The sequence below is a fragment of the Orbicella faveolata genome, unplaced genomic scaffold (genome assembly GCF_042242905.1).
Source record: "Orbicella faveolata isolate gen_17 unplaced genomic scaffold, um_ofav_v1 contig_27, whole genome shotgun sequence".
In the NCBI taxonomy this organism is placed as follows: Eukaryota; Metazoa; Cnidaria; class Anthozoa; order Scleractinia; family Merulinidae; genus Orbicella; species Orbicella faveolata.
The window spans coordinates 109,986-216,622 of record NW_028301555.1 but is presented as its reverse complement, the minus strand read 5'-3'; the positions used below and the strand labels follow the sequence as shown (position 1 = coordinate 216,622).

General features: G+C 38.9%; 8 protein-coding genes, 1 long non-coding RNA gene and 2 pseudogenes across 13 annotated transcripts in view; 6 read left to right on the top strand and 5 right to left on the bottom strand.

The window, feature by feature from the left end:
• The first annotated feature begins 845 nt into the window (after positions 1-845).
• On the top strand, positions 846-6,073 carry LOC149106994 (uncharacterized; annotated as a pseudogene).
• A 3,478-nt stretch (positions 6,074-9,551) lies between these two features.
• On the bottom strand, positions 9,552-19,633 carry LOC110053090 (beta-2 adrenergic receptor-like). Its single transcript, XM_020759277.2, has 4 exons — positions 19,372-19,633; positions 14,674-15,638; positions 12,251-12,467; positions 9,552-11,363 (listed from the first exon to the last, which is right to left on the bottom strand). The coding sequence occupies exons 2-4, from the start codon at positions 15,547-15,549 to the stop codon at positions 11,080-11,082; spliced, it is 1,377 nt and encodes a 458-aa protein (XP_020614936.2). The 5' UTR covers positions 15,550-15,638; positions 19,372-19,633; the 3' UTR covers positions 9,552-11,079.
• Positions 19,634-32,083: 12,450 nt separating this feature from the next.
• LOC110053093 (glucose-dependent insulinotropic receptor-like) lies at positions 32,084-37,928 on the top strand. The gene is made up of 4 exons (XM_020759280.2): positions 32,084-33,205; positions 34,812-35,016; positions 35,239-35,364; positions 36,542-37,928. The coding sequence occupies exons 1-4, from the start codon at positions 32,315-32,317 to the stop codon at positions 36,754-36,756; spliced, it is 1,437 nt and encodes a 478-aa protein (XP_020614939.2). The 5' UTR covers positions 32,084-32,314; the 3' UTR covers positions 36,757-37,928.
• Positions 37,418-40,976, bottom strand: LOC110053083 (uncharacterized). 2 transcript variants are annotated; one of them, XM_089297231.1, is made up of 3 exons: positions 40,911-40,976; positions 40,764-40,818; positions 37,418-40,150 (listed from the first exon to the last, which is right to left on the bottom strand). In XM_089297231.1, exons 1-3 carry the CDS (start codon positions 40,974-40,976, stop codon positions 39,027-39,029), a joined length of 1,245 nt encoding a protein of 414 aa, XP_089153357.1. In that variant the 3' UTR covers positions 37,418-39,026. The 2 variants fall into 2 exon arrangements, with proteins under 2 accessions (XP_089153357.1, XP_020614930.2); XM_020759271.2 differs by lacking the exon at positions 40,911-40,976 and having other exon boundaries at positions 40,764-40,875.
• Positions 40,977-41,443: 467 nt separating this feature from the next.
• LOC110053095 (uncharacterized) lies at positions 41,444-58,254 on the bottom strand. Its single transcript, XM_089297233.1, has 15 exons — positions 58,106-58,254; positions 57,896-57,960; positions 56,292-56,373; positions 55,671-55,743; positions 53,357-53,527; positions 52,298-52,485; positions 50,989-51,652; positions 49,176-49,326; positions 48,531-48,622; positions 47,778-47,878; positions 47,062-47,118; positions 46,298-46,358; positions 43,370-43,502; positions 42,845-42,988; positions 41,444-42,038 (listed from the first exon to the last, which is right to left on the bottom strand). The coding sequence occupies exons 1-15, from the start codon at positions 58,127-58,129 to the stop codon at positions 41,612-41,614; spliced, it is 2,433 nt and encodes an 810-aa protein (XP_089153359.1). The 5' UTR covers positions 58,130-58,254; the 3' UTR covers positions 41,444-41,611.
• Positions 43,701-45,954, top strand: LOC149106993 (uncharacterized; annotated as a pseudogene).
• A 3-nt stretch (positions 58,255-58,257) lies between the features above and the next one.
• On the top strand, positions 58,258-61,286 carry LOC110053094 (cytochrome c oxidase assembly factor 1 homolog). Of its 2 annotated transcripts, none has more exons than XM_020759282.2 (4): positions 58,258-58,451; positions 59,412-59,560; positions 60,195-60,268; positions 60,447-61,286. In XM_020759282.2, the coding sequence occupies exons 1-4, from the start codon at positions 58,361-58,363 to the stop codon at positions 60,517-60,519; spliced, it is 387 nt and encodes a 128-aa protein (XP_020614941.1). In that variant the 5' UTR covers positions 58,258-58,360; the 3' UTR covers positions 60,520-61,286. The 2 variants fall into 2 exon arrangements, with proteins under 2 accessions (XP_020614941.1, XP_020614940.1); XM_020759281.2 differs by having other exon boundaries at positions 60,438-61,286.
• Positions 61,287-62,589: 1,303 nt separating this feature from the next.
• Positions 62,590-78,216, bottom strand: LOC110053099 (cytosolic 5'-nucleotidase 3-like). Of its 3 annotated transcripts, XM_020759289.2 has the most exons (13): positions 77,992-78,215; positions 76,923-77,021; positions 74,479-74,548; positions 73,481-73,527; positions 72,588-72,631; positions 72,335-72,376; positions 70,428-70,517; positions 68,089-68,165; positions 67,000-67,082; positions 65,529-65,618; positions 65,184-65,291; positions 64,430-64,561; positions 62,590-63,443 (listed from the first exon to the last, which is right to left on the bottom strand). In XM_020759289.2, exons 1-12 carry the CDS (start codon positions 78,118-78,120, stop codon positions 64,451-64,453), a joined length of 990 nt encoding a protein of 329 aa, XP_020614948.2. In that variant the 5' UTR covers positions 78,121-78,215; the 3' UTR covers positions 62,590-63,443; positions 64,430-64,450. The 3 variants fall into 3 exon arrangements, with proteins under 3 accessions (XP_020614948.2, XP_020614947.2, XP_020614946.2); XM_020759288.2 differs by lacking the exon at positions 70,428-70,517 and adding an exon at positions 70,589-70,678 and having other exon boundaries at positions 62,590-64,561; positions 77,992-78,216; XM_020759287.2 differs by having other exon boundaries at positions 62,590-64,561.
• Positions 78,217-81,486: 3,270 nt separating this feature from the next.
• LOC149106992 (uncharacterized) lies at positions 81,487-85,393 on the top strand. The gene is made up of 2 exons (XM_089296958.1): positions 81,487-81,674; positions 83,075-85,393. Exons 1-2 carry the CDS (start codon positions 81,651-81,653, stop codon positions 83,708-83,710), a joined length of 660 nt encoding a protein of 219 aa, XP_089153084.1. The 5' UTR covers positions 81,487-81,650; the 3' UTR covers positions 83,711-85,393.
• Positions 85,394-91,202: 5,809 nt separating this feature from the next.
• LOC110053104 (uncharacterized) lies at positions 91,203-95,070 on the top strand. The gene is made up of 2 exons (XR_002297110.2): positions 91,203-91,723; positions 93,596-95,070. It is a non-coding gene; the product is annotated as an uncharacterized LOC110053104 (long non-coding RNA).
• A 3,659-nt stretch (positions 95,071-98,729) lies between these two features.
• LOC110053082 (uncharacterized) overlaps positions 98,730-106,637 on the bottom strand; it is a 19,426-nt gene continuing 11,518 nt past the window's right edge. The window contains exons 2-4 of the mRNA XM_089296946.1: positions 102,558-102,909; positions 101,385-101,522; positions 98,730-101,123 (exon numbers count right to left, since the gene is read on the bottom strand). Coding sequence (XP_089153072.1) covers positions 100,654-101,123; positions 101,385-101,522; positions 102,558-102,873 — 924 coding nt within the window. The 5' untranslated portion in view covers positions 102,874-102,909 and the 3' untranslated portion in view covers positions 98,730-100,653. The remainder of the gene's footprint in view (positions 101,124-101,384; positions 101,523-102,557; positions 102,910-106,637) is intronic.

The window sequence follows — 106,637 nt, the reverse complement described above, 5'->3', positions numbered from 1 at the left end:
CGAACTGAGCATAAGAAGACTGACAAACAATATGGAATCTTATAACACAGCGTCATCTCAAACTAAACCTAGATTCTCTCTAACTTTCAGCGATGGTTTTATAATTCTCTTAGGCCTAGTAGCAAGAATGGGTGTTACAGGGGGGTATTTGAATGTCTCCCTTTGTAACGGGAATGTCCTTCCGCATTAACGTTTTCTGAAATCCATTCCTAAGGTACAAGGTCGTTCACGGACTCTGAAAAATCCACGACTCCCCAAGGAACAAGAGTTCCACGAAAACGGCATCAACAACGTACAGTCTGGGGACCAAACAACCGCGCATGGGCAAGCTCAAGGCACCTCTGAAGTGCAGCCTGGTCGTGCGATAGAAGGCTCAGATGACATCACAGATGGTGTCATTGTTGATTTTCGTAGTGATGGAGACAGTACATTCAATAGTGAAGTCACAAACAAAGAAGAGGCTGACAGTTCTTTGTCAAATGATTTGTTACTCTAAGATAAGACTAGAATTGTTAACTGGACTTTTTCAGTATAGCGTTATATCTTTATACATGGACGACTTTGGCTTAATTAATGTTCGACTGTAAATAGTCGTTGTTTTAGACAGTAGAGCGAAGCGCGAGCCAGTGGAATTCAGATTGCCTCTACTTTCTAGACTATGTTTGTTTAAAAAATGCTAAGCAAAATTTCCTCGACCTACTCTAGACATTTTCGTTCGGACTAAGACTAGGTATCAGTTAAGCGTTGCAGAACGCCTGGTGTCAATTGGTTATTTGAGAAATCGAAAGTGGCTAGCGTGGCCTGTACTCTTATCGGCAACGATACGCGTCATCACAGTGGTCAAAATGTTGTGGACTCACGAGGCTCACAAATTTTGGAGGAAAACAGCAAATTTTGCAGGAACCTCAGTGACCAATCACAAACACGGACTTAATTTTCAACTGACATCATCATTTCACCAGAAGAAGAGATGGGCTCCTGATGTAAGGTAACTCCCTTTTCTTCCTTGCCGATGTGCGCTCATGTAGACCGGAACTGACCTGCTTCGCGGGAAAAGAAGCCTAAAAATAGATCGCTCTGTAAAAATGCCATAACATAGGCTTAGTATGTTAATTGCACGCTCTTAGTGATGGGCTCCTGCTTCATACCATTTCTGATTCTGTGTTGTCGCCCTGTATTTTCACTCATTTATTCATTGATTCATTGATTCATTGATTCATTGATTCATTGATTCATTGATTCATTGATTCATTGATTCATTGATTCATTGATTCATTGATTCATTGATTCATTGATTCATTGATTCATTGATTCATTGATTCATTGATTCATTCATTGATTCATTCATTGATTCATTCATTCAATCTGTGTATTTGCCTTTTTACTTAATATACAGTATTTATAAATATTTTAATGTGAGGCGAAGTGACCTCTAGAAACCATCAGGCTTTTAGTTGAGGCCACCTCGTACGTAACAATACGATTACATAAATAGTGCAACAGTGTGCGGCTTTGCCAGCTCAGTAATTATTTTACTAAAACCTCTAGCGGTGTTTTCTTAAAATTGGGAAAACTTGACAATGAAGTGATCGATGATTGTAACAGGAAGAGAATTCCAGATCTTTTGACCTCGGTAAAGAATTGTGAATTTTTTTTGGATTACTCCGGCAATGATGCACGCGATAATTATTGGCTGTTCTGGTGCTATAGCCATGAATTTGACAGTTTGTAAAAAAACAAGTTGAAAAACAATGGAGGCAACAGGTTGTAATGATAATAGTACATAAATTTAGCTATTTGAAACGTGTTGATTTGATAAATGTCTAAAATTCCTAATTTGGAGAATAAAGGAGCAGAATGGGCTCTATAATCTGAATTGGTAATAGCTCGCACAGCCCGTTTTTGCAAACAATAAATTCTATTTAAGTTAGTTACGTATGTAGACGACCATGTAGAGTTACAATAGGTGATATAAGGATAAATTAGCGAGTAGTAGAGGGTGAGTTTAGTTTTTGAGGATAGATAGAAGCGGGACCTGAATAACATTCCAATTGATTTGGAGATTTGTTTACATAAATAGCTGATATGATCTTTCCAAGTAAGGTGCTCGTTAATATATACCCCAAGAAATTTAGTAGCGTTGGTTTGCGTTAAAAGTTGGCCACCAAGGGAGAAAAATTGTGGTAAAATTTCTTCTACCAAGGTTCGAAAATGAGATAAGACGTTTTCTTTACATTCACCAATAATTTTTCAAAACGTAGCCAAACTTCAATATTTTTTAGTTCGTTACTTAGCACAGATTCTAAGGTATTAGGGTTGGAGTGAGAATAAACAATCTAGTATCGTCAGCAAAGAGCAGCAGCTCTATCAATTCTGAAGCATTTGGGAGATCGTTTATATAACGTATGAAAAATAACGGGCCAAAGTCCTGGCAAATTTTGCAAAGTCCTGTATACAAGAAGGGGTTGATCGAACGCGGCATGTCACTAAATATGTTCAGTATATGTTAATAATGTGTTGTAGGAGAAGACGAAAGGTAAGGAAGTTAATCCTCCATGTAAGCCTCATATTCCCAAGGTAAACCCTCTCAAATTATTATTAGACGTGGTATCCAGGTCTCCCGTGGTCAATGTTTCCACGCGCGTCACGTGGATGTTTTCGTGGAGACTGAAAATACAAGTAAGGCCGCCTGAGTTGCTTTCGTGAGCTGAATTTGCGTCACAGGGTCTGCTATATCAAGATCCACCTGGGATTTCAGAAACTGCGAGTCACGTAAAAATCATAGTATCTTGAGAGGAATTACCTTGTGAAGAAGGCCTATAAGGCAAATTAACTCTTTTACAGGATCCATCTTCTCTTGCGTGTTGAGATTTTATGAGTAAGTTTCAGACGTCCTAGAATGCTATACATTCAATGTATATTGGATAGTTTAGGCAATAAAGTAAAAACCGTTAAAGTAAATAAATGAAAGTAACGGCTCATAGATATTCTTTTCAATTCTTTTGCCTTTGTTTCTCGACCTGAGTAGCACATATAAGGCTGAATAAGAAAACTGACGGAAATATAGTGGACCCTGTTAACAAGACTACCTTTGACCCATAAACTTATTGCTGTATTAAAGGTATAGGGCTGTATTAAAGATACTATAAAAGGAGTTCTTAAAAAATAAGTGGCTAATAAAGATTGATTATGATTTACGTTCATCAAGGGAGCATATGCATTTACAAAAATTTCAAGAACTTACGTTTGTTTTGAAGACTAGTTAATGGTTGGTGAGAAAATGAGTATTTATTACTCGTGTAAAGGGTCTAAATTGAACGATATACTTCTAAATTACATTTTACATAGAAGTTATCTGCATATAGTATTACTTAGTTTCCCTTGTTTCGTTGTTATTTCAACTACTTCAATGGAACGTTTTGGAAAACGAGTCACAACCGTCGCTGTCAGGCAATCAAGTTCTCATGCAAACAAGGTTTTTGCAAAGAGTGTTGCAATGCTCCGCTGACAATGGTTTTGAATAAACAACTTCGACCTTTCGGTTTACAGTCTACACTACTTTAATCTGTTTATACTGCATCCTTTTCTTGTTCGCACTAAAAAGCTTACTAAATATTCACAACAAATGTACAAATATCTCTCTGCGCTACACCTTAATGAAGCGAAAGCTGGCTGGCCACAAAGAACCTTTCAGACAAAGAATTACAGTCTTTCCTAGCCGAGGAGACAGAACTCTAGCTATTTCGCGACAGAAACATTTCACAATTCAAGATCAACCAAGACTGAGTCCCGGTATTTGCCCAGTTACCGACACTGCCGTAACTCGAATCAGTCACAGTACTAGTGTTTCTCAATAATTTCCGCGTGGCTTTATTATTGCAACGTGGATATTTACTCGAACTGATGTGTGAAAAAATAGGAATTTTCCATGCAGTTTTGTAAAAGTCTGAGCCGGAAAACTGTATCTTTTCTATCTTTCAAAACACTAGTATCTTGTATTTCTTTTGCATCGTCAAATTAAGGAGGACAATGCCAAAGCAATACGTTCCGGTCTATTTATTGGTATACTCTTGATATGGTCAAATTGGTGACATGACAAGATGCAAAAGTGATTCACTAACCTTCCATCTCCTTTGTATATGGAGAAATCAATGTCCCACAACTTGACTGGTGAAAGGCAAGTAGACCAATAATAATTGGGAATCGAAACAACAATAAGGTGTTCGTTTGCCCAGTAAATTGCCATCACTACTGTGTCCGATGGAATTGTTACGTGAACCACATAAATTTGTGCAGAAAGTCTCCTTCTGCGCTAAACACGTACACCTCAGTTAATTCGCCCAAGCTGATGCGAGAAGATTCAGCAGCTAAACGAGAATATAACAGGACGAGCTGCAGCTTCAGGGTCAGCCGAAGTAAGCTTACGATCCTCAGCTTCAGCTCAAGCAGAAGCAGTATCCCTCGCCAAAGAGCTCTCCAACTTACAACTGATCGACTTGGACGAGTCAAGCAAATAATTGATATGTGACGCAAAAGAAAGATTCAAGGAAGCTCGGAGCAAAGCAAGAGACGCCTTCAGCAACGAAGCGTTCGACACGTCTGATCGCATTCAGGCTATTTAACAATTAGACCCGTTGCCCGCAAGGGCTACGGGTCAATAGCCCATGAGGCGAAGCCAAATGGGCTATTGAACCGTGGCCCTTGAGGGCGAAGAGTCTAATTGTTTTAGTATCACCCAACTAGTCGGACAGAAAAGACAATAATAAAGTTAGCAAATGTAAGTTGAAGAAATATTTATTTGGGAAAAGCGTCATGCTCGATTGCGCCAATTTCGCTACTCGAGGACTATTACTAATAGACCTCTAGTAGCGTAGCCAATTAAAATGCATGATTTGCATTAGTCCACTAGTTGGGTGATACTAAGATGATTTAGAGTCATGGCAGCAATACCGGAGAAAGTGTACAATCCTGTGAGCGCAAAAACACCGTGTAAAGCTTGCCTTGAAGAGTTGCACGCCCTGCCAGCTGTTAAATAGAGCTTTAACATCGCCTTAGCGGAAGGATGGATGTCTTGGTTCGGGAAAGATCACCGAAACGCGATTATTGCTACTGTTTGTGACATAAATCACGCCATCTTTAATATCACGATGTTGGACCAGAGAATGTGCATCCATTGCGAGACCCAAGAGTTGCTGAAATTAATCTGCAGAAGTCAAAATACATTGGTTGCTACGCTATGCAATGATGGCTTGGAGTGGACATTTTAAAATCAGTGCCAGGCATCTGCACTAACACGAAAGGCCAGTTCATTGTAGGAGCCAAGCTAGATAAAAACTTAAAAGTATTTCACTGTGATGGCAACTTCCTGTACTTGCCCTCTGTAACCTTGGGTGATACTAGAATTTGTAATGTGGCTACTGACCAAGCTGATAACATTTACGTGCTCTGTTAAAAAGATCCAGGCGAATACCAGGTGCGTATCTTTGACAAGGACAACAACATACATGGTTGTGTTGGCTTTGATGCCTTTGCTCCTTATCGTATTTCTATAGTGGAGACTAAGTCTAAATCCCAGTCTGAAAAGGTTTTTGTGTTAGGATGGTGTAAGACTAATCTTTTCCAGTCTGTGGTGAAAGTTTTTGAAATTTCTGATTCCTATCTGCAAGGCGAGGGATTTGCCTGGAACGTTCCCTGTGATGATGTCATGCTGATCAGAAGCATAACGGTTCGCAATAATGGTAATGTAATGGCGGTCGCCGTCCCTGCTGAGTCATTTCGCATCGGCTTGGGCGAATTAACTGAAGTGCACGTGTTTAGTCCAGAGGGAGAATTTCTGCACAAATTTAATGTGGTTCACGAAACAAATCCATCGGACACAGTAGTGATGGCAATTCATTGGGCAAATCAACACCTTATTGTTGTTTCGATTCCCAATTATTTTTGGTCTACTTGTCTTTCACCAGTCAAGTTGTGGGACATTGATGTCTCGATATACAAAGAAGATGGAACGTTAGTGAATCACTTTTGCATCATGTCATGTCACCGATTTGACCATATCAAGAGTAATATATAGATTTAGCCAAGCCTAAAAGCGGAGCTCCTGATTGCAATAACTGATAATAAAGGAAAAAGAGAATTATTTTTTAGGATCAGAAACTCAAAAAATAATCAGTTGTGAGTATGTAATTGTTTAGCGTGTGGTTTTGCTATTTTTTCCAGTTAAATTTTAACAAACTATACCCAACAATCGTAACCAAGATTATAGAAATTACCTACGCAATATATCAGGGACTTTCCAAGAGACGATTGTACAAGGAATGTCAAAAGAAAAGTCAACAATGTGCCAGGGGTTAATTTGCGCCGAAATTTCGCCTTTGCGAGTACTCCTTCCTTCTCCCCCCAGAGAGAGATAACGTGACTTGAGCCTGCGATCCACTGGTCAGCGGTCAACTTTAAAAAACACGCATCCTCGATGAGCTCTAAACCTGAGCCCGCGATATAGTCACGTGACACTGGTCAGCAGATAGCTTGTTGTGACAGCTGTCAATGAACAACAGCGTGGACGCCCAAAATCAGAGATGTAGCTATGGTAATGGTGCTACTCTCTTAGTTTTCAAGGTATTGGCGTGCGGACGGACGGACGTACGTACGCACGTACGAACAGTCACGTGACAACCGAAATTTTTCAGATCGATGGGTTACCAAATTTTCTAAGGTATGGGGCTCCGCTATAACAATGAATAGACAGGGACGTATTGCTTTGGCACTGTGCTCCTCTGGCGATGTGAAAAAGACAAGGTACTAGTGATTTGAAATATAGAAAAGATACAGTTTTCCGGCTCACACCTTTACAAAACTGCATGGAAAATTCCTTCTTTTTCTCATATCAGTTCGAACAGGAGCCATAATCGGGGACGGAGACCGTAAGTCTCGGGATTCGCGCGCACCTATGATATGGGACAATTTTTCTATTTTTAGAACAAATTGTGCCATCCTGACGTCATATATCCGCGCGGATTCACGCACATGTCGGGGGCTCTCGCGTGGATGTTGTCACGTTGCGTGATCAAATGGTGAGAGTTGAGAGATTCTGTTGCGTATTTTTCACAGCGATGGCAGGGAATAAGGCAGGGAATACGAACCAGGGCGCTTATATGTAATTTTATGCTCTGAGCTAACGGAAAAGGTGGGTTTTTCAGGGTCGAAAACAAGACTTCAATCTCGCGCTGGGAATGAATAATAAGATCTACTCACGCTAGTTGTAAGCTTACGCGTATGTTTTTGCGTTTCTTCTGACTTAAGAATATAACAAGAAAACTCTCTACTCTGGTATCGAGTTAATTTGTGAGTTTCTCAGACAATGGTTCATCATAACAAAAACCTGTTTTGATGGTTTCTTATTGTTTCTGCTTGTTTGGCGAGTTTGCAAACGTTTTTGAAAGGAAAGTCTGACGCGTACAATTAGCTCATTTGCATAGTGCAGCTCGTGCACTTTCAAGTCCGAGTCGGTGTTTTCAATTGTCAACAAATCTTGACAAAGATTTCTTTCGTTATCTTTTGTGCTGAGATGCTGTAACAAATTTCACGAACGCAAAAAAAGGCTCCTAACATCATGTGTGTTTCTTCAACATAAGCATAGTGAAGTTTTACACTGCGAAAATGAAAATAGACAAGGAGTTTTGATAACTCGATCAACAAAATCGAAATCGTTATTCCAAGTTGATTAAAGAAAGCGTCATCGTAACTTTGCTGATTATTTCTGCTTTATTCACACATTTTCAGCTTAGCTTTTAATATGTTCTCAAACATTTATCAATCTTAAACATATTTAAAAACTATAGAGTTATTGTTTGAGTTCGATGTACGTTTTCACACGAAAGTGCGGCGGAAGTACAATTTGTCATGTTTACTGACTGTACAAAACACGCATCGGCGGGCGCTCTCATTCATCGACAACAGATAATTCAGTGGATTTTTAACACGAATAAAACTGAGCAGTATCTACGGACGTAAAGTTATTGGGCCTTGATGAAACATCAAGCGTTGCTTACAATTCAAGCGAAACTCAAACTAGCAATTATTTTGTTTTACGTTTCGGTCGCGATAGACTGACAAATTCCTCGCAAGCGTGTGGCAAGAGGAGCTGGGAAACTATGAAGACCTGAAGCTCTGCTATATCTAAATATATCCAGCTAGTTTTTTGCTGTGTAATGGAAAAGCTGTTAACCTTCAACATATGTGAAATTTAAAGTGGAGTAATGTACAGCTCATGTAAAAGAAGCATCCGTCGGAACACAACTTGGTCAGCGATATATAAAAGCTTACAGCGGAACATACCTAAATTCGACACTGTCTTACTTCACTCAAACTGGAGCAGCTTACGACGAAAATACTTAAGCAAAATTCCAACAGACGTAAACGCGTTGAGTTGTGGGCCAAAAACATGAAAATTTTCGGGAATTTCGGACGCCATTTCCCCCGCGCGACATCTGCAAAAATCCTCGCAGCATGTACGCGCTTGTACCGCAGGCGATGGCGCAATTTGTTCTAAAAACAGAATTATTGTCCCATATCATGGGGACAACCCCAGTACTAGAAATGGCCCGCGCTTACGGTCTCCGTCCCCGATTATGGCTCCTGAACGTTCGAATTAATATCGACGTTGTAATAATAAAGTCACGTGGAAATTATTGAGAAACACTAGTACTGAGTGTGACTGATTCGAGTTACTCAGTGTCGGAAACTGGACAAACACCAGGACTCTTGGTTGATCTTGAATTGTGAAATGTTTCTGTCCCGAAATACCTAGAGTTCTGTATCCTTGGCTACGAAAGATTGTAATAATTCTTTGTCTGAAAGGTTTTCTTGCAGCCAATCAGCATTCGTTTTATTGAGGTGTAGCGCAGAGAGATATTTGTACATTTGTTGTGAGAGTATTAGTAAGCTTTTTAGTCTGAACAAGAGAAGGATGCAGTATAAACAGATTAAAGTAGTGTAAACTAAACCAAAAGGTCGAAGTTGTTTATTCAAAACCATTGTCAGCGGAGCGTTGCAACACTCTTTGCAAGAACCTTGTTTGCATGAGAACTTGATTGCCTGATAGCGACGGTTGTGACTCGTTTTCCAAAACGTTCCATTGAAGTAGTTGAAATAACAACGAAACAACGAAACTAAGTAATACTATATTAAGAATAGCTTCTATGTAAAATGTAATTTAGAAGTATATCGTTCTATTTAGACCCTGTACGAGGTAATAAATGCACATTTTCTCACCGGTCTTTTACTAGTCCCCAAAACAAACGTATGTTCTTGATGTTTTTGTAAATTGCATATGCTCCCTTGATAAACGTAAATCATATGTCAATCTTTATTAGTCAGTCACTCATTTTATTATTTTAAGAACCCCTTTAGTATCTTTAATACAACAATAGGTTTATGGGTTAAAGGTAGCCTTGTTAACAGGGTCCGCTATATTTCCGTCCGTTTTCTTATTCAGCTTTATTGCTGCTACTCAGGTCAAGAGACAAAAGCAAAAGATTGAAAAGAAGACCTATGAGCCGTTACTTTCATTTATTTACTCTAACGGTCTTTTACTTTATTGCCTAATCTATCCAATTTACATTGAATGTATAGCATTCTAGGACGTCTGGAAGTTGCTCATAAAATCTCAACACGCAAGAGAAGATGAATCCTGTAAGAGAGTTAATTTGGCTTATAGGCCTTCGTCACAAGGTAATTCCTCTCAAGATATTTTTAGGTGACTCGCAGTATCGGAAATCCCAGGTGAATCTTGATATAGCAGGCCTTGTGACGCAAATTTAGCTCACGAAAACAGCCCAGGCGGCCTTACTTGTATTTTCAGTCTCCACGAAAACATCCACGTCACGCACGTGGAAACATTAACCAAGGGAGACCTGGATACCACGTCTAATAATAATTTGAGAGGGTTTACCTTGGGAAAATAAGGCTTATATGAAGGATTAACTTCCCTACCTTTCGTCTTCTTTTACAGCACATTATTAAAATATACTGAACGTATGTAGTGACATGCCGCGTTCGATCAACCCCCTCTTGTAAACAGGACTTTGCCAAGTACAGGGCGACAACACAGAATCAGACATGGTATGAAGCAGGAACCCATCACTAGGAGCGTGCAACTCCCATACTAAGCCTTTGTCACGGCATTTTTTTTTTTAATTTTAATATATATATATATTTTTTATTTATCCATTTATTTGTTCACATACAGAATAACATACAAAAAAGCTACATAATTACTTACATTAAAATACCTAAAACAGGTTTAACAACAAACGATAAAACTAGTGGTAACAATAAATAAAAATAAATAAATAAATAAAAAGGCGACTCCTCTGCCCGGTTTTTAGTTTTTTAAATATTATTATCCAATAACTACGTACTTGATATAGTAATTTTATTAACAACAATTACTAATAATTAATAATTAATCATAGATACAATTACGGCATTGTCACGGCATTTTTACAGAGCGGTCTATTTTTAGGCTTCTTTTCCCGCGAAGTAGGTCAGTTCCGGTCTACATGAGCGCGCATCGGCAAGGAAGAAAATGGCTCAGGAGCCCATCTCTTCTTTCTGGTGAAATTATGATGTCAGTTAAAAATTAAGGCCGTGTTTGTGATTGGTCACTGAGGTTCCTGCAAAATTTGTTGTGGACACTCGGTCGCACCTCGTGAGTCCACAACACTTTGACCACTGTGATGACGCGTATCGTTGCCGATAAGAGTACAGACCACGCTAAACCGCATTCGATTTGTCAAATAACCAAGTGATACCAGGCATTCTGAAACGCTCAACTGATACCTAGTCTTAGTCCGAACGGAAATGACGTCCAGAGTAGGCGGAGGAAATTTTGCTTAGCATTTTTTAAACAAACGTAGTCTTGAAAGTAGAGGCAATCTGAATTCCGCTGGCTCGCGCTTCGCTCTACTGTCTAAAACAACGACTATTTACAGTCGAACATTAATTAAGCCAAAGTCATCCATGTATAAGAATATAACGCTATACTGAAAAATTCCAGTTAACAATTCTAGTCTTATCTTAGAGTAACAAATCATTTGACAAGAAAGAACTGTTTGCCTCTTCTTTGTTTGTGACTTCACTATTGAATGTACTGTCTCTCTCACTACGAAAATCAACAAAGACACCATCTGTGATGTCATCTGAGCCTTCTATCACACGACTAGGTTGCACTTCAGAGGTGCCTTGAGCTTGCCCATGCGCGGTTGTTTGGTCCCCAGACCGTACGTTGTTGATGCCGTTTTCGTGGAACTCTTGTTCCTTGGGGAGTTGTGGATTTGTCAGAGTCCGTGAACGACTTGTACCTTAGGAATGGATTTCAGAAAACGTTAATGTCATCAGCATCACATTAAACATAAAATAGAGCGCAAGCTTTGCAGGTGGCTGAAATGAACGTCATTCCTGAACAAAATTTAGTACCCAAGCGAAAGACCGACTCTTCATAGCAATGTGCTTTTTTGTTACATGTAAGAAGTGCTAGCTGCAAGTAGAAAGGAAAGACTGAAAAATAAATGAAACCTTTTAGGGGCACAAAAAGGAGCAGTTTCTTGAAGCAGTTTCTTTAACCAGCAACAGATTGCTGGTTAAATTTTGGTTCTGTGCGTAAAAACGAACGAGGGCCGATCTTTCCCAGTACGGTTCGTTAGTAATTCATTATCTCGCGCTCGCCGGCTTTCGAAAACCAAAAAAATACACGGCTCTTAATCGCTTCCATGAAAACGGTCCGTATGGTAAAATCCAGACCAAGGAAAAACCAATCAGATCGCTCAGATTTATCTCAAGACGGCTTTGCCATGTAGTAAAGCTGATTACGTGACATTAACTGTTGACTTGAAACCAATGAATACTATATACACGTACGTTGAAGAGGCTTCGTCTCCGTTTGGATAACGGGTTCCCACTACACAATATTATGTGCGGTAAGATTTTTAAAAGCTAAGTATCAAAACGGAGGAAGGATTTTTGCAAACACTAGCTCGCAGGCACAGCAAAAATCAAGAACCCAACTCACGCCAATGTTGGGTGTCTGGAGAGTGACATGTTAATTGCAGTTTCCGCATTAATTAAAAAAAAAGGAGAAAAAGGCAAGGGTTTTAATCCCTTTTGACCTTAGCTTTGACAATGAATAATAACTTCTCTGAGCAGGCAGTTACAAGACACATCCATACTTAGTTGAATAAAGTCAGCTCACTTTTGGTTGAAAATGAAATGCTCCAAGATCTTGGTTTCTCCTTACAAACCCCACACGCTGCTCCAAACACACGCTTGTAGGCCCACCAATAGCGCATGCTCATTTTGCCGTAGATGATAGGGTTTGCCAGGGCGTAGATAAGAGACACCATTCCTGTGAGAAGCACGACAAGCTTGCTAGACCTCCGGTCTGTTGCCAAGGTTACGATGTTGCTGATCTAAAAAGAGAGGCTGTTAGAACAGAGCATCATGTTTATGGTGGGGAAGGTTGTGGGGGTTTTAAGGAGCATTTTTTTCCAACTTTGAATCGCGCAAATTGTCCTTGGTTTGCTCCATGCATTTTATCTTTGTTGCCGCTCTGTTCTTTTTTCCATGCAGGTGTTTTGGTTATTACCAGGAACCCATGCCCCGGAGCCTCCATACGTACTTTAGCCTAGAAATAACCCTTTCCCGTATTATTCTACTTTTAGAACTGTAATTAGCACAGGGGTCTCTTAGTTTCCCGCGGAATATCTTGTTTCTGCAAATGACAAAAGCAAAATAGCGGCCAAAGGGGATCCCAGTCTTTGTTGGAACAAAGAATGGCCTTAGATCGGGTGTCATCGAGTGCTAACAAGGGGTCGTGTGAAAACTCCCACTAAGCTGTTTCTAAAAATAGAAAGGAACGGTAAAGGGTTAACTCAGTCCCCCGGCCAATCAAGAATGTAGTAATGGTCCATCTGTACCCACAAAGGCAAAAATCCACTGATGACTTGATTAAATTCGATCAAGTCCTTTAGTATTGCATTAAGGTCATTCCCCAGTATTGCATTGTACATCCTTACTGCACATAATTTATGGCGTCATTAGCGCGCGTTCGTGCACGCGCACATTGAAAACATGGCGGATTTGCCTTAATATTGGTGTTCTGTCAGTTGAAAAATAGCTATAGCTATATACCTAACGAGCTCGGCACCCCAAATTTTTTGCCAGTCATTTTAATCAACTAATCATTAGCTTTGAGTGAGAAAAGACTGATCTGATTTCTATGTTTGAAAATTGAATAAATAAGAAGAAAAGCAGCTGAACTGTAGTCTTTTCTATTTTGAAGTTTGATAGCCGTGGCAAGCAATTTGTTTCCAATATTTTAACAAAGATTCAGCTGTCTGTCAAAATCAAACTTAAAAAGTTTATTTGTGTCTGACAAGAGTATTGACTGTAGTTTGAAGCGTGTTTCATGAGTCTGGGCTCACAAAGAGTTTACAATGACTTCGATTGCGTTCTTGTAATAAGCATTAAATAACGCTAAAATGGGACAAATTCAATGCCTCACTGCTCCTTAACGAAAACGGGCAACCCCCTTTTTTATTTTATAATTTAAGTTCTCATATGATAAATATTCATTGGCCAAGGTTTGAACAAAAATCTATGTGCAGTTTTATTTCAGGGGAATTAGCTTAAATCAGTGTAACTTTTTAAAATTTCTTGTAGAGGGCCTATTCTTTAAGCTCAGTTTTAAATGCTCAAAATTGTTGGGATGGGAGTTTCTAAGTTAATCTGAGATAATCTATTTGTTTCAGCACGAATCTAGTGGTCATTCAAAACTTTTTCTAAATCCTCTTCACTGGCACTTTACCAGGAGGTCGCCAGTTTGTTAACGAGCGCACACTGCACAGAGAACAGCATTCGTGATAGAATGCTTTTAGATTTATACTAAAACTCAATAGAAACACGGAAATTTTTTTGGTATTTCATAGTTACGAAGAGTATAAAATTGCCATTTATAACTGTTTCAGTAAAAATGCTCGATGTATTCAAGTATACACGTTGGTTATACTGAAACATACACTGATCAATAAAATCCTCGATCTGAAGCTAAGAGCATTTCACCATTTGCCATAGAAACAACGTTGGTTTCAATTTCAAATTCGTTGCTAAAACCTCTTGTACTAACAGTTTATTCACGGAAGAGAGATTGTCTTGAACCGGAGCTATTTCAAACATTGCCCAATCTTTTTGTAACAACACAAAATTTCCACTAAAGTGCAGTCGTATCGTTTGTGCGGCTTTATAACTACATCTGGTGGCGTGACAAGGGAACAGTGATTGCAACAAGTTTAGTACAGACTGGAATAAAAAGTGATCAAGCTACTGCAGTTTTCAGTAAACTTGTTGTAAATACCCTTTCCACTTGTGAAGCGATAAGGGCTTTATTCGAGCGCTGTTAAATTACCCAGGCCCTTCGGTTTCCTTGGTACACTTCTTTCCAAGCAACTTGAAGGCCCTGGAAACTAACTTCTCTTTCCTTTCGATGTTTTCAACGTTGAAACGCTTCGTCACAAGAGGAGATAAATGGTTCGCTTGCCTTATCACGCGTGGAAAATTAGCCTTACTAATTATTGGTTGAGTCCTAGCAATTCTCTTTACTCGCACCGATAAACTCACCAACATGGGCAGCCAGCTGATATAGTAGAGAAAAACAACAACAGCCATCATACGCGACAGTCTTTGAATCTCCCTGACACCTGAGGGGTTGCTTTTCCGTCTTTCCTTTGGCTTCTCGCACCCGGGCACCCCGGGACTCGACCCGCGAGTCGCGTCTGTTCCAGCGCTCTTGTTTTTAATGTCCATTCTTGTCTGCCGTTGAATAAACTTTGTACTTGAAGATTTAATTGCAAAGTAACAAACTAACACTGATGTTAGTAAGAGAAACGACACGGTTAGAATAAGTACTGAGTAAGTGTTACCCAAGTCTGTCAAATGATAAAGACATTTGCCATCTTTATAACCCGATTTTCCGACTCCCATAAACGGCAAGCTTGCGAACAAAATAGCGCCGACCCAAGTGAATACAACAAGTTTCTTTACTCTTGAAGTTGTGATGGTTGTATGATATTTGAACGGCTTTAAGATCATAAACGCTCGATCGATTGCCATAAGTGTTACAGTTCCCGCGGAAGCAAAGCGAAGTGAATGCACTACCACAATATACAAGCCGCAGTTGAACGCTGTCCATTTCTGCAGAAGGAAATAATTCATGAAAATGACAATTTGAAGAGCGAAAGCTCCCCCGACGAAGTCAGCCGTTGACAGTGAAAGAAGAAGAACATCTGTGATCAACCAATGTTTTTGGAACTTCAATGAAAGGAGAACTAAAAGATTTCCTAGGGCTACTGCCAGAATGCCTGCTTCGAGGATTAAACCAATTGCAAGTGGACTCAAGGAAGTTACTTCTTCATTATCACTCGTTTCTCTTGAAGTAAAAGCTATTGTTGAAACATTCGCTCTTTCGCCGGTCACGGTTGCGGTTGTGGAAACCATTTCAGTTCACACACGTCAGATGTCGAAGAAAGCTTTGAATCTTCTTCCAGCGGTTCTCGCAACAAAATAATGGCCAGTTTCCCTCGATTCTGTTGATGAAATCAAGGTGATAATTCAGTTTTAAACAAAAGCAATCAATTACGCTTCATTGACGAGTTCATATTGTTAAATAAATTCCTTGTCAAGAGTGTTCGAAAGCTTTCATTGAGACTAACTTCCAGTCGTGTGATAATAGTTTTAACAGTGCACGAAAGTCAATTAACACATTGGTAGAGAGATGCTCCAAAGTATAAAAAGTGTTTGATAGAACACCAACTCGTCAGTGATCGCTGTTGTATTTTTACCAGAGCCAGGGCAACGCAAAAGTAGGCAGTAAAATGCCCTCTTTCGTCATCTGGTGAAAAACTAATGACACGAAAAAAAAAAAAAAAAAAAAAAAGCGTATTGTCTGAGAAATATTGAATTTTCTGTGTTTTGTTTATATGCAATTGAATGAAGTTCTTTGCATCATACGTCCAATATTTACAATTCAATGAAAAGTTTTCGTCCCTTGAGGGCAAATTGTTAATGTCTTCGATGGAATAACAGTTACTTCAGTCAAACATTCATCATAGTTAGCATTATGCAAACTCAATAGCAATTTTCTTTTGAAACATACGATGGTAAAGAAAGAGTTTTCGGTACAGGACAGCATCACAGAGCGCAGATTACTTTGCTAATTGTATTTTACGGGTTGAATCAGCGTGACTTTTATTTTATTGTTTTAAATACAAATTCCGGAAACACCCGAATAATTATTTCTTGTCTCACGTCTGTTTTCTCTTTTATTAAAATCTTGAAAACAATATCAAAGCAATAGCATTACCTGCCGTGCGTAGATGGAGTCCGGATTAAAATACTACCATTACCATGGTAACAATATTTAATGATTCCATATTTGACTCTAATTTTCTTTATTTATATATCAATATCAACTCCCCCATTATATGTGCGTGGGTTTTCTTTAGATAACAAATAAAGTACTTATACATATTCATGGTCGTAATTGCGTGCATTAAAGAAAAAAAAAGTTGAATTCATGTTAATAGTGGTGACAAAACTCTACTCAGGGGAGTGGGACATGACTAATGCATAGATAGATATGTCGGTTAGGATATGAATTAAATTTCAAATGTCCGACTGTAAATATCAGATAAATATGGCTTCCGACGATATATAATAAGAGAAAAAAAAAAAATCAAGCATTATTCGAGCCACACGACTAGATAATGACATTTAGATGCTAGATGTGGAGTGGGGTGAAATTCAGAAGACACTGAGGAAGGGTATAAACTAACGAGAAAAACACTGTATCAAAAGCTTGGCTGAGCCGGCGTAAGGAGAGCAAATTACCACTCAGTGTCAAAACATACAACGTGGTATAAAAATTCTGCTCTTGAAAGTAAAAGGAAAATAAAGATCGACCTAAATATTTTGTTGATGCGTACCACCAAACTGTCCGTTTGTCCAGACCACCCTAGCCGATTTTCTTTGTAGCAGAAAATAATAGAACAACCGGCTTGAGGACCAATGTACTACTAAATGCACATGGTAATGACCTCAGATGAAACTCAAATCCAAATGTTTATGTCATTGTCCCGTTAAGCTTTCTACAGAGTAATCGGCCACGCTTAATGCAATGTTTCTATTTTTGGCTGATAAGATCTTTTACAGATTCTACTTAAAACAGCATCATCTCCATTTTTCGGTCCCTTGCATCATTGTGTTTCTTTTTTTCGCCTTGAACCCACTAGGGGTCCACTAGGGGCGACTGGTGGGTGGCACTGAAGACACCTCGCTTCCTGATACGGAAAACGCTATATGCTTCGGCTGTGTGGAAAACATCTTGCAAAGATCGTATGAATTTATTTACATAGATTGCACCTGGCACTCAATTTTGAAATAAGAGCAAAATATGACAATTAGGAGACGAAATTCATCGAGTGTGATTCTCAGGGACCCGCCACTCACACATGGAGTGTTGTACGAAATCATGATGAAGTCCAAGCGTCGAAAAATTGTTTTTGAAATTTGTGAAATAATACTTAAACGAATTTAAAAACCTGCTAATTGCACCATAAGCCCCCTTAATGCTTTGCTAAATGCATTTAGGAATGTTTATCTCAAAGCAGTCTTTCTGTCTGCGAGCACTTCCTCAAAAGTAGAATAAGTGAATTCTAAACGGTAAAATCGAAGCCCGAGGTCGAAGATTTTTCTCTAATATCGAGAAACAACGAAGACGAGGCTTCTTCATTTTTCGAGGTTTTGTTTCACCTTTTAAGGTTCTTGAAGTTCATCTTTAAACTAAGTAAGAGCATTTAATGGCCCTATACGGTACTCCCAAGCAACTAAAGGAAAAAAGAAAACTTTCAAAAACTAAAAGCTCATATGAGGACGCAAAGCTTATAACTATCAGGAGAGTAGTTTTTATTTACATTTGCTGATCAACTGTCGTCATTATTTCTATTCCTTTTTGGGTTTGTTTGTTTGTTGCTTTTTCTTATTTTATTTTTCCTTCTCCTCTTGTCGTCTTTTTATTTTATATATTTCACGTCTGCTTCAAAATGATTTCAGGCCCAATCACATGGTATTTTAAACAGTTTGCCTCCTAAGTTTGCCACACAAATGGAAAAAAATATAATTGAGTCGATAATAGCGGGAAATTGGTAATTTGAAACATGAAGAGACAGATGCAAAGCAATATGAATATGTATGCACATATATATTTTTAAATTAAAAAAATGAAAGTAAATAAATATCAAAAAGCAATTCCTGTGCTAGAGCGCTTTTAACCAGAATCTCTTAACAACGCAAAACTCTATAGGAAATAGCTTTGAAGATGAATTTTACACTGAAAAAAAGCAGTTAACGTCATTGGCTTGCAGCATAGGCAAGTCCACAAGCTTTAAAAAAGATGGAGTGTTTTTCCTAATTTGCCGCCCAAAACACAAATATCAATGGACTTTTATTTCATTTCTGAAGCGAAGTCATTTCGTCTTAAAAAGCACTGTTAAAAAAAGCGGGCAGAAACAGAATTTATGAATTCTATCAGGAAGTACTTCCGGAGAAAAACTCATAAATAAACAAAACGAGAACTCGGGTAAACATGATCTTAAGTTACCAAACCGGAAGATAAACTTTTTTCTGATCTGACTTAGCGGGCGGCTTGGAACTCTTGTGTACACAGCCAATGGTACAATATTTTAAACGCTGCGTTTTAAAATTTGAACCAACACTTAACGACCAAAAAATATAAGATAATACTAAAATTTTAACAACTTTCGATGTTTTTAATACAAACCTCTTTCATTAAATATTAACTAATTTTCAGCCAAACCTTGCAGCATATTCTTTAATCTTTGAGGATATGAAAGTACATATCAGTGAAAACTTTATCTTGAAAAATGGCTTTCAGTGAGTTGTAAATTTGACTAAAGAAATTCATGCTTGTGAGCAGTGAAAACACAAACAGCTGACTTGAAATTTGACAAGAATAATCGAAATTCTCCTTTGTTCCCTTAGAGGTTTCACACGAACATACTCTCTCACGTCTTGTGCATGACTGTTGTGAGATCAGCTAAGTCGCTCATTATAAATAGCAAGAGAGTCATATGCGCTCACCCGACCTTTCGAAACATGTACCACAACTGAAATCTAATTCTTACGAAGAAAACCGTTTTCGATAGCTTCTGTTTATAAACGCAATCCTTTTTTAAATATAGATTATTGATTTTTGTTATACAAGCAAAAATATTAATAGGTACATTAACTTATTTTCCTCACCTATAGTTCTCCGTGACTTTAATGAATTGTGATCCTTCCTGCAGATGGAAGAGAGCTCATTGTGAAGTCTTGATAGAGGTATGACACAGCAGTCTTTAGACAATTGGTTTTCTTAGCCGCCTAAACATCGAAACGCCTAACAATGGAAACACTGAATTGCATGTCAGTGTTAATTAAAAAACAGAAGGCAAGATTGCTAAAACGCATTGATGCTTTCTAATGTATTCTCTCCCACCTGTCATGTTGTTAGAGGGCTCTCCTCTTTGAATTATTAATTGATCAACACGAAATTATCTAGTCATTTAAAGGTGTTATTTCTTCGCTTGGCGTTTTAAAGAATAGTTGTTTCTGCCACAAATGTTTTTTCTTTACACTTTTTTTGCAGTGTGACTACTCGAAGCAAAGCCACCCTAACAGATTCCTTGCAAATTAATCATTTTACTCCGAGTGTTGAAACAATAAAAATTGTCACAAATAGACTTCTTTGCTTGGGCGGTTTGTCTTCCATTACAGATCACGTGATATTCTCTAGAGAATTTCTCTTTATTAATCTAAAATTTTACAATAACCGTCTAATTTCTCGCGCGCTGATTGGCTCATTTTTATCATCAATAACAGTACAGATGGATAAAATTTTAATTTATGCAAGCTTTCAAGTTCAACTTTTAGCTGTCAAACTGTCAACTTTTTAACCAATGAGATTGTATGGACTTTTTTAAGTAGCCAATCAAAAAGCGAGAAAAGCTATTGACAATGTTCGTGTCATTTTGAATAAAATTCACATATCTTTGTATACGGCAAGTTTACGGCGTCTTTTCCCCTCATTTATTCCCGTCATTTGACCATCTTGGGAGTATGCTATTGCAAAAAACAAATTGACGCCCCTTTTTTATGCGTCTGTCCTCTTATTGATGATAAATTGCGTCATAAAATTGTCAAAGCTTACTGCAGAGCCACTCGCCTGCGGCTCGTGGTTCCACAGCCACTTTGACAATGTTATGACGCAATTTATCATTAATAAGGGGACAGACGCATAAAAAATTGACTTTAGTTTGTTAAATTATCCATTCATATTTACGCGACCTGCACGTGACGACTAGAAAATTGTTAAACAAGAATCTCAAGGGTGTCATCACATGGTCTGAGGCCACGTCCACACTACGCATCAAATGTTTTCCGTCCACACTACGCTGGAGGAATTTAAAAACGGAAGTTTCACTCTGAAAACGCATCAAATGTTTTCCGTCCACACTACGCTGAAGGAATTTAAAAACGGAAGTTTCACTCTGAAAACGCATCAAATGTTTTCCGTCCACACTACGCTGGAGGAATTTAAAAACGGAAGTTTCACTCTGAAAACGCATCAAATGTTTTCCGTCCACACTACGCTGGAGGAATTTAAAAACGGAAGTTTCACTCTGAAAACGCATCAAATGTTTTCCGTCCACACTACGCTGGAGGAATTTAAAAACGGAAGTTTCACTCTGAAAACGCATCAAATGTTTTCCGTCCACACTACGCTGGAGGAATTTAAAAACGGAAGTTTCACTCTGAAAACGCATCAAATGTTTTCCGTCCACACTACGCTGGAGGAATTTAAAAACGGAAGTTTCACTCTGAAAACGCATCAAATGTTTTCCGTCCACACTACGCTGGAGGAATTTAAAAACGGAAGTTTCACTCTGAAAACGCATCAAATGTTTTCCGTCCACACTACGCTGGAGGAATTTAAAAACGGAAGTTTCACTCTGAAAACGCATCAAATGTTTTCCGTCCACACTACGCTGGAGGAATTTAAAAACGGAAGTTTCACTCTGAAAACGCATCAAATGTTTTCCGTCCACACTACGCTGGAGGAATTTAAAAACGGAAGTTTCACTCTGAAAACGCATCAAATGTTTTCCGTCCACACTACGCTGAAGGAATTTAAAAACGGAAGTTTCACTCTGAAAACGCATCAAATGTTTTCCGTCCACACTACGCTGGAGGAATTTAAAAACGGAAGTTTCACTCTGAAAACGCATCAAATGTTTTCCGTCCACACTACGCTGGAGGAATTTAAAAACGGAAGTTTCACTCTGAAAACGCATCAAATGTTTTCCGTCCACACTACGCTGGAGGAATTTAAAAACGGAAGTTTCACTCTGAAAACGCATCAAATGTTTTCCGTCCACACTACGCTGGAGGAATTTAAAAACGGAAGTTTCACTCTGAAAACGCATCAAATGTTTTCCGTCCACACTACGCTGGAGGAATTTAAAAACGGAAGTTTCACTCTGAAAACGCATCAAATGTTTTCCGTCCACACTACGCTGGAGGAATTTAAAAACGGAAGTTTCACTCTGAAAACGCATCAAATGTTTTCCGTCCACACTACGCTGGAGGAATTTAAAAACGGAAGTTTCACTCTGAAAACGCATCAAATGTTTTCCGTCCACACTACGCTGGAGGAATTTAAAAACGGAAGTTTCACTCTGAAAACGCATCAAATGTTTTCCGTCCACACTACGCTGGAGGAATTTAAAAACGGAAGTTTCACTCTGAAAACGCATCAAATGTTTTCCGTCCACACTACGCTGGAGGAATTTAAAAACGGAAGTTTCACTCTGAAAACGCATCAAATGTTTTCCGTCCACACTACGCTGGAGGAATTTAAAAACGGAAGTTTCACTCTGAAAACGCATCAAATGTTTTCCGTCCACACTACGCTGGAGGAATTTAAAAACGGAAGTTTCACTCTGAAAACGCATCAAATGTTTTCCGTCCACACTACGCTGGAGGAATTTAAAAACGGAAGTTTCACTCTGAAAACGCATCAAATGTTTTCCGTCCACACTACGCTGGAGGAATTTAAAAACGGAAGTTTCACTCTGAAAACGCATCAAATGTTTTCCGTCCACACTACGCTGGAGGAATTTAAAAACGGAAGTTTCACTCTGAAAACGCATCAAATGTTTTCCGTCCACACTACGCTGGAGGAATTTAAAAACGGAAGTTTCACTCTGAAAACGCATCAAATGTTTTCCGTCCACACTACGCTGGAGGAATTTAAAAACGGAAGTTTCACTCTGAAAACGCATCAAATGTTTTCCGTCCACACTACGCTGGAGGAATTTAAAAACGGAAGTTTCACTCTGAAAACGCATCAAATGTTTTCCGTCCACACTACGCTGAAGGAATTTAAAAACGGAGGTTTCACTCTGAAAACGCATCAAATGTTTTCCGTCCACACTACGCTGGAGGAATTTAAAAACGGAGGTTTCACTCTGAAAACGCATCAAATGTTTTCCGTCCACACTACGCTGGAGGAATTTGAAAACGGAAGTTTCACGCTGAAAACGCATCAAATGTTTTCCGTCCACACTACGCCGGAGGAATTTGAAGACGGAGGCTTCACTCTGAAAACGCATTTTGTTGTTTTTTCTTGCACACTACGCCCGAGGAATTTAAAAACGCAACAATCAGCGGTCATTTTGTATTTGTGTTCCGGCAGGGGTATATCATGATTATCGTGACGTCATCGTTTTCAAAATGTTTTCTGTTCACATTAAAATACAAAGCCAACGTTTTCGATCTTCCGGTTTGAAGAGCGTTTTCGAAAAGCTCCGATTTCGTGACGGATTAGTGTGGACGGTAGGCCTAACCGGATAAATAACGCTGTGTTTTCAAATTCATCCAGCGTATTGTGAACGTGGCCTGGAATGGGGCAATCTCGTTCCCAGGCTCTTCTTCTCTGCCTCCCTTGTCGTTGGAAATGGGGCAACAAACTGCTTGAGGTAAAAAGGTCTATTTATTGCTTCTGTAGTGCGCAATTCACTTAAAATTGATGGGCCATTTGTCACAGCTTTCTTCCGCAATTTAGCAATTATAGGACTTTTGTGGTATTCGTTGGATAAGTAGCAAAGTAAGTCAACTTTTTTCAGAAAATAGCGTTTACATCAGGAAGTTGAGACACCGTTGTTCCCAGGCCTTTCTCAGAGGTGAAATCTTTCGCCCATTTTATCGTCCTTCGTGACCTGAAAATCAACCCCACCTCAAAGAACTGCGACAGCAAAATTTATTTTTGTATCTACTTAGACGGGCCAATTCGCGTCTGTATTCAGAGCCTAAGTTCCACTTGACCAGCGGTTCCCAGGGAAATAGGACAATCTTCATATGAGACAACGAGCTCACTGATGCTAAAGGCTTGGTTTTCACTACGATATAAGCACAAGCACAATCATAAGCATAGTGGTAGCGAGGACGCCCATGCTACGACACGACCATAAGTACAAACACAAGCAGAACAACAAAAAATATTTTTCTCGTCCTTGTGCTTGTGTTTATGTTTATGTTAAGATAGAAGTGAGAATGTGCTGCTGTATATTCAGGAGTACCCGTCGGATCCGCTCCGCAAAATATCCGCTCTGCAGACTAAAGTTGAGCTGGCTGGGAATTTTAACATTAAACAGAATCTTGCTGAGAATTCAGCTTATCGAGAGCTAGCTAGCTGGAAAATTTTTTTTGTGTTCAAATAGCTTACATTGTGGTTTTACTAATCAGTTCTGGCTGGAAATTACATTCCGGATGCGATCACTGACTGAAGTGTGTCACTTGACACTCGCTGACTGCTTGACCTTTTGTTTAAAAACATGCTTACAATATAATCTTAGTTGTTTATTAAAGTTTTATTTACCAGCAAACAATAGAAGTCTGTTCTGCTGTCATTTATAGTGTGAAATTAGATCGTTTTCTTTTCCCTTGACGCTCCTTTTTCCCACGTTCAGTTGCATGTTTCACCACCGTTGATCCGGTCGCGGAAAATCATCGTCTGTTCTGCTTTCATGTTCTACCTTGAGACAACTGGTTATCGGTGATGACGTTTGTTGGTTCGTGCAGTCTTTTCATATTTTTGCCTGAGGCCCGGTGAGACTGCGGTAACCTCGTAATATTTTGTAACTAAAACATTGTTCCCGTATAATTTTGTGTCCAACGGTCGGTTTCAAGCGCGATCAGATTTTGCCGACCAGTTGTTTGAGGGTTTGGCAGCCAGAGAACTCTGAGGACTCCACTCATAAATTCAAAGGTTCAGGTAAGAACTACTTTGGAGTTGAACTAGCTGAATCAGCCTATATATTTAATATTCAGTGATAATGTTTAAGCAATGTGTGCGGGAAAAGCCGGCGCAGGTTTTCAAACTGTTTTCGCCACTGTATTGTATTTCAAACCCAACGGGAAGTGCAGCTTCAGGAAGACAGTGAAAGCAAGAAAAGGCCTAATATGTCTCAGAACTTGGAAGGGTTTTCGAAATTGTCTGTCCATTCATCCACAGTGATCCTACTTCCAAGTGTAATTTCAATTCTGTAATTTTAACGACCAGTAAAATCCGATCCCGGTGCTGCAGTCGATGATGACCGCTTTTTAACGCGTCAAACGTTAAAACATGAGCTATTGAAACACATTTGCCGCGTCTTGGACAAACTGACGAGATATTGAAATGATTATTTTTTCCCGGTGTAAGAAAGTATTGTTTCCATCGGTTTTTTTACTGAAGTGCGATCGTGTTCTTTATATAACTGAAGGCTGATTACCTATTGCTGCCTTTTGATATCGCCGAAAATTTGCCCTGAAAGAGCTGTTGACCAACACACCTGATTGATCTAGTTCAATGCTAATTGTACTGTACTTTGGGATTTAAAAAGGGAATACAAAGGCTTGCCACGTCAAAAGTGAGAAAAGACCAGAAGGCAACCATGTCATTCCAGATTTCGTTCTTTCGGTGTCGATAGCGCCAGGACAATAATGTGTAATTTAATTTCTTGTGCGTTCCCATTTGTTAACGCGCGTGTTTTTCGCACATTCAGTTTCTGTTAGAGAACAAGTTATTTTGCATGCCTACGTTGTTACCGGAAATGGAGACATTTCACCTTATTGTCCTTCTTTTTATGATGGCACAGACAGTGATTTTGTGGTGGAACAATTATCGCGCGGTTCAGTTCATGTAGCTAAGGCAAAGCGCGAAACATGGCACACGAAAAAATAGGGGAGGGGCGTGGCACCAGCTCACACCATTCAATGAATTCACACTTCTGGGTTATAGTTTTATGACGAAATGAGCGGTAAAAAATTATTCCACAATTATTTTTCTTAAACAGTTAAATCCTTGCTTCTTTGACTTGCCCCAGGGAATGTAATTTTCAGCAATGTAACTCAGTTAAAATCTAAGACATTTCATTGAATTCTCTCATGAATGAGCTATTTTTGTGAACATAGTTCTTGATCTAGATCTTACATTGAGGGGCCCGATAGTATCACCAATTTTGTATATTATTATGTGTCCGTGGCTGTATGCGTATTTGGATGCATGTGTGTGTGTGTGTGTGTGTGGACGTGGGGAGGACGCCGGTATAAGAGGGATTGTGCAGTATGTTACATTTTCTAAAACATATCATTTTTCAGGTATAAAATTAATTGCGCGAACTATAAGAAGCACAGCTAAAGATGCTGCAAACGTTACCCGATGTCATGGACTGGTACCCAAGAAAAGATGAGCAAATTTGTTGATGAAATCACGAGATTAAGTTTGTGAATCTTTTATGCTGATCGTCCAGTGTATATTTATGACATTACATTGATCTGATTGATACATTTTGTTAACGAGTTGACGAGGGTTGATGCTGTTAACAGCAATACTTTTACGGTGAACGGCCTTTAACATTCCAACAATGCCGGAGTCTTTGCTGCGAAACTTTGCACTTTACTGTGTGAAACTTTTACGGTGAACGGCCTATAACATCCCAACAATGTCGGGGTCTTTGCTGCGAATGTTCGCACTTAACTGTGTGAAACTTTTACGGTGAACGGCCTATAACATCCCAACAATGCCGGGGTCTTTGCTGCGAAACTTTGCACTTAACTGTGTGAAACTTTTACGGTGAACGGCCTGTAACATTCCAACAATGCCGGGGTCTTTGCTGCGAATGTTTACACTTAACTGTGTGAAACTTTTACGGTGAACGGCCTGTAACATCCCAACAATGCCGGGGTCTTTGCTGCGAAACTTTGCACTTAACTGGGTGAAACTTTTACGGTGAACGGCCTGTAACATCCCAACAATGCCGGGGTCTTTGCTGCGAATGTTTGCACTTAACTGTGTGAAACTTTTACGGTGAACGGCCTATAACATCCCAACAATGCCGGAGTCTTTGCTGCGAAACTTTGCACTTAACTGTGTGAAACTTTTACGGTGAACGGCCTGTAACATCCCAACAATGCCGGAGTCTTTGCTGCGAAACTTTGCACTTAACTGTGTGAAACTTTTACGGTGAACGGCCCATAGCATCCCAACAATGCCGGGGTCTTTGCTGCGAATGTTTGCACTTAACTGTGTGAAACTTTTACGGTGAACGGCCTGTAACATCCTAACAATGCTGGGGGTCTTTGCTGCGAAACTTTGCACTTAACTGTGTGAAACTTTTACGGTGAACGGCTTTAAACATCCCTTCAATGGGTATTTATGAAATTTTTACGGTAAACTACCTCTAGGAATGTGAGTGTCTTTGGTTGTTTAGCTTTCAAGTTAAATTAATTTTGTGAAAGTTGTGATGACAGTTCTTTGCAGTCTTGGGTAAGGCATGGATCAGTGACATGGACTGAGATGGATCACCAACATTCAAGGTATGTATTATCAAGATTTTTTTTACTCATTTTATGATAAAGATTCTAATGTGGTTTATAAACTTTTATCTCGCAATTCCAGAGTGGGAAGCTCAGAGAAGACAGCTGTCCAAAGAAAAAGAAAAACACGTTTTTCAATGCTTTTGAGGTTGACATGGTGTTACTAATCAGCACTAAACCAGCTCCCTTTGGTTGTTTTAAGGAGCTGGCATAACCCTTTATTTTTCAAAAAAAATCATTAGAAATAATTGTAAACTACTAAATCGGGGTAAACATATAAAGTGTGTTGCTGTTGTTGAAATTACAATCATTATTGGGCTAGCAATGTAGAAGTAAGGCCGATATGTAGTAGTAAAGGACTTCAATATTATTTTTTGTTCATTTCCCTTACAGCATTATATAAAAGTAATTTTGCAACAAGCATTTCTTTGGTGAAAGCAAGTTTGATCTGAATGCCTAGAAGGATTAGAGGGATCTTATTTTAAACATAAGTGTGAATCGTTTTAGATGTCAGAACGTATAGTGCCAAACTGTCACACGTATGCTGAACCTGGAAGGCATCTGAAGTATCGGAAAACAACGTGCTGGGAGACACCTTGTCCGATCCGCTTAAACATAAATGGTAAGTTGTATTGTTTTTTAAAGTGCACCTAACCCCCAATTTTTTTTCGCTAAAACAAATCTAGGCTTTATTTGAAGCATTTGGGCGAAGAAATTTTTGAATTTGGTTGAATCCTCGATTTTCTATGCCCTTTCAAAGTCGCGCTTGAAGTGTTTCACGACCGCGTTTTGGGGAGTCTGGGGCGGCGGTTCCTGATGACGTCTACCCAGGAACCAAACACAATGGCGCCTCAGTCAACTCTCTGTATTTGCTGGAGAAAATGGAGAAGAAAACTAATCGTTCCGATGTATTTTGGGACTAAAACGTCCAAGCTTTGTCTCAGAATCATTTTGTTTCGTCACGGGAGTCAAAGTTAAGTTTCGATTTGGAAGACACCAAAATAAACTTCGATCGAGCACGTTCGACAACTGTGAACTCACTGCTTAGAGCTTTAAGAGCAATTTACAATATTTCAAGCGACGAAGGGGAAGACTTCTTTGCCGACGAGCTGCTTGTATATTAGGAATGGAAAGCTAGATACGAAGTGGAGGAGCAGGCAAACGAAAAGCAGGAAAGAAAACTCAAGGACTGCTTTGGATGGTAATTTCGTCAACTAAACATAAGATTCCCACTCGTGTTTATAGCCCGTTTATATTTGTCCTTAGCGAGAATGTATTTTGTCAAGGTATGATTGTTCTGTTAAATCCAGTTTGTGTTTTACTTTCTGTTGAATGCTTCATGTTTATAAGAGCGACGTACGTGTTGCAGTTTTCGAGACTTGATGACCTCCAAAACATTGGCTTCGATCGATTGAAAATCGTACTGTTTGGACCTGTATTTTTGAAGCTGCGAGAACAAGGTGGAAGGAAACATTTCATACAATTACCGATTTCACATTGTCACACGTTTTAAGTTGTAACTCCAAATAACCAATGTAAATTGTTCTCAAAGTTTGCAGTGAAATTCGTCGGATAAGCGAAAAGGATGTGTTCCCTAAGCGGTCCGCAGATAATGTTCCTCGGTCATATTTTCGACGCTATTGCACAGAATCTCTGTCGCACTGCTGATTTCCAAACCTTCGAAAAACTCTGTGAGTCTAACAATTTTGTTATGATGTAATTCTAAAGGATTAATTTTCTACTTTTATCTAAATCGAAAGAGAAATAAGTGTTGGTTAGCGGCGTACAGTTGCGACCTATTTACATATCAGTTAATACGCTTCTTGATCATGATCGGATCACACAACTTTGCCGGTTATGTTATAAATACTGCGGGATTGTAAGATATAGGTTGTCGGTGGTATTTTTAAAAATTCCTGGTTAGCTTTAAGCAGAAAATTTATGAAAATAGCGTTCGAAAGTCTGCGGAACAAATTCCAGTGAGAATTCTTTAATGGTTCTCACAGATTCAGTTCGCTTGTTTCGGTTCGACAAAATCAACCGTCGTTTACGTCTTTATTGTACCATTAGCCGATCATCGTCAGTAAATTGTACAGTATATCTTTCTTTAAATCTGGAATATTACTGCAACAGCCGATAGCACCTCTGGAAGGCGTTTCTGCGCACTTTTCGAATGTGTATTGCACAATCCTGAAGGAAATGAGAGGACGTGAGATATCGAACCTTCCTGGGTAGACGTCACAAGAGCCGCTGGACCCATTCTCCTCAAACTCGGTCGTGAAATAAAATGGCGGTGTTTTGGAGCTATTTTCGAGATTTCGTCGGGGCACAGAAAATCGAGGATTTCACGGAATCCAAAAATTTTTTCGCAGAACTATTTCAAATAACAAGTACATTCGTTTTAGCGAAAAAAAAAATTGGGGGTTAGGTGCACTTTAAGGGATAAGAGAATCAAAGTGTAGATTTTGCTCATAGCGGCAAAAATAACCACATATTCCTAATTTATCTCTAATAATAGTCAACAGACAATAGGCTGTTGAATAAAGGTCCTAAACAATGCGTTTGTTTTTAATCTAGGTCAAAACGCTGGTCAGAACATTTTTTCGCCTATAATTGCCTTGCTGGCATTTAAAATGTTACCCTTTACTGCTGGCTGGCTACTTGGCTAATTGCAATTTTTCTAGCTCGGTATTCAAAATTTTCATTATGTCTGGCTGGGAGTTTATGAAATAAAGTCGATCTTGCTAGCAGTGAAGAGCGGATATTTTTTCCCCAGGAAAGTTGCTTATTAATGGTAATTGACGTGGGAGCACAGAATCAGTGCTTGGGAAGTCACATATTAAATTTCCAGTTAAAGTGTCGTTGGGTACTCCTGTATATTAGTAAACATAAGCATATGGTCCGCCTTCTTGTTCAATTGTATCGAGGTAAGGAACCGAAAATAATCGTTATGCTTATGTTTGTGCTTATGTGATAGTGAATACCAGCCTCACTAACTATGATATACGCTCTTGAACATACTCGTGTTGTTCAAAGGCAAGTCGCAATCTCGTCTTCGAGGCCACGATCCATTTGGTCAGCCGCTAGAAAGAGGAACCAGCGGACGCTGGGAACAATATTGGTCCCAGGCTTTTGAAAGTAATGAGACAGAACATTCTCGTCCCCATAGCCCTTTTCGCTTCTCCTAGCCGGCACGTCCTTGGCACGAGAAACGAAGGGCTCTGGGGACATGTAGAATTTTTTTGATTGGCTGTTTGAAAACAAAAAAATCTTGAACGGAAGTTAAAACGTTTGCGCGGATTGCTGTCGCGAAAATATGAAACAGCTGTGGTCAGCAATATTTAAAAATAGAGGACCATTAGACAGCTGATCTGCAAATCGTTTATCTTCACGGCCTGATCTCGCATCAAGGCATTTAAAAGTGAAACAACCAAAATAAACGATTCAGTTGTTCCATGCCAGGAGTCAAAAACAAAGGGCGATAACTGAAAAGTCAATGACTGTCGGTAAAAAAAAAAAAATTAGAGTCTTTCTTGTTCCATATCGCCCTTTCTGTTCTACACTGACAGAAACATTCTCCATTCTGATACCACTTAAGATCTGAGGCAAAAATTTCTCGAATCCTAGCTCGACGGCCGCCATTGACAATCCCAGAAACATTACGACTGCATACACGAAGACCGGAAATCCTAAAATCTCGGACTGGGAAATCCTTTGTCTCCAGAGCCCTTCGTTTCTCGTGCCAATGCCGCCTCAGCTAAGAGAAGCGAAAAGGGTTATGGGAACGAGAATGACGACATAAAACCATGACCGACAACAATTATTAAAGTTTACGCAACATAGATACACAAGTAGTCAACCAAATTATTGAAAACCGTCAAATGACTAAAATCACGCATGCACAATTGTTGGGACGTCACCAAGCACAATCTGACAAATAACATTACTTCTTACTGACAAACCATTTTACCACACTATATCCAAACTGACAAATGCAAAAGGCTAAGCTTTTAACTGGCAACCAATAAATGGCTTAAATTTGATGACTATGTCCTAATGCATATACCAGACTATCATTCAACAAAACATGTTGAGATTAGAATCTCACGGCAGCGTTGGTTATCGTAGACGTAATATCTGGAGTCATATTTTTGCTACGCAATGTTTCAAGGAAAAGAAATACGATAGATAATTGTAATTTGTACATTTCAACGCTGAAAAAAGCCATTTTGATGTTCAGCACAAATGTTAAGCTTTTAAACTGAACAATCAAATGAATTTTAATAACTGCTAGCTTCATAAAACAAAATAAATTAGTTTCCAAGTATAAGAAAATAAAGGGCTTAAATGTAATTTCCTATTTTGTGTTGAAGAAAATTTAATTGTCAATTTTGGCATACATTATATACATGTATCCCGAACTTAGAAATAATTTACTGAGATTTTCTTGGTTTTGAAAATGGTTATCTCCTATTTTGCTCCATCACACTTTGGTCTGCTGTAAGTTTGAATTTTCAGGAAATTTAAGAAACAGTGTCATTTTAATTTAAAGCACGAAAATTGGGAAAAGATTTCTGGCGCAACATAAATTGCGCGGCGTGATTTTTTTTTTTATCTGCGTGATTCGCGCGCACCCATAAGTCGTTTAAACGCGCTTAAAGCGGACTACATTTACCATCTATTAAGTTGCCTGGATTTCGTTTATATCATAACGTGAAAGGTGAGAATGACACTCTTTGTAGCATTAGATTGTATCAACACAGTCCTTTATTAACCGTGACAGCTTTCTTTCTTTTGTAATCTTTACACACTTTTTAAGAGCTGGAAAAACCTCGTGTAAACATACCCAACTACAAAATCAAACAAGGAAGGCTACAAAAAATCCTTTTTATTATGTTAATGACGATTCATTTAGGTGTTAAAAGCCTGACAAGCTCATAACGTCACCACTTTGGGTAAATAAAGGTTCTAAAAAAGACATCTTTCAATGCTTCTGAGAGCGATACGGTACACTTGGATGTAATAAGGGTTTTGTTGCAGATAGCTGGCACTTCTACGGAGAACATTATTAGAGGCAGTCTCAGGAATGTTTGGTTACTAAGTAGGCAGCAATTGATTTAGCTTTGATGCGACTCATTGACCTTAGCCACGACAAGAAATTGATGAATTCCGCCTGTTTACACAGTGCTGAATACCGGGCTAATTCATACCTCGCCGTCTCGACGCACTTCACTTGCACTTCACTGCGTTTTGAGTAAGGTAACAAGACGAATATCGTGCTGTAAAGATGAGCACGTCTGCGTTTATGAACGTAACTTCAACGCTATGGATCCCTCCCTCGACTTCCACAACAAATGCTTACTCAAGGAACGACACCGAGGAATTTTTCAGCAACAAAACAAATGGCACAACAAGCATTTGGAAAACACAGGACACTATGAACCCATTTCTCTTCGGGTTGATACTCCAATCTTCTATCATCCTTGTTGTGTTTGGAAACGCCTTAGTTCTGGCGGCACTATCGTGCTACAGAAATTGGACATCCGCGGATGTTCTGATATTCTCGCTTTCATTAGCTGACGTCTTGGACTCTATAGTCGCGCTGCAGCTTATAACGACTGTAAAATACTATATGGGAAAACACATGGCTAAATCTCTCTGCAATGCCTTCATCGGCTTGGTGTATACTTTTCGTGCAGCCTCGGCAACAACTGTTACCGTGATCGCGGTAGAGCGCGCTATCCTGTTGACACAACCTTTCAGACACCACACGTTAGTTACGCCTTCCCGTATAAAGAAATTCGTGCTTGGAATTTGGCTTTTTTCTGTGTTTTCAGCAATTTTACCGTTCATCGGCGTTGGCCATTCCGGGTTTAGGGACGGAGAGTGTTTTTCACAGCTCTACGACTTAGGCAAAGCATACGCTATTTACATCGAGGTCTTCGGCGCTCTTCAGTTGCTGGTGGTCCTAGCTTCTTATTTCGCAATCAAGCTGTCGGGAAAGATGTTTATTAGAAGACAGACAATGATGTCGGGGCATGATGGAAATAATCTACGAGGCAACCGAGAAAACGCACAAGTACCAGGCAATACGAGCGGAGTGCGAAATGTGAGGAAGCTGACTGTGATGATGGGAGTAGTAGTCTTGTTTTATTACATCAGCTGGTTGCCTTTCTTGGTAAGTCATACTTAACGATGGATCGAAAAATAATCGTTCTTGTCTAATAATAAATTCGTTTTTTAAGTTGACAGGTAATAAAATTAAAAACTGATCATTAAGCAGCTAGACAGCCGCAGGAATCTCATTGTCGAAGTTTTTGTCTTTGTGACAATTTTTTTCGGTTTTCCAAGCTTCTCAGCGAATCACAGCGTCAATTCTTACACGTGCATTGTAACAGCCTATGATTACATTGACTCCCGGCTATTGGCTTCTCCGCCTTCCCAGACGGACTGCGTTTTTAATAGACCAAGCAAATGCAAACTATATTAAAAACGTCAAAAAACCGTCAAGATCTTATCAGACAATGTTTCAGTTCCAGAAGAAGCGATGCACAAGCTGTTCGGGAAATAGAAATCATTTAGGCGGCTATCCAACTATAAAATATATGACGATTCCGAATTCGAATATGGTAAAGCAATTCTGTCTTTTCCAGAGAGGACTTATAGTTTTAAAATCTATTTTTGACATGCCTTAACAGAAAGTTTAAGACCCTGACGAGTCAAGAAAACTAATTTAAGTTTATGTATCATGCATAAGTTTATGCATCATCCGATCATACGAATTGATATAAGACTAAGTCACTTAATTACTCCTTGCAAAATCTTCAATTCAAAGCACTCCTATGTATGAGATTTTATTATATTTCTTCTACAAAAAGTAATGCCAGAAGATTTTAAAAGAAACTTGGCTTAATTCAACTGCAGTACTATGATTAAAATGTCTAATGTTTCGAAGAATTGCTAGCGCTCAAATAGGCACAAATGAATCTACAGTATATTGTTATCAAATTCTTGATAAAAGACGTTGCGTTTGTCGGTCAGCTAACTATCAATCAAATTGAACTGAACAATTACTTTTAATTGCGGCTCTGTCAATTAATTCGATTGCAATAACTTTGCAATTATGCGAAAGGTCATGAAAGTGCGAGTCGGACAGACGATTATCAAGTCACCTCTGAGACTACCTTGAATATTTACCCATATTAGCGTTCCGTATAGTTTTAAAACCTGTTTTTAAGCCTCTTACTCTTCAGCCGTTACATTACATATTTACAAATGACAGTTGACGGTATTTGAGTTCACCAGGCCTCTTCCATAAAGAACATCGTTGTTGTTCAAATTCATAAAATGAAATTTAGAGCCAGTGGTGAAAAGACGTTTTTCATTTAACTGCTACTAAAAATAGTGTATTTGCACTTTGCCCTACACTTTTCCCGCAGTCAGACCAGCATCATATAAACACCCCCCTATGCAGTTGAGTCTACAATCGTTGGATTTGCTCGGACAAATAACAAATGCACGAAATAAAAACCGACCAGTTGTGACTGTAGAAGTAATTTATTTTATTTCATAGCTCTCCGTAATTTGTCATCGATTACCTAGCTTGGGAAGTGTGTTTGCTTGAACGGGTGACCAGAGCCCGCGTCCTTCTTGACCAGCAGCCGGGAAACGCCTTTTCTTACCGCTGACCAAAAAGTACGTGGGCTCTGGGCTCTAGGTTGAGAACTATAGCACGTGCAATTTGACAACAAACTAACCTGACGTTAATCTTGCCTTCATCCCAGCTAAACAACATGTTTTGCCTGATCGTTGATCGGGAGCCAGCAAAAAAGGTTGTCGTCTTCACAAGTGTGATTTCTCTCCTTCATGCAGTGGTCAATCCACCGCTGTACGGCTGGATGAGCCAGCGGTACAGGCGAGGTTACCTCTTCGTGTTCAAATTGGCACTGAGCGTCTGTGGAGGCACTCGTCCTAACAGGAGATCCCTGAGTAAGTTTTTGCCACCTGTCTTACCACTCTCGTCTCCAGGCTTGCCTACCCCTCAATTTTCATTGAAGACCACCATAACGAAAAATGTTCATAATAACTCCACTTCCTGTCAGAATTTTACTTCCAAATTCCCTCTGTTAAAATCTGATGATATCTATAGGTGATGCAATTTAGCGGTTAACGGAAAAGAATGGATATTTTAACTTCTTCTACTCGTTACAGGCGTATCTCGTCGCTATTGCAATGGATCGAATCTTAAGCGACGAGCAACATCCACTGACATGACTGTTTACAACAGCAGGCTCTCTCTTCCTGTGGTGGACTTCACCTCTGTTGCGGACAGGAAAGGTCGGTATTAAAATTTGAGGGCTTTGCACGAGAAAAATACGATTTGTTTATGCTACTTAGTAAGAATAGTCCGAAGATCGATTATTTAAATTTTGAAGTCGGAAGTCGGAAGTCGGAAGTCGGAAGTCGGAACTCAGAAGTCGGAAGTCGGAGCTCAGAAGTCAGAAGCCGGAAGTCAGAAATCGGAAGTCAATAGTCCGAACTCAGAAGTTGGAAGTCGGAAGTCCCCGGAAGTCGGAACTCAGAAGTCGGAAGTCTCTCCGACTTTCGTATTGCTGCGTAATTATCCTTCTCAAGTCCTGTTGTAAAACCCTTCACATATAAATGAGCTAATTCCATGCAACTGTAAAAGGTGAATTTCGTTTTTGTTTGAAACGTGTTGCTCCAGGAATACAACCCGCGGCCCTTTCGATAGATCTTGAGCAAAAGAACTCTTGCCTACACATCAGAATCAGACGTTTCATATTCATGTAGTCGTCACGAGCACACAAAATGTTGCAAGTTGGTTTATAACCTTCAAGAACCGCCATGTTGGTTAGCAACGTACACAAGACAGGAATGTATATTTTCCATGACCAGGCTGGATATTCCTATTTTTCCTGCCAGCTTTCGCTGAAAATATCCTTGTCAGTGTATATTCTGGATTACAGAGTAGAGCATATATTTCAGTTAAAAAAAACGTTTAATTACCGCTATGTGACCGAGAATTGAACAATCAAATAGAACTGTATGGTGTCTCTATCGGGTTCAAATTGCGCACGAACTTTATCGTTTTACCTTAGCTAGTTTTGTTGAAAAAGTTAAGAACTTCCATACTGTTCAATGGTAAAACGAAATTCATTTAGAAATATTATTTGGTTTTATTGTCTTTTTTTCGATCAAAGCTTGTAAGAAAATCTCAGCCTTGGGGGGTGTCTCAAAAACTAAGACCTAAGACTTAAGATCTAAGACTTAAGATCTAAGACTTAAGACCCCCCTCCGAATCTCAAAAACCTAAGACCAACAGGAATCAGATCTTCTAATGCAAACAATTTTGGGCCACAAAAAGTACACATGTTTGGAATAATCTCTCTCTTATACATCTCTCTCCCACCGGCCAGTCAGTGCTCAACAACGCTAAAAAATCTTTTTGGCAAATTTTTTTTCTAATGTTTTTTCTAATCCTTTCTTTCGTTAGAAAGCAATCCAGATAACAAGGAATTGCCACACACGTTAGAAGGGAAAACAAACGAAGACATTGAAAACAATAACGAACCAGTTGAAGAACATGCGCATGACAAGGTGGAAACCACAGTCGAGGTTGATGAGATCGCGGGCGCAGATAACAAAAGCCCTGTCTACGCCGATGTGATTCAATTATTGGAAGCTATCCTTGAGAGATTAGAAGAATAGATAGAAGTGGATTTAAGAATTTAGTCGATCTAGCTGTAAAGTTAGCAAAATGGTGACCACGTGCTTTGCCCTCCTCTGGTATATCTTAAGGGAAAAGAAGTTTCAACTTACCTATGAGGGGGTCACTTATTCCAGCAAGTTTCAAAATTCCAACATTTTGTAGCAACTGCGATTAACCTTGGGGTGTATTTTTCAAAATTTTCATTTTAATAAGTATTTAAGTTGTATTTACCACAAAAATGTCAACTGTGATTAAGGCTGATATTGGAGAACATCACACTCAAAGTTTTCTGTGCAATCAGCTAAAATTCCACCAAAATCTCTGCAAAATGAATTAGAAGACGTTGATAATGCAACGCAAACTCTTGGTATCACAACAACTCATTTTAGCGCCTCTTTTTCAAAACGTGCCCCTCAATAAAGGTACCGTGTACCTTCAGAGTGAAAAAAGTTTAAATTTGTTTTTATCCGTAAAAATAAACTTTGAATTATGAGCTTTCAGACAAGACAAAGAAAATTCAAAATGTATAAATATTCGCCGAGAAAATGGACTCGGTCGTTTTTAACCGAAAGTAAATTAGTTATTGACTGAGAAAACTTTTTTTGTCACTGGATGCGGGGACACTTTGAAGAATAACAACTCAAAAAGAGATTTGTCTGATTTCAGTCAAATTTGGTCAGTTGAAAGGTTAACCTATCCCCCAAACAAGCATGTTGAGGAATTTGACAATTCTAAAAATTAGTTCGTTAGAGTCATTTCACCTCTCCGTAACGTTTTACCCCTGCTTTTTACAGAAAATATGAAAATGTTCTGTAGCTTTTGATTGGAATATAGGAAAAGCTCAACACGCCACTTTACCGCTTGGGTTCATGACCTCGAGAAGAAAAAAGGAAAATACAATTCCCAAAATATAAAAATCGTGTTGCATTGGAACTTAAAAAAAGATGATTTATACCTTCCAGTCAGACTTCGCGAAATATTCATTAATTCATTATTCGGAAAACCTGATGAAAGTTTTGAATAGCCAGATCAGTAAGCTTTAATCTGATATAGGGTTTAGGAAATCTGTGATTTAACTGCGAAGCTTTACTTCCGTTGGAGTGGAGACGCCCTATAGGTACACGGTAACCTTAAAAAAGTAATAATAAATTGACCCAATTTGAAAACTTGACTCTGTTCAATTTGTCTCTGTTCCAACAAGATCTTTTGTTTGTATAAACGTACCCTGTTGACCTATTCCTAAAACTTCTTCCTCTCATCTTACCATACTTGGCGCCCAGTGTACAGAGTTTGAACAGTTTTTTTTCGTTCGTATAGATCGTTTCCATGTGACGTCATCATTTTCTAAAAGCGAAAACTAAAGAGCCACCAAAGTTTTTATCCTCATCAGTTATAAGAGGGGGTAAATTTATCTGTTTACAATGTTGCAGCTCAATAGTGTGCTTCGTTTGAAAACCAGCGTATTTTGAATTTTAGAGCTATGGCAGTGCGTGACACAAAGCTACAATCGCATTTGTCGTAAAATATATACCTATCTCGTGATTTCTAGCTTTTTTTAGAAGTTAGATCATTTGGAAAAGTGCTTATGTAAATGCTTGTTTGGTCAGTACTGATAATCAGTCGCCTAGATAGCCAAAGTAAGTTCCAGATGTTTACACTATTTTCCGGCCGCCATCTTGGTGCACCACAGAGGTGCACCAACATGGCGTTTCCATACTGGGTTCTGTGAATTTCTGCGAAACATTTCGACAAACATATGCCGTCTGGGAAAACGCACAAACCTAAAACTTGGAGAAGTCTCTTCTCTATCTATTTCCTGTAAGGTCACAATTTCTTGACTTTATCCTCTTAATGGTTAATTTTCGATTTATTTTTTTATTGCGTGACAGTGAAAACGATCTATAGTGTTAATTCAAGTCCATTAGAGCAGATTTAACAGTTTTGGTTACAGAAGTACCTTCGTTTAAACGCAAAATGCTCTTACAACACCGAGATAAAAATATTAATTTAGTAAATTATTGATGGGCGAGCAAATTGTAATTAGTCTTAAGCGATTTTTTCCAAGGCACGAAAAGTCTGCCATAATCATAGTCACGTGCATACGTAAGCCATTGTAACACTATCTCAGTAGCTTCTCTGCACTTATATAGTAATTTTTAACAGAACTAGACCATCGTATTTAGGTTTCCATCAACAAAATGTCTTTTAAGTTTTGACTTAACGAAGCCATGCCCCTTTAATAATCGATGATACATCGTCTCAAAACGAATTATTTGGCGTTTTCAACAAGTTGATGACTTTGTATGGGCTCTACATCGGCTGGTTTTTCTTTAGATATGTGCTGCGTAATTGGGTCTATCTTGGGTTGAGATTTCAATGATATTAAATGTTTATCAATCTCTTCATTGGGCTTAACAGCTTCAATGTCCATCGTATGTTCTTTAATGTCACCCACTTCTTTCTCTTTCTCAAATGTTTCTAGTAGCGGCTGGATGGGATCTATGGGCTTGGGAGGAGGAATGGACACTCTTTTTTTCCCTTTCCTGTTGCGCTTAGCGGTATGTTGACTGTTCTTGTGTTTCAGGTTGCTGTGTGTCCTTGTCAATAACTTCTCCTTTCTCTTGAATTTTCTCACTTTCAAGTTAGTCTTCCAACTCCTCGACACAATTGTTACCCTCGGATGTGCCACAACATTCTCCCGCCTTCTGGCATACGTACTGATTATTTTTCTGCTTTTTACAAGGCGTAATTTCTTCCTGTTCCCACTCAGAGTAGGGACAAAATGCCTACTCGCAGCGTGACCAAAAGAAGACATTGCGTGACCGTGCGTTGCGTGACCATCCGTAACGTTAGCAACAGAGGCGTGACTTCTTTCCCACGCCGGCTCTTCTTGAAAATCAAGAGGAATCCGCGCCACGTCGGAAATCTCATCTATATCAGGAATTTTCTCGTTGCTACTCATGCTGCTCATTTCATTCGTAATTGGTTGCATCGAAGGTGGGTTGCCGACGTCGTCCATTTCATTATCGATTGATCCCATAGGCGTTGGCCACGCAGCCGAGATGGTATCGATCGCTGGAATCCTCGTTGGCCGAGAAAAACTGTTCGGAGGATCAAGCGAATACGTTGCTAAGTTTTGCAGTTTGTTTGTGGCGTTCTGAACGACAGTCACGTTATTAGTCACGACGTTGTCGTTAACGTCAGAAGAGGAATTTGTTCCTTTGGCGGGTGTATTGTTCACAGGGTCAGGAGTTTTCACGTTATCTTTCGTGGAGTTCGCGGACGCGTCTCCGCGCGCAGAGACACGAGCGGTGGGTGTGGTCGATGTAGGAATGGCCTGCACCGTTTCTAGGATACCACTACGGCGAGGAACGTGTTCCCTCACTTTTGCATCTAGGGGTAGAATTAGTGAAAAGTACCATTAGCAACAAGGCCTTAGTTGCTGGAAGGCTGGATAACGCTATCCACCGGCCAAATCGCTATCCAGTGGATAAATACTAAGCAAACAAACCACTCCATCCGCTGCATAGCGTTATACACCTTTCGAGCAACCCGGGCCAGGAATTACGCGATGTCTGCTCAAAATGAAATCCTTAAAACGTCGCTACTTTATCTCTGACTGACTGATTAACAACATATTACACGCTTTATTGCCAAGCAATAATACAAGCACATATTTGATTACTTTTGAACGTTATCGGTGAACCGCTCCATTGGGGACGAGTTATTTCAGATTTAAGTTACATGGAAACAATGTATTTTTTCAGTGCATGTTCCTGAGAGGTGATATATTACTAAGCACTTCATTAGTAACATTCATTTTGTTGACTGTGTTCTGTGCTAGATGCCTTGTTATTGAGCGAAATTGAAAACTATTGAGGTCTATCGATCAAGAGATTTCAAATTGTTTTTACAATATGTTCTGACAGATTTACGCCTAGCTTTGAAACCATGTCAAACAGTATTAACACAACACGTCTAAATCTCTCGTGTTTTGTCTACTTACGTAATTTGCTGTCAACATATTTCCCTCCTTCCTTGGAATGAACGCTGGAAGAGCACTGTTTGACAACAAAACGGATAAAACTAATAAATAACACCTTCAGGCGAAAAAGCATAACTGAAGGAAACGGGTAATAAATTCGGTATTTACCTCGACAGCCAAGTAGGTAGACAATACGAAAATGATCACCACCTTGGTAAACCTTTCAGTATTCATTATCCTCTGTCCTGGACGCTTTGGGAATCAAGACACTTGTTAAATCAAAGTAAAATAATTTCTTGAAATCTTATGACTATTTTTGGCCTGAGTGGAATTTAAAAAGATGTTACCTTTGAGAGCAACACTCTAGATATCGTAAGAGTTACAAGAATTATGAACCTGCCTTGTTTAACAGGTGTTTAACATTGCTCCTTGAGTGGAACTTAACGGTCATACTTCCGACAACCTGTCGCAATAAATCCAGGTTTGTAAATAAAATAAAACAAAATATACCTCTTCGTTGTCCAAGGAATATCTCGCAAGGATGGGTTACGAGCACCGTTGGCTAAAAATACTGTTCCCGATTTGGACTAGTTAGTTGGCCATAAAGAGTGATCGATTCTCTACATCTTCTTCGCGACAGAGACGGAAAGCGAGAGGGAAAGAGAAAAGAAACAAATAGAGAAAAATAGATGACAACTGAGTGAAAAAGTTTCAAAATATGTTTAGTTTTTAAATACGTTTATGTTAACAACTGTGTTAGGAAAATAAGGGCGCAATTAATAGCAAAATATTGCCGATCGCTAGTTTTTGGTACACGACTGTATAATATATATATTTTTTATTTTCCACTGACAACTTGTTCCTAAATTTTAAGTTCGAAGAGCAGTTTCTCGCAAACTTTTCTGTATTCTTGCGATATTAGCGTCAAGATTCGCTAAGTCTCTTCTGAAATCTTCCTCTTCACCTGACGAAAGTGATGATAAATCGCCGCCATTTTGCTCCTCCTCCAAATCTACCACTGTCAAACCAGCTTCGTGTTCCTCTATCCCATCTGCATGCGCAGAGGGTCCGTACGCCGCGTCCGCGAAGCGTAAATGTTTTTTGTTTTGTAATGAGGGACTTTTCCTAGGAGTCTTCCGAGCTGTTTCGGTTTGACCGTCCATGCGATTGAGAGAAGATGGATTCTCGTGACTTACTAATGTTCTGTTGGGAAGACTTGGAGAAACCGTGTTTCCGTTATTACGTCTTGCCAGCTGCAAAACTTGAGGGGAGAGGCCTGGGGTAATTGTTTGTCCTCTGAAAGAACAAAAGAGAGGTTCAAGACAAACCAAATACTACGTGCATCATTTTCAAGGGAGGCACATCCCGACATCAATTACTATACGTTTTCTTCGGTCGAAGAAGTCATAGACATCACGGTTTCTAGGAATATTTAAAAACCGGGAAAGCTTACATAAATAAAGACTACGCCGAATAATACAAAATTTCTTTTTTTTGTTTTGTTTTGTTTTACTATGAACTAGAGTTTTTGAGATAGCAGTCAAAACAGACGAAGATGCCATTCCCAATTTCTCTTCCATGATCAATTCTCCTTGAAGAGTTCTTTCTTTCGATGCAAGGCAGGGCGGTTACCATTGCTGCGAGCACGAGGAGCCGAGGGGTCTGATTTGACCGCATTCCAGCTAAATTCACCGTGCTATAAGAGTGCGAAATCGATCTTGTTGATTCAAATTACTGTACGTTATCAAACTAAGTGTCATGTGATCGTCGGTTGAAATTCTATCAACATTTGATGAGCCGAAAATGGTCGTCGCCCTTCCGGCGGAAACCTTCGCTTTCCGAATTTAGGGACTGCCAAGTGTCCACCTTAAAAAAGTTACTAGTCATTACTGAGCGATATGCCCAGAATCTTTGCTATGTGCAGCTTTCTTCTTGCGGATAGAAGATCGCATGACTCTTCATCAAGATTGATTTGCGCTACATTTGTACGACAAAATTAGAGGGAAATACTGTCAAATACGACTCCTCTGCTCCCTATGCTGCGTAAAGTAATACGACTCTCAGAAAAAATTGAGGGAGAAAATAAAATGAGTTGTACTTACATTGTTTTCACATCACTCCTAAGCAGCTTATCCAGAGCCTCAAATGCACTCGCTTTATCCAACATTCCGCCCGGCTTTAACACACCGTTTGGCTGAAACTGCTGTATGTCCGACAACAAGCGAGTAAGAGACTGTTGAAGGCCCCTGCCCAGGACAAAAAGTGACGAGTACATAACGTGTCCCATGACAAAAAAACGGTACAAGAGAAGCGTTGGGTCCCATCCACACTACGCCGGAGAAATTTGAAAACGCAACAATCACCCGTCATTTTGGATTTGTGTTTGAGGAAAACTTGGATAGGAAAATCACCCGAATATCGCGATATCATCGTTGTCAAAAAGTTTTCCGTCCACACTACATAGCAAATCCGGGGTTTTCAAATTCTTCAGGTTTGAAGAACGTTTTCGAAAAGTTCCGTTCTCTTGACGGATTAGCATGGACGGTAGTCCTAACCGTAGAAATAAAGCTGTGCTTTCAAATTTTTTCCGGCGTAGCGTAGACAGGGCGTTAGAAGATCCAACCAACCTTGTGAGTTCCTTTAGTCTGTCAATTTCCGCGTCTTTTTGCTTCAACGAAAGATTGAGAATGTTGACCTCTTTCTTGTCTGCTTCCGTGGAAAGATGAACAGCTTCAAGGTCCGCTTTAAGCTTCTTATTTTCTGTAAAGAAAATTCACACGTTTTTCGAACGCTTTCTGATTCAGGAAAAGGTATTCCAGCAGTATTATACTCCTCATTAAATCAGTCGCCAACTGAAGTGTTGCAAGTTTTCACAGCCGAAAACGGTTGGCAATTCACCTTTTCGGCGTTAAATTTCACGTGTAGTTTCACGTGACTTATGATGTAAACAAACTGGGAAAGTTCGGACATTCTAGTCAAGCACGCATTACACGTGTACGAAGTTTTCAACTTCGCCAACGTCCTGTCACTACTAATATATATTTCTCTCTGCTTCAAGTCTTTGAACTTAGAATAGTTTCACCTTCAAAATGGCAGAAAAAAAGAATAAAAGCGACTTCAACGCCATGAATGTGGCAAAACTTAAAAGATATTCTTTTGCAGGAACGTGGAGTTTCAGTAAGCGAACATTTGAAAACTTCGCTCGTGGAAATCGCTCCCGCAGTCGAAAGAATGGTTGTGCCAGTGATGATCCAAACTTCGAAAAAGATCAAAGCACTGATGCTGACGAATAAATAATTCATGACGTGCTAATTCCCAAGCCATTTTCCCTGAAGACCTTGAACAACTTCAACTCGTCGCCGCCGTTTGGGTTGTACGACATTTTTAATTATTTGATTTACCACTCAACCGATTACGACAAGCAGGGACTCGCCGCTTACAAGTAATTTGAAGATTATCGCTTACTCGCCGATGGTTACGTGGAATCTTTACTAACTGCTCAGTTGAATCAAGAGGGTGTTCATGTATATGTAGCCAAAGTGCGACCTTTGAAGTTTCATGAAAATCAAAACGGATGAAGGACGGGGTGGTCATGAAGGAAATGAGCACTACAATCTCTGGTTTATTCCCGAGGGTAGAGGTACAAACCAAGGCAGCATTCTTCAGGCACGATGCAAGTGTAAAGGTGATAAGATGGGGGATGCAAGCACGTTGCGGCCGCCATGTACTTTTTCATCAGTCTTTTTGTTGATTTGAGACTCGATCGGTTCAGGAAACTCGTCGGATCGCTCTTCCGGTTCGAATTTCTCGGGGGCACGCAACGACCGTTTTCTCTCAAATGCTTTTTAATGCTGTTTTAGGCTATCTGGAGTACTTTTAAAGCTCTGTAGGTTAATTTTAGATTGCGCCAAAAAAATTTTATCTGTTCGGTGATTCTAGGGGAACTTGAGTATTCTCGAATTTATTAGGGCTTTTTTGTCCATTCCCCCAAAACCTTGGGTCTTATCACCTTTCCGAAACTGATAGTTGACCTATTTTCGGTACCCAAAACGACATTTTTAACAATCCGAAAACAACAGACATTGAATTTCTCAAATCACGAAAGTTCGAGACGACAATTCTCTTCAGAAAATCAGAAGAGATTAAAGGCCCTCCGAACAGATAATTTACCGAAACGATCCGTTGGGTGCCCCTGATTTCTGGATGCTTTCCTCATCGGGCTCTCCTGAACTCGCCACTGGCTCTGAGCTCAGATCTAAAAGAGTCGTGGCGGCGGAACGTTCTTCTTTAGATTTGCCAGCAAGGCGATTAAGCGTCAGTTGGGTTTTAGCCACTGATCGTTCAAGATAAATTTCTTGCTTCTCGCTTTGTCTGCCTCCCGTTCACAAGATGCCTTTCGTTTACGATTCAGTCACGACACCTAGGCACGGTATAAAATATCAATTCAAACGACAAAATGTGTTATAAAAGCACATATTGATAAACGCATCCTTTCTTTACTGGCAACGGCAGATATAGGATCAGGATCCTCTTTTGTTAGACCAGTTCCACCGACAAAATGTAGACTACAAATGTAACTGTCTTTCGTGCACACGAACGAGTCACTGCTGTGACTTGCTTTTAGCCACTTTTTATCTTCTCTCGTTTTGTCTAACTGCGCCAGGAAAATGGAAGAACTTCACTGGATCGCCGTTTGGGTTTCTTTTCCACGATTCAGGGTATCGGGAATCGTTTCTACATGTAACAAAAGCACATCTTTTAGTCGTGACCATTCTGTTAGAACACTACATGTCGAACTCGTGTGGTTGACTAGAATGTCCTAACTTTCCCGGTTTGTTTACATCATAAGCCACGTGACACTACACGTGAAATCTAACGCCGAAAAGGTGAATTGTATAAACAACTAATTGTCTCTGGGACTGAACTTCATAATTTCCTCACTTATAGACCCTCGGCTACTCTCAGAACATATACACAACATATAAGAAGGTTTCTCCATCGTATCCGGTTTTGGGCCAAGTTCAATACACTTGCTAGTTCTTCTCTACTACTCCCTCGGTCTTGCCCTTGGCATTGAATCCAAGGATTCCACAAGCTTGAGGACCAAAATGTTTCTCCGTCAACTCAAAATTAGTCTCCTCCGCAGCCGTTATTAGGGTCGTCACGCAACGCTTCTCCCCCACTAACTCTAAATAAAGGGAAACAAATGGGGTTCGGATTTAAGCAGCCGTTAGTGGGGGAGAAGCGTTGCGTCACGACCCTAATAACGGCTGCGGAGGAGACTAACTCAAAAGCTGCCCAAACAGTTTTCCATTCGACTTGTTAGAAAGCACTAGCAAATGGCTTTCTCCGAGATGTTCTTTAAAACAGCTGCTTGGATGAGGCACAATGCTTTCGGAGCCTTCTGTTTTCCAGATGGCCCAAGTTCACTTAGGCTCAAGTCAAGACACTGAAAGCAACCCTGCCCAGCCAAGACAGATCGTTTACGTAACACAGTGGGGTACCCTCTACACCCCCGACCCCAAGGGCTGCGCGTTATCCCAAAATATACTTACCGACAGTCAATTTAGAAGTGTCTTGTTGCCATTCTCGTTTTACCCGCAGATGGTCTTGCTCCTACAAGGCACAAATCAACACTTTTCCATGCGATAAAGTGGCTTCCACTTGAGTGTCGAAAAGTAATTGGTTTTGCATTACAACGCACACGATTGGTTAAAAAAAACTCACGTCAATTTTTGACACAATCAGAAAACCAAAACCAATCGCAACTTGCTCCCACGCGTTTTTCTACGTCAGAAAACGTGTATTTTCTTTGAGTTTTGATTCGTTCTTTCGTTGATTGGTTCGTCTGTGTCTTTTGTGATTGGCCAGCGAGATTACTTTGGTTTTTGGTTTTACGACACTCAAATGACAATCACTCTGTTTTTTACAACAATAAACTGATGCTCTCTTTCCCTGCTTGGTTTGGGCTGTATGAGTTTTACCTGTTTTATCTCTCTGATGTTGAAGATCACAACTAGCAAACGGGAGCGCAAAAATCTTCACAGTTATGATTCAGACAAGATTTTGTTTTGACATCACGCTAGAGTTTCCATCCACACGAAGAGGAAACTCTGTTTGGAAAGCGTTTACCAAAAGACGGGTCTTAAAAATTTAATACAGGGAATCACACTTTTTTATCGATTACCCAGGCTCAGAAGCCTTAGACCTGAGAACAGAAAACCACTTTACTATGAAAGCTGATGTGTGTTATAACGTGTGGCCGAATGTAGTCATTGTTTTGCCACCGTTGTCTGATTAAAGAAAAAAGGAATAGTACCTTGTTTGACAGAATCAGTGAAAACTTCTTCCTCTCATCTTGCAGTTCAGTGAGATTCTATAAAATCAAAGAGATGAACACGTCTTATAGGCTTTCTCTGAAGAAACAAAAAACTCACAAATGAAAAAGCTTTAATCGCTTATTTCGGAGTTGCCTTAAAAGGCGAGGCCTGGTGCACAACCATTCATATGAAAATGAAATTACTTTTCATATGAATGAGATCTCATTTTCATATGAAAGGATGGGCACCTAAACTCGTTTTGAGAACGAGACTAAAGGTAATATGGCTGCTCAGTAACTTTCCATCGGTCCAGATTTTCACTACAAAACATCTTATGTTTGCAGGTAAAACGGGAGACGTCTCATGCTTTGCCGTATGTGTAGCCTCCAACCTCTCTCCTCCGCAGAGGGTCTTAAGGGAGGAGGAAATGGACATGGGAGTGAGAGGACGCCGGGGTTCGGGAGACGCCCAGAAGGGCCCCAGAAAGGCTCTTTCTTTTCCCTTCCCAGTGTTCCCCGCGTACGTTCTTTGTTCCCTGTCCCCAGTCTCCGAACTACCAGCATACACGGTCAGGGCAGAACGAAAGCGGCCTCTGTGGAAGAGAGAGACGCTTTGTCAGCTCGTCACGACATCTTTCCTACCCCACAAGGAGACTTGAATCATGATCATTTGTAAGTAATAATAACGACTGTAAAAAGGCGGTTCATGTTCTAACCTGAGCCAGCTTATCTCGTTCCCTCAGTATCTGCTCCTTGCTGTCTTTTTCTTCTGTCAGTTGCTTTTGCAGGACAGTGTTTACAGACCTACAAGCTGCCACTAATGAAACACAGCAAAGATTACACATGACGGTGAAGAAACCCTTGATTGTGGAAATTAATCACGTACTTTGTTGAGCTCGGTAATTAGTAAAAATAGCATCCAAAGTGTTCTTACCAATCAGCTAAATCACGTTATTTTTCAACCAATCAGATTCGTGTCTTGGCTTACGCGTGTTTCCGCCCTTGCCGCTTGCCGGCAGCATGTTTTCCCGAGTTAGGCTACTTTGACCTTTGATTGGCTCGTTAGAGCGTTATTCACTTAATTGTCGAAAGTAATTTGCACTTGCTTTGGTTTCGCATTTACTACGCTAAGCGATTGGCTTAAAAATTTTGCGTCCCTTTGTCATTCAATGAGAAGTAAAACCAAAACCAATCGTGACTCCCTCGCACACGATTTCCCGCGCTTCGCGTCAGCTACATGTCTTTGCTTGGAGTTTTGATTGGTTCATTAGATTGTCGACGTCTTTTGTGATTGGCTAATGTGATTACGTTTTCCCGCGCTTTGTACCGTCAACCCGTATTTGATTTGAGTTTTGATTGGTTCAATGGATTCCCTGTGTCCTTGTGATTGGCCAACGGATTAGTTTTGGTTTGACACTAAATTGAACTACCCTTTCGGTGAGACATGGTTACTTTTAGATAAAACTTACATTCAAAAGTTAAATCCGTCTTTCTGGGGGATTTGTCGACATGTTTCTTCAAAGATCCTTCTTTGAGCTTTTGATGAGCAATCAGGAGCTTTCTAAAATTTGCAAACAAAAGGAACAGCTGTATCTTTTTTCAAGATGCCAAGTTCTCCTGAGCGTTATAATCTTTCCAGGCCACTCGAGACACTTGGTTCTATATCATTCAAACATTTATTTGAGGCAAAAGCGAAACGAGTATAAAAACGCAAATTCTTAAAACAAGGGACATTACTCGAGTGATATTCTCGTCCTAGCAAGTTTTAGCTGGTGACATTATCAGACAAATCACGCTCCAGAAAGTGTATTTGCTGGTTTATCAAGCAAATAACAGAGCCAAAGTCATCTATTACACGACGAATGAAATTTGAGAACACCAAAGAATTTACAAAGCACCTGAGGCGAGTGCTTCAATCATTTCCCGAGCTTAAGTGTTAGCTTCGTCTTCTCTTTATGCTTAGAATGCTTTATGACAGATTAAACGCGAGTGAAACAAGGAAACAAGGTTTAGAGTTCGATCAATGTTAGTTTCCTTTGATTGTACAAAGCTCTTTTACTAATCATAGCGCGCACAAAAATCAAATTGTATTCTAAAATGATTTCTAAACATACCTTCGTAATTGAGCATTTTCAACCTTGAATGGCTGTACAGCTTGTTCAATATCTTGTGATGCCGAAGCTGTTTTATCTTTCTCCATTAGATATGGAAGTAGCTTAACAGCATCGTCTATCTCATTCAGCAGACGATCTACTTCCAAGTCACCTGTTAACAGAAACAAGTGATTATGGAAAACGTTTTGAAATGGAACTGGCACTGAGATTTTTGTCAAACTTTGCCTATTGACTGTTTATATTGTAGGAACTTAAATTTGGAAATAAGAATGAGGGGTCCCCATGTTCGTTTAGGAGCAGCAGCACCTTGTTTATACCATATAAATCCTTATAATAGCACCATGATTACAGTCACGATTGCTTGCTAAAATCACGTTTCCGACGATTGTTTCTTGCTCAACACTGAGAATTGGCCGATATTTATTTTACATAGAGAAATTTATTACTCAATTCAACACAACAGAAAAAAAATGATAGGTCACCATACTCGTTTTCGAGAAAATGAGGATTTACCTCTGTGGCGAGGTCCAGCCGCTAAGAAAAAGCCGCCATTTTTTAACGTGCGCGCGCTAATCACGCGTGAAATTATGCGCAGTAGGGATGCGCAATGCAATACTGGGGAATGACCTTAATATAAATGAGGGGCGTTTTTAATAAAGCAATCATTCCACCTGAACTTGTTGGATGTGAGATGATTATGGCCAACGCGCCTCGCTGGTTATCTACCATTTCATATCCAACGTGCGCTCGTGGAGTAATTGTTAAGTATACATTTGTCAAATTAAGATCATTCCCCAGCATTGCATTGCGCATCCTTACTGCGCATAATTTTTGGCATCATTAGCGCGCGTTCGTGTACGCGCACATTGAAAACATGGTGGATTTGCCTTGATATTGAGTTGTCAGTTGAAAAATCGCTATAGCTACCTAACGAGCTCGGGCACCCCATATTTTTTTCCAGTCATTTTAGTCAACTAATCATTAGCTTTGCGTGAGAAAAGACTGATCTGATTTCTATGTTGAAAATTGAATAAATAAGGAAAATAGCAGCTGCACTGTAGTCTTTTCTATTTTGCAGTTTGATAGCCGAGGCAAGCAATTTGGTTCCAATATTTCAACAAGGATTCAGCTGTCTATCAAAATCAAACTTAAAAAGCTTATTTGTGTCCGACACAAGTATTGACTGTAGTCTGAGGCGTGTTTTCGTGAGTCTGGGCTCATAAAGAGTTTACAATAACTTGCAATGCGTTCTTGTAGTAAGCATTAAATAACGCTAAAACGGGACATTTTTAATGCCTCGCTGCTCCTTAACGAGCACGGGCCTCCCTTTTTATTTTATAATTAAAGTTCTCATATGATAAATATTCCTTGAACAAAGTTTGAACAAAAATCTACGTGCAACGGTTTTATTTCAGGGGAATTACCTTGAGCTATATCTGCTGGAAGGAAACTTCTGGCATACTTCAAACTTTTTAAGCAATTTGCCTCGTCGTATAATGTGCTGTAACTTGAGTATAGCCTGTTCCAGGCATTCGGTTGGTTGGAAGCAGTGGAAAAAGGCCATCCTCTATGACTCTGTTTTATTTTTTTTTCCTCTAGCCATTCGTTTGCTTTTTCTCCCCAACCAAGGTTACCTTGAGTATATCAGTGGCTTGTCGAGTGAATACCTTTACTTGCATTACTTGTTCAGTGCACTAGTGTACCGATGCTTTGGGCACCAGTGCACTTGGACAGTGCTTACCTGCGCGCAAACGTCTTGTATTACCTACGCTTCAGACAGAAGAGCGAAGGAAGATTGCAACTATCCACTGACCTGTACTTCCGAGGAGTGCCCTGAGCTCGTCCACCAGGTACTGAATCATACGAGCCTGGTTTGCAGCAGATGACGGGTGCAGTAGATCCCTAGACCTCGCAGGAGAAGAGCTTGGCCGACCAGAAGGTGATGATGGTGAGCTCAGATGCCTGGTTCTGGTACCCTCAGATGGCCCTTCATTGGGTGAATTGGAGAGATGTTCTAGCCGACCGCCATTTACCAATGGCTCTCCATTGACGAAAGATGAAACTGTCTCAGTAGGTGACACAATTCTGACCCGCTTTTTGGACTCTGAAGTGTCAATTTCCCCTGTTACAGAATCATCAACGGTATGTTTCACATTTTCCTCATCATGTCCTCTTAAGAAATCCGAAGCACCCATAGACTGAGAGTCATCAAGACCATGATCAACAGAAGCATCACTCGGTAACGCTTCTGTCGCAGGAAAACCTGAATAATCCAGACTGCGTCTTGCTGAAGTTCTTTTTGAGCTTGGATTTGCAAGCAGCTCATTTCCAGAGCTCCTTACTGACTGCTCTGTTGAACCTCGTGATGCAGCAGGCCTTTGTACAGTTTGTTTTTGATGGTGACTCTCAAGTTCTTGCATCATAGAGCTTTGAAGTTTGATCTTCTGTTCGGCATGGTGGGTGGGATCTTGTTGTCTCTGAGATGATATTGAAAAACAGGGGGTTGATAAAAAAGAGGAGGCGGAGAGGCCCAGTGGTTTTGGTTCAAATCCTCCTCCCTACCACTATCTGGATTTGTTCTTGGTATTTCCGAGTCAAGTCCCCGACCACGTCATGTAAATACATGTAGCTAATTGGTCAGCCTCCCACCAGTAGGGATTCTTAATACTTTTTATTTTATTTGCATTTTTCTTTTTAATTTACTGATTTACAGTGTCCCCAAGTAGCACAACAGCGCCATGTTACACGGACCGCTCCACTGAATCAATTGCGCGATGAGCGTCGCTCGACACGCTGTCAAACTTCAACTCGATGCATGGCGAAATTTTGCGTACTTCCTGGCGAACTAACGTTATGGATCGCGAACATTCGTTGACGTACTGAAAATCCGAGGAAATTTCCCCTTTTGTCCAAGCGAATTATCGCTCGAAAAGCATCGGATTTCCACTAGAATTTTCGCGCGAATTTTCGAAGAACTTTCGCGAGGACAAGAACGAAATTCGCGCATTTCACTTGCATTACTTTTGCACAGTACTGTACAATTGACACTTACATAAAGTTAGTTATTTACTCATTTTTAAACCCTACCAACCTTGGCACTTAAGACGTTTTTGGTAACACACCTGGAGCAGATCATAACGTTGCTTGAGTTGAGTCAGTTCATGTTGAAGTGCTGCTTCTCTTCTCTGCAGCTGCTGATGTCGCTGTCGTTCTTCTGCAGTCAGCACTGGTGTGGAGGATACAAGACGATCATTGTATGCTGTTGATGTTGCTGGATTTTCTTCACGTGGTTTTAACGGTGATGGGCTGACTAGATCAAGTTTCAATCAAACATGACTTTAGAATAAGTAACAAACTCGATAACGTTCAACTTTATACTATCTCCAAGACGTGCAAGGTGGAAAGGTTTCTTCGAGAAATGACATCAAAAAAGGTAGAAAAACTGAGGTGTTCTCGAAGCATTGATTGACTTTTTCTTCAGAGAGTACACATGTACGTGTAGCAGTTTATGCTTGATTTCTTTCTCAAGTTCAGTCTTTGTTCACGAGAGTGTGTTTTGTGAGGAGTGAATTCTCCTTTCCCGAGCGTGGTTGGTAATCAAGCAGGGTTCGTACTCTTTTAATCTTTCAAAATTCCATGACTTTCCATGACCTTTTCCATGACTTTTTTGAGTTTTCCATGACCAAAGTTAAGTAGCTATTCTCACAGTAGTATCAAAACAATCACTTATTTGACGTATTTTCCAGTATTATAATGAACAAAATGCGTACTTGTGTCTATTTGTACTGAAATTAAAGCCTGTTTCAGACTCATCTGTTGTTTCTTTCGATTTTTTGTCTTTTTCCCTTTTTTATTCTCAGAAAGCATATTGCTTTTCCATGACCCGCACTTAAATCCCATGACTTTCCTTAAATAATAACTTCCATGACCTGTGCGAACCCTATCAAGCCTATTGATAATTACTGGATTCACCGTAAAATCGATATTGAACCAGGGGCCCGTTTCTGTTAGCTTTTACTCCAGAAGACTCAAAGCGTAAAAAAATAATAGTAAATTAAGAAAAATGCCCAGCTCAACAGATGACCCAACAAAAGTCATTCAAGACCATCAATTTGGTTATGTCTCGCAGATCCCTAACAGTAAAAACTTGTTATACAATAATTATATTTTTTGTACTGCACCTCTGTCATCAGCCTTGGCTGTAGGAATCACAACCTTACGACTCGATGCTTTTGCTCGTTGTGTGTCAACCCTGCCTGGTTTAACTAACAGATGCATGGTTGGACCTGCTCTTTTCATTGCTGACTTGGATGTTTTCCCCACAGCTGTGACCTTAGGCTGTGTTGTGCTGTCTGCAAGACAATAACACTTAGTCAGTGTGTGTGACTAATGTGATCCGCTCAGCGACTTAGGAAACAGAGATCAAAAAACTACATGTATTATCTGTCGTAGAAGCATGCCTTAAAGGTGAGGTTACATGTAAGTCTGCTTTTAGCCAAGCAGTCCATGCAGCCCAAACTTCTCTCGGTTCCGCACAACAAGGTGCCTAGAAGTATTTCTACTTCCAGGCCCTGAATGAAATGCTAGAAAATTCCACAAAAAAGCTGTGCACAAGTCGATTTAATTTTGTAGTATTGTCATTGCTTTGATCTCCCACATCCTGATCGAAGGAGCCTGTTTCACTGACAAGTCACTCACAAAATTAAATTTAAAAAAATGGAGAATTTGATGACTGCACTAAGGAGGTTTCTGGCAGATTTACAAGCTGAAGATTTATAACAGTGACACAGAGGAATAGTGCTAACAAGACCATAAAGACTGCTCAATTTGAAGGACAGAAACTGAATAATATTACCGATGAGTCTATGACTCAGAACATTTAACAACCAGTGGTATAATATTTCATGTCAACTGGAGTCACATGACTTGTTTAATTTTCAAGCTACATGTGTTTTTTGCAAATTTTAATTTATGTGCTATTTTCCAAAACATGAAAATCATGAACTTTAGTAAGCACTTAAAGTATTAATAATAAGACAGTCAAATTCATGACTCCACTGAAAAACAAAACCACAGCAGATTAGTTTAAATTTAGCCTGAGGAAGAAAAAAAACATTCGTCTCAAGCCCATTTAATTGGACCTTCACCATAGAGATACATGTATGTATGAACCTGATAATGACATTCTATTTCAGATCTACAACCAGGGCAGTTATTAAGTTTTGAGTCACTTGTACCCTGGCTCTCCACACCTGTAGCAAATGTGTTACTTTGTGGGTGAATTCTATCAACAACAGGTAATTTCACCCATACATGTTGCATGAAAGGAAAATGAAGCATTCACAACTGTAACAGGTGTTATGGGTTATGGCTGCCCTTGATGACAGCCCAGATAACAGCTGTATGTACAAACTCTGATTGGTTGTCGGAAGGGTGTACAATTGCGTAGCCTGATATTAAAATAACTACATGTAAGATTCTAATTACAGCTGCAGCTTAAATATGTTTCACTTTGGGGCTGACCAAAACAGCAACAATGATCTGTTTTCTTAGTTATACAGCAAGTCAGTAATGCTAATAATACTGAACAGGAGTTGTCTTTACTTCCTAGCTAAAAGAATCTTGATACCAAACTTGTACAGGGAAAAGAACATTGTGTGCTGGGTCCAACAAGAGCCCAAAAGTCATCCTCATTACCCCCAAAAATATTTCTTACTTGTCATGAGCAATTCAAATTTGCTCAACAATTTTCCCCACTTCACTTAACTGTCATGCAAGTAAAGCACAGAATTCACTAGCTCAGCTGACAAAACCTACAAATCCCAGCTTACCAGACATGACTATCTTTGCACTTCAAAGAAATGATATTAAGTGTAGTAAAGTCTACGAAAGTGTGACGAAGCATGACATATAATTTTAGAACAACATTGATTACACAATAATAACCGGTAATATGATCTTTGTATGATCCTTTGTTTAAGTAACCGTGAAACTATTTGAGTACGTGTCGCAGAATATAGTTCGTGTTTTCCGTCTTTAAACATGTAGGAAGGCTAGTTCCTTCTAGCAACAAGTTTTAGCATAGGATTCTGCTCGCTTAAACACCTAGTTCCGCAGGATTTACGTAAGTAATCACTCGTATCTGTGAAATTGTGGTTATGTTGTAATTAAGTTGTTTATCCCAAGTTATCTCAAAGGAAACTCCTTGTATCTTCTGTATTTTCTATCATGTATTAGTTAGCTACCATCATGTATATAAGAACGTTGATTCAAGCAATAAAGTAGATTCAGTTGATTGTACAGCAGTTGAGTGTGTTCCACTCCGCGAGTGTGCTCCAATAAGCCAAGAGCAAGCCCAAGCATCGCAACAGTTCGACTCTAATCAACCCTCGGCCATGTTTTTCACTACATATTAAGTATAATTGGACAAGAGCCATCAAAGATGCCAGACAAAACACACACACACAAAAAAAAGAACTGATAAAGAGAACTTGCCTTCATCCTCATTGTCAAGTATATTTGACAGCAATGCTGCACACCTGTTTAAGCCTCGATTAACTGCAGAAGCCTGTTAAATAAATTCAAAAACCCTGTATCAGAATTTCAGTAATTGAACTGGGTGTAGCTAGTACTGGTAAAGCACCTGTCAGAGAGGAAGACTGACTCACAACAAATTCCCCTGGAGGATCAATTTTTGAAAACTGCCAAGTTGAACATACCGGTAATAGTTGGTGACTCACAACAGAACATCCACCAGACCATAGCACCAGCATGTGCTGGGTTTTATTGAAAGCACTAGGATTTATACATGTACATGCAGGCTTTTTAGCACCAAAATTTAATGGCTTTGTTTGGACTAATACAGAGGTTTCCACTTTCTTAAACTCTCAGCCTTTCAAACATCCCATGAACTTGAACCAAAAGTCGTTTCCACTATAATTTTATGGCCCATTTTCTTGAAATACCCGATTTTTCAATCCAATAGTTTTGTTTTCCCTGAAGGTACATCTAAAACATTTGGAATACAGTGTAGTTTCAGTTACAATTGCTGAGCAGTAAATATGCACTTATCTGGTTTAATTTATGTTTGACAGACACTTAGCCTAGCTTGCATACCTGGTCTTCAGAGTCTGATGTGTAGAGACTGTAACCAGGTTTAGATTCTCTGACAGCTGTCTTCTGGTGTCCTTTCTGGACTCTTAAAAGTTGGATATAACAGTACAGTTACACAGTACCTGATCACAGAATTGAACAGATCTCAATTATTTTACATATGGCTGTACTATTATAACGGTAAAGCTGTTTCGAGGAAGGATGTCCAAAGCATATGGGACAATGCTGAAAGGTACATTCTAGTCTTAACGATAAAAGAAATACATGTAAAACAATATTAAATATAGATTTAGCTGAACTCCTGATTACAATAAGTCAACCTGGCTTAAGCCTGAGATCCAAGTGAAAACATGTACCTGGACAGCAGTCAACTTAAAAAAAACATGATTGTGACCCTGATGAGCTCTAAGCTTGAGCCCGCCATTTTGTCATGTGATACTATTCAGCAGATATCCTATTTTGACAGATGTCAATTGACCATAGCATGGATGTCCAATATCAAAGATCAAGGCTGCATTTGTTGGTCACTCAGTTATAAGTTTGTGCTTCTATATGCCATTTTGTTTGGTAGAGTGTGACATTTCACTTGGTTTTACATGACTGGGCATATACAGATGGACCAACAAATACGTCACAACCAAATCTTATTAGCTCGATGGGTAACCAAATTTTCTAAGCAATGGGGCTGCAGAAGCTCTGCTATCAGAACACACCCTTTATTAAGATAAGAACATGTGTGCTAAAATTGTACTTCTATTAAACAATTAGCATAAATCTACTAGCGTTCTATCATGAATGCCATTCTCTGATTGGCTACGCTACTCACTATACGTATCTATTCTGTGATAGATAGTGAGTAGCGTAGCAGTGTGCCCTTGTTAACAAAATGACGGCCGCTTCTTGACATTTTCTAAGTGTCTGTGCTGGGGATTTCGATAAAGTTTTGCACGACTAGTAGATTTATACTAAAACAATATTATTAGATTACATGCAAAAAAGTAAGTTTTTTCATTCGCCCAAAGGCAAAAGTTGGTCGCCTGTGGCACCTGGACATTTCTTGAGCAGGCAGGGTTGATGAATTCCACCTGCGCTTGGGTTTTCACATTGCTTGGGATGCTGCAAATGTTCTTATACCTACATGAGATGCTTTGGCAGTATATCAGGTGAGTTGATCAAGCCATGGTTTGTATTTTGGCGAGATGTAATCGAGCAAAAATGCTCTTGAAGAGACCCAAACGAGCCTAATATATGTTGCCAAAGCCTACCGAAAGAGATAGGATTAGGTTTTAACCATTCCCAAATTTTTTCTAGAGGATACCCCGTACCAGGACAGTAGACATGACTTCTGATTGGTTAACTGCAAATTTACTATGGTAAATAAAAACTATAGGGGATAATATAAGTTTAATGGTACATAAACTGTACATGTAGCTGTTATCTGAATAATCAATGTCACAAGTCATCGATTATTTTGCAGCCAATAAAAATTGGGTTATATTGAAGCCTAAATGGAAGCTTTATTGCAAGAGGCCAGGAAAACAATTATAAGCTTGAAAGAGTAAGTTACTGGCTATATAATTGACATGACAAAGCAAAGACTTTACTACCTTTTAAACGCCGGTGGCTTAGATTTTGAAGGGAGGCCTCGAGCTACCAAGGATGCCTTGGACGCCTGAAATAAAACAGTGCATTGAGGATTTGAAATAATAAGACTGTGCAAATAAGCTGAAGAACAACATGGCATTGAGCTTATTGTTAGCTTTTGTTTAAACACGCTGATGACTCTCCGACACTTAAATTGGATTAAATCAGATTACCTTTCCTTGCACTCTACTTTTCATTCCCTTCTCTTTGAAATACAAGAGTTTCTTCTCCGTTGGTTTATCGGCGGTTTTTTGCCGCCGTCAACCGCCATTTTGAATTATTTTCCGTGTGTAATGATCCGCTGAGTGGTCAAATGAGCCCGCGCTCTATCCAAGGACAAAATGGCGGACGATCACATCACGCTCGACTCGGTGTTATTGAAAATTTCGTAAGTTGAATTACTTTTCTTGTCCCGGTTTCTCTATATAATGGTTAGTGCTGACTTTTTTAAGAAAGCAGCAATATGTGGAGCTGCTGTTTCTGTGATTGGAGCGGCATTCTTTCATCATAGAATACAAGGTGAGCAACGGTCCGGCAATCTTGTCAACACCACGTGGCTGTGGGCAGTGACAGAGAAAAGACTGGCAAGAACGGTTTCCTGCCAGGTTGAAAAATGCGGGCAAACCACAAAGTTTCCGTTAATGAATTAGTTAGTTGAAATCGTTCTTGCTACTATTTGTTCTGTCACTTTCAGACGCCTATCTTTCCAGCTTCTGTATATTGACCATGCACTCAAGACTCTGACTTTCATTAAATGATCAAATACAACTTGTTATTTAAATGAAAATCAGAATTTTGAGTGAATGACCGATATAGGAAGCTGGAAAGATGAGTGTGTGACAAGTGAGTCCCCCCCCCCCCCCAACAATAGCCTGCATTATACATGGGAGTGGGGGGTGGGGGGGTAGAACACTGATGGAAGGAGGGGAGACTGGAGCCAGTCATACAGAGAAGTGTGCACAAGTTTTTGATTGGTAAATGTATTAACAATAATTGACAGCTTAAGAAATCAGATTACATAGAAAATGGTGGGAGTTATATGAAAAGCCCTGTTCTCATAGCACACATTCCTTCCCCTTCTCCCTTGCATCTGTAGTCTGCCTTGAGTGCTGTAGCTCTTCCCTGTTTATGCGTGGAATGTAGGCTAGTAGTGCAATGACTTCAACTGGGGTCACCTGGCAGAGTTTTCAAGTCTGTAGCATTAACCTTCAGGTCTAAGGTCTTTCTACTTCTTTCTGGTTGGGATGCTTAACTAGTCCATTGCATGGTTACCCACCCATTTGTAATTTTGGTATAGAAGCATTGTGTGATTAGGAACAAAACACAATCACCGCGTCCAAGGGTTGAGCCAGGGCTGCTTGATCTGCGTGCTATTTTAATACCACAAATAATCTGTTGTTAATTAGATAATATTATTAAAGCAATATTAAAACAGTTGTATGTAGGGTCATGCCAATTTTTTTACCATTTTCGTTTCAGTAAAAATAGCTTCCCAGGACTATTATAAAAAGTCAGTTCAGGCACTGAAAAACCATCAGCTTGCCACAGAAACTATTGGGAAGCCTCTAAGGATTCCTTACATAAATCTTGCAAGGAAAGATATCAAAATTGACCACAAGACTGCGCAGGCAAGTAGAAACTCTTTCAGCGAGTCAAAGTTGCTCCTGAACTATTAATAAATCGAGGATCTTGGTCTCACTCAGGGTGCTTAGGGCAGAATGTCATTATTATTAGCTGTCAAAGTATCATTTAGGGTTCACTCAAAGAGATAACAAATTATTGAAAAACACTCCCATTTCCATGTTTAGGCTCGATCTCTGCCACTCTCTCTAGTCCAGTCCACTAGCATGGGCTCCTTTTCTGAACAGTGGCTGGTAATCTAGTTATATCTTTTAGGGACGTAAAATAAAGCTTGAGCTATACCCAGACTAGTCTCCGTTAAGTGTTTAATTCAAATTTTGCGACAAGCGCCCCCAACCTTTTCAAATGGGAGTGCCCCTCCAAGGAATTATACCCAAAGGCCTTTGATGATGAATGCATCAAAATAGCCTATTCAAGGCTCTTGATAGTGTGAGAAAAGAGGGTGAGCAAGGGAAGAAATGACAGGGTACAGAGGTGAGGAAGAGCAAGGAAGGGTCAACAAAGTCCCCTCGTTTTTCCTCTTGCTTGCCTCTTCTTTTTTTGCTCATCTCCAACTACTGAGAGCCTGGAACAGGCTAGTATCAAGAAGAAATATTTATTACATGGTATATTTCTTTGCAGATAGTTATTCCTGTCAGAGGAAGTAAAACAAAAGGAAATTTATTTTCCTTTGCCACCAGGACAGAAGATAAGGGGTAGGTATAATTATAATGCTAATTTGATAATTATCATTATCAGTATTATAGATCAGAGGGAAGGATTGCTAATCCTGCACACCCATGTTGCTTCTCAGTTGTTGGCTGATCGATCCAGGAAACAAAAATATTTAAATTTCTGATAGTGATGGAAACTAATATGTTTAAGTATTTTCAGATGGTCATTAGAAAGAGTTGAGCTTGATGTGGATCATGGCCGACACAGGATAAAAATTGTGCCAGAAGATTGATTGACTTAAATAATGGGAGAGTCCTGTCCTACAGACCTACAGTTCTGTAGTAAACCCTCACCAGTGGAAGGCAATGAAAAGTAAAAGAATCATCATCAACTGCAAGAATCCATGATTTGATATGGAAATAATAATGTTACAGACATCAAGAACAGTAAATGTCCTTTTATCTTACTAAAATTAATGAAGATCAAGAAATTAAATTAAAGCAAGCATTAGCATGAAGGCAGATGAAGTATGCATTATCACTGCAAGACATCATCTAAATCACCTGATGTGAATAAAATATTCCCAACAAACTTTCAAGAACATGCTCAGTGTACAATTACATCCATTGTTAAACTTAAATTATTTACGTTTAACAATGGAGAATACTTTCAACTGTCATGTTCATTTTGGAATCTTAAATGCGCAAGCATTTTTAAACTTATTTCAGTAAACAAAGACATCAGCTACTGTGTACAAAACACAGAAATAGTACATAACTGTAAAATACTTTCTCTAGTCATAGTGCAGTAGCTGGAAAAACTAACAACATTGCCGTGGTCAGTAAAACTCTCTTTACATACATACATATGTTTATTCCACATCCCCAAGGGTCTTTTCAGTGAAATATGTAACAAACAACACTTACTCGTTTCTTTTATGATTGTAAAGATTATTTAGGAATCTAAATTTTAGTTGTTGTTGTTGTTTGACTTTTGATCCACTGATGATAGTCAACTTGTGAAGTCTGCAAAGTTGTCAATAAGATTTAGATTATCTTACTGTGTTTACTTTGATTGTATATCTTTCCTGTTGCTGTTTAAAATATCAACTTTGTCAAATTCCTATCAAGTATTTCAAACTTCGTTTTAAGAGCAACACATCTTTGTACTGGTGAACTTAAAAGAGATGGAGTCATGTTTCGACCCATCCACGCAATATTCACGTAGTTTTTTTAAAAATTTGTGTTCCTCCTACCTACTCGTTTTAGTTGTCACATTTAAAGATAAACAAAGTATTAGGGAACAGCTAACAAAACAGCCTCACTGCATGAAAGGACTAGAACTATCTGAGTGTGTATGTGTGTGTGTTTTTTTTTTTGGGGGGGGGGGGCAAATAATGATACCACCCCACTATTCCTTTACCCAAAAGCCACCCCCTACACACATAGTTACGACACCTTGTCTGTTAGGTAACAGCTAACAAACAAGCTTCACTGCATGAAAGGACAAGAACTATCTGAGTGTGTGTGTGTTTTTTTTTTGGGGGGGGGGGGGGGCAAATCATGATACCACACCACTATTCCTTCACCCAAAAGCCATTCCCTACCTACATAGTTACTGCGCCTTTCAATAACATGCGGACTCTAAAATTCAAAGTTTAACCGACAATCAAATGTTCTGCGGCTCCTTCCAGCTTCCAACTACTGCTGAGCTTGTGGTAATCAAATCGTTGAGCACATGCAGTTCAGACAATGAAACAAAGCTCGGCAGTAGTTGGAAGCTGGGAGGAGCTGCTGAACATTTGATTGACCGTAGCAAAAAACGGATTTGTCAGTTGAGATTTGAATTTTAGAGTCCACATGTTGAAAGGCAGAGCATTCAACAAAACAATAACTTAAGCACTTATGTTACTACTAAATGTACATGTACGAAATGTATATAACCTGTTACTGCCACTCAAAGATGTTGACAGTAACAAAAAAACAATTATACCACTTCATATCCATGAAACAGCTTTCAGCCCAATGCCTGTGGCTTTATACAAAGCAACAGAAATTCCGTTTTTTAGCAGGCACGTTTTAACAAGTTTTTATGTTGCGTGGGTAAATAAAGGATTGTATTGTATTGATTGTCTTGTAGACATTTTAACTAATGTTCAAAGAACAAATTTTGCTAATCAGCATAATTTGTGAGGAATATATCAGAGTACCTTTTCAAAACATTGTCAATTTAAACAATTATACCAGTTTCTGGTCTGAAACTTAGAAAGTTATGCCAGGGTTCTATGTTCATGTAATAAGAAAGAAACTTCTCAAACTCATTAATTATTCATCAAGTTAAAACAAAGAAAATCACCGCGAAGGAGGTTTGAATACCCTGTCTTTATTGGCATAGATTTTGACAATTTTAATTCTCCATTGACTCCTTAGTTTTTGTTTCGATTGAGAAGATAATTATACCAAACACTCGAGACAGTGTTTCATTGGCTATCCAGACACCTCAAATGTCGTCAAAAATACTCCGCTGTGTGTCGTATTTTCGACTCTCTTCTCGGTGTTTGGATATCCCAATGAAACACTGTCTCTCTTGTTTGATATATTACATGAAATAATGACAAGTAAGAAGAATTCTAGCACCAGTTGAACAATAAGGCACCAACTGATAGACTTTGAAAAAAAAATCTGAAAATAGAAGAAGACAATTTCATGTTCAAGAGGGCAAAACCATAAAAATCAGATTCATATACACAAGTACATGTACCACTAATGAAAAGACAATAAACTTCCTATGAGGCGACAAACAATGCATCACTTAGGAGCTAGAGCTGACTGCCCAGGATGTCCATCAGCAGAGTGTCAACTGTACTTTAATAATAAGTGTTATTATGTACTAATAATTACATGATTGTACCTTATATTAAAACTTCCTTGGTTGTATTTAGAAATATTCTGATCTCCAGTTGCCAGAAAATTTTGACATACAACTTACAGTGTATAATATATAACTACAAAAGGAGAACCATTGACTGCTAAAGCTACCCATGTTAATTACCACGTCTAATTCAACAGCAAATACTTTACACAATAATTTATCACTGTATTGATCTTTTGCAGCCTGGCATCTCCAGATTCTAATCACGAATATCTGAGTTGCACCCCATATTGTTACACCCTAACACCGTGTAGTCCTTGTGGTGAAACAAACTTGCAATGGATACTGAAAAAAACAAAAGCTTTGGTTTAAATCTATTTTCCAAATAACAGCCAAGTCTGAGTAAGATCCTTGTCCAAGTGGGTAAACAAAATCAAAACAATTTTTTTTAGGCTTGTCCTTCAGACAAGCTCCAGGTATGATGCACTAGATAGAAAATCATTCTCACTATATAGCTAGCCTCTTAAAACTTAAATCTCAGATTACAGTACTTATGTAAATTTGAATTTCCTCAAAATTTTCCCATGAAACTTCGCTTGCTGCCAAGAGAGTGCCAAACTGAATCCACTAACCCTGCTGCAAAAATTATCCACTCAACTGGCATCCGTTTTATGAACTCTTTACTGAGTGTAGAGCACAACCCAACAAAGAGTGCGATCTCGAACTGACAGCTGATTTTGTGAAAGTCTAGTAACTTGTTACTTGAGAAAGAATGTAAAATAATACCAGATACCACAAGCTGTCTCGACTACATTTTACATGTATGACCCTTATTCCAAAAGCAATGTATTAATTAGAGTTGAGATGAGTTCTTTCAGCAATTTTATGTGCTTCCCATTTTATTTAGATGTAGCACAAAGAGTGCATTTTAACCAAAGAAAATACCTCCGCCACCTCCCCACTTAAGTTGTGACCTTTCAAGAACTCATGAATAGCAATACAGAAAAAGGCTACTCAATCTGAGAGAAGTCAGGGACAATACTTGCGGAATTTTGCAGTATTCACTGTGTGCTCTTAATTGGTGAATAAGGGTACATGGATTCCTACTTGGATCTGACTTGGATATACATGTAGAGTCAGCTCACTGGTAAATTAAACTCAAGACAATTAATCAGTTTTTTGAAAAACTGGATATAAACAAAACCACACAAGTTCATTAGACCAAAGCACTACACTATGTCTGACAATCTCTCTGTAGGTTGTCTACAAACAATTCTCTACAAGTTCCTCTTCACCATCATTCACTTGAACTGCTCGGCTGAATGACGTACACGTAGTCCACTCGTCATCATCTATTTAGCCCTTATGATGGTCATCAACAAAAGATCAACCAGTTCAATGCTGTGGTCGTCAACTATTACAATGTCAAATGCATCCATGTAGTCATAGAGACGTTCATCCACCTAGGGGGAAAACACTTCAAAATTAGAATCAACTTATCTTTACGAAATTAAATAAGAAATTATTATAAGAAGTTAGAAGGAAGCTTAATTAAGAGAGCAAGAAACTAGAGGCCCATTGAGGCAAAAAAGGAAGCTCCCTGAATCACTGATACAGTTGAGCCCTGCTATTTTAAACTCTCCGGGGAAACGAAAAGTATAGTTCGAAATAGCAAGAGTTTGAAATAACCAATAGTAAATGGCTTAAGGGCAAACCCAAGGGAAACAGTTTTGAGTTCAAAATAATGGGGAATCCAAAATAACCGAGTTCAAATTAGTGGGGTCCAACTTTAATTGCTTTCCCCAATATTTCTCAACTATGTCTTGTTTGTAAAAAAGTAGTCAAGTACATGAACACAGTTATAGCACAAGAACAGCCAGTACTGTAGTTATCAATCGCACCACTGTCAAATAAAATCTTAATAAGCAATTTATGATTTATATCATACTCTATCAAGGTCCTAGAATGATGATGATTATCATATAATGATGATAATGATAATGACAATGATGATGATGATAACGTCAGACAACGACAACGATGATAAAGAACAATCATCAAGGTAAGTATTAGACAGATCCACACCTTATCATTCAAGAAACCCACAGTGAGAGTTACTTCAGAGTTTTTAGGACTTGCCGAGACGTGGGCATCCTCTGGCAGGTCTCCCATGACAATGACACCAGTGCGGTCCTATCAGAACATAAAAACAAAACAAAAAAATCACTTCCATGACTAACACTTTTGTTTACAATTCCAAATGAGGTCATTACCTAAAACACTAGATTATCATAAATTAAATGTTTCCCAAGACTGACATTGAAATTTCCTTCCCTGACTTTTCTGACTCAAAGCAGCCGTGCTAACACCTCTGAACTTCTGAATGCTTGATCATGAGCAGTCCAATAATAAGACAGTCATGTATCTTACCTTAACTTTGTCAAAGTATGGCAAGTCTTTTGTCAATTCTTTCTTGTTGTGACTGAAGAGAAGTTTATCCTTGAAACCAACCATGACACCCTGGTATATTGAATTTTATAAATAACACTGAGTAAATTTAGTGCTCTTCTACAGTATATATGTTATGTGCGGCTACGTGTGTGAATATATATAGGACATGCATGATGGGAATTGATGACGCTCAAAATTGATATGAGTTGAGTTTTTGGGAAAGATGAGAGAAGGAGAAGGAAAACTCTGATTCCAAACCCAGGTAGACAGTCACTCATTAGCACTGGAAGGCAACCACCTAAAGGGAAGGAAAACCCTGACAGAAATCCAACCAGCCCCCCAAGTTTTGGGGGTAAGGCTGAGCGCTAATAACCTGCACCTACATAAAAAAAAAAAAAAACATACTATTACGGAAACCGACACATTCTGAATGGAGATCAAAACGATGATGTGGAGGTGACAGTGGATGGACAGGAAACTGAAAAGATTACGACGCAACTTGGTGAAAGCCAACAGGAAGCCCAGCGGCCAATAAGGTCATTAATAACACAAACTGAAGGTACACCACAATGGTAGGGAACTGGAACGTATGCACAATGTATGCAACAAGTGCTGCAGCATAAGTGGCAAAGGAGATGAGGCAGTATAAGATCGACATCCTTGGCATTGGACTTGGAGTAAATATATACTGTACAGTGTGGAGAAAGATCCAGTGACTGCACGGTGGTGTTAGGGTGGAGACGAGAAGGTAGAAGAGCAGTACAGAGACCTACATGTAGAAAGACCTGTAGGAGGACAGTAGAGGAATCAAGGGGTGGCAGGCAGGGTGGAATGACTGGAACACTGTGAGAGCAGTAGCCATGGAATGGATAGGGCACAGTGGAAACAGAATGTTACGGCCATATGCGCCTACTGGCGCAAAGAGCAGTGGTAATGATGATGATGATGATGTTCTTGGGAGAGACACTTACATGGTGTAACTGTATAGTGGAGCCCCACCTTTAATTCAACAAACTGTCAAATAAAATAATATGACCACCTTGCTATTGCAGCTAGTTCTACTTTTGGCCAAAAGAAAGTCAGTCATTTTTCTCTTTTATACAACCATAGTTTTTTAAGTCTCAAAAAGTAGTTGTGTCAACAGGTTCCCCTATAGCCACTATTTAACTCTCACAACTCCTTCTCCAAATGGAAATTGGAATCTACATTTTAATGATCCTAACAGGGTCTATACTGAAATTATAGTAAGGTTAAAAATATACCTGTAAAAAAATATAAAACTACAGTAGGATCAGTGGCCTATAAACTTGCATTAGAAAACAGTCTGTAAGAAAAAGTCATCACTATGTAAGCCTCACTATGAAAGCCATCATCACTATGTAACTTGATCCCAGTAATTCTGCCTTCAGGTTGCTGTTGGACAGAGGTAAAACTGTAAACCGTGTCTCACCTGTTCATACTTGAAAAAGTTGGCCACGATATTCACATTGTCGTACAATGTACTTTGTTGATCAATAACTTCTTTAATGATGTCTGAAAAGAGGATCATGCAAAGAAGAAAAACATTATTTTATTTAATATACACTTGTAAACAAACTCTTCATGACAGCAAGCACACAAATGACTCCAAAAGCACTGCGGCAGCTACATATAATGTACATGTATATAAAACAGTGTAGCATGGCCAAATACCAAGGAAAATTTGGTTAAAATTTGTTTTTGTTTAGCAATTGTTTTTTTAAACCAATCTGCCTTTCAAAGTATATAATTATATTTATTTTTTTCTTTGTCACAGACAAATAATCATCATGAACAAGTAGCCATAATTAAATCAAACTTGCTTGCAGCTGCATGAAATTATAAAATAATATTCATGCTGTTCAAACAAAACAGTCAAAGCAGTCATGATTACAACAGATAAAAAATACATGAACACTTGACTCAAAATTATTTAATATTTTTATTTATAACATAACTAAAGCAAAGCGCGTGCTCTGATTGGTTAATTTGGTGTCTATTTGCCCATGGGTGTATGCTGCTGACATGTGTGCTAATGTTTACAAAGCAAATCTTTTGACAGACATTGTTTCCAAAGTAATGGCCGACATTCTTCTGCCAGAAATGCGAAACTGTCTTCACAGTTGTCTGAAGATGAAACTTTATCAAGTTACTGGTGTGCAGTCAGTTGTCATGAATGAATTTTTGCACGCTTGTTTTTTCTTGTCATGTAAGACTACACGAACATTTTTTTGCGATGTAGCTCAATAAAAGGACTTCTGTTGTTCCAATGTCTCAATGTTATGTTATAAAACAAATGGTAAACGCCATAGCGTGCACTATTGAGTTATGGATGCACTTGGGAGGTTTGCTAAGCACTCAAGAAGCTAGAGTCGCACTCAGCTATTGCCTCGTGAGACTCTTACGCTTCTTTCATGCTTAGCAACCTCCTGCGTGCATCCATAACTCAATAGTACACGCTATGGCGTTTACCATTTGTTAATTATAAGGTATCAGTGACAGAATTCTGCTTTCCAAATACCTCCAAGTCCTCCAGATATTATTAGCACAGGTACCTTCTTCTCATGCAGTTTGACAAAGAACCACTCAACACCATCCCTGTAAAGGAAAGGAAATTATTTATTATAAAAGTGATTAAATAGTGTGTAACATTATCACAGTGGATAACATGGTTTGTTTCATTATACACTTACATGATTGTACATGTATCCATTGGATAGCAATTTATCTGGTGGATAGCATTATCCAGCCTTCAAACAACTGGAGCCTAATGTGTAATTTAATCCACTGGTTGAGTGAAATGAAATACACAGTCATGTATATATAATAAGCAGAATGTGTTTTTTTCCCATTTGCACCACTGGGAACTACTACATGTATGTAAGAATACATAATTACATGTAATTTAATAATTAGGTAAATGTGACCTTCGATGGGCAAAATTTAGTTTTGAACATTGCATTTGCCATTGCCAACCTTTTCCCACCATCCCATGGTCCAAATTTTAACTTTAGCAATTTAGTTTTTATAGTTTTATTAACTGGTAGTCTATATCTACAAACCTTGCAATCTCTGAAGTTTCAAAATTTTCAGAACCTGTTTACTCTTTTGTTAAGTTTGCAATTAGTGTAAGGTTGTGCTCTGCTAGCAATTGGCTACCAGAGGTGTATGAGGAAATTTATTCTCACTCAGATAACATTTATATTTTTACAAATACTGGAGGAAAATGCATACTGTATATAGACAGGAAACTTGTTCAAGGCATGTTTCCCATCTGTGTTGAGGTTTTCATGCATGCGAGAAGTGTAATTTAAAAAGGGTGGTTTTGGCTCTTAAAAGATGAGAAACTTATTGAAATCTGACATAAATTCAAACTTAGACAGAGGTCATGAGTTTAAATCTCCCATTCAAGAATGTAGTGAATTTCTTTCAGGCCTTAATTTCACGGCTGCTTAAGGTGGCCGAACACAGTTTTCAAGAGCCTCTGCCTAATTCACCATTACTTTAAAGCTATTTATGCTTTGGCACCCGTTTTTCGCAAGAGTCAAGGTTAACCACAGAAGGGTTTATTCTCACATTTTGGCTAAGGTGAGTGCTGTTGCCATGGCAATGGGGCTTGTTAAAAACAAGGCTTAAAAAATGGTTTTTGTTTATTTAAAAAAAATTCAGTCGTTAGATTTTTTTCATCATTTGCCCACTTTGAATTGACATTAAATCCCTTCTGTCAACACTGTTCTAATAAAATTTTGACATAGGCGACTTTCGTAATTCGCCGTAAATCGTTTTCACTGCATGTTCTGTATTATTAAAAAATCCCTATGTCAAAATTCAGATTTTTTGCGATAGATCATTCAAGTGGTTTCTGAATTATTTTTTTACCAAATTTCTTGAAATTCTATCAACTGGATCGTTAGAAATCGGCAAGTTTCTGCAAAAGCAATCGGTCTCAATTTTTTGAGCAACTGCGCATGCGCTGCATTTAACTGGGTTCTTTCGGTAACAAAGAAAAAGCTGAGAATTGCTGGGTTCTTTGCGTCGTTACCTTTTCTAACATAGCTTGTAATAAAAGACTAAAGGCATCAATACACTGCGTTCAATAATGGAGAAAAATAGCGCATATAGTGCAGGTGTTGAGTAAATAAAATGATCACTCTATTGAAGGCATGTTTGTTTTTCAATCCTTGTGTGCGCGCTGAATTGCATCAGCAAAAGCGCACGCGAAAACTGTGTTCGGCCACCTTAAGCTGTGCATATAACTTGGATGACCAATGATGTCTTCATATAATTATTTACATACATCTATTTATATTGGTATTAATGTGAATTTTCAGCTTCCGATTAAGATATTCTACAATTATATTAATATAATAATAACTTATTTCTACAAAAAAAATCTCTACTTAATAAAATACTAAACCTTCCTAGAAATAAATATAGTTTACTAATAAATTTAATATTAAGTTTTAAAATAAACAGTTATATACATTAGACAGTTCATTTTCATATTTTGTCAAAAACAATTAATTATTCTGAACAAATTAAAGTTGACATTACCAGTGTAAACTGCCTGGACCTGAACCACATGCACTAGCTGTACATGCACATTACAATGCAAGAATGGTTAAAACTAGTAATAAATTATTACATGCTTTTATGGGATAAACCATACAGATAGGAATGTACTCATCATTCAGAGCTGTCATGTGAATTACATGTATCAAATCATGCAGTTTTATTAATAACTTTTAGACATGAGATCCTTGTGGATGGCAAATCAAATGAATTTAATTTTAGTGAATGCAATGTCAATTTATGCAGAATGCCACTCTGCAATAACGCATGATTTCATGTATGTGGTACCTCAAAGCGATGTGTGCATCTTTTACTATATCAGGAATTTGTGTTTGCTGGAGTTTCAGCTCAGTAATGAGTTCATTTCCTTTTGTCCACCTGAAAGACAAAAGGTTTTGAAGAGAACCAGGTAAATAAATGTCTCAGTGTTATATATTCATCCATCCTACCTCAATGCGATTGAGGCTTCTTCCACTATCTGTGAAAGATCATCCTTCTTGATACCAAGTTCAGTAAGCAATTCATGCGACTTGGTCCACCTAAACATTTGTCAAAATCAAAATACTCTTTACTACCATTCAAACACTTTCTTCAACTTACCTTCTTAAGAGAATCTGGTTTTGAAACTTCCTAGAACTTCATTTATTGGTTATGTACGGGCAATTAACTACTAAGTAAGCTACTAAAATTGATTTTGATTAATATTTTATGTGACCCTGGCCCAGAAATCATCCCTACCCACTCCCCCAGAGAGATTGCTAGAAATTCTAAGAGGGAGAGGTGGGGGAGGGTTAAAAGCCATTATGAAAGCTTTTAAAGGAAAGAATAAAAAAAAATAAAAGCTTAACTGGACTTTCCCGGGGGTGGAGGGATCTACATGTAAAAAGTATTTATTTACCTTCTGAGAGAAGGGTACATGAGTGGATTTAATCACTATTTTTGTTAACAATTATACTCTCTGCAATCCTCCACAATAACCTACATGTACATGGCATTACTTGATTCATTGGAGAAACTGAGGTTTTAGAGAAATTATGAAGATGGAAGTTGGGGAAGTGGGTAACCTAAGCTATCATGGACAGGTGTCCCTTTGTAGGTGAGGGGCACGGGGGCATACTGTTACCATGCTGCAATCTCGATCTAGCAGTCCGGGACCAAGTTCAGGCTCATTGTGCTGTACGATTGAGCAAGACTCTCTAGACACTTTCACAGTGCCTCTGTAGGTTGAGAGAGGCACTTGCAAAATAATGTAATGCTGGGAGGAAGGGGGGGGGGGGTAACCTTGCAATGGACTAGCATCCCATACAGGTCAGGGGGATCAAGTTGAATTAGTCCTGGCTAGACACCTTAAGCTGGGGAAACTGGAATAATCTCCTGTATAGAGGGATACTTGGCTTGGCATAGTCTTTACCTTCTTCATGTGTACCTCTATTTTAAGGGAGGTTACAACAATGCTAGTTTCTAATTGTTTCACATTAAAATTTTTAATGAAGATTGATTTGTTCTTTGACTACATGTAGCATATATTTAGGCCTCTTGACCTGCAAACAGGGTTTACAAAGTGTACACTTCCACATAAGGCAGAGAAGACTTTGATTGGCAAGTTGTATTTCAAATTCTAAATTTACAAGAATTTACCAGTCGATTCCTATTAATAATTATTCTATGCAAGTGGTTCACGCATATATTGTTGATGACTACACGTCTATATTTAATCCCCACTATAAGTTGCATGTATACATGCATGTAGAATGTAACTTAGAAGCAGTAGTATAATTAAAATCATGATACATTGCATTGACTAGAAAGCTGTACAGTACTTGTAAAGCAATCAAGGTGAAAAGACAATTTTGGAACACTAAAATGCAAATTAAAGTATTCCTACTAACTGTGTTTCAGTATTCAGTTTGTACTAAATATAGAGTCTTGAGGTAAACTTACAAGATATTTCAAAGGACAATCCATTTACAATTTGTACATTGCATAAGAGTGGTACATTGTACACTAGTTGTTATCAACAGCAGCCACCCAAAGTCATACAAATTTAAGCATCAAAGTTCTAGTAAATGTTATTATCACAGTACTTCAGTTGAAACTGGACTGGACACAGGAAAAAGAATTATATATTGCTTAAATTTTTTTTATAACTAGGAGCCCACGACACATATGTGCTTAATGTATGTATGTGGACTTACCATTCTATCATGTGCGGTAATTTCTCGTCAGATGAAATATCTCTACAAAAAAATGATATTCATAATTAACAATACAGTAAGTACATGTACTGTATTTCTAATTCTTAAGTAAAATAATACAATTATGGTTTTAATTATGATAATTAATACATTATCATCATTATCATGCACATAAATTATAATTACATGTTGTACATAAATTAGGACTTGCCACAAATTCTGGCTGCATTTTAAACTGCCCTTGAATTCTTACCCTGAAAATTCAATTGGCATGTACTTTTCCTTGAGTTCTTTGGCCTAAAATGGTGAAGCAAAATGAAATTAATGGTATCTTAGGTCCAATTTGTCCTGTCTAGTGACAATATCAATTCAACAGAAGTCTTTAGAATACATATGTATGTATTGGCATTATCGGACAATCTAGTCCATAATTTTAGCATGTACATGTTCCTGTAGACTGTTTAATATAGACAAAAGTGAACTCTTACTATAGACTGTTTTCACGCATGTGATATCATCACTTTCTAAAATCCAAAACTAAAGAGCCACCAAATTGGTTTTTACCCTCATCAGGCATATAAGAGGTGGTATATTTATATCTGTTTACAATTTTACAGCTCAATGGAATGTTTCATTTGGAAATCAGACACATTTGAATTTCAGGATTATGGAGGTGCGTGACGCAAGGCTACGATCGAGTTTGTTAAAAAATATATACTTACATGTTTCTCATGATTTTGAGCCTTTTCAGAAGTTAAAGCATTAGGAAAAGTGCTTAATATGTATACTAAATGTTTGTTTGTTTAGTACTGATAATCAGTCGCCTAGATTGTCAACGTAAGTTCCATATGTTTACACTATTTTCCAGCCGCCATGTTTGTGTACCACAGATGTACACCAACGTGGCATTTTCATACTGGGCTCTGTAAATTTCTGCAAAACATTTTGATGAATATCTGAAGTTTGGGGAAATGCACAGGCCTAAAACTTGGAGCAGTGTTTTTATTACAATTTCTTAGCTTTTTCCACTGAATAGTTTGTGATTTATTTTTTTATTGCGTAAGGATTGGAAAACCCAGATGGCACAGATAGTCCACATCCTTGCTCATAGTCACTGAACTATGATATTGAGAGGTTTTTGCCTACCTTTTCTCTGTATGATTCTGGGAACAACTTACAGCTCTCAATGACACCTGAAGAGATTAGAAAACAGTGAAGAAGGATTATTAGAAATAAACATAACTATGGCATAGCTCGACAAAATAACACTGAAATGTTGAAATAGGAGATACACATATGTGATCCACTGCAGCACAAAAGTAATCAGTGACTGTTATTTATATACACTGCACAGGATATTTATGGAATGGTGTAACAAAAGGTCAAGTCTGTATCCAAATGGCCCATCAGGCTCTCTGGTTTCAGTAGCATGAGGTGACTAAGAGTATTTCTACTCCTCCCTGGATAAGATGCAAGTCCATTGCAGGGTCACCTCTCAGCATTTAATTCCCTGGTACCCATTTATGTCCCTGGGTGGAGAGAGGCACTGTGAGAGTAATTAAAAGTGTCTTTGCCCAAAAAGACAGCACAATGTCCCCAGTCAGTGTTTGAACCTGCACTGCTCAATCAAAACCATAAGGTCACTGAAGGTGATCGCACTTCCACAACATCAGGTAATACTGGGCAGCAATTCACTGCTAACCATTAAAATTGTCCAAAAACATAACAAAATGACCTATGAACCCAGTTAAGGTTATGAGCCAGAAGACTAACAGCAGCCAACTACAGCTGTAGTCATTGACTAGTAAAATTTTAGATTTGGGTAGTACATTGTACAGTAGGTTTTTACATGTATTTCTACTACGTGACTGCCTCTTCTTGGTTGGTACTTAATGAATTAAACCGTACTTGGCAAAGTTGCCATTTGCAAATTGCAAACTAAGGCAAAACCTGACCACTGTAGGAATGACAAAAGGTAGATCTATACATGACATTTATATAAAATTTTCAGTTGTTTAAGTTAACTCTCCAATTCAATACTGACAGCTTCACTTTCAGATCTTGCTGGTTCTAAAGGATAAAAAAACAACAACAAACAGAAAACAATAAAGAAGAGCAGATTATTTACCATAGACTTGACTTACCATATACCGTGCAACCTTTCTCTCCATTGATATTAAATTTGGTGAGTGTCTTATCAAAGTCTGAGATGACCTACAAGGCATTGGGAACATCAACAATAAAAATTTAATACTGAATGACTGGTGCTAAGGGAAATGACTCAATTTAAAAAATTTTGTTTCCCAGGAATCTTGGATCATGCGTAGTAAAGGCATCTGCAGTCAGGTGTTGATCGATACCCTTGATTGAAATCTCGATCAGTTCTCGATCGACATCCCAATCAATACTCAGTTGACACTTGATCGACACTTGATCAACAGCCAGTTGATAGTCAGCCAAGTGTCGACTGACCCATATGCATCAATCAAAATTAGTCAACTGTTGACCGACTGTCGAGTGTGATGTCAGTGGAGTATCAATCAAGTGTCAACGGAGGTGTCAATGGAGTGTCAATCAAGTGTTAATCGAGGGTATCGATTCAGGGTATCAATCAACACTTGGCCGTGGATGCCTTTAGTACACATAATCCAGAATCTCAATGTTTCCTGAGGCAGAGTCAAGGGAAACACCATTGAGATTTTGAGGGAAACAAAATTAACTGGTTTATTTCCTGAGGAACCCTGGACTCATTATTAGTGATTTGTTATATAGCATAACAAGTACAGTTACAGCAGTCATGAGTCAATATTCGTGGGTAACCGTGCACCGTTGGGGGAGGCTATTTTGCGAGCCTGCAAGCCGTGAGCTGTGAGTCTCTTTTTGCAATTCTCAAAAGATTCCCGTCAAAAAAATTATCCAAAAACAGGCATAATACCCTAATATGGTATTTATTACATGCGGGGTGCTTCCATTCTGACAATATCCGAGGAAAATGAAACGACATTTCCCGATCAAACCAGGCCAACTAAGAGGAATTCGACTCTTACCATTTTTTATTCCTTTTCCGAATTCCCTACATAAGTGAAGAGAAACAGGGCAGTGAACCAATTTGCCAAAAACGGAACAGCAAATTTTGGTCGGACCGGTTTGACCGAAATAAGTGGACCACCTCCAGAGGTGATTCCAAATATTCCAGACAGAAGAAACCAAAATGGACCTTTCCATTTGACTTCCGACCAAAATTTCAGGAATCTTTGGCATAATGGCTAGCACCCATGGTCTTCATATGTTGGTGCACTGTAGCATGGCAAGTGAGGTGATGGAAAGTTTTCGTCTCTTTATTTTATTTCTACCAATTAAGCAGATATTATAGGAAGGACCTTTTTCTCATCTTGCTTTTTGGTAGCTGCAAGCGAGGTAAATGGAGGTGTCGTGATAGCGTGACATTTCAGAAGTTGACAGCTAGGATCACAAGATTCGTAAACATTGTAATCAGAGACACAAGTGATTGTGAAATAGATTTTTATCGAGAGAACACAGAAAATAGGACGCGTCGCAATACTGGAAGAGAATTAAACAAGGATTGGTCGAGTACAAGTGAGTTGTGAGTGTGCGAGTTAAGGTGTACCCCACAAATTTGGTACAAAGGAAACTTCTGCTTAATCTTTAATTAGTTCGCAAGGAGTTGTGATTTTTTTGACGCAGTAAATTGTACGGACTTTCACTTGGCCGAACAAATGGGTTTCATCCCCAAACTTTTGAACTGGTTGAAATAAGCATTCGTCCAGTCCTATGATTTTACGGTGGAACTATTAAAAAAAAAAAACAAAAACAAAAACAAAAAAAAAAACAATTAAGGGCCTGGTTAATCCCAAGAGACAAAACAACGGACAACTGGGAACCTAAATTATGCATCTTTCATAGCGGTGCTTCTCGATATATCATCTTGATAATTACCTATTAAACTTCGCCTCCTTTGAATGTTTCCCTGTTTATATTTGAATTGGATATTAGTCAATTTTACATAATCAACATTTTGATACAAAAATTTGTGAGGGAAACTCCAAATTTCATTCATATTTGAAACTATAAACTGACCTTCAAAATCCATTTTAGCAGAGATGGAAAACTACATTTACTTGCACGGAATGTCATGTACAAAAGAAAATCAAAAACTTTTGTTTCTTTAGCCAAGTGTAGCATTTGTACTGCGTAAAACGTAAACATTAAATTAAAAACTCAAAAGAAAAAACAAAAACAAAAACAGAAACAAAAGCAGCACTTGGCTTGCAAAAATAGGCTTGCAGCTCGCGGCTCTGGCTCGCAGGCTTGCACTTTAGTTACACTCTGCACCGTTACCATCTGATGCCACAGATTTTGCAATAATATCTGTTCGGAGACTTTTGGTGGGAAACAGTTTCATGGCTAAATTTATGTGACCTCAAAGACAAAGCTGATGATTAAAAAGCTGGGGAAATAATTACTGTTATATAACAACAACACTTATTACAAACTCTATCATAAATTTTAGATGAAAATCTGCAAGGGATTTGAATCAATAAACATTATTTTATGTCACTTCACAAACCTGAAGCTTTTCAGATCCTCCCTCATAAAGTACCTTGAGTTTTTCTCGCACACGAACTGAATCTCTCATGTAGACATTGGGCTTGTCAATATTTTTAATCTGTAAAGAGATTTAAATTAAAGCGGCACTACATGTGTCATGAGAATGATTTCAAAATGTCAAAAGCTAAAAGCAGCATTGACGTTAAATAAAGCCTAAAAATAATGGTAGATGTGTTGCAGTTTTGTTGAAACTGCTAATAAAAATTAAAGCTACACATACTAAAAAAAATATGTTATTTCTTGAGTTTATACACATGCATGTAGAAGGTTTTAACCTGAAGTAGTCCTTGTGCATGTAATACCACCTGTTAATAAAATCTTTGTTTAGGCACCACTTTGCTATGTGCTAAACTGACTTGCTAGTATATTATTATTCAGGCTGATGGGTTTTTATGCCGGATCTCTTAAGGAATAAAGCTCACTTGTAACACAACAGATCATTAACATTACCACTAACAGTACTCAAATCATTTATATTTGACCAAAAATTTTAAGACTTAGAATGAAAAAACGGTGGTATTACTGACTTGAAGAAAACGCAGATAACGACATTAAAAAACTGTTAATCATCAGAAAAAATTAATTCCTGTGAATTTCATATCAGTGATTTAAAAGGAAACGAAAGCGATAAAAACAAATTAGTATTCAATTCAATTCATTGTCTATAACAAAAGAAAAAGCAAATATTGTATAAATAAAATATGCAATACATTAACACAAACATCGTATGAATAAAATATGCAATAAATTAACCCAGTTGGGCTAACGTTTTTGATGAGGCATTCGCAATATTTGTGATCGGACAGGATTAAGAAAGCAGTCGACCTTGAACCGTATTTTGATTACCATTAAACAGCTTAATTGTTTTACAGAAAGACCTGTTTGTTGGATCGAAGCAGCTAGTTTAGTTCTTAGGAAAAGAAACAGTCCATTTAAATGCAATCAATTTCAAACAACGCGCAAAAGGTCTGAATAACAAAGCCAAGCTTGTAAGCTTTCTAAATCATGAAAATTTCGCGCCACCATACCATCTCGTCCACTGCCTCCTTGATCTTTCGAGCCTTTTGCCTGCCTTGCAGATATTTGTAAAGGCCGTAGCCCACCACGACCGACACGCCAATAGCTGCGACGCCAAACATCGTTTTCTGTTCGATCATAACACAATTTCTGCAATTCTAATTTCGAACTTGATGCGTTGTCGTTCGTTCGCTGGGTGGCTGCAAAATATGCTAATATTCGTCAGGCGTTACTGTGATGTGTACCCAGGCCGAGCGTTACCCAGGCCTTTCCAGGTAGTCACGCCCACTCCAGAAAATTCCGGGAATTTCGGTTGAAAGTCAAATGGATCTGATCAGACAATTTTCGGGAAATCCGTACGGAGATTGTGGCTTCTTCCTGATGTGTACTCGTCTTTGTTACCTTCTCCACAGCCAGTTTTCCAGTCTCCAAAAGTGCTATCTCTCTGCCGATTGGAAACATCCTTATCATTATTCAATGTCATTCCGACCGGCCAGCCCTTTAACTTCCGAGAAATGGTAAGCACCCTATGTGTGCTATAACTCAATCAACAGTTACACTTCTTAGTGTGACAAAATCGGTCGCTTAATTCGAAGTCAAACAGGAGCCCATTACACCGAGAGCCTGTCAGTTTGGGGAATAAGGGAATATGATCTTTATTTCAAGTGAACAAGGGATATTTTTGGGACTATTTTGAGGGAACAAGGAATTTTGGGGAAACAGCGGAATTTAGTAATGGGGAATAACTGATAAAAAGTGAAATTTTTAAGGGATCAAGGCAACACGCTACATCTCCTCACCCTCCCCCAGCCCCACTCCCCGACGGCCCTCTACACTGAGCTACGATCATGGACAAAAGTCTTGGGACAAATTTGCACTTTTGGCGCTTTTGCGTACACGCCAGGCTCGAATACAACTTCACCTGCCTAACCTCGCCCCCAGCCCCCATACAATGTTGAAAACTATAGTACGGGCAATTTCAACTGATTGTCAACATTGTGTTGGGTGGGGAGGGGGGACAGCAACCCGTTTATAAAGGATATAGCAGCGTTTTCTTCATACTTCAGTTCTAAAACAGATAATCCGTTACATTACATAAGTGTCCCAAGGACTTTTGTCCACGATTGTAGCTCTGTAGTCCAGTAAAATTGCTTGCATAGTGTACAACACACTTTCTCCTTTTTCTTGTCGTTCTTGGTGGAAGAAATAGAGGAAAAGTAATCGACTTGTGGCAAGTGTAGACAGACCACATTAATGTAGAGAGGATCATTAATTAATGACTTGACAACACCATGACCTGAAGTTCTAAGCCCGTTCCAGACTTTTGATGGAGCGTAGGTAACTGAACACTTCCACAAGTTGCTCGAAATTTATCAAAAACATGGCCATCACAACTTAACAATTGTTAAGTGAGTTGTTGTCAGGTAGCGAAAGTCGCCCTTTACTATCATCTCGGTATAGGACTGGAACTAGCATACAATGGAGGCTCGTGCAAGGTTAAAAATAGATTAATCTCATTTATCTGAAAAGAGTCTCGATTGCTATTGCAAGTTTGCGAAAATACGAAAATGGCCTGTTGTTTTCATATATGTAGAACATGGTAACATCATTGACTAGTTCACAACATTGACTTTACTTAAATTAAAGTGTATTTCAATACGTGTTTTAGACTTACTGAGCGTGGTAAACCTTTACTGAATGCATTAAGCAGGGCAGGAAAGCTTCTGCCCTGAGCTTCAAAACAAACTTGTTTACAAGTTGATGTGCTGTACAGTGACAAGTTCTTGTCCACGCTTTCTTCTCTATAGCAACTCAGGTGTAATGCATGGTAAAACAATGAATCGGTTTTGGCATTATAGCGAGGACAATCAAGGCCGAGGTTTGTGTTATCTGCTGAAGCCGAAGGCCGTGGCGGATAACTGGTGATCGAATGATAAAACAGTTATTGACCTCGGTTATCAAAAAATAACGTGATTTGTCAATGTCTCGCAGATCACGATACTTTGCTCAACATCGTCCAATAATTGCTAATTATCATTCGATGCATTTTCTTCCTTTTTATCGGTCGAGAGCCTACCGCGTGACCAGCTGCAAACAACTGCCGCTTACGAGGTAATCAATACAAGGAAGTTCTGACCATTAAGGTGACTTCAAGGCTAGAAGGGAAGGGAAAGTCTTGTGAGATTTAACAGAAGAAGACGGCGAGACAACCTTTTTTGTGGGCTCTTTCACGAAGACACAAAACAGAAGGTGAAAAAATAAACTACGCTACTTATAATTATGCAGACTGGAGAGCTTCAAAATCAGTCATCAGTCATTCTGTTGGCCGAATTTTCTGTCATAAATTATTTCAACGGTCAGGAAAAACAGCATGGTCAGTTGACAAAGAGGATTTAAAGAAAGCAATATTTTTCAATATTGTAAAATCCTTTTTTTCTCTCTCTTTTTTGCTTGAATTGCACACCATCCTACGCATCGATCGCTGTTGTACCGTAAGCTGTATGAGCACTATTCAGTTTTCAATTTCTTTTGCCGTAGAAAACCGAACAAAATTAATATAAATGCAATTTCCTCAAGAAACGTTTCTTAAGATGTTATCTTAAGAAAAGAATATTAAAGTACTAATTACAGTTTCCGCTAGCTCTGATGAGCAATAAAGGGACCATTTATTTTCCACAGACATCGTAAATCTTCCTCGATTTTTGTTAACATGTTCGGCTAATGTGCTTTTTGTTTTGGCGATAATACCATGCATTTGTCACGAAAGCGCACTGAAACATCGAGGTGATAAATCAGAAATAAAACGCACATTTTCACAACACAGTAGGGAAGAGTACAGATCTAATGTATCGTTCTTGACCCTTGCATACGCTGATTCCAAACATTGGACTACCAATTTCATTCTGAAGGGACAAACCAGTTTCCTACAAATAGGAGATGTTGAAATAACCATGGAAATGACATGTCATATGTGGAAAATCAATCAGAAACATTACATTTTGAATACGCTAGCTTGACCGCAATCACTGGCAGATTTCATTAATTATTGCCATAAAATCTATCGATACGATGCACAAAACGAAAACAAAAAACACTACGCAACGATATTAGGTTGCAAATTGATTTGTTTAAGCGAATATCTTCCGCCCCAAATATTAATTTGTAGTACGATGAATGGGAATAGTCTGATCAATATCTTGATAATTTCAACAGTACTCCGAAAACAAATATTTACTGTATGTGCCAAGAACACTAGTCATGGAAAATGTCTTCTAAATTGCCTTGATAATTAATTAGTTTAATCAGTAGTCGTATTGAGAATCCTGTCTGTATACGCCTATGGGAAAAAAAAAAAGCAAACTGAAAAGGTAGAATTTCTTGAGAAATCTGTCAGGGAATATTTTTTCCATTGAATGATTTTAATTTTTCTTATTGTCACCTTTCCAATAAGTTGCCCTGAAGAGAACCCATTTTTACTGCAAGACCCATCTCGTACGCGTATTTAAATACGACGAACAAACGTTGTCATTTTGACTAATTACTTTTAGCGCCCAACCTCTCAGAACGGTATATATAAAGAAGTCGAGATTAGAAGCTAAGTTTGTCCCATTATCTGGTACGGCAAGAAAAAGGAAATTAACGCATCTTTGCAAGGACGAACTTGGTTCCCATGCCAGGTATTAAGAGTCTTAAGGTAAGAAACTGTGGTAGTATTTTCTTCAAAATGTCACCTAACCCAGTCTTAACTAGGGCTCCTTATGTCCCGTTAATTTCGTTTCTCTTTGAAATGACATGGCTCGTCGCCTGTTGCTGTCCATACCATGAATTTCTAATTCTATTTTCGGCAACTTGTATACGTTTTAAGAGTACAGGAGCTATATGTGCTGGTCAACACGTTGTCTCTTCAGCACATCAAACATTTCTCGGGGGACTTTCACTGGAAAAATACGATTCTTTATCAGGAAAGCTTTGTTTGAATCTTTGTTATCGACAGCAATATTACTGGTTTGATTCTAAGACCCCGTTTAAATCATCGCCAGCTGAAATAGCCTTAGGATTCAAAACTTAAATCAAACGAAATTCAACCTTTTTATTTCTAAATTATTATGTGAGCCAAGTTTCATTGTTTAGTTTTCCACACAAGTTTCTTTCAACTTTCAATATCGTACAGTTACTGTACTTTCTGTAGTTGCTGCTGTAATGTCCACTAGCTACATTTGTGGTCATTTTTATGCTTGATAATGTAGTTATATTGCTCGGAAGATTAAGCGAAATAATTTTAGTAAAAGAGCTTCCTTTTCAATTTCCATCACGACTTCATTTCCAGCGTGGTATCAGACAAGTACCGCGAATTGGCAAAAGACGGGATGTCTTCGTCAATCGTGGGCGTTCCCGAAAAGCTCCTGATTATCATTATCCAATCAAAACCCGGCGCGACCAACTCCGTAAAATTATAGCTTGTATGCTTTAGGCGAAGGCTTATTCTTCGTGTTATCAGCTAAAACTCAGTTAGTGTGTCCATTTGTCGGTAAAAGAGTTCGTACGATTTTAATTTCGGACAAAAAAAGTGTGCGAAAATAAAACCATGCAAAATTTTTAAGCGTTGGAAATTTTAAGCGTCCGAAAGATACCTTTACAGTGCAGTACTCACGGATAATTAAGCCAATTGGAGCTCAAAAGCTCTTAGTGTCCTTTATAAGGAGCGAGGTTCTAGTTGAGACTGCTTGAGATGTGTAACGGCGGGCTTGATAGAATATGTGATGTTTTTCCGTCGTCATATCAAAGAGACCTTGAGGCTGCAGTAAAATTATCATTTTCACAGATGTTGTTTTAGTCTCATTCGTATTTTGTAGGCGTAAATTTACTTTTTTATCTTTGTTTCAGCGAAGCGCCCGAAATTTTTGTCCGAAATGAGATAAAAAGTGTCAGAAAATTAAACGTGCGAAATAAAACGGCCGAAATTTTGGCGTCCGAAATTTTTTACAAGTGATGTATGTGGCTGCGGGATTAGCCATGGTTAACTTATAGAGTTTGTTCCACTGGCAAACTTTATGTGTTGACTTATCATTATTACTGACGTTTTTGCTTTTTCAGATGAAGATTTTTCTCTGTGTAGTTCTTTTCCTCTTCGTTCTTACTCAGTCCTTAGTGCATTCGTACGTTTCACAAGAGAAAGGGCCTGATAAAGAGGGGTCGCTGGTGACTAAGCGTTTCGTTCCTCAAGCCGAGCGCCCTGGAAGAAAGTCCCGGTTCGAAAGTTTGTTTGATCCCCAAGCCGAGCGGCCGGGAAAGCCTGGAAAAGGCGGAAATATAAGAAGCGCCCAGGCGACTAAGCGATTGGTTCTACAGGCAGAGCACCCTAACGAAAAGCCCCTTTTCGACAGTTTGTTTGACCCACAAGCCGAACGGCCCGGAAAAGGAAGAAAATGGGAAAAAGATGCCAAGCGATTAGTTGCTCAAGATGAGAACCCTCACGAATCGAACACTTTGGATAAATTGTTCGATCCGCAGGCCGAGCAGGATCAAGACGTGTGCATGTGGCGTTGTAGGGAATGGTGCCAGAAGCGCTGCAAAAAATCAAGGGACGCCGAAGAGTGCCTTGATGGGTGTTATAACTACCGTGGCCGTCTATGGAGAAGATGCATCAGGAAATGTCAAAATGGAGACCTTGATCGTCCTGGAGGAGAAGGCGAGGAAGAGGAAGAAGAAGAAGAAGAAGAAGAAAAATAAGAAATTAAACTTTACATTAAACAGAAATTTAAATGATAAATTTTAATTATAAAATGAAAACCTAGGTATGATGTTGCTATGGATTGAATGTAACTTTTACGAGTCGCAGGTCGTGCTTTGCAGGTCTCGTTGAGCTAAATCTGAAGCAGAATCTATTCTTATTTGATTATGGCCCATGAGAGTTGACCAACGGACGGCTTGCTTCTCGCAAAACAATGGAGGGTCTGGGTATGGGTGCTGGTATCTCACTCATCAGTTAAATTTTCCTTGATTTCACAACTGTCGATCCACTTCAAGGCTATCTGAAAACTTTACATATAACAATTTCACCTTGCATGTGGTGACCGCGCCCGCAGTACGAGAGGCAATTAAAACCGAGCTGTCCTACCGAGACGACACGATCAATAATAGTCTTTCTTCGCAGCTAAAGACAATAAAGACAATGGCATTTTTTAATACTTAACTCGAAAATTATGGTTTACTGTAATTTGACGAGGAACAAAATATTTTGTTCAAAGTAAATATCCTACCTGGCGACACTCGACGAACGACGAGCGACGAGCGAGCTGCTGTACGCAGGCGACCCAGTTCTGGCGCCGAATTAAAAGCTTGGAGACACAAATGTTTCATATTTTTCACTTTTTACAATCTGATGTTTTTTTCTTTTGAATTGATCCCTTTTGGCGAATATTCAATGCCAACTCCGTTGAGAAAAGTTGCCTGACTTCAATGCCTTCGCTATGAACATACATGTACGTTGCCTTGACTGAGGACAGTACAGTTTTTCAGGCCTACTTAATCCCGATTGCTCAATTATTCAAATTTCAGGCGCACCAGCCGTATGCAAGGGGCAGCTATCAATGTAAGAACCGGGCATTTCGTTGCAGCTAGCCGCTAAAGTTTTGAAAATTCCTCATTTATCAGTTTAACCAAATGCAGACCCTCACAATAGGTTCACATTATCTGAGATTACTAAGTGTTTAAGGTGGCTGAACACAGTTTTTGATACCTGTGTTCATTCACCTTTTTCTCTAAAACCCTTGATCCCTCGGTCGCCAAAAATGGCAGCAAGCAAGTTAACAACACAAACGTTGGTTTTTTGATGGTTAGGCTGACGTACGTGCCGTTGCCATGGCAACATGACTAAGTATAAACAGGCCTCTAAAATCGGTTTTGTTTATTTATAGAAAATCTAGTCATTAGATTTTCTTTATAATTTGCCTGCAACAAGCTTGTAACGATTCTCACAAGTTAACACCATTTTACTAATAATGTAACAGAGAGATCTTTAATTATCCCTTGTTGAAGGTTCACCGAAATATCTAGAATTTCCTTTGTTAAAGTTCAATTATTTTCAATAGTCCAGCTACTTATTTCCTTAAGTATTTTCGTGCCAAATTTCGTGAAATTCTAATGAGTGGTTTTCGAGTAATAGGCGTATTTCCGAGAGTGCACTTTTCATTCAATCGCAATTTTTTGACTTCTTACGCATGCACTGCATTTAACTGGGTTCTTTCGGTAACAAAGAAAAAGCTGAGAATTGCTGGGTTCTTTGCATCGTTACCTTTTCTAACATATCTTTCTAATAAAAGACTAAAGCCATCAATACACTGGGTTCAATTATAGAGGAAAACAACGCAGATAGTGCAGGTGTTGAGTAAATAAAATGATCGCTGTATTGACGGCATGTTTGTTTTTTACAATCCTTGTGCGCGCGCTGAATTGCATCAGCAAAAGCGCGCGCGAAAACTGTGTTCGGCCATCTTAACATGCAGTAAATCACTACATAAACGTTAAGATATACTCAAGCATCTTAAGGCATGGCTAGTTCCTTGGAAACCCCGTGAAGTTTAAACTTTTTTTCTATAGAAATAACGTTGCTTTTTGCCCTAAGAAGACCAAGAGTACACACCGATAGGAATTTTGCATCCTTAAATCGCTTAAATAAGTTATTTTTTATGATGGTCACGTGTCAAGTGATGTCATAATCCGGGCAATAGTAAAACCTCAAATGGGGTGGGGAAAGGTTAGCTTACGCGAAGGATAACATATCAGTTATTCTCTGCCCTTACTCAAAAAACTACCCGTGCTCGGAATGGTCTAATTTGTTATTCTCTTGACAAGATATTAAGAGACAAAATATGTCACGAGACTTTTTCTACTACTTATCTCTTAAACAACACGTCACTTTCAACCATTCCGACCTGAACCATATAAGGGACAACAAGACAACTAACATGAGGTTATATCGTTTCTATGGCATCTCGCCAACCCATTTTCAATTTTCTTTTGGTACAGTCAAACATTGATAAGAGGTCACGTGACCTAACTAATCAATACTTAAAACCAAAACTGAATTAAGGTCGATATGCTTTATATTGTTGCCAAGTTTGACGGTGTTTTGGTAAATCGTTTAAAAGTTATGGCTGGTTTCAGATTTTATGCAAATTAGGGTGCGAGCCATACCTTAACATGCTTTAAAATCGAACTAGAAGGTTTACTAGGTTTCCCTACACTGCAGGTCAAATAGTCGCTAGTAACAATCTTAACTACAAAACTCAAAATTATGTTTTTAATTCGGTATTCTGAGAACCACTAGTTATTGTTTTATGTACTACCTATAGATTCAGTAAAACTCAAACTGAGGCGCAAAATGTCTTGTATACTATGTCCGCCAATGTTCTGTTGCACATTCTAGGATAGAGTGAAACTATATTCTGATTTTAAGCAGAATGTCTTCTGATTTTAGCCAACTTGGCTGTAAACGGAGACAGTCCCCTCGCTGATTGTCGAAAGTTGTATATCTTAATTTCCAAATTACATGTATATTGCTAAATTACGTAAAACTTAGCGATAAGAACGAGCGACGTTCGGAGTCATGACACTATTTTCAAGTTCAAAGATGGGAAATAAACTGTGAGAAGGAAATGGTATCATGACGACTCTCCGAAGCGTCGTCCGTTCCTATCGCTAATTTTTACTTGCTTGTGCATTAAAACCTTTGCTAATAGATATTGCTAAATACCACCAAATATACAAATAAATTGAGTCAACAACTGAAATGCTTCTTCACAAGAAAGAGAATAATTAATAATTTGGGAAAGAAGTACAAATTACTGAGTACAAGACTGGAAGTGGTTACAGTCCATCAAATTTGATTGTCAAGAAATAATTGAAGTTTCCAGTTTGGTTAAATTTAAGGCGGGCACACACAAAGTAAATATTGACATAATCAGACAAAGACAAAGACAAAGACGAAGACGAAGATGAAGACGAAAACTAAGGCGAAGGAGACGGCGAAGGCGAAGGCGAAGGCGGAGGCGAAGGCGAAGATGAAGTCAAAGTCAAAGTCAAAGTATAAGTCAAAGTCTACTAAAGACTTAAAGACTTAAAATGACTTAAAAGGACTTAAAAGGACTCAAGACTAGTCTTATAGACTTAGACTTGACGGAATTGAAACAATTTCAGTTCTAGCCATAAACCCAACCAAACCCCTAACCCGTAACCCTAAACCTTACGGTTGGGGTTAGGCTTACACTTAGGCTTACGTTATTAGCCGCGCGGCCATGGGCCGAGCGCGGTTCATGGTTTACCCGTGGTTTATTTTCTTTTGTTTATTTTCTTTTATTTATTTTTTATTTTTTAACCGCGCGGCCATGGGCCGAGCGCGGTTCTAAGTTTACCCGGGGTTTATTATTAACCGCGCGGCCATGGGCCGAGCGCGGTTCATGGTTTACCCGTGGTTTATTTTTTTTTTTTTGTCGGTGACCAGACGCAGACCTCCGCTCGGCCAAATTTCGAGTCACGCAGCGTGTGATGTTTTTACCGCCAGAAGCTGTTACAACAGTAATACACGGATAATTTTACGGATATTTTTTCCTTTGTTGTGGGTAACATATATTTTCTTTTGGTTTTATCCAAGCGTTAGATTTAAAGGGAATAATAAATACGCTCAAAAAACGTATTACGTCAGCCATGGAATGCGTTGACGTTGCAGCTTTCACTTTCGCTACATGACTAATAAGATCGTGTTTACTTTGGAAGTTTATTTCGCCAGAAGCGACGGTCATTAATTTATTTGCAAGTTTGCGAGTATTTCTTGTGGTTTTAGGCAAATGAAGTAAATTCTTTGGCTGTTTCATCGCAGCGACTTCATAGATCGGAAGGAAAATGAAATATTTGCAAGCCAAGCAAAGAACATGTCTGGACATGCAAGGACTACGTCATTGGTAGGGCAATAACCGCCGTACTAAAGATAGCCGTGGATAACGGAATTCTTAAATTATGTGACTCGTGTGACTTCTTTGCCAGCCCTTTACTCAAGGAAAAAATGAAATTTAAACTTGGCTTTTAAGAAAGAAAGCTGTTGTTAATAGTGTTCGTATCTTCATGCCCATACATATCCCGAAGAAAGTTCCAGATTAAGACTAATACGTCATCGGAGATTTCACAACGGCTACGACTGATGGTGCAATAGTACAGTTTGTGTTGATCAAGTGATGTGATGTCTGCAGTAATCAATGAATCATCAAGGATTACTTTCGAATGTGCAGTGCGTTGCGACTGTAGTGCTAAGAAAACAGTTAAATTTTAAAAGCGCGGTTATAAGATCTAACAGATCTTCTTGTTTGTTTTTTTTTTTGTCGGTGACCAGACCCAAGCTCCCTCTCGGCCAAATTTTGAGTCACGCAACGTGTGAAGTTTTTCCGCCAGAAGCTGTAAAAACATAAATACACGGACAATTTTAGGGATATTGTTTTCTTTTTTGTATATTCTCTTTTCGTTTTATCGAAGCGTTGGATTCAAAGGGAATAATAAATACGCTAAAAAAAGGTATTACGTCAGCCATGGAATGCGTTGACGTTGCAGCTTTCACTTTCGCTACGTGACAAATAAGATCGTGTTTACTTCGCAAGTTTATTTCGGCAGAAGCGACGGTCATTAATTTATTTGCAATTTTGCAAGCATTTCTTGCGGTTTTAGGCAAATGAAGTAAATTTTTTGGCTGTTTCATCGCAGCCAGTTCGGTAATCAGAAGGAAAATTAAATATTTGCAAGCCAAGCAAAGAACATGTCACAACATGCAAGGATTGCGTCATTGGTAGGGAAATAACCACCGTACTAAAGATAGCCGTGGATAACGCAATTCCTGAATTATGTGACTCGTTAGACTTCTTTGCTAGCCCTTTCCTTAGGGGAAAAAACAATTAAATTTAATCTTGACTTTTAAGAAAGAAAGCTGTTGTTAATAACGTTCGTATCTTCATTCCCATACATATGCCGAAGAAAGTTCCAGATTAAGACTATTACGTCATCGGAGATTTCACAACGGCTACGACTGATGGTGCAATAATACAGGTTGTGTTGATCAAGTGATGTGGTGTCTAGAGAAACCAATGAATCATCAAGGATTGCTTTAGAACGTGCACTCCGTTGCGACTGTAGTGCTAAGAAAACAGTTAAATTTTAAACGCGCGGTTATAAGATCTAACAGATCTTGTTGCTTTTTTCTAGTTTTGTCGGTGACCAGACCCAAACTTCCACTCGGCCAAATTTTGAATGACGCAACCTGTGATGTTTACTCGCCAAAAGCTGTTGAAACATTAATACAAGGACAATGTTACGGATATTGTTTTCTTTAATTTAGGTAAAATATATTTTCTTTTCGTTTTATCGAAGCGTTGGATTCGAAGGGAAATAATAAATACGCTAAAAAAATGTATTACGTCAGCCATGGAATGCGCTGACGTTGCAGCTTTCACTTTCTCTACGTGACAAATAAAATCGTGTTTCCTTGGCAAGTTTATTTCGGCAGAAGCGACGGTCATTAATTTATTTGCAATTTTTCGAACATTTCTTGCGGTTTTGGGCGAATGAGGTAAATTCTTTAGCTGTGTCATCGCAGCGAGTTCGGTGATCAGAAGGAAAATTAAATATTTGGAAGCCAAGTAAAGAACATGTCACAACATGCAAGGATTACGTCATTGGTAGGGAAATAACCACCGTACTAAAAATAGCCGTGGATAACGGAAGTCTTAAATTATGTGACTCGTGTGACTACTTTCATCGGATATTTCACAACGGCTACGACTGATGGTGCAATAATAGAGTTTGCGTTGATCAAGTGATGTGATGTCTACAGAAACAAAACAATCATCAAGGACTGCTTTGGAATGTGCACTGCGCTGCGACGGTAGCGTTAAGCAAACAGTTAAATTTTAAAAACGTGGTTATAAGATCTAACAGATCTTCTTGTTTTTTTAAAGAGGAAAACGCTCTCTCAAAAAGGCTCCCCTCCTTGCTTTGAGATGTCTCCGGTAAAATTACTTCAAGTCAAAAAGGCTCCTCTCGTTGTTTTGAGATGTTTCTAGTATATGCCCAAACTTGGGTTTTTGTACTTTTTCAAAACCTTTTGGTGATAACCTATTCGCAGTGTTCAACCAGAAGCATATCACCTATAGTAGTGCTTTCGGTCTAGTACGGCGACACTGGGCGTCTGCTCCCCAATATGTACAATCTAGGTATTTTGACCTTTTTCGAAACTTTTGATAGGAAACTGTTCGCAGCGTTCAACTTAGTCCACACACCAAGTTTGAGGGTGTGAAACCACGGTTAAGTATGGACGTAGTATGAATGGAAAACATTTGACACGTTATCAAAGAAAAAAGAAGAACGTTAAAGAACTAACTTCACATTTCATTAGTCTCTATTAATCTTTACTGATATTTTGATGGTTTATATCTATTTATTTTGTTTTGTTTTGTATATTTAATCTTGTACCAAGTTTATGATATTTATGTGTACCAATGTATTTGTTGTGCCTCTTTCCTGACTCTCACATTTTTAATAATTATAATTACGGTCACCCAACTAGTTTAGCTTTTTAGTTATTTTGGGTGTCCCACTACTGTATGTACTGTACTGTTTATTTATTTATTTATAATTATAATCTCGTAAATTCTTTTAGTTGTTTACAGTAGTAGAAATAAACTGTTGTTGTTGTTGTTGTTGTATCAGAGTGAAAACACCATTTTCAAATTTCTCCGGCGTAGGGTGGGCGGGAACTTACACACCCTTATCATGAGCCCACCAGATCATCTCTCTCGTGCGCCCCACACAAGAGATACTTAATAACTAGAGTGGAACCCTCGTCAGTACGGTCACCAACGAGCCACGAAATTTTAGCCGTATCATAACAGGGTGGCCGTATTTGAAATCGGGGCGGGGTCAAATTTCATGGCTTGTCCATTTTAACTGACTTCTTGACAGTGATATATCACAATTGCAAAAAGAGTACCGCTCGTTATTGTTTCTCGATATTTGTTTTGTTTGGTCTATTGTGAATTTTCAAAAATGCGTATTTGGTTCAAGTGGCGTGCTAACGGGGTAAAATTTTAAAGGATCATACAGGTTGGGATTTGAGAATGTGACCGTTAGCCGTGTTAACGGGGTTTTCTTAGAAGAACATATATGGGCGTTTCGCCGTGAAAAAAATAAAAGTGGCCGTAATTGAACGAGGTAACCGTAAGGCAGGTTCCACTGTGATCACTAAATGAACTCTTAATTTGACCCGCAAGATTTGACGGGTGTTGCAGATTCTCAATGGTACCCAATTATTCAGTCCAACGGGTTGAAGTGACATCGTTACGCTCAATTCGCTTTAAATGAGCTGACATATCTTTACTTGAGAACAATCTTTTAAAGGAACGTCTGAAAATTTATCTGCGCGGGTAAATATCCAATTCGAATTCGAAGTAAAGACATATTTTTTGCCTCGTTCTTTGCAACAAATACCTGTCAAAGAGCATGTTGAAAACAGGACCAAAGTAATTACATATTGATTCGTTCAAATTGTTATTCCAATGATTCTTTAGCAGGTTAAAAAATTTTGCCGAGTCAATCGGTCGAAACATCCTAATTTAAAATTCAGGTCTCGTTTGGCGCTAAACATTCAACACCGCTAATCTGTTCCGTGGCAAGAAAGTCATTTTCACACGTCAGTCACTAATCAGGGTATGTGGAATCAATTTCTGTTTACTTTCTTATGTTTCGTTGCTTTAGCTAGGTGATCGAAGTTTCTTTAATGCAGTCATGAAAAGTGGCGTCATGATGTAAACAACTAGATTGCAATACAAACATTACCGGTACATTGCGATGATGACAAATATCAACACTTAACGCCATTTAACGTAACTGTTACTGTAAGAAGCCGATCTAGTATCTCAGTTTTTCTGTCGATTTATGGTCCAAGCGCAAAGCGCTCTCGCCATTATAAATCGATCAGGTTCCGTACCGTTGCGGTCGTCTCGGTAAGCTGCGTGTCAGAGGTTATATATAAGAAGTTTATTATCATATCTCTCGCTCTCATAGATAAAATACGGATTTTCACCCTCGCGAACTGATTTAGCGCAAATACTAAATGCGGCCTAGGAATAAAACAGAGAAAAGATGGAAAGGCTCTCGAGTAAAGCGCGTGGGAGGCGCGCAGACTGTAAAATTTACCAATCTTCCCACGCGAACGCTATTCATGAGAGATATACAGTCGAACCTCCCGTAAGCGACCGCCCTAAGTGTCAAGCCTAGGTGGTCGCTTACGAGAGCTTAGACCATATTGGGTCAAAATTTTGCCGCATTAGCATAAAGTAACTGCAGAGACTTATCCATGTTTTAAAGGTTTTATTCATGTAAAGAGTCAATTTTGAGAAAAAATCCAGTACTTCCCATTGAGAAATTTCCGTCTCTTGTACTACCCAGTAATGCTATAATGTTACAATACCTTATTATCCAGCTTTCACTCTATTATCTGTCCGTTGGTAGCTATTGGTCGCTTACGGGAGGTTAAGAACAAATGAAAGAAAATTCAAATTTTTAGCTCTAAAAGTGGTCGCGGTCTCTTACGAGAGGTGGTCGCTTACAACAGGTGATCGCAACCGGAGGTTCGACTGTAGTTTAAAGGTCAATTCATGTGTCGCTTACTGGTTCACGATGAAAGGAAGAATTCTAATTGGAAGTCAAATATGTATGACTACATAGTTGAACTCTAAAACCCCGGACAAGGGCTATTTTCTTAGAAACCCCGACCTTAATGATTTGCCTCGGTTTATTCAGTTTGTTGTGGAAAACGCTCTATGAGATATCTGGGTCCTTACCTTTGGTCAAGACTGCTAGCAACTGACGAAAAGAGACTGACGATCGACAATTTTAGGAACAGTACAAGGATACTGATTCAACTGTTCTCATGTAGGGTACCTGTTCTAATTGTTAAACATGTACCGCTTGATACTTTCATTGTACTTCCTTTATAAATATTCCTCTATTGTTTATTGTATTTCTAATTTTGAAAATCATTTACATATTCTTAAGTTTACTCTTGTTCGCACTTTGTTTTCTTATTTTAACGTAGTAAATGTATTGTAAATAGATTCTATTAGTTTCACAAGCTAAACATCTTTGACACAAATAAAGTTTATTCATTTAGAGTTAATTGCCACAAGTCGACCTCAAGAGTTTCAGGGTAGAATAGCTAAGCAAACGAGGTCGCGAGCAAGGGGTCATAAACAAGACGAAGGACTTCTGTGAAAGTCTATTGTTCAGACTAATACAGTGACACGGGAGTTGCCACCTGAGGTTACTGAGGCACAAGAAAAAAAGTGTGGTCGAAAATAACGTGTTTTTTTAATGAAAAATGTGATTTCGATATATTAAAATTCAGCTTGATAGTGAGGCCTAAAGGACACAAACAAAAGAAATGAATAAACATGGCCGTTCAATTTCCTTTGTTTGTGTTCTTTAAGCCTCGCTGCCATGCTGAATCTTAATGTACGATAGTGGTCTACTGGATGATACTCGCAGTAAAGTTATCTTTTTCTTTCTATTTTGTTTCAGATGAGTGACTACACAACCAAGAGGCTATATGTCCCTCCCTTACTCTGGCTTGTCGCCCTGGCGATTCTCTCTCATTCAAGGTGTGTCTCGGCCGTCAGACGCCAGGGGTCCCCAATGGTGATGGACCCGTGTTCTATGAAATGCCAAACTGCAGTATTGAGTCCTTGCGTTGCGAAATGCGGAGTAGATGTCGAATGCCAGCAGGAATGCAAAGAGGATTTTAACAAGTGCCTTGATGAGTGTCATGCAAAAATCAGGAAGGAGAAAAAACGAGATTGAAGTAATCGTAATTGTAGACTTTTGTTGGCATGGTAACAATTTCAGCACCAAGAATCAAGACCAAGTCGATTCTCTCCATAATATCTTATATATGTGTGATCATCTTAATATGCTTTTCAATGAATTAATACTCTAACGGGAATTTAATATTCACATGAATCGAGAGCCTATGTTCACCAACTTGGTAGGTACCAAGTCTTGTTCTCAAACACTGTAATTCTTCATCTATAGCGTTTGAATAGCACTGAGTTTTGGCTGTGTTCAAAGTTGTTCAAGGTTACTAGCTCATACATAGTCATTCTGTATTCTCTTCCTACCTGTTCGTCTTAGCCGGCGGGTCCTTAGTACGAAGAAAAGGTTGCTCTCGAGACACGTGATTTGATTGAATAGATTCTTACATTACTATTTTCTTTGATTCAACGATGATGCAATTCCTTCCAAAAACTATCCACTGTTCGATTCGAAACATATTTACCTCCCTCTGGACAACCTGTATTTCTACTGCATCTACATTTGTACGCTAAGTTACAATATTTTAATACCAACCAAGAGGAACTGATACAAGCGACGTTTACGTTATCCTTCTCAATATCTTTGTTAAAATTAAACACAAGGACGTTCGCGCCCATCATGTGCGCATCCTTATTGCCCACGTGATTGATGTCACCACGTCACGCCACGTCATACATGGACTGAAGGAATAGAAGCAAGCATAAGGCTTGGTACGGGATGCGCTAACTTCGCCTACAATTTACTCTCTTTTCTCGGTCGTTCACCACCTCTCTCCCTTCATAGATCACTTCCTTAACCAGTTCGGAAAGGATCTCAATTTACCGTCTTCTGCTAACTACCAGTAAGCTCAGTTAACAGGTAGAATCTGCAATGAAGTCCAAAACAAAGAATTGCTATTTTATCAATGGATCATTATCTTACCTTATTCCAGAAGAAGAAGCACCCCAGGTCCTTTATGTGTCAAGGACTGAAAAATATGCTTGCTTAAAAAAACGATCATCAAATTAGTTTACCACTTTCTAAACTCATATTTGCTTAAGTGTTTTTGTCATTAACACTTTTTTTTCACTCAATCCCATCACTTTCTTATTACATAAGTGACGTTTCCATGACGTCTGTTTGGCGACCTACCTTCCTATTTTTAATTAAAAGAAAGAGAGTAAACGAGTCCAAAGACAACACAACTGTCTTTTGTTCCCGTTCTAGCCGTCTTATTTGATTTTTTATTTTTTGGATAGATTAGGTCTGACGCAGTGATCAGGCCGACGCAAAATGACTTAGCTGTGACAGTAATCATAGCAACAGGTTTATTTGTATTTCAAAATTTTACCTATCCTGAGCCGCCTTATTTAGCGTTAATGTATTTCCTTTTCTGAATGGCTTGACTGGGAAAAGTGAACTGAATATCTATGTTGTTATGTCTGACCGGATTCGCAAAAACATAGCCATAGAATTTGACTTGTCACTGCTAATCTTGCTACAATTCTGTCCTAGAGCTAGCTTTCCACGAGGCTTATCGTAGCTCAAATAGCAGCAAATAGCTCTCCTGTATGCCTTTTGAGGCCAGGAAGACTAAATACACCGTCTTTTCGTTGAATCATGAATTGTACAATTTAATTAAGAGTGCTTTTAACATGAAATTGGACTCTAAATCAACACGAACGTACAGATATCAAAACCGCGGCGGAGAGCCAATCTATTGCTTTCTAAAGGCCTGCACAAACTAGGCCATAGTTAGCAGTAAGCGAACACTCAACATGTTGTCGTTACGTCAATTATCGCCCGGAAGCCACCCAAATAAATTTCTTCCGCGCTAGCGAATCACAGACAGTTCTGATAGTTAGCTAAGCCGAGAACGCCTAAAATTGATAAAACAAGGAAATTCTACTCCCGATCAGCGCTTGAACTCATGTTCTTCTCTCTGCTTGTGGCCATGTTTTGCTCGCAAATAGCAATGTCCCGGATGTACTTCAATTTTGTCGAGCGCGGAATGGCACATCCAGATTTCAACAGATTTTTTTCTAAGTCTTTAGCTACATCAAAGTTCAGAGCAAATGACGCCAACAGCAGCTAGAAATGTCTAGTCCATTGCACGTCTAAGCCCTAAATCGACGTGGCTAAAGAGTTTTGCTGTCTAAAGCAAGCACAACATTATCGCCACAGGGCAAACGGCTTACTGTTACGCCGGAGACTAAATGTGACCCGTACAGTTTACACATCTCCTTAGGCCCGCCTCACGTACGATAATGGACGACGTTTACTAGCAAATCGTTAGAATTGGGCCTTCATTGGACTTAATGATTTCTTCGGGCAGACTTCCTTTAGACAGCAAATACAGAACGCTAATCGGTCGCTCCTTATCAGAGTCACCGCGCGAACTGAATTCAGACGAGTGTAGCCTGGGCTAAACTTAACGCAAATTGAAAAGGGGGTGGGGGGGGGGGGGGAGCGGAGGTCGAGAAATAATGAAAAAATACCTAAATAAATGAAACATGCGGCAAGGAGTTTCTACATTTCATGCTAGGTAAGATTTACAAGCTGCTGTCATAGCGAAAGCAGAAAAAACAAACAAACAAACAAATGAAAAAAAAAAACCAAGAAATCAAAAAACACTTGATTCAGTCTTTAACACCGTTTTCATAAATCCAGACATATATTTCAAGAGAACAAGACTGCATGACCCACTGAAGGTCGAAAAACGAGCGTGTCTAATTTCTGTCGATCTTTCTAAAGCATTTAGAGTCAAACTAGGGAATTCCCTGAGCAGTTTAGGACATTCTGTGCCAATATATGTCTGAATTTATGAAAACCGTGTTAAAGACTTTGCACCAAAATAGCGGGTATGTTTTTGGAAAATCGGTTAGAAAATGTACATAAATATGGCCACGTCGTACCGAGAGTGTTATCTACCTCGTGTACTCTTAATAGAGTCCATACCATGCCTATACAAGCCTTTGAAGTCGCTGCAAATGAGTCGAACGCGCCAAACAAAGCTAAATTAGAGCTTAAATTGATCATTTGGTTCGCCGCGGCACTAATTTAGACAGGCTTAATCTTTGCGATTTCACCTAAATGACCTCGCTATGTCTTTACCGTGGGTTAAATTAGCCAGTCACGCTAACAAGAGCATGGTAAGTACTGGAATCGGTTATTTACCTCTATATTTCAGCCAAAAAGTAGCCGTTACGTGACATTTCATCTCAATAATTATAAATTGCCTATTTTCATGGGACAGCATCAAATTCCCATGTCAAAGGCACAAAAGTAATTAAGTTTTTATCGTTCGTTTTATCACATATTTGATAATAAGTTTTTCTGCTGCACAGCATCTTTGGATTTTAGAGAAGAGCATTTTGAATTGCTGAATTTTCGAAGACATAGCATGGAAATGGACGGGATCGAGAATGGTGTCACGTCTGTTAAAAGTAGGCACATAATGTGTGCATGTGTCACAACTGAATAATGTTTTGACTTGCATTTGAGATAATAGGATGACTTGCTGTGATAAAAATAGCCACAAAACTCAACAATTTCCAACCCAAAGTCGTCACACTCCTTGGGTAGTTCCTTGGGAGAAGTGACTTGGGGCAGCGGAACAGTCTGTAAATGATTGGAAATAAGTTAATTAATAACCTCTTTACCAAAGCCTGTATTAAGGATAGCGTAATTGATGTGTTAAATTTTCGTCGTTGACCGAGCAATTTGAACTGACTCCAGCGAGTAAATAGGAATAACTGGTTTTTCATCATGATTTGCGAGAGCTCAAAGTGGGATATTATGAACTGCCACTTGGAGCGAGTGAGGGAAAAACAGGAAATGTACTAGATGAAAGACACGGAAGTGAAGAAGAGAGCAAGAGATAACGAACGGAGGACTTTGAAAAGAGTTACGGAAGACGCAGAAAGAGCAACAGACAATAATAATCTCAAATAGCTCTACACGAAGACGAAGCTACTAAGCGGATGCCTCAAGAAGCCAAGCATGGCAATAGGAACTAAAGATGGTTAAGTCATCACTACAGAGGAAGATCCAGAAGTGCTTGAAAGTGGAAAGAGCATTGCTAGGAAATGTTGAATGTGGTTTGGTAAGAATCGGATCTTCCTGAAGGATGCCAGCTGGACGACTGCGAAGAACCCATAGAGATGGATACGGGCCCCCTTACAATCCAAGAACTGAAACAAGCCATATCTGGGCTGACGAACGATAAAACGCCCGGTGAGGACAAAATTAGAGTAGAAATGCCGAAAGCCGGTTCAGCAATCGCCTTGAACCAGCTTTTGAATACAGTATCTCAATCTAACGGTCGACAGTGTAAAGCCCCGTCTGACTGACGGAAAGCTGTCTTGGCCAAAATATCGAAGAAAGGCGATTCGTCTATTCTCTCAGTGTGACAACTATAGACGGACATCCTTACTCGCCGTACGATGTAAGACCTTCTGTCAATAATCTCGTTCCCAGATCTCTTGTGGACGAAGCCGAAGGCGAGATCCCCGCTTTAATTTCACAACTGCATTAGTTGTGTATAACTGCGATGTTTAATCATGTCTTCAGAAAGTTTGGTATTGTGTAGTTCAGAAAATGTCCATCCCTCCCCAATGTAAAACGTATTTTCAAAGCTAAGACACCCCCGATCACGTCTGGAAAATTCAAATTATCTTCATACATTTCTTTAAATGTATTAATCCCCCTCCCCCACCAATCCCTTCGTTGGGGGGAAGTATCGCTATTGCCTGGAACTGCACTTTGTAACTAAAATCATACCTTTTCCACGTCGAAACAGAGCTACTTGCAAGTAGCTTTACAAACGGGCATACAATACTGGAAGACCATTGCATCACCAAAGTTTCAATCAGTAACGTTTGGTATTTATTACTAAAGTGCTTAGTGTGATATAACAAAGAGTTAAATTCTTCTCAGACATTCTCCCCTACTCCGCCTTTAGCCGAGACGCGGGTTCAATTACTTCACATTCTGATCGGAGTACGTACTTATTGACTGACTGGGAGGGCCGGACGGGAAAATATTTGGCTCTCGGTCAGGACGTACGGACCGAGCGCAGCGAGCCAATTATTTTCCCGTTCGGCCCGACCTAACTCAGTCAATAAGCATTTTATCTTATGACCTCTTAGCGTTAAAAAGTTTGAAAATTCTGTTTGAACCTAAATAGGACGCGATTACATAACATCAGACGGCCGCGTGTGGAACTACAAAAAAGATTCAACAATAAAAACTTGTCATTTATTTCTTCGCGTCGAAGAAGAAACTCCTCACAATTCATCGAAAAACACGACTCATTTTCTCATTTTTGTTTTTCAATGTAAATCCACAGTTACAATTCATACTAACGGGATTGGCTAACCTGTTTAAAAAGCCAACAGAAAGTTGACATAAAGCTGTCAAAAATATGTCAAAACCATCAAAAACTTAGCGAGTTGCAAAAGTTCGCTTCACGCTTCGCTTAAATTGTCCACAAATGTCCTTCATTTTGAAGACTCAATAAAATGTCGGCGTCCTTTCAAGCTATTTGGTATTTGGATTCTCTTGAACAAGGGAGAACCAGCGACTGAATATAAATGACACCGATGATGGCTCCCGTAAACAGTACCTGGGTTTGCTTACTTTGCTGGCTTTGCTGTGTGGTGGAAATTCAAGCGAGTTTTGTTATCTGGATGAACTGTACGGTAATGAACTTGTGTTCGTACTCAGTTTTGTCTCTTCAAACAACAGTGATGTAGAAACTGCAGAGCAATTTATCCTACTTTACACAAGGTATGTTTGTGATTTCTCTGGTTTAACCAACTTCTTCCAGAAACTCTGGAAACTAGGAAAACATTTAAGCTTATATCGTACTTCGTTTTCTTCACGCTGCTTTCTTGCTTTTGACACACGATGAATTCTTGATGCTTTCCACTGAAAGAAGTTTCGCCTCAAGAGTCTGTTTGCTTATTACAAAGGTCAATTGTCGGGCAGTTCATCCAGAAAAAGTTGTTTTCTTGACCGCCTGTTTGCTTGTTGTTGGCTTCTGAGAAAGTTGTGAACTTCTTCATTTATGAAGAGTGTTGACTTTCTTTCTGTGCCTTCGCAGTGAGTTGGCGACCGAAGTAGTTTTGCATCGGACTGTTCGCCTGGATAGCAAAATTTGTTCTCGGAATGTTTCAGAAATGTTGACTTTCATCATTCATTTTTACAGCAAAAAAAATTGTTTTTGTTATTAACTTGTATCGATTTTGCCGAACGCGTTGCTTGTGGGGCCGTACGCATTTCTAGTAGAGCGGTACGTGTTTTTCCGGCCCTATCACTTCGACTCGTACGGCCCTCATACGGGACCTTTATTCTTATGATTTTCCAAGAAAATTGCGTGCAGGCCCGTACGGGTCATATGATAATACAGCTATTTATTATTTATGTGTCATACTGTAGTTTGGATAATACTTTTTTTTTAAGAAGTTGTCAAGATTACAAACTTTTCATAACAGCCTGGATGTTAATTACTATTATGAACCAGCAAAAAAAAAAAAATTAGGAAAAATGGCAGCACATTTAAAGACGCTTTGCTAAATGCGTGACGCTACTTCAACATTTCTACTAAACTGACAATTTCAGTCAGTGAATCTCTTCCTGAGTTTTTTCACAGTCACAAGATTTAATACAAGAGAAGATAAATATGAACCGTGATTACGTTAATATTTTCAGAGCCTTCCTTGAAATTAAACTTACGTCATTTTAATACCTTATCTGTTCCAGATAAGTCAGAGACTAATGTGATTTTAAGCGTACCACGCATACACATCAACACATGTTATTCCGTTGTTGTTGCGTTCACTACAATCGATCCAATCCTGTCCGTACCATATCTGCAACACCTGATTGCGTGACACTGACACCTTATTAGGAAGATCGCCGAAAACGAGCTCAGGAGATGTGTGGGTAGTTCCATTAAGCCTGTAAAACAATTTTTTGTTGTTACATTCAGCGTTTGCTTTCAAGTCTCCAACAGGTGGCAGAATGGCTTCTTTCTTTGCATTGGTAATGATAGTCAGTAAGCCGTTTTTGCCATACGCTAGCTTGTTTCTGCAGCCCCAGTAGGATTTGCTATTTGGGAAGCATTTGATCGAACCCGACTTGTGGACGAGCTTCATTGTCTTGAGGAGTCCACTCTTTGTGATGTCAAAGGCACCATGCTGGTTATCTCGTGCTCCAAAGCAAACAGGATCTGTGTTTATCTTCTGCCAGTTCTCTAACATGTATTTCAATGATAGGCATCAGAAATAAAAAAAGAAAACTAAAAATAAATAAATAAATAAGTAATAAGTAATAATAATAATAACAATTAATAATAAATAAAACACCTTTTGGAGACAACGAAACTATAAATCAACAAGACTGCTAGCCCCAAAATTAATTGGTTGATAGATTAATCGATTAATCCCTTAATTATCTTTATGGAGGGGATACAATTTATTTTGAGCTACGTAACCAATAAATTAACATGTCGTACCTTCACAGCGAGCCAGGATTGTCTGATCATTCCCATCAGAGTATATCCAGTAATCTCCGTTAACCATCTCATTTCCTTCACTGGCCTTGATCTCACTGCACGATTCAGCAGGAAGCTCTTGAATGGAGCCAAGAGGGACTGCATGATAAAGATGGAAACACTTTAAATAAGATTTTTTTTCAAGATCGTGCAGAAGTAGTTTATTTTTTATTCAAATGTTAGCAAGAAGAAAACAGATGCACTTTGTAGTTTAGTAAACATATCATATTCCCTCGCAGAGCTCCAATAGTCCACGTTCGATATATCAAAATTCAAACATGGGACCGAACTGTCTGCCAAACTTCTATTTTTGGTCTTAGTTGTTTGTCTGTTTTGTATTTTTTTTCCATTATCAATAACTAATTTTTTTGGATCAAAGTCTCTTATGCGAATAACCAGACAGTGGAATCTTACAATAATTACAAACTCAAAGTCCTTTTAACATTTTGATATATCGAACATATACTGATTGCCGTGCACACTTTTCTCGTGCAAACGAGAGCGTTAGTGCGAGGCTGCTATTCTTGATCAGAGATAACTTGACCGTCACTTGGATGCGCCAAATTCTTTTAACCTCGCTCCTTTTCGTCCATATGTATCGCAACAATGTTTTGACAAAGAAATAAAATTAAACTTCTTCATCTAACTCATTAAAGTTCATAGGTGCCTTATTGCTTCCTCGAATGGTAGTGAGAACTCTCGACTGCGATGTGTGCTCCTTGTTATCACTCTGGGGAACTTCAACAATTTTCATCTTAATTGCTCAATCTTCTCTTAAGTCTAAAATAGAACGAAAGGATGCAACTGTTGGCCTAGAATGCTAATCATATGCACATTGTGTTTAATGTATTCTTCTTAATTGATTGAGTTAATTTTGGACGAATGTATAAGTACGTTGCTCTTGGGATTTTGTGTTCGAGTGCTTTGTTTCGAAGGCAGAGCCTATAACGAGACTGCTGAAGCCAAGAGGGAAAAATCTCATCTTGACTACTCCCCAATCTCCTGGCGGCTTCCCAGCTTCCATTGAAAGGTTCACCGCCAAAACAAATTGCTTGCAGCCAAAACACAGGTTAGCATTCAAAATGGCTGCATTGGTAAAAGAGAGACAAACAAGAAAGAAGAATTGAAGTGTACCTCTGTTTTTTGCCAGTTTCATGTAGAACCTTGTCTGATCCGGCTTGAAATCTTCAGGTCTTGCTTCTTTGGTTCTATTGTTCAGTTCGCAGAGGTTTTGACCAATAACGAAATTGTAGCTTTGACAGGTGACTTCTTCGGCACACCTGAAATAGCAGCTTTCATGCCATTCAATCTTGTACGTTTTAAAGGTGTGGCCTCTGAGGAACATTCCTCTAATGGAGTATTCCGCTGCTGGTTGACACTGGGCAGCAGCTTGAAATACACCAATCCGGGACATCAGAAACGCAATTGAGAGCCAGAACTTGGGATTCATATTTAATTGAATGCGTCTCGCAGTGCCTTTTAATTGCTACAAAAGAAATAAAAACGTTTAAAACGACGTGTTAGTGACAGTTATTAACACTACTATGGAAATTTACTTCTCTGAAAAATCGAAGGTCCCGGCCATGCTGTCATCGTTACCTCCTTAGTTAATTTAAAAATTCATATTTTTAACGTGATCACTTTGGCACGGTGGAACTTGACCAAAGTAACAAAGAGACTCTTAATTAAGGTTAGTGAGCCGATGGAGATTCTAAAAATTGATAGAAAACATTTTGTAGAAAATTCGTTGTCTTTTTCTACCTTTATTTTTGAGGCAGAAACTAAAACAGCCTGGTGCCAGGGGTTCCTTCCGTTAGTTTCTCATTTTATTTCTGCTAGCTGATAAAAGTATTAACGACGTTACGTTGCAAGAAGGGAATTTCGTCTTCTTGTGCCTAAACTCGCTCAATTATAACACTGTTTCACTTACACTACTTGCAACCTTGCTAAGGGTGATGATTACGCCACCACTTCTGAATTTAAAAAAAATCTTGCCGATGTCCTCAAAAAATTAGTGGTAAAAGTAAATTGTTCTTTGGGTTTTAAAGAGACGGCAGAAAACTATTTCTTCAAGTGCGTATTTTTTCTTTCTTTCTTTTTGTTTTTTGAATTAATTACAATCCATCGTCACTCGTCCGACAATGTTTTTGTTTTCAATGTGGTCTAATTTGCTCTTGATTAACAAGATTTAGCCATTCATAGCTATCGTTGAAAAGGAAGCACGAGGAATTCACGTTTCAGAAATCAAACCAACTTTTCGCAAGACTGGCAAAACGCAAAAATTGCTCTCAGCAAACGAAATTTTAAATTTGATAACCTACAGGCGCAAATTTAGTGTTGTAAAAGAATTGTACAAATATGCATATCGTTGCTAAGCTTATTTCCACCGCGGAATTCAAAAAGGACTGATTCGGGAAGTCCTCTGTATTGGAAGCCGAAAAATAGGTTAACAAATTGATCTTAATATGTTACACTCCTACCTCCGCTGTTGAGACATCATCTTTATTTACTCCTCTTTGTTACTTAATTTGCTTCTATGGGGATTTACTTGTTGTTAAACGGATGACATTTGAACGACTGGAACTGGAAATACTTCACCTGTCTTTATTGCTCTTGTTCTTCCTGCTTGATTTTGATAGCTTTTATTTTAAACATCAGGTCAACAATGCATTGAAAAAAAAAAAAAAAAACCGAGTACCCTCACTCTGTAGTCGACTGAAAATTCTTCGAGAACTTTAACTGATCTTCCCCTTCTCTTCTCGCTTACCAATGTTAACATTTGTTCATTCGGAAACGTTTTCCGCTTTGTATTCAACATTTATCCAACAGCTATTGCTATACACTTCTTTTTCTGGAAGACGGCAGGTAAAATTCTATAAGCGACAATTCTAGTGTCATCTTGCGATTCTTGTGACGAATTATGTTTAGATTCAATCGCTGGAAGTACGAGAGCGACCAAAAAAGCTTTGTCAGCCCTCTCAACTAGTGTTGGTTAATTTAACGTTTTTCTGACAAATTTCCTTCCATTGCAAGCATAGATATCCTTATTTGAGCTAACAAAAGTGAAAGCAAAAGTGCAACACACCTATTCGGCATAACAATGCCTGCGTTAACTCTTTCGAATCGAAGAGAAGTTTTCCTTTGCAAGTCTGGAAGTTTCTTCAGACGTTTGTTGCAAAAGTTTCATGGCCAATCTAAAGATGTCTTAGTTTTCAGCTGTCAATGAAAGTCTATTCAGTTTATATTTCACTATTGAAGCCTGTTGTTTTGCAAGAAGGGAAATTCGTCTTCCTGTGCCCAAACAAGTTCACTCAATTATTGACATAGTTTTACAAACATTATTTGTAACCACACTAAGGGGATGATTACGCCACCGTTAATATTTAACTTCTGTCATGCAAAACTTATTGGTAATAGTGTATTGTTCCTGGGACTCAAGAGATGACAAATCGAAATTTTCCCAAGCGCAGTTATATTATCTTTGATTTTTAAATCAAAAATGGATTATTGCTCCAATCTTATCGACGAGGCTGGAAGCGATAACAAGTCCCTTTTTCGCACCATCGACCGCGTTCTCCACAGGAAGCCCGAGAAGTGTCTTCCGTCTTGTTCCTCGGCTAGAGAACTTGCCAATAATTTTATCACTTTCTTCGAAAATAAAATTATCAATATAAGATGTAAACTCGAAGCTGCCGAAATGCCTGATCTCTTCTGTACTTTGGATAAATTAACGCTTGACTGTCAGTTAAATGCCTTCTCACCTACTTCAATCGTTGAACTTTCGGAAGTTGCACGCACTGTTGTGTCTAAGTCTTGTAGCCTGGACCCTTTGCCTGCCGTCTTGTTAAAAGAAAATTTTGACATGCTTCTACCTACGCTTTGCAGGATTGTAAACTTGTCCCTGAAATCTGGATATGTGCCTCCTTCACTAAAAACCGCCGTCTTACTGCCACTACTCAAGAAACCATCCTTGGACCACGAAATCCTTAGTAATTATAGGCCTATCTCAAATCTCAAGGTCATTTCAAAAATCATCGAAAAAGTTGTTGCAGTACGTCTTCAGGACTACTTGGAATCCAACCAACTTAATGAACCGCTACAATCAGCCTACAAGCGATTTCATAGCTGTGAAACCGCTCTTGTACGTGTACACAATGATATTTTGCGTGCCATTGACGATCGTCACTGTGTTATACTCCTGCCACTTGATCTATCTGCTGCTTTTGACACTGTTGATCACGACATTCTTCTAACAAGACTGAAATCCAAGTTTTCAATCTGTGGCACTGCCCTTGAATGGTTTCGTTCCTATCTTACAAACCGCACACAATTTACCTTAATCGATGGAAAAAAATCACAGTCTCATGAGCTTAAATGTGGAGTCCCCCGAGGTTCGGTCCTAGGGCCTATCCTGTACTTACTTTATACTGCACCACTGGCTGACATTCTACGGTACCACGAAATGCAATTTCACTTCTACGCTGACGATACTCAGTTATATATCTCTTTTTCAACAAACAACGACGTCGAATTAACTAATACAGTTGGAAAAATTGAGGAATATTTGTCTGATCTTGACAAGTGGATGTCTCTTAACAAGCTAAAACTGAATAAGGACAGGACGGAACTTCTTTATTTATGCTCGAAACACAACCCGCAGCAGTCTCTACCACCAATCCGTTTTGGTCAAGACATAATTCAGCCATCTCAATTTGCTAGAAACATCGGTGTGATATTTGACCGTACCATGACTATGCTTCCGCACATCAGTTCTATTTGTAAATCAGCTTCTTATCATCTGCGCAACATCTCCCGGATAAGGAAATTCTTATCTACGAAAACCACCGAAATCCTGGTCCATGCTTTTGTGTCTTCCAAACTCGACCACTGCAACTCTCTTTTGTACAATGTACCGAAGTGTGCTTTAAAAAAGCTCCAGTCTGTTAAAAACGCCGCTGCCCGACTTATCACCTGTTCCCGATAGTACGACCACATCACTCCAATACTGAAAGAATTACACTGGCTTCCTGTTTCTGATCGCATTAAATTCAAGATTATATTACTTACCTTTAAGGCTCTTCATCAACAATCTCCTGTCTAAATTCAAGATCTAGTAACGTACTACCAACCTTCCAGAATCCTCCGATCATCACACTTTCTACTTCTTAACCCCACGAATTTTCACCTGAAGACGTATGGTTCTCGAGCTTTTGC

What these genes read in the sequence shown, in the direction of transcription:
- LOC110053090 (XM_020759277.2), bottom strand. Translation starts at nt 15,549, where the DNA reads ATGGTTTCCACAACCGCAACCGTGACCGGCGAAAGAGCGAATGTTTCA. An exon ending in TCAGCTGGCTGCCCATGTTG is followed by an intron (nt 12,468 to 14,673) that starts GTGAGTTTATCG and finishes CTCTCTTTTTAG; the next exon opens with ATCAGCAACATCGTAACCTT. An exon ending in CATTTCATTTTCAACCAAAA is followed by an intron (nt 11,364 to 12,250) that starts GTGAGCTGACTT and finishes TCCATTCCTAAG; the next exon opens with GTACAAGTCGTTCACGGACT.
- LOC110053093 (XM_020759280.2), top strand. Translation starts at nt 32,315, where the DNA reads ATGAGCACGTCTGCGTTTATGAACGTAACTTCAACGCTATGGATCCCT. An exon ending in TCAGCTGGTTGCCTTTCTTG is followed by an intron (nt 33,206 to 34,811) that starts GTAAGTCATACT and finishes CCTTCATCCCAG; the next exon opens with CTAAACAACATGTTTTGCCT. An exon ending in TCCTAACAGGAGATCCCTGA is followed by an intron (nt 35,017 to 35,238) that starts GTAAGTTTTTGC and finishes TACTCGTTACAG; the next exon opens with GCGTATCTCGTCGCTATTGC.
- LOC110053083 (XM_089297231.1), bottom strand. Translation starts at nt 40,976, where the DNA reads ATGAATACTGAAAGGTTTACCAAGGTGGTGATCATTTTCGTATTGTCT. An exon ending in CTACCTACTTGGCTGTCGAG is followed by an intron (nt 40,819 to 40,910) that starts GTAAATACCGAA and finishes GTTGTCAAACAG; the next exon opens with TGCTCTTCCAGCGTTCATTC. An exon ending in ATATGTTGACAGCAAATTAC is followed by an intron (nt 40,151 to 40,763) that starts GTAAGTAGACAA and finishes TTCTACCCCTAG; the next exon opens with ATGCAAAAGTGAGGGAACAC.
- LOC110053095 (XM_089297233.1), bottom strand. Translation starts at nt 58,129, where the DNA reads ATGAAAAGTAGAGTGCAAGGAAAG. An exon ending in AACGAGATAAGCTGGCTCAG is followed by an intron (nt 47,119 to 47,777) that starts GTTAGAACATGA and finishes TTGATTTTATAG; the next exon opens with AATCTCACTGAACTGCAAGA. An exon ending in AGACTAAAGGAACTCACAAG is followed by an intron (nt 42,989 to 43,369) that starts GTTGGTTGGATC and finishes TGTCCTGGGCAG; the next exon opens with GGGCCTTCAACAGTCTCTTA.
- LOC110053094 (XM_020759281.2), top strand. Translation starts at nt 58,361, where the DNA reads ATGGTTAGTGCTGACTTTTTTAAGAAAGCAGCAATATGTGGAGCTGCT. An exon ending in TTGACCACAAGACTGCGCAG is followed by an intron (nt 59,561 to 60,194) that starts GCAAGTAGAAAC and finishes ATTTCTTTGCAG; the next exon opens with ATAGTTATTCCTGTCAGAGG. An exon ending in ACCAGGACAGAAGATAAGGG is followed by an intron (nt 60,269 to 60,437) that starts GTAGGTATAATT and finishes AATATGTTTAAG; the next exon opens with TATTTTCAGATGGTCATTAG.
- LOC110053099 (XM_020759288.2), bottom strand. Translation starts at nt 78,120, where the DNA reads ATGATCGAACAGAAAACGATGTTTGGCGTCGCAGCTATTGGCGTGTCG. An exon ending in GAAAGGTTGCACGGTATATG is followed by an intron (nt 73,528 to 74,478) that starts GTAAGTCAAGTC and finishes TAATCTCTTCAG; the next exon opens with GTGTCATTGAGAGCTGTAAG. An exon ending in AATATCTGGAGGACTTGGAG is followed by an intron (nt 67,083 to 68,088) that starts GTATTTGGAAAG and finishes TCCTCTTTTCAG; the next exon opens with ACATCATTAAAGAAGTTATT.
- LOC149106992 (XM_089296958.1), top strand. Translation starts at nt 81,651, where the DNA reads ATGCCAGGTATTAAGAGTCTTAAG. An exon ending in CAGGTATTAAGAGTCTTAAG is followed by an intron (nt 81,675 to 83,074) that starts GTAAGAAACTGT and finishes TTGCTTTTTCAG; the next exon opens with ATGAAGATTTTTCTCTGTGT.